Source organism: Carassius carassius, chromosome 27 (genome assembly GCF_963082965.1).
Source record: "Carassius carassius chromosome 27, fCarCar2.1, whole genome shotgun sequence".
Lineage (NCBI taxonomy): Eukaryota > Metazoa > Chordata > Actinopteri > Cypriniformes > Cyprinidae > Carassius > Carassius carassius.
The window spans coordinates 21,471,610-21,615,788 of record NC_081781.1 but is presented as its reverse complement, the minus strand read 5'-3'; the positions used below and the strand labels follow the sequence as shown (position 1 = coordinate 21,615,788).

Here is a 144,179-nt window from a genome sequence, read left to right as displayed (position 1 = left end):
TGCATGGCAGAGTGAATTAAAATCTTATCTCCAAAACCGCTTGCTAAATTCATGCAAGCCAATCACTCCTTGAAGCTGAGCACATTGAAATAATGAAATGGCCAGGCCAGATTCCTGATCTACACCCGATTTAAAATCTCTGTAAAATAATGGGTGAAAAAGTTCTTGCTAAGAAACCCACTACAGTAACCAGACTGGAAGAAGAGTGGTCTAAGATCACACCAGCACTGCGTGAGAGACCAAACGTGTCCAGCAGCCGCAGATGCACTGAAGTTATTCAAAGCAAGGCCCTCAACACTTCCTATTTCTGACAGCTGAAACCCTCTAGACTTTTAGTTGTAATCTTCTTTCATGCTACAGTTATCTAATTTTGATCACACATATTTCAGATAATGTTTGTTTTCAATCAACAGAATTGTTTTTAGTTTCCTTAACTGTAATAACTTTGATATTAGGTTGTTCCATTTATTATTTAAATTTCCTTTACTTTGTTTAAAGGCGTTACATTTATCTTTATTAAACCTGCAGAACCACTATTAAAAGAAGTACAACAGCATACAGTCTCAAGCTTTAATATTTCATGTTGTTTGTTGGTGCACAATTTTCTGTACAAAGTTCCTTTATGTGTTGTCGTATCTGTTCCAGGCATGATTGTAATTGGTGTAGATGAGGAGCTCGGGCCACAGGTGTATAAGTGTGACCCAGCAGGTTATTACTGTGGCTTCAAAGCCACGGCTGCAGGTGTCAAGCAGACAGAGGCTACAAGCTTCCTGGAGAAAAAAGTGAAGAAGAAACTTGACTGGACCTTTGAGCAGACAGTTGAGGTACAATTCACGAAAACATCTGATACAGCTTCAGCAAAATGAAGTCCAGTTGCTAACATCTACATCGCCCACATCAGCACCCCAGGGTGTTTAGATCTTTATCTAGTCAGCATAACACCGCTTCTTTGGAATGGAAACAGCAACTTCCTCTAAACTTGCTTTGCTCAATAATGCAGTTAAAGATATTACAGAAAGGATTGGTTATATATGCTTGCTTCCTCATTTATTACCCAATTTCTTTGTAAACAGTATTGCTAATATATGTTTTTTGAAGCTTAGGAAACAGGGGAAAGTTATATCAATAAACCGCTTGCTACTTAAAGGGATAGTGCACCCAAAAATGAACGTTCTGTTATTAATAACTCGCCCTCATGTCGTTCCAAACCTGTAAGAACTTCTTTCATCTTGGAAACAAAAACCAAAATAACAACTTTATTCAACAATTTGTCTCCTCCGTGTCACGCTATAGTGCCATTTTTGGAGAGTATCACATAAGTTAACAACGTTTTTTTGTTTAAGTGTGATACTCTCATAAATGGCGCTATAGGGTAAGGAGACATTGTTGAATAAAGTTGTTATTTTTGTTTTCTTTTGTACACAAACGGTTTCCTTGTAGCTTTGTAAAATTACTGTTGAACCACTGATGCCACATGGACTTTTTTTAACGATGTCCTCGCTACGTTTCTGAGCCTTGATTGTGTTAGGATCCTTGCTGTCTATGAAGGGTCAGAGAGCTCTCGGATTTCATCAATAATATCTCAATTTGTTTTTCGAAGATGAACGATGGTCTTACGGGATTGAAACGACACGAGGTTGAGTTATTTAATGACAGAACTTACATTTTTTTAGTGAGCTTTCCCTTTAAAAATGAAATAATTTAGATTAAAAATAGATTTTTGATTTTAGGATGTATGCTACTTTTAACTATTTTATATACATCCTAAAGCCAAAAATCAATTTTTACTAGATTATCTGTGTTTCATAGACTGTTAATTGAATAAGTAGATTTGCACTAATAAACCATTTCCATCCACAGACGGCGATCACTTGCTTATCAACTGTTCTGGCGATCGATTTTAAGCCATCTGAGTTGGAGGTAGGCGTCATCACAGCAGAGGATCCGAAATTCAGGTGGGTGGAAGAACCGTGTTCACCATCTGCACGGAGAGACCTGAACTCAGTTCTAAAGAAAATCACTTCTAGAAATGGCTTCGGTATTGATATTTGTCAAATGATGCAACATGGCTCATTTATGTCACATTTGACGTGTCCGAATGCCAGATGCGTGTTATAATTAGAGCGCACGGATTATATTTTACACTTGTTGTGGCACATACAATGACTTTCTGGTTTGCTCTGTTCCAGGATTCTGTCAGAGTCAGAGGTGGACACTCATTTGGTGTCTCTGGTTGAGAGGGACTGAGATCTCCAAGGTGCTGCTCACAGTATTCAGATAGGATCCCGTGCTGAGCTTTTGTTCTTATGTAAATTCCCCGTTCCATTAAATACATTTTGAGAAAAATATGGTTACGCTTCCTGTTCTCTTCCTTTCTCTTTTTCTTCACGTGTAGCAGAATGCCTCAGGAGTGAATGTTTTACTGGGGAAGTTTCACTGCATCCTTCCCTTGCTGATTTGACAACAGGGAAATCATTTACAAACCTGTTTTTTCATTTCGTGGAATTCTTTGTGGACTTTGAGCATCTGAAGTGTAACAAGAGTCAATTAGGGCAGACTAGAGATCACGCAAGGAACGTCAAACACATGCTTTTGAGTTTAATCACACTGATGATCTGACTCATCCTCATTCTGTAGTTTAAGGTGTTCAATCATTTTATAGGTTATAAAAGAACTGAAAACAGGCATTTGCAGCATTAGTTGGTCATGGTAACTGAAATCAAATGCCATTTCAATCAAAAACATCCTAACAGGGCAAGTTAACATCTTAACATAGGACCCCTTCTTTGATATCGCCTTCACAATTCTTTCTGCTTGAATTTGTTTGCAGGATGACAGAATAGCCTCCCAGAGCTGCCGTTTTGATACGAACTGCCTCCTACCCTCATAGATATTTTGCTTGAGGATGCTCCAAAAGGGTCTAAATATAGTTGAGGTCAGGGGAGGATGGTGGCCATAGCATGGGTTTCTCATCTTCTATGCACATAGCAGCCAATGACACAGAGGTATTCTTTGCAGCATGAGACTGTGCATTGTCATGCATGAAGATGACTTTGCTACGGAAGGCACGATTCTTTTTTGTACCATGGAAGAAAGTGGTCAGTCAGAAACTCTACATACTTTGCCGAGGTCATTTTTTTACACCTTCAGTAGGCTAAAGGGGCCTACCAGCTCTCCCCATGTTTGCGGCACAAAACATGACTCCGCCACCCCCTTGTTGACGTCGCAGCCTTGTTGGGACATGGCGGCCATCCACCAACCATCCACCACTCAATCCATCTGGACCATCCAGAGTAGCACGACGCTCATCAGTAAACAAGACTGTTTGAACATTAGTCTTCATGCATGTCTGAGCCCTCTGCATTCATTTCTGCTTGTGAGCATTTTTTAGGGGCTGAATAGTAGGTTTATGCACAACTGCAAGCCTCTGGCGGATCCTACACCTTGAGGTTCACAGGACTCCAGAGGCACCACCAGCTTCATATACCAGTTTGCTGCTTTGTAATGGCATTTTAGCAGCTGCTCTCTTAATCTGATGAATTGGTCTTGCAGAAACCTTCCTCATTCTGCCTTTATCTACACCAGGGGTGGCCAACCCTGCTCCTGGCGATCGACTGTCCTACAAAGTTCAGCTCCAACCCTAATCAAACACACCTGAAGCAACTAATTAAGGTCTTCAGGCTCACTTAAAAAGTATATATATATATATATACACACACACACACAGTCGTGGCCAAAAGTTTTGAGAATTACATAAATATTAGTTTTCAAAAAGTTTGCTGCGAAACTACTTTTAGATCTTTGTTTCAGTTGTTTCTGTGATGTACTGAAATATAATTACAAGCACTTCATACGTTTCAAAGGCTTTTATCGACAATTACATTTATGCAAAGAGTCAGTATTTGCAGTGTTGGCCCTTCTTTTTCAGGACCTCTGCAATTCGACTGGGCATGCTCTCAATCAACTTCTGGGCCAAATCCTGACTGATAGCAACCCATACTTTCATAATCACTTCTTGGAGTTTGTCAGAATTAGTGGGTTTTTGTTTGTCCACGCGCTTCTTGAGGATTGACCACAAGATCTCAATGGGATTAAGATCTGGGGAGTTTCCAGGCCATGGACCCAAAATTTCAACATTCTGGTCCCCGAGCCACTTAGTTATCACTTTTGCCTTATGGCACGGTGCTCCATCCTGGCGCTTGCTGGACTTTCTTGGACTCCCTGAAGCCTTCTTTACAAGAATTGAACCTCTTTCCTTGAAGTTCTTGATGATCCTATAAATTGTTGATTTAGGTGCAATCTTAGTAGCCACAATATCCTTGCCTCTGAAGCCATTTTTATGCAACGCAATGATGGCTGCATGCGTTTCTTTGCAGGTCACCATGGTTAACAATGGAAGAACAATGATTTCAAGCATCACCCTCCGTTTAACATGTCAAGTCTGCCATTCTAACCCAATCAGCCTGACATAATGATCTCCAGCCTTGTGCTCGTCCACATTCTCACCTGAGTTAACAAGACGATTACTGAAATGATCTCAGCAGGTCCTTTAATGACAGCAATAAAATGCAGTGGAAAGGTTTTTTTGGGATTAAGTTAATTTTCATGACAAAGAAGGACTATGCAATTCATCTGATCACTCTTCATAACATTCTGGAGTATATGCAAATTGCTATTATAAAAACTTAAGCAGCAACTTTTCCAATTTCCAATATTTATGTAAGTCTCAAAACTTTTGGCCACGACTGTATATATATATAGAATGGATTTGGAATTCTCATCATGTGACACTGATGAAGATGATTACGATGTATGTCACATTGAGATCTTTCCAATGGTTTTAAAAGTATGATACTTATTATCAGGAGAACAGAGCTATGGAATTTCCCTAAAATTCATGATCTCTGGCTCATCCGTCTCCAGAAACATGATTAATGCCTTTTTTTTTTTTTATAAGCGCTATGACTTCAAATTAGGTGGCGAGCTGAATAATCCATAAATTGCACTGATCCATCATGTGTTTATGTCTGATCTGTTCTTACAGACACGTAATGTAATCCTAGCAATGAATATATAATGCATATGAACCTCACTCCTCTAGTGGTCGGCTCTTCATTTCTCTTTCTTGTGGGGAACTTCTTACGGAGCGTGAGTCAGATATTCACGACTCCACTTTAGCAGACCCAAGGAATTTTATTCAAACTATAGTGACGCATCTACGTGACTCATGTGTTCCAGAAAGGAAATGATACAGTAACTGTACACACTGAGGGCTTTTTTTTCTAAACCGAAGTCATGGGCTGGTATTCCCACCACAACAGGGGTTTACATGTTCTTTCACAAGTTTCACAACTCAGAAAATTTCCCAGCCTTCTGAAATCACTCCAGCACATTCAATACAAGAAACACCCGACTCCGAGTTCATGTCATTTCTTTTGTTTTTAATGTAAAAAATATTTTCACAGTGTCATATATAGACTATAAACATTATAGACAAGTGTTTCAGTTCACATATTTACAAATATAAAAATATATCTCTCTATATATTCACAAAATATACATATTTTCCCAACTCTTTGGCTTCAAAAATATTAGTAACGGTTTTGGTCCAGCTATCTTTGGGGTTCTTTCCATGTTGAACAGCACCACTGCTATCATGCCCTCAGGAGGGGCTCAGCTCTTCATTTCCACTATAGCAGAGTCCCATCAAGGGATTGGCGTCCTAGGATATGGCGCACCCCATCCCAGACATTGAGACAGCACCTACAGCCTTTGCTGCTTTGCATTATGGGTAATGTTGTACTGAGGGCCAGACTATCTCCCACAGAACTGGATGTCATCATACATCTGTTTAAAAAAAAAAAAATGAGAAAGACATAAATATAAATGATCTGGATCTATAAATTAATTTCACTAGATCACGATGGAATGTAAAATTCAGGAGTGGTTTCTCAAAGAAACTTACACAGTCTTCATCAGACACACACTCCTCATCGCTCTCCTCTGATTCGCTCTCTGGCATGGCTCTGAGCTCCTGGGCCGTCCGGGTGTACAGCTGCCTCTGGATCTCGCTGTTCTGTCGGCCGAAGGTCAGGTGGTACGGTGTGTATCCACCATAGGTTAGACTGTTAACATCAGCTCCCAGAGCGATAAGTGTGCGCACCAGATCCAGGTTCTGCAGGTCCACGGCCAAATGGAGTGATGTGCGGCCGCTACACTGCTCCTAAACGCAATAAATCAAACATTAGCTCTTTTTTTCAAACACATATGAGATTCATTTGTGAAGCTGGAGAGTGTTTTACACTTATACCGTACCTTTGCGTTTACATCCGCCCCGAGCTGGACCAGACTCTCCACCATTGAGAGGTAGTTGTTAACAGCTGCTATATGGAGACACGTGTGTCCTGTAATTGAAAACGAAGCATTGTATTTTAAAAACTGCTCTTTTTTTTTTTACTCAAAAACTTGTTTTTGTGATAAAAAAGAATGAAAGTGCTGCGAATGCACACAAGACTGTGACTTACCGCTGTAGTTTGGGGAGCTGAGAATGGGGTGCAGATGCTGGGTCTGAATCTGAGTCAGTACTGAAAAGCAAGCTAGTGACCCCCTTTTGCAGGCGATGTGGAGGGCCGTGTTTCCACTCTGATCGACCAGCCGTGGATCACAGCCGGCCTTTAGCAGTCTGTCCACCATGTGTGGCTGTTCTGTGATGACGGCGAGATGCAGTGCAGTCTGCAGATGGAGGGTGGAGTTTAGTCTGGCTCTTATTTTGAGGTGAATGGTGTGTAGTAGGGAGTAGTTGTGTGTGAGAGCTCAATTACCTGTCTTTGGTTGTTCTGTCTGTTCAGGAACGGGTCGTTCTGACACTGTTTGATCATCTGGATGGCATAATCTTCCGCCTCGTGAATGATGGCAAGGTGAAGATACCTGGAAAATAATGTGGGAGGGTGTTTTTTTAGAAAATATTTTAAGAACATTCTCAGAGGATGTGGTTTAACAAAGGCACACACAGCACGAGCAGGCGGCGTTTCGCAAGAATGGAGTTTTTTAAGGTTATTTCCACCCAGTGTGGCTCCACACATCTGATACTTTATCTGCGCTTGGCCGCGCGCCAGGGACTTTCCTGCCTGCGCACTTGGCTTCTCAAGCGCCGCCCACTTTGGGCGCTGCTCCACAACGAGATTTGTTTACTTCCGCAGTTTAGCGATATTTCGCAAATTGCACTTTTTGCATAACTTCTCTAAAAGCTTACTGAACGCATGTTTTTTTTCTGTTCACAAATACAAGCTGTAGACTCAAAATTGCTCAGTTGGTCCCAGTAGAAATTGTTAAACATATTATACTTGTGTAGATAGGCGAAGGGAATTGAACAATAAATGCATTGTTTCATTTAATGTAATCAACAACAATTTTAGAAACTCTAGGTTTTGGTCATAATTGTTGCAAGTTGCATTAAATTGGTTACTTTATGCACTTTCAATATGTATATGTATAAAAACTTGCATTGCATTAATTCTTTTTTTTTTATATATAATATTTATATAATAAAAATTTATATAATAATAATAATTACACTTACGTGTCTCCATCCTCAGTGACTTCTTGTGTCCAAGATTCACATGTCCCCTTTGGATTCGCAACCGGGTCTTCAAAACGCAAAATCTCCATCTCCTCCACAATTTTCATATACTCGTCCTCCTTTAGCGAATCCACGCCGCTGTCGACGCGCTCCTCCAAGTGTTGCATTTTCCTGTTTTTCATATCCATTTCATCCATATCACAATCCTGGTTGTTGATCGTGCCAGCTCTGTGTACATCCATCGCGACGCTCGCTGTATCGCAGCCTTCAGTGAAGTGCGTGGAGGGCGGCGCGACGCGCTTTTATAGCTGCGCCTCCGGTTCCACGCGGCTCATAGGGGGATTTCCAATTGCAGCTATCTTAACTCTGCTCTGAAAAGGGGAACTCGTAGCGGGCTTTTATTTAGAGAATTTCCCTCAAGATGACTCCGCGAAGTAAGAATGAAAACCAGTATTTTCCTATTACACATTCAAATGTAACCTACCTGGTAGAGGGCTACACAGTAAACCAAGCTCGCGGGAAAATGAATGACAAGAGAGCTCATGAATGAAAACCGTGAGGAAGGGGACTATTAATAATGCAGGAAATATATATGCAGCTAGAAATAGCACTTGAAATCAACTTTGTTTTTGTTTGTTTGTTTTCATTATGAGGTACAGTGACCCTAAAAAGTGATTGTTTTTGCATTATGTAACAAAGTACTAATTGTCATTTATTTTAAAGAAATAGAATAGGTTTAAGCTGAGCATTATATATATACTATATATATGGTTATTTTACATTATATATAACTAATGTTTAGCTTAAAATGTGTTATATTTCTTTAAGATAAATTACAATAAATTTTTGTTGTAAAGAAAATACATAAATATAAATATACAAATATATATATATATATATATATATATATATATATATATATATATATATATATATATATATATATATATATATATATATATATATATATATATGTGTGAAAAATTTCAGATTTGCAAATGTTTGTGGATGTGGTTAATGCGGTTATTCTGCTATAGGACACATGTGGGAACTTAGGAACTTACAGGTGAATTGCATTCAGACATTCCCAAAAAATCACCTTGACACAAATTCTGTATCTGGGAAACACTTCCTTTTAAAAAAAGAAAAGCGTCTAGAATTCAGAATTCAAATAACAAAAACTTTTGAAAAAGGAAAAATCCTAGAAGTAAATAAATAAATGAAACTCTAATGTGTTCGTTTGCTTTCAGATGCCACTTGCTTAAAATCAGAAATTATTAGTGTGAATGTCCAAATACTCTTGGAGCCAGTCTTTAAAGGGTTTTTTTTTTTTTTTTTTTTTTTTTTTTTACAGTGCATGAAGTGTTTTACAAATTTTTGAAACTTTTTCAGAATTAATCTGAGTGTGAACATGGCTGAGTCAGTTTTAAGTAACTGAAGTGAAACATCCCACATGGAAGGCCCCTCGATGTTCCTCGTGATGCAGGTTTGGGGGGTCCTCCATATTCCCCTGCACTTTTTTCTGGAGATCCCCCTTCAAATTTTCTAGCGGCACTCATCACATTTCTTCATCTTTTTAGTATTTTCCATTACTAACAAATTCAAGCATTCAAACGCTGAACAAAAAGGACTGGAATTTTAACAATTTAACCTCAGAAATTGCTAGTAAATTTTACAGATAATTTCACAATGAGTTAAACGTGACATTTTGAAGCAGAAAGCAGTTTCCTGTAAAACATGCTTTTCTATTGTTACAATGAAACTAATTTACACTTATTTGCATGACAGAAAATCATGCAATTGTTCTCTACATGCTTTTCAGTAGAGAACAAAGGCATGAACTGCAGTCTGGTTTCATATCAACCTCTTCAAACAGAGCTAGACAAATGGATAAAAAATTTTTTTGGATGGACAAAAAAAAACCTGATACAGAAACCCCAAGTAAATGAAGCTTGAATTTATACGATAATGTCTGCTTTACCTTTCTTCACCTGCGACATTTGCACTGGAAACCACTGTAGCTCTGTTTGTATAAAGGAGGAACCCATAACATAGCAACTGTTTCTACCAACAGCGCTTATGTCACTGTGGCGATACCGTGACATGCATCAAGATAAGTCACACCTTGTAGTGTTCTGCTTGCTTTGTTATGAAGCAATTGAAATGCATAATTGAAATGATGCTTATGAATTCCAAACATTGTTTTATAAGTAGGAGTTCAGCGAAGGGAGATTCACACAAGAACATTCCCTGAATTGTTACAGGTTTGAACTTGAATGCACATACTGTTCCAATTGGAAAATTTGGATCCAGTCCATGTTGGTGTTGCTGTACTGAATGTACGGTATGTGTGAAAATGTTTCTAAAGCCTCTGCCTGTTTTTCATGCATATGCAGAGGATTTAGTTGTGTTCTGAATGGAGGGAGTTTTGGGAGGTCCAGGTGTGGGACGACAGTTTGGCCCACTATTCTTAGTCTGACAACACTTTAAAGATCAGCGCGTGGGCTGCTTTACTCTGGGGTAGACCTTTTCTTAGCCTGAACACTGAGTCACAGTCCAGCTTCTGTCTCTGAGACTCTCTGCACAAGTCCATGAATAAACAATGAGCGAGAATCCTGAGAAGGTTTGAGTGTGTACACATACCAGGAAAACCCTTAAAACCCCACTTGTTTCAGAACCTGCTGTGTGAGATCCACCTACGCGTCTCCTCCTAACGACCAACCAGTTTCAATAGCCATGTGTTTGAATGTTTTGTTGCTAAAGGTAATTAATTGTCACTTTTTTTTAATTCGTATGGAATGTAGAATGACAAGTTACTTTTGTGTCGCTTTTACACGCTGTCAGCTGACACAGTGCAGAAGGGCTTGCACGGATTTTAAAAATTTAATTCTTATTTTTTATTTCTACTTGAGGAACAAAGGGGTTTTGTTAGACTGAACGAATTAATTAATGCATAATAATTATTATCAGTAGCAGGATTAGCCGTAGTTGTCTTCATCAGTATTAGTAGTATTATTATTAAAATATTATGCACATGATGAAAAGCTGAACTGGAAATTAAAAATGAAATTCAGCCTTTATTGAATTTTACAATAAATGCATGGGAAAGGAGGTTTTGATTGTTTGTAAAATAAATAAATAACACAAAATGTTTTTATTCATATTGCATAAAAAGTTGAATTGGAAAATATACATAGATTTTATTATTTTTGTTCATTTTGTGCAGGAAGGGTATACTGTAAAAATGGCAGTGAATTTAATGGTAAAAGACTGTAAAAATGCTAAAGTAAAAACCTGTTAAATGGTTAACGTTAAATTCCCCTACTATAGATAGTGATTACCGTTAATTGACATTCCCAGAATTCCCTGCATTTCATTTCAAATTTGATGTTTTTTTTTTATTTTATTTTTTTATAAATAACTATGTTTCTTCTTAGTTTTATTCTTGTCAGTTTTGTATATTAGGTTTGTGTGTTACACCTGATGTTTTTGGTTGTTTTGCTTTGGTTCATCATGTGACTTTCTCATCAAAACCTGCATTTGGTAAAAAAAGATTTCAGTAGGTTGGTATTTTAACATTATATCAGTTAATGAAATTACGGTATTTAACTGTAAATTTAAGTTAAAACTGTGAAACCTAAAATGTTGCTATATTTTATTTTATTTTTACAGTAAATTTTACTGAATGTTTTTACAGTGTAGGTTTTGTTTGTTTGTAAATAACAATAATAATAAATTATTATTATTATTATAAACAATGACTAAAAAGTTGTATTGGCAAATGTACATACTTTTTTTGTTCATTTTGTTCGTCAACTGTGGGGAAGGGGAAGTTTTGTTTGTTTGTAAATAATAATAATAATAATAATATAACAACCATTATTATTATTATTATTATTATTATTATTATTATACACAAGTAAAAAATTTAAGTGGAAAATTTTAATCAGTTTTATTCTTTTTTGTTCATTTTGTACATCAAATGCATGAGGAAAGGGGAAGTTTTGTTTATTTGTAAATAATAATAATATATTATTATTATTATGAACAATTAATAAAAAGTTGAATTGGAAAATGCACATAAATGTTGATCTTTTTTGTTCATTTTGTACGTCAACTGTGGGGAAGGGTAGGTTTTGTTTGTTTGTAAAAAATAATATATAACAAAAATTATTATTATTATTATTATTATTATGCACATTAAGTGAAAAGTATAGCATCAGTTTCTTTGGGGGTTTTTTTGCATTTGATTTTTACATGTACTTTTCTTTGTCAAAATATTTTTAAATCCTAAAATGTCCTGTTTAATTTCAGGTTTTGTTTGCTTTACACTTATTTTATCACATCATGCACAACACATCAGTGTGAACGCATCACACTTACACATTAAGCACATAGATGTTCAAGACAGTTTGTCATGTTTTCAAAACGTACAGCAGTTTCCTGTAAATATGGTGTGATGATGCAAAATGGACTAAATGAGCATCGGTGACGCAAATCTGATTTGCACACTGTTTTTTGAGTATTCTCTGTATGTGACACAACAAAACCCAGTGGCCTTTTCCACACTTTTACGCCTGCCATCCATCTTCATATGAGTCAGCAATAGCAGATCTTATAATTCGTGTACGATACAATATATAGGTCTTTGTATTTGTCAATTGTTGTTATGAAGGAAAACATTATAAAGTAAGTGCTGTAAGTGATGCAGTGTGGAGCAAAGGTCGCAAAGACTTTCCATTCACAGGGTCTCTACTAAAATATCTGCAGATTTTGTAGATGCTGTAGTTATAGCCTACAACTTAAAAATCAACATAAAATCATATTTTGTACAATCTGTGATACAATTTTCATATAATTGTATTGTGTGCGTGTATATAATGTTTAAGCTATACCTGTTTGGATTTGAAATGGTTTTAGTGTGTAAGAAAGTAAGTAGGCTAAAATTGTACATGAATTACAGTATATTAAAAAATTTGTTTTTGCAGGATAATAATGTCATAATATAAGTTTCATTTCAGTCTTTACATTCACACTAGACTTACAGCAGCATCAAAACAGTGAGAAATATTTTAGACAAAATGAGACATTTTGACAGTTCAACCAAAACATGAAGAAAAAATCATTATATATTACACCACAATCCCTTATGCAAAGAAAATATTTCTTTTTATATTAATAACCAATATATTAAATTATTTTATGTATATTAAAAATGTATTAAATATCATGTTGTATTACTATAGTACAATATATTAAATAATAAGGAATTCCCACTTTTCATGTATACTAAAAATATGTGACAATTTATATGTATATAGTATATTAATGTATGTCATTTTGTATTCAGTAATTCACAATATATAGATGTTCAGGTGATAAGATATGGTCCAGTGTATAAATATATTTAATATATTTACTATAGACAATCACATTTATATGGAAACATGTGCATATGTACAGTTATGAAGAAAATATATACATTGTGATATTTATCCATATATCTGTAGCTTTATTTGTGAACATTATTTAACCACATCAGTTAACAAACTATCATTGAAAAATACTGTAAAAATAAAAAATAAATTATATTCACTCATTCATATTAAAGGGTTAGTAGCAAAGTTGACTTCATACGTAATTCCACCGGAACTGCTTCCGTGTACAACAGTGATTCAAGTGATTATTATATTTTAAATATGTGACCCTAGACCACAAAACCAGTCCTAACTTTTGAATAAATGAATAAGAATAAATAAGCTTTGCATTGATGTATGTATTTTGGGCAATATTTGGCCGAGATACAACTAATTGAGGGTGCAAAAAAATCTAAATGTTGAGAAAATCACCTTTAAAGATGTTCAAATGAATTATTATCAATGCATATTACTAAACAAAAAGTTTTGATATATTTACAGTTGGAAATTTACAATATATATTCATGGAACATAATCTTAATAACTTAATCTTAATAACTTAATTCTTAATAACCTAATGATTTTGGGAATTAAAGAAAAAAATCGATAATTTTGACCCATGCAATGTTGCTAAACATATACCCCCAGTGACTTAATAATGGTTTTGTGCTCCAGGGTCACATATGATTATTTTTCTTACAAAAATGCATTGATTTGCTACAGGAAGCCTTTGTTCACCCCCCAGAGCCGTTTGAGACACTTTAAGTATAGATGGGCACTTTTTATTTCAATTCTTTTGGACTGATGCATGCAACTAATTAAACAACTTTAAATATCAAAGACAATTTTTTTTTATATAACTCCAACTGGATTCGTATGAAAGAAGAAAGTCATATACACTTAGGATGACTTCAGGGTGAGTAATTTATTTTCATTTTTGGGTGAACTAACCCTTTAATTGCAACATACATTATTGAAATCCAAAGTTTCATCTGTTAATATTAATTAATGGACCTATGCTAATATGGACTAACAATGAGCAGTTGAATTTGTGTTAATTAACATTAGCAAAGATTGTTAAACACTGTAACAAATGTATTGTTCATTGTTAGTTAATTTTAATTAATGCACTTATTAATGTTAACTAATCAACCTCATTGTAAAGTGCTACATATTATGCATAAAATGCTCAGTTGATTAAGTTATGTATGTCAAATCCTATTTTTCATCCACCATGTTGCCATGCCTTTAACATGACATCTAACTGTCCAAAACGTCTATTAATATTTGTTTGCAATAAACACTTTTTCTTATACAATCACATATTTTATATATAAAATGTTTAGCTATATGTCAAAAAAAGTGTTAAAACGTTTATGAATATGTGTTCAGCTTTATACCTGCAGTCTTATACCTGTTAAACCTGTTAACTTATATATATATAGCAGTTTCTGTCTTAATTGTTCTCCAATTTTTTATGTATCAGTATAGCCATTAATGGTCCATGCACATTGCTGTATATAGAAAAATATAAGCACATGTTTTACATGTATGGAAATGTATTATTTAATATATTATATTATTTATTTGCCAGTACATTTCAATATTTTAGTTTTGTAAGGGATGGTAAAGGCCATGTCTTTTTGAGAGTGTCTCATTCACAGCGTTCTGGGTCATTTTCACTGTTTTCTCTGTTGGGTTTGCAGCAGCCGCAGCATAAAGAAAGCATACTGATGCTGCTGCTGGAAACAGTCCTCTCTGGGCTGCAGAAGATGCATTGTATCAAAATCAAATCACCAGCCAAGTTCAACTTACAAAGGTAGCCTATATCACTGATGTCTAACATCTGTGCTCACTTCTGCTCGCTCTCACTCTTGACAGATGAGGAAACCTGTTCGGTCACAGGTTGAGCCGTGGGCTGAAGAGAGCAGCAGCCGCCTGAAGAAAACAATCAGGCAGTGTGATATTGAAGGACAGTAAGTGTAAATCATGTATACTGTACAGTGCTTAGGTTTTACCTGAGATAACATAAACATAAGCTCTAGTGTTGGTCATCATGAACACGACAGGTGAACATGAAGACCTCCATTCAGGCTGATGACTGGACAGGAGATACTGACTGGAGTTTGCTTTATAACACAAAACATGTAGAAGTCACTAGAAATCTTTTGATCATTCCCTGCCACCCATATAAAATTTTATTAAAAAACCCTCAATAACTATTGTTTTGTTAACTGAAGGGTGTACTACCTGGAATCAAAAAAAAAAAAACAATTATTTATTAATTAACGTTAAATTTTTACAAAAAATTTTAAAACAAGCAGTGTAAGAAATGTCTTACAGATATGAATAATTGTTATGGGCAATAATGGGCCTTGGTCAGAGAAAAGTCAGAGAACCACTGCTTTAGATCATGATCTGCTGGTAGCTATTCAAATTAAGTATAAAATGAAACATATATTTGCAATATTTTGTGTGTTACTGACTTCAGGATCCTGTCTAACTTTAATTTCTGACCTGTAGATGAAGCACTTTGGGAAGCCATTGTTGGATGTCGATGTCAATCTTTCGAGATATGAGTGAATCTTTTTCGAATGTTGCAAAAATGCATCTATTCCTTAACATTTAAAAGATGCACTTTCGAGATTTGTTTCAACAGTAGTGAAATATACTAATTTGACTAATAAAACTGTTTGCAGCTGACTTCTGGTCAGTATGATTCTGTCAGTATCATTCTGTCAGTGTGATTAAGCACATGCAGGTGGAATTGTCTTTTTAGCAGAGGAGGAAAAATAGCCTCATTACAAGTCATGCTGACGCCTCTTTATAATTTTCATCATTCATTCTTTATCATCAATCATCTTCTTGAACTTTCAGAATACAAATTTAAGGCCAATGTGGGCTTCTCGGGACAAAGGCCATATCAAATTTGAGCTGCATGATGAAAATAAGTAACAGAATTGAATGAGTGAGTGATTTTGATTTGATTGAAACTTTTAAATGGCGGTGTACATTGTGAGGGCTTTGCAGTGCACTGTTGGTTTTATTTGTTTATTTAAAAAAAAGGGACAATACACATTAATCAACATGAGCAAACAAGTCCACCATGTAAATGTGCAGGATTTAGTCATTCAGGCTAATTTTCATCTGCAGTCCCTCGCAGGTGGATGGTAAGAAACATAATTCACAAACACACAAAGCAGAAACAAAAATATTACAAAAATCTAAATACAATAAAAAATTAAATAAATAAAAAAAAACACTACTTCAAATTATGAGGACATATTTGATTTTCCAATAACCACCCTTTTACAGATTCAGAAAAAAGAGCAAGAGATGTAATATTTCTTAATTCTATGGGTATAGTATTCCAAGTATGTACTACTCTATAAGAAAATACTGATTGCCCAAAAGTGGTATTATACAGTCCCCTCTAGTAGTGGCTTTAGTAAAATAATTCACATTTTTCCTAATAAATTTATTAAGTGTAAGCGGACCCAAACCATGCAGAATTTTGAACACAAGTAAAATATCTGCAATTTTAATCATGTTTTCCCAACTTAAAAAACCCATATTTAGTTAGAATTTCACAATGATGATATGAATTAGATATTTTATCAAATATTTTCAAAGCCTGCTTATAGAGTCTTTCGATTGACTGCAAAATAGAAAGGTTTTGCCTGATAAAACAGATTAGTCTCAAGGAAAGGAAAGTGAATGAATGAATTGTGAATGCTATATGTTTGCAGACAGCGCTCTCTGTTGGCTGACAGTCAAGTTGTATGTGAGGCATTAACTTAAATTCCATTTAGGCGCATTCACATCTCAGGGCGCTTAACTAAAAGCCTTATTTTTCTAGAAATGTCCTGGCCGGGATTTCTCCGTTGCCTAAACTGTACAAGTTTTGGTTTTGTTTTCCAATTGATTTGCACTCTACAGTCCTCGTACAGTGTATGTAGCAGGCCTACGCATATTTGCCTTGATGTGACCGTTCTCCATAGATCCCACCCCCTCGCGGGCCACGATTGGTCGATTAGGTACGATGCCTGCACGCTATTGGTCAAACCGCTTTTCAGTCATTACTTTCAGCAAGTATTAAAACAATACGAAAACAAATACAAACCCGGACATTTTACGCAATTTAGAAATCCTGGCCACGACATTTTCAAAGAGGACGTATGATCAACTTGAATTACATTTGTTTTAAGTATGTTTTCTTTATTTGACCGTTTAACTCTAAAACAATCTATTCTAATTCTATTTTAACGATTTGTTTTCTTTTTTTATAAAAAAACATGACTTTTACTTTATCTATTTGTTTTCTAACTGCTTGTTTTCTATAATAAAGACCGCTCACACTATTATTTTCTGTTTTCTATCTATTATATATATATATATATATATATTTATATATATATATATATATATATATATATATATATATATATATATATATATATATATATATATATATATATATATATATATATATATATATATATATAAAATAGCACTTGCATATTATTGCTCTTGTGTTGATTGTGATTGCTTGCATTGTCCTTATTTATAAATCGCTTTGTAAGCGTCTGCTAAATGATTAAATATAATGTAAATGTGTTTAAATCTACTAATGCATTGTTGCCTGACAGAAAATAACACAAATATCTAGAAAGGCGTGTGTGCGTATAGTGAGTGATGCTTTTGCAATTTTAGTACGCCATTCAAATTAAAACACTACAGATCACATCATGCACCGGATTATGCGTAAACAGAATCTGACCAATGAGTTTACAGGATTAATGTAGTCACATGTCTAGCAGCCTGATGATTGGTCATCCAGGACTCCATGTTTGAAACGTGATTTTCTTCTCCGGCCGGTGCTGTCGTCTACGTCTCAGTGGGTTGTTTACTGTATCAAATATTTCATATAGGATGCCAGTTCACCCGCGAGATAGAAAAGAGAATAGCCACGAAGAAATGGACGTGGACTATCCCGAGCAAGAGGCCAGCAGCTCCGACGAAGAGGACTCTGTGAGCTCGAGCGCGTCTGAAGATGGAGACACTTCAGGTAACGTCACAGCGGACACTGCACGAGCCTTATGTTGTGTGTGTGAGAGTAACATCAGGGTGATGTTCTTGCAGACATGGATGATGAAGACTGTGAAAGAAGGCGCATGGAGTGTTTGGATGAGATGACTAATCTTGAGAAGCAGTTCACAGACCTGAAGGATCAGTAAGTGATGTCATGAAAACCTGCCTTATGTGGCCCTGGAGCACAAAAACCAGTCTTAAGTAGCACGTGTTTACTTGTAGTTATAGCCAACAAATCATTCTATGGATCAAAATGACCGATTTTTCTTTGATGCAAAAAATCACAAGGATATTAGGTAAAGATCATATTCCATAAAGATATTTAGTTAATTTTCAAGGGTAAATATATCAAAACTTACCTACCTATTTGTATTTTCTAAAATGTTTTATTCCATTTTGTGTTTTTGTTCTGTCACTGTCATTATGTTGCACTGCGCAGCTTCTGTCACGAAAACAAATTCCTCGTATGTGTGAACATACCCAGCTATAAAGCTCATTCTGATTCTGAAACTTATTTTTGGATTAGTAATATGCATTGCTAAGAACTTAATTTGGACAACTTTAAAGGCGATTTTCTCAGTGTTTAGATTTTCTTGTTCCCTCAGATTCCAGTTGTCAAATAGTTGCATCTCAAATATTGTCTGATCATAACGAACCACACACCAATGGAAAGCTTTTTTTATTCAGCTATCAGAAGATATAGTATTTATATAGTATAAATGGTTTTGTGGTCCAGGGTCACAGATTTCATGTAAAGACTCCAGCCGGTATGTTATGACTCTCTTTAGTTTGTACAAGGAGAGACTGAGTCAGGTGGATCTTAAACTGCAAGAAGTGATTGCTGGCAGTGCTCTGGAGTACCTCGAACCCCTGGCCACCCTACAGGAGAACATGCAGATCCGAACCAAAGTCGCAGGTCAGCTCCAGACAAACATTAGGCATTACTGAAGTATTTAAACTCTGTAGTTTACAGGATATCAGTCATCGTGTTTGTTTGTTATATTACACTGTAAAGCAGTGGCCTTCAACCTGTTTCAGGTCAGGAGTATTGCTTTTAAAGCTTGGCCTATAATGTACTGTAGTATCATATCTCTGTAATATATTTACATACAATTATAATGCTTACATTAAACAGTAGCCAATATTTTGCATCTACGTCAAACAGATGACCTTGGTTAACTGGTTGTAGATGTTGGTCAAATGCTTGGTTTTGTAAGATGTTTTTGAAAGTCTGTTGAGCTCATCACAGCCGTATTTATTTGATCAAAAATACAGTTATAGCAGTTGTAACATTATTATATTTTCAAATGGTTTTTAAAATAAAAAAGTAACTATTCCTGTAATCCGAAGCAGATTTTTTTTATTAATTTTTGAATATAATTTTTGAAATTATGAGTTCAAAATAATATTACTTATATAATCAAATAATTATATGTTATAATGATAATATAAACCAAATATTTAATTATAAACTATAATGTACTTATAAATGTTTTGTAATATTATAAGTGTTTACTGTCACTTTTGATCAATTTGATGCATACTTGCTATATAAAAAAAAATCATATTTTTCACAGATTATTTAAATATAAAATAATTGACTTTTATAAATTAGACCTAAAAAGTCTATTAATAATAATATTCATGACAAAAAATAATATACAAATTAGAGAAAAATGTTGCATACACTGTATTAAAGACCTGGTGTTAATAGCCTACTTCTAGCAGAGCTTTGTTTTAGGCGCAGCACACAGTGGTGCATTTTAGCTTTCTACAATCTTCAGTTTGATTTTCTGATGGTATTGTGATGGCTTCAGTCACTGTTTGCTCATGTATATTATTTCAGGGATCTACCGTGAGCTCTGCTTGGAATCTGTTAGAAACAAATACGACTGTGAGATGCAAGCAGCCAGCCAGCATTGGGAGGTAAAATTCACAGAGCCCAGGACAACATCTGTAGTGGTCTTCTCTTGCTTAAAGACTGCCCTGCTTCTTTAATCTGTTCGATTTCTCACCGAGGTTTAATGTTCAATATCCATGACGTGTTTCCACAGAGTGAGAAGCTCCTGCTTTTCGACACGGTTCAGGGTGAACTGGAGGAGAAGATCAGACGACTGGAAGAGGACAGACACAGTATTGATATAACTTCAGGTAAATACAGATGGCAAACTGTAAATGTAAATATCTGATTCACTTATAATTCGTTGATGTGCTTCTGCACCAGAACTGTGGAATGATGGTCTGCAGTCTAAGAAGAATAAAAAGAAGGATCCCCTCAGTCCTGGAAAGAAGAAGAAACCTGTGGTTGTGTCCGATATCCTTTATATAGTAACTAGTGCTGCACATATGAAGGCAATTGCTTTATTGCTATAACATTAGTTTCCTGAGCCGTCCCACGACCATACATTGTTTACATGCTGCAAGACCTGGATATACTTGAAGACTGGACTGCCATAAGAAAGGTTATTTCACATCAACTCTTTATTTATTTGGATTTCTTATATCATTCTCAGTTTTTACATGTTAAACATCTTAATAATCTGCAAATTAGTCATTATTGTTATAAGCATTAAATTGGCTGACATCATGTTGAAGATCATTGCTATAAAGACAAATCCTGGTGTATCCTGCAATATTAGTTTCCATTAATAAACCACTTGGTTTTCCATAGGCAATGGCTTCAGTGGGTCCTCATAGAGTAAAAGTAGATGGTAAGTAGGCCTGTCGCAATAATCAATATTTTGGCTTATCGCAAAATATATGTACATAACCTCAGTCATTTTCAGTGACGCAATATATTGCCTATTATATAATGCCACCATGTTTTTTGCATTCCACTTGCACCTGTGTCCTTTGCAGCTTCTCGTACATAACTTGGTGCAGTCATCATGAGGGGCTAGTTCAAATTCAAAGTCAAAGTGCTTCTACTAAAGTAGTGATTGTTTTTTTGTTTTTGTTTTTAGCAATAGTGTGCACCCTTCATTTAACACACAGTGTTCCTGTAGCTCAATTGGTAGAGCATTGCACCATCGATTCCCCGGGAACACATGATGGTAAAAATGTATAGCCTGAATGCACTGTAATTCGCTTTGGATAAAAGCATCTGCTAAATGCATAAATTTAATTTACAGAGAAAAGAAGGCCATGTTCTAAATATTTGTAGGAATTGAATGTTCGTTGTCATTTGAAAGTGTGTAACAAAGAAGCATTTTGAGCATTGTTTTGTTTTATATTTTTGTGTGTAAAATCTCTGTATCAGCCTATAAAGACTTAAAAGCACTTCAGGTCTCTGAACTTTGTGTGTATCAGCTCCTTTGAAAGCAGAACGACAGCATCATGTCGCCCGATCAGAGGATGGACGCCTGTTCTATGACAACAAATGGTTCAGCCGAGGTCAGGCCATATGTATCAACAGGAAGGACGAGTACCCCACCAGGTGTGTGTGTGTGTGTGTGTGTGTGTTTACACATATGGGTGATTTAAGCAACTTTTCTGTCCCCAAGAGTAATTTATCTTCTAAATTGCTTTATAAAAAGAAAAGAAATCTAGATTATTTTTAAATGACTATATATATATATATATATATATATATATATATATATATATATATATATATATATATATATATATATATATATATATATAAATAAAGCTGGCCAACTGTTTCCAACATTGATAATAATAATAACAAATGTTTCTTGAGCAGCAAATCATCATATTATTATGATTTCTAAAGGATGCTGAAAATTCGTCTTTACTATAACAGTTATAAATTGCATTTTAAAAAACAAAAAACATTTTAAAATTAATATTTCACAATATTGAGGTTTGTATAATATTACAATATTGCTCCCATGCAATTGTAAAAAATAAAGTATACTTTTACCTTTGCATAAGAACTTTTAAAAACATTTTCAATTCTTTCTTTTTTTAGCTGTTTTGTCTCATTTTATAGAGTTCAATTTACAGAGTTTCATAGGGTTGCCATATTTATACAACTAATTACAAAGTAATTCTAATTAACTGTACATGGTATTACATTTTTTTTTGAGGTGCTTATTGACATTAATATAGTAGCATGTGTAACAAACACGCATTTTTTTTAAAATAACAAAGAATCGTAGTCTAGTTACCATGTGAAATGTTTTAAAGCACAATCCCGTTCATCTTAAGAAGATTATGATGGAAATGAGAAGTGATGGCAGTTTACAGATCAAAAAGTTCAATTATTTTAGTATCTACACCATCAAAACATTACTCTTTTACGTTTAATTCTTTGCTTTTTTTATTTCCTCCAGTGCCACGATAACCACGATTAACCACGATGAGGTTTGGTACAAACGTCTGGATGGCAGCAAATCAAAGCTTTACATCTCTCAGCTCCAGAAAGGCAAATACACTATAAAACACTCATAAAGATCCTCCTCCGTTCCACGCCGTTCTCCGTTTGTCACTATATCGACTCATTCATGCTGGATGCTCTTACATGCATGCATCACATGTTTGCACTTCCTAAGCTCGAGCTGCTAAACAAACACCTGTTTGCCAAGGAAAAGTGAAAGTGTGTGCCTTGATGACAAGGATGAGCCAGTAAAGCCTTGTTCAAAGCAGAAGCCCAGCTCATTGGTATTGCTGATACTGGACACATGACAATTTCCATGCTTTTATGAAATACAGAGTTTGATTTATGGAGCATGTCTCCGTGTTCTGCAGTGAGTTCGTGCCATGTGTCCTGTTCCGTGTCTGTGAGATACATAATGTTTTAAAACAACAGAACGGTCCACGAAGTGTTATTTTTGTATTTGTTCTAAAAAAAAAAAAAAAAAGAAATAGACAACTTGTGAATTCACTCTAAAAGTCTATAAAATGTATATAGCAGTATTTAGGAGATTGTCTTAGTTTAGTATTAACGTAACAGGGCTTGTGCAAGTCATGTTTTTGTTTTGTAACGATTATTATTTTCTGTTAAACTAATCAAATGTAGCATATTCTGAGCCTTTGATCAAATATATGATTCATGTCTGGCTATATTTCTGGTAAATATTGTATTTTTGGATTGCCCAGAAAGAGATTTGTGAAAGCCTCCAACAGTTGTGCTGAATGATGTTGTATCAAATAGTCACATTCATTTTACAGTGTCTTAGCACTTGAGTGGTTTCTAAATGTTTAGTGAGTTGCATGATTTGACTTAGTTCATCATTTAATTTTTTTCTTTATTACTGATTAAAAAATGCTTTAATTCATGCAATACCAAACACTACACCATTCCTGACAAAAGAGCCATGTCTTCTGGACATCACATGGCCACAAAAGTCCAACACATCCATTTAATAAAATCTCAAATCAGTAAGGAGTAAATCATATTTGAGTATTATGTGACCGATGCAACAATTTTTGCAGCAAATAAAGAGCTCTGACTGGACTGTGGATTCACAGAATGTAATTATATTGCTTTATTTGACACTGGAGTTTCTGTTCGGTTCACAGTGGAAATATCATATTCTGTTATAAAGGTGATTTTGCATGGCATCGTGGTGTTTTTGTATTTGTCCTGTCGGCCTGCTCGATTCGGGTATTAGAAACCAAAGTCACAATGTTTCCCAACCTTCCTTTACAAACACCAAATCAGAAATATGTCCCTTTTTATTTGTACGTGATATTGTTCAACATTAAAATCTGGGTCATTATAGTTAAACCATAACTAAATATTCACTGAAATAACATAAAATATACAAAAACATAAACATTTTATTTCATACAGTTGCCAAGGTCTTACTTTATTCATGTTCATTTTTTTTATAAAAACTATATTGCCACATTTTAAAATCTGAATTAACATTTTACAGTATATTATTTAAAACATTACTTAAAAGATACTATCACTTAAACAGACTTAACAAATATAGCTTTCCTAAAAATATATTTGTCTGAGGAACACTGGGAATGAAATAACATTGGCCCACTGACACACACACACACACACACACACAATCATTGAGAAATTTATCAGAATAACTAATTATTTTATGTTTCTAAGAACAGAAGTAAAAAAGGACGAGTAAATGACGGAATTGTCCTTTTCAGGTGTATTTGGGCATCCTGACCTGCAGAATTTATTTCTGCAATCTGAATTCTCACCTAAATTATCTATACTTCTTTTGGACATTTATTTATTAATTGAATCTCCAATTCCTTCTGCTCAAGGTTTATAAATTTCTCACGAGGCGGCGCGGCCTATAGCTTATATTTGCCTTAAAGGAAGTCGTGGCCTAGTGGTTAGAGAGTTTGACTCCTAATAGGGTTGTGGGTTTGAGTCTCAGGTCGGCAATACCACGACTCAGGTGCCCTTGAGCAAGGCACCAAACCCCCAACTGCTCCCCGGGCGCCGCAGCATAAATGGCTGCCCACTGCTCCGGGTGTGTGTTCACAGTGTGTGTGTGTTCACTGCTCTGTGTGTGTGAACTTTGTATGGGTTAAATGCACCGGCGGCGCCGGGGGGGGGGGGTCCTGGGGGGTCTCAAGACCAGGCGGCAAGGAAGTCGACGGGAAGTTGAAGTCGGCCGCGAGCTGCCATCTTGTAGCAGAACTTCACTTGCGTTAGCATTCCATTGACTTTGCATTCATTTTGGCGTCACTTTGACAGCGAATAACTTTACATCTGAGGCATTTAAAGACTCCGTTTGTCCATTATTTATTTCTAAAGATACACGACAATGTATAAAGGGCTCCATTACCTTCTATGTTACATTATGGCCCCGTAGAAACAGTTTTTGTAAAAATAGGCTAACGATTGCGTCATAACCACTCGACTCTCTGTCGCATTACCGTACAGACAGGAGGAGAAGCTCGCAGGCAATTAACTTAATATGGCGTACTGGCTTTACATTTTAAAATACTATACAAAATAATTAATCAGAATACATACTCCTGCTCACTCACGCCAAAGAACTTCCCGCTCAAGCTCGCCGTCTCTGCAAGATTAACGATGGTAGTTTGCACGCACAGCTACTAGAAGATTTACATCTGTCAGACAGGTTGCTGACGTCATCAAGCTTAGATTGAGTCTGCGCGTCAGAAACGGAAGTGCTAAAAATCGCTAAAAATGGGCTTCACTTGTCTCAATTGAGTTCCAATGGGGTCGCTGTGTCCATTTCTTTTACTGTCTATGCTCAAGACCCTGCCAAAAAACGCCTTGACCCCCCATTTGACCCCCCACCCTCTTCCTGATTAAATATATATATATGTATATATCCGGGATAAATTAAAAAAATCTTCAAACTACACAGAACAATAATAAATAATAATTATTTCGATATTCATTCGTACACTGAACGAGAACCGTTTCTGTCGAACGCGTCTGATTCGAGAACCGAGGAGCTGATGATAGCCTACTGCGCATGTGTGATTCAGTGTGAAGCAGACTAACACATAGCTCGTCTGAACCGAACTGGTTCTTTTGATGATTGATTCTGAATGAAGGGCAGTAATCGCCAATGACATTACATCGAGCGCAAAAGAACCGGTGAATCGTTTTGAATGCCTGCCCACGCCCAATCATAATATTAGTACAATTTATTAATAATAATTTAGCCGTAAATAAAATGACCAACATGATGACCTTTCACCTGACGAAAGTGGTGTTTCATTCTCAGCGAAGTGATTTTGATGTTTATTTACTTATTATTATTTTACAAGAACGATGTGATGTGAGAACATGCAGATATGTTGTTTATATTGCTGTGTGTAGCCTGTAGGGTAGAAGTAACGTTAGCGTGCTGTTTGAGGGAGAAAGGTTTCACAGGCATCGAAGGGTCTGGTCTTTTTTATGTTATTTGACTAAACTTTTATTATATTACAGTACTTATTTATTTTTTTTTAACTCATAGAGTGCCTTAAAAATAATCATCACAACACTGGTAAGGCTTATTCAGATTTTCTCATTCTCTGAATTATCATTATAAAAATAAAAACAATTCAGAAATGAATTAAAATATAATTATATTTTAAATGTGACACAAATATTTTTCTACAATAGAAACAGTGTTTACAACAGCAAGACCAATTTAGCCTGTAAACTCAATAATATCTCTCTGGAAATAAATGTAAAAATATCAATGTCAATAAAAAATTCATAATATACCTAACATCAAAGTGCAGTGTGAAGGATATGAATAACAAATGTACCCTGTCATGTGTTTACATCGCAAAGGTGTTCAATTTTAGACAACAACAACTACAACAGTAATTATAATATTAATCACTATATTCCAGTGTATCAGTTTTTTATGTTTTGTATCAATATTTAAGGTGGACTTATTGATTAGGTGCAAGAGTAGTAGTGATGGTTAAAATAATAGATTAATGCTGAAATAGTAAATTGTGCCTTGTTCCTAGATGGACAGAGAGTGGAAAGTAATAGATCAAATGAGGAGCTGGAGATAGAGGAAGAAAAAGAGGGACATGTAGAGGCACAAGTGACAGAAAGAGAGCAGGGAACAGCAAGCCAGGAGACAGAGGCTTGTGAGAAAGAGGCACAAGTGTTTTCTATAGTTTTTACTATAACCGCTGTTGTTAATTATTCTGTTGAACAGAGAAGAAAAAGCCATCAGGTTGGGACAATTTATGACATTTCAGTTTCTATTCCCAGAGCTATTATTATTTTAAACTTAAAATTGTCTTCTCTATTGTTTCTTTTTCAAAACTGCATCAAAGCATTTGCTGCTGTATTAATACATACATGTGAATCAGCAAGGAATGCATCACAATATATTGCTGTATTGATATTTTGAATAGTGCCATTTAAAGCCTTGTTCCATTTGCCCCTTTTATACTTTGAGCACCTGCCCCTCCAAAGGTCTCTGTATGGCCCTGCTCAGAGGGAGTGTCAGCCACGTTAAAAAAGTTAACCGCTTAAGTCATTTGTGGATTAATGCGTATTGGTGACACGAACCATTTAAAGCGCCAACCCTTTAAAGTTTGAGCATATTGTTTGCAAACTGCAATTGATTAATTAATTAAAAACAAAGTAGTTAATATGCTTTGTTGTTTTTGTTGTTTAGTAGCAGTAATATGGAATTATTAGCCGTGTCCACTGTATTTTTTGTTGATTTTCATGAGACCCCCCTTGAAATGACCAGGACCCCCCATTCCCCCCCAATCAAAATTGTCTGGAGCCGCCACTGGTTAAATGCAGAGCACGAATTCTGAGTATGGGTCACCATACTTGGCTGAATGTCACATTTCTTTCACTTTAAAAACGTAAAATGATGATATAAGCCATGATTAGTCATTTTAAACAGTCCTATATTTTAGTAAAATACAAATATTTTAGAATTGTATACTAATAATTATTGGAACAGTTTAAAAATGTTTATTAACTGCAGTGTCTTTATATGGCCATGTAGAGGCAGTAGAAACTCACTGTTGTTTGTTTTGTGGGTCACTCACTGCATGTCCAGGATCTTCCATCACTTCAGCTCCTCATCGAACCCTGCTTTCTCTGGACAGAGGAGACTTTAGTCTTTCTAATATTTCTAAAAGAGTTTTTACAGCCAGCATGTTCTCTTCAGTCAGCAGGTGACTAATGGTGAGACGCATAATGAATTGTTTATAAGTCAGAAGAACCTGACACTCCTTCACAAGGGCCAGAGCTAACGAGCTCGAGCAAAAGACAAAGAACACACCTTTATCAGACTCTTGCTGAAACCTGCCTTTGTTTTGAGAACCAAGCGTTTGCAGCCGTAGACAACCTAATAATGCCAAAAAAAAAAGTGTCCACAGTCAAGAGCAGAACCGACTTCCTGCAAACGCCACAAAAACCATTCAAGCTGAAGTGAGCGTTTTCTGCTCCAGTAGCATAACGAAATAAACTGCAAAAATAACGACTGTTGCACGCAGGTTTCCCGAAATCTCCCCCATCTTTCATTGGTCGAGAGACCAGTAGCCACGCCTCCAAATAAACGCCATTGTCTATGATAGCGATATTAAGCCAAAGTGTTCTACTGTGGAAAAAGAAAGAAAAGAAAAAACTACAAATGATTCTTTATCTGCACACTGAGTTGGAAGCAAGTAATTAAGCAAGTTAACGTGGAGAAAACTATACACCTTTAAACAATGTAAGTATCACTTAAACTCAGAGAAAAAATTAATTAAAAAAATTCTACAAATGTCTAAATTCGCTGTATTTGAAATGTGTAACCTTTCCTAATATGGGCGAATTTCTATCCATTAAAATCCTATTAAGTAATTTCAAACCAATACTGCTCAAATTTTGGCCCAAATCTAAGGTTTGTGTCCTGGGGCGAGCTTCCTACACAAATGAGGAAGGTGTTTTCTCAGCGAGTTGACCGAGGTATGTAAAGCAACACCTGTCCTCGTACCTGATATCCACCAGATTCAAAGCAGAGCAGGCATGTGTCGCTCTTACGCCATACATTGACATGGAAATCATATTGAAACCATCAAAGGACACAGCCAACCGTTTGTGGAGCTCCTCAAAAGCCATAGATTAGCACTAATGGACATCTTTCTTTGGTGTTATAAGGAAAGTGTCTTCAAGAGGACAGTTGCATTCCGTTTAAATGCTCCAGGAAAAGTTTTATTTCTCAGACTTCTGTCTTGTGGACTCTTTTTGACCCAGACTGATGATGTTTCACTTGATGTTTGACTGATGATCAAAAAAATGCAGGTGATTTTTTTTCTTTAGTGGAACAGTTAAGAAGTTTATCTTAGACCATGGAACTTTGATTTTATAAAATGCAAATCAGCAGCTCCTGTCACTTTGAGAGTCAAAATTTTTTGTGTGTTGTGTGTTGAAGTTCTTAGCAATGCAATGTCAATGTCAATGTCACCTTTATTTATATAGCGCTTTAAACAAAATACATTGCGTCAAAGCAACTGAACAACATTCATTAGGAAAACAGTGTCAATAATGCAAAGATGATAGTTAAAGGCAGTTCATCATTGGATTCAGTTATGTCATCTCTGTTCAGTTAAATAGTGTCTGTCCATTTATTTGCAATCAAGTCAACGATATTGCTGTAGATGCAGTGTCCCCAACTAAGCAAGCCAGAGGCGACAGCGGCAAGGAACCGAAACTCCATCGGTGACAGAATGGAGAAAAAAACCTTGGGAGAAACCAGGCTCAGTTGGGGGGCCAGTTCTCCTCTGACCAGACGAAACCAGTAGTTCAATTCCAGGCTGCAGCAAAGTCAGATTGTGCAGAAGAATCATCTGTTTCCTGTGGTCTTGTCCTGGTGCTCCTCTGAGACAAGGTCTTTACAGGGGATCTGTATCTGGGGCTCTAGTTGTCCTGGTCTCCGCTGTCTTTCAGGGATGTAGAGGTCCTTTCTAGGTGCTGATCCAGCATCTGGTCTGGATACGTACTGGATCCGGGTGACTGCAGTGACCCTCTGATCTGGACACAGACTGGATCTGGTGGCCACGGTGACCTCGGGAACAAGAGAGAAACAGACAAATATTAGCGTAGATGCCATTCTTCTAATGATGTAGCAAGTACATAAGTTGTTATGGGAAGTGTTTCCGGTTCCGGTTTACCTAATTAATGCAGCCTAAAAATCCTTTAACGGATTTGGATAATAAAAGCATATTAGTATGTTATGTGTATGCCAGGTTAAAGAGATGGGTCTTTAATCTAGATTTAAACTGCAAGAGTGTGTCTGCCTCCCGAACAATGTTAGGTAGGTTATTCCAGAGTTTGGGCGCCAAATAGGAAAAGGATCTGCCGCCTGCAGTTGATTTTGATATTCTAGGTATTATCAAATTGCCTGAGTTTTGAGAACGTAGCGGACGTAGAGGATTATAATGTAAAAGGAGCTCATTCAAATACTGAGGTGCTAAACCATTCAGGGCTTTATAAGTAATAAGCAATATTTTAAAATCTATGCGATGCTTGATAGGGAGCCAGTGCAGTGTTGACAGGACCGGGCTAATATGGTCATACTTCCTGGTTCTAGTAAGAACTCTTGCTGCTGCATTTTGGACTAGCTGTAGTTTGTTTACTAAGCGTGCAGAACAACCACCCAATAAAGCATTACAATAATCTAACCTTGAGGTCATAAATGCATGGATTAACATTTCTGCATTTGACATTGAGAGCATAGGCCGTAATTTAGATATATTTTTGAGATGGAAAAATGCAGTTTTACAAATGCTAGAAACGTGGCTTTCTAAGGAAAGATTGCGATCAAGTAGCACACCTAGGTTCCTAACTGATGACGAAGAATTGACAGAGCAACCATCAAGTCTTAGACAATGTTCTAGGTTATTACAAGCAGAGTTTTTAGGTCCTATAATTAACACCTCTGTTTTTTCAGAATTTAGCAGTAAGAAATTACTAGTCATCCAGTTTTTTATATCGACTATGCAATCCATTAGTTTTTCAAATTGGTGTGTTTCACCGGGCCGTGAAGAAATATAGAGCTGAGTATCATCAGCATAACAGTGAAAGCTAACACCATGTTTCCTGATGATATCTCCCAAGGGTAACATATAAAGCGTGAAGAGTAGCGGCCCTAGTACTGAGCCTTGAGGTACTCCATACTGCACTTGTGATCGATAGGATACATCTTCATTCACTGCTACGAACTGATGGCGGTCATATAAGTACGATTTAAACCATGCTAATGCACTTCCACTGATGCCAACAAAGTATTCAAGTCTATGCAAAAGAATGTTGTGGTCAATTGTGTCAAACGCAGCACTAAGATCCAATAAAACTAATAGAGAGATACACCCACGATCAGATGATAAGAGCAGATCATTTGTAACTCTAAGAAGAGCAGTCTCAGTACTATGATACGGTCTAAATCCTGACTGGAAATCCTCACATATACCATTTTTCTCTAAGAAGGAATATAATTGTGTGGATACCACCTTTTCTAGTATCTTGGACAGAAAAGGGAGATTCGAGATTGGTCTATAATTAACTAGTTCTTTGGGGTCAAGTTGTGGTTTTTTGATGAGAGGCTTAATAACAGCCAGTTTGAAGGTTTTGGGGACATGTCCTAATGACAATGAGGAATTAATAATAGTCAGAAGAGGATCTATGACTTCTGGAAGCACCTCTTTCAGGAGCTTAGATGGTATAGGGTCTAACATACATGTTGTTGGTTTAGATGATTTAACAAGTTTATACAATTCTTCCTCTCCTATGGTAGAGAATGAGTGGAACTGTTCCTCAGGGGGTCTATAGTGCACTGTCTGATGTGATACTGTAGCTGACGGCTGAATGGTTGCAATTTTATCTCTAATAGTATCGATTTTAGAAGTAAAGTAGTTCATAAACTCATTACTGCTGTGGTGTTGGGAAATGTCAACACTTGTTGAGGCTTTATTTTTCGTTAATTTAGCCACTGTATTGAATAAATACCTGGGGTTATGTTTGTTTTCTTCTAAAAGAGAAGAAAAGTAATCGGATCTAGCAGTTTTTAATGCTTTTCTGTAGGATATGCATATTACTAATCAAAGATTACGTTTTTATATATTTACGGTAGGAAACTTACAAAATATTTTCATTGAGCATAGTCTTCACTCAATACCTTTATGATTTTTGGCATAAAAGAAAAATCGATAATTTTGACCCATACATGTTTTTTTTGGCTATTGCTAAAAATATATCCCAAAAACAAAAAAAAAGATTGGTTTTGTGGTCCAGGGTCACATATGTGTGACTCAAGTTGCCTCTTTGTTTGATGACTTTGCAGGTTGTTCCAAATGAACGCATTTCGTCAATTGAAGGGAACTTTAGCTGATCTACGGCGCTCGGAGAGTAGGGGGCAGTGAACACTAAGGACTCTGTCAATCAGAATGCAGCTCAAGAATGAACACCCAAGGTTGGGAAATTGCAATAATAATTATTAAGAACAGTGCATGTGGAGAGTTGCCACAAGGCTCTGCATGAATCAAACTGTGTGTGTCTGAAAGAACTTGTCAGTCAAAGTTTACATGGTTTAAAAAGGTGATTTAAAAAAGTTCAAGCTGATTTTAGACAACCCTGCTTTGCCCCTTACTAGCACACCACATTGCATATTCATAAACTGCCTTGTCTGTTCAAAAAAGGCTTTAATTGTTCAGCAGGGCTACATGGGATACCAAAATAGAGAGTTAATTAACATTTAATCTCAATGTTAGTTCAACTGTGGGTCAAACACACAGGCCAGATGAGCCGAGTCATGGCCCGTGAACAATACAAAACATGATGAAAATGATGAAACTATATCCTGGCACTGTACACCCCATGACGCTTCCACGGGCCCCCAGTCTGCTGATTAAGATACTGTTGACAAACCTTTGATGTGTATAACGAACCAACGAGGTAAATACCAAAGAACAATTACAGAGTGTACCTTAGTTTTGATGCAACACTTATTATATGCGTACAGCCAAACCATGACTGTAAAAAAAAAGAAAAAAGAAAAAAAAAAAGAGGACATTTCTTTCCACTAGAAAAAATAACACAAAGTGTCCAAAAGCCACATGAGCCAAAAGTGCAGCCTTGTACCCTATTTGCATGTGTCACACATCCTTGTTCAGTGTCTGGGATATTTCTCTCCAGAAGTTATGAGCAATAAAAAAGTCTCTGTAATCATTCATACTACAGTATCTTTTAATCTCACCATTTGCGGTAGTTTGTTCCATCTTAACAGTTTTCACCTGTGAACCAATTGTTTTTAATGTGTGGACAAGCTAATTAGTATAAATAAAGACATGCAAACTGAGCATACATTTTAAAGAAAAATCTGACTGTGGTTGTACAGTTGCTTATTTCTGCAATGGAATAATAGTAAAAAAAAAAATAATTGCAGCTTTTCATCACATAACTGATTAAAAAATTATTTTTTTTTTACCAAAATTGAAAGATATAAACAATTCTGAGAGATAGAAAAAAAGTAAGAGTTGAAAAATGTTAACCTGCTTTGCAATAAAAAAAGTCAGAATTGTGAGATAAAATAGCTGTCATGAAACCCCTCTGATAGGTCATTCAAGGTTCCTTGGAGAGGTGAGGTGTCGCAACATCTCACTACTGGGGTGCCTCAGGGCTCTGTTCTTGGACCACTTCTCTGTCTACATGGCATCACTAGGTTCTGTCATTTATTTGTGATTAGTTTGTTAGCACACACCCCTATACCATACAGCCAACTTTAGCCTCTGGTGGCATCTGCACATTCCTTCATATGCCTCGGACTCTTACATAACCCTGACAGAAAAGAAGCGAGAAATAAAGAAACGGCATCCCTCGCTCTCTCCTTTTTCACCTGGTTGTTTGAGTGTTTTGGTTGGCCTGCAGGGCAGGAGGAAGCCGTAGTCTGCTGTTGAGAAGCACATGCTCAAAGACAGGCTAGATCAGAGCTTTGTGTTTACTCAAACCTGCAGCTGAATAGAGGAACATCCGCATGTCCCTTTTTTGAATGGGAAATGCTTAGAGAGAGTGAAACTGGTGTGAATGTAGCGATGCTTATGGATTCTATTTTTAGGATATGTTAGGCTTTCAGGAAGATGCATATTTGTTGTGAAAAAGCACAACGCTGAATTGAATAGGGAAAGATGTCTGTGTTCCAGGAACTTAATGCATGCATTATAGTTGTGAAAGGCTGCTCAGAATTTCCTCCATCAGTCTATGGTTTTTCTTTAGCTTTAGACTAATTAATATATTCAAATTATATGTGTTCAGCTTCAGAAATGCAGTCTCAAAGAGACTTCATAGCTGAAACAAAATAATAAAACTGTCAAATAAAAAATGTTGAGGTAAATATTGGGCAAATATAAGTGCAGCACAATGTCATACACACAAATATAAAAACACCATCATAACACACAACACTAAAATAACATAAATCATAATCTAGCTATGTTTGATAGGACAAAATTAAGAACAAGCTTAATTCAATGAAAAAATGTAAATTATAATAAGAATACTATTTCTTTTTCACTTCTAAAAACTGTATTTTTCTGTTAGATTTCAGTTAGACTTCAGGCTATTTGTCATCTTGTTTTGTAGGGGAATTTATAATTAAACAATTAATAGGTTTTCACTTTACTATTTTTACAGTACTTTTTTTTTACCATTAAAACCACAATTATCCTTCAATGATGAGCATATTTTCATTTCTGAATTAAAATTAATTGTGATAATATTTTAATATTACAGCTGTCCTGTAATTTCAGGGTGTTACATCTGTCCTGTTAATATTAAGTGATTGTAAAAAAAAAAAAAAAAAACTAAACTTTCACTAAACAAAAAGTGGTGCAACCAAGATGCAGAAACATATTTGTATATTTTTAAAGTATTTTTTAAAAACCTTTTTGAAAACAATGAGTAGGTCAGCTCGATCTCAAGACAATTCGTGCATACTTTATTATGAAGTGGCTAATTAATACGAATTTGAACGTTTTGTTCTAATTCATACATATTTTACATTTGAACGAAAGACCTACATCTAACCCCGCCCCTAAACCTACCAGTCACACTGGGGTGTAGACAAATCATACAAAATCTGAGAAGGGTGGTCATACAAATTCATACAAATTAGCCACCTCGTAAAATATGTATGAATTGGTAGTGAGATAGCGTTGGATTAGGTTGTGTAAGCTCACATGTTTTTCAATTTTATGCAAAACTTTTATAACATTTTCCATCAACCATCAAGACAAAAGGTATAATATATATTTTAATGTTATTCATTTTTACTTGATGGTTGATGGAAAATGATAGAAAAGTTTTGCATAAAAGTGAAAATGCATGAAACTTTATCATCAAGTAAACATCATAAAATCATAATGACTTTCACATAGAACAAACACTGTTTTTTTTCCATTTTCTGTAACACAGAGACTTTCTCACTTGCACCCACAAGCCCCACCACTGGTCAGAAATGAAACATTGCTAGACACAGTTGAACATAATAATTTTAGCCTCTCCATTTTCATACTAAGCGTACAGCCTCCAGAACAAGTGGAGAGTGAGTCAAAGAGCAGCAGATGAGTCACTCATTTCCATCTCAGTCGTCTCAGGTGAGATAAAGCGTACACTTACTCTAAATATAACTCTTTAAATGTACACATCTTTAGCTTAAAGCTCAGAATCCTGCATTATTGGGCAGATGGCATCAACTGGCTACCAATAAACTCTTATCTTTTGGGATCTGGTGACTCATTAGTTGATTAGGCCATTCAGTTATTAGCCCTAATAGCAGGCTAGCACGCAACAGTGTCACTTATCTATTTGTAGCTTGTAAATTCTGGAAGACTAATGGCTGAAGGAATCTGACTAGCGCACTATAGCAGAAACTTTAGACTGTGGTGTATGTTACAGTCTGCTAGCTTGGGTTTTCTCTCGGATGCTTGTCCCTCTGAGTTACGTCGAGTTCCCGCTACAGCGGCTTCTTTTATTTATAAGCCGGAGAGTGTGTTCAGGTGCTTTCAAAGCTGCAGAAATGAGAGGCTGAGCGCAAAACAAAGGTCTGGTACAGAAAGGGATGCTTTACATTTCCATGCCACTTTCCCTGAAAGTCAAATAGTAGAAGTTTGTTTCTACTTTGCAAGGTTTCAGGATGCAGAAGAGATTTAGTGGCAACACTTTGGCTCTAAATCACATTGTATCAGAGAATATAAATGAACTTTGTTATTGTCTTTGCAGGAGGATTGGAAAGGAAAATTCTCGGAATGAGAAATTATAGGATTTGTTTATGGCAATGGAGTTTTTTGTTCAACTAAGGCTGGTTAAAACTGCAGTCAAATGAAAATAAAATGAGATTCTGCTGGAGTTTATTTAGATTAATCAAACAAAGCTAATTTTTTTATGCAGAAATATTGTGAACCTATTTTAATTTATTAATATAAATAAGCAATATTGATGCATCTGCTGGTTTTCATGTAGAAATTAAGTCATTAAGTCATTGCATTTGCCTCAGCCATGCAGAAGAATTTGCCTTTCAAAGCTTGTGTGTCCTCAATGTTTCCACAGTGGAATAACGTAAAAGGCACTTTCCATGAATAGGGTAAAAAATTGGGCTTGAATGTTTTTTTGTTTTGTTTTGCTTGTCAAATTGTCAGGAGGTCAAATGAATAATGCATGAGCTGTTTTTTGCCATTTCTGCAACCAACAAGGATAAAGGATAAATAGACTAAAAATCAGAACTATGATTGTGTGATTTTCTATCAATATACATTAAATAAATATCACATTAAATAGAGACTGACTGACTGAAAAATTGAATGAATGAATGAATGAATGAATTAGGATACACATAGCATCTTTTAAAAAAAGAGTACTTACAGAGATAATATACTTTGAGTGAAAACTAAATGTAAAGTTTTCAGACAATTGCATATTATTATAATCATTTTAATTGATATTAAAGTTGAACTTAAGAGTACTTTTTTACCCAATTATGTATGTTAGTTATAATGTGTAATTTAGCCAACGATTAAGTACAGGGAACAATTCTCTATTAATTAGTTGCTTATTAGCATGCATATTATCAACATATTGGCTGTTTAAAGGAACACTCCACCGTTTTTTGAAATAGGGCTTATTCACATTATTTCCTACATTTAGATAGGTGGGCAAATGCATTTTTGTGTCAGTGCATGCATTGTTTTAGTTTGACTGGGTCGGCGTTAGCTTAGCTTAGCACAATGAATGGAATCCTTTGTTGCCAGCTAGCATGGCCTGAGTAAAAGTGATCAAAAAAATAAAAAAAAACCCCACCTAATTACTTCTTGTGGCCTGCGTATTCACAACGAGTACAAATAGCGATCCAGATTAACACTAGGCGATTTCCTAGGCAGATATTGACTTGGGACTATATTATGGGGAAGCACAAGCGAAGCACTGTTGCTTAGGCGAAGCACTGCTACTTCGTCACAGAGATATCACGCAACACATGAAATCCCATGACTTCAGTCAACATACCGGCGTGAATAGTAGCTGCCTGGCTATTTTCCTTACAGTACACGAATGGCGATGAACATGGCTGATTTTGAGAGAGACGAAGAGGGTGACTTCTCTGACAGTCAAGACTCAGAATCATACCTATTTGAACCAGAGTTTACAGAAGACGAGCTGCGTGCTTTGGAAATAGAACGACAGGAGGAGGAGGTTGCGATCGCTCAACAGCAGTGTTCGAATTGAGGGGGGGCTGGGGGGGTCCGGGACCCCCCATAAGCATCAAGGGACCCCCCATAAGGCCCAAAAAAATGACCTTGGGGGGTCCCCTGGTTTTTCATTAAAACTAAAATAGAAACAATATTTGACATAGCCCTATCTATCTATTTTTTACCAAAGTATTGCGCTGCCGCTCCATAGACTGTAAAAAGTGCCGCTCCCATAAAAAGCTACTTCAAATTAGATGTGCATCTGAAAATACGCTCAAGTGCGCCACACGCTGTTTTCTGAAGGAATTTACAGACTGCGGGCGCGACGTCGCTGTGTGATTGGCTGACAGAGTGATCCTTCGTCATTATTTTACCTCACGATAACGGTAAGATAATATTTCTTTGTTTTATGATTGTTTGGTACACCTAATTTATTGCTACTAAATAAGTGTTTATCTTAGAATCAGAGAGTCACTTATAATCTTGGTCTGTCAATAGTTGTTTTTTTTTATCTTATGATGCTAGCTCACTATCGGCTTGTTAGTTGTAATTAGCCATCTAACCTAATTCTGAGAAAAATAGAATCTTGTTTGGAGCTAGCATTGCACCCATTCTGAATTAAACAAATCATTTTAAATCTAGTAACCTTAACTGCTCAAAAACAGTGTTAATTTAATTAAGGACATTATTACTGATGAAAATGTTCATCAGGTGAAGGCTTTTTTTGTGTCAACGATGATAAAGCAGGGTTGCTAACTCTCACGAATTGTGCGTGAGACACACATGCATTGATTATTACGCCGAAGACAAACATGCAGATCAACCGTTTTTGTTATGAATTGTATCCTATTTTCCATTATTATGTATAGCCTAATACAATTAGTGTAGTATTTAAGGTTAAGTGGAGAAAAGGATTTTAAATTCAATGCAAAGAGGCAAATTAAAGTCATTTTGTGGCCAGAAAAATAATAATTTCCATTTGCAATGCCATTGTTTACCCACTCTTATAAATATACATACTCTAGTTGCTCAAAAGAGTATTGCAGGTCATAACTGCTTACTTATTTTTAGGTTTTGCATTTAAATAAATATTTAGACATGATCAAACACTAGATTATACATTTTAAAAAGATACTCGTATAAGCACACACAAGTGAATATTAATTAATGCAAGAAAATACTGAGTTTAACCCAAGAAAAGTAAGTACAGTAGGCCTATTCATGTGAATTGATAGTGAATCAAGAGATCAAAATTGATTAATGGTCATCAGCATCGTAATCGTATCAAATTATTTCTATTTTTCCCTCTTGTAGAAACACTATTGTGACAAAACATATATTTAAACATATACTCTCATTCACCACTATAGAAGTTTACCCAACTATGACAACTTCTGCTTGAAAATATGAAAGGGTTATGTAACTACATTCAAGATAAATTAGTTTTTTTAATGAAATAAAATGCCTACATGTGCACTGTTCAAAGTATATCACCATTAATAACCTTAATAAGTAGCATGAATAACATGGAGTGCTTTCTTAAATATATTCACAGTAACGACAACAAATATAATATTACAACTTACATCTTACATTATTTTCTCAGATATGGACAAGGGAAAGAAGAGAAGAGCCATCTTGTTATTTCATAGATTTTTATTTAATTTTACATAGTAAATGCTCAGCTGCAAAAACATGTTATGAAACACACAAAGTAAATTAGATTCACAAGTAAAGTAAAGTAAATTATATTATTATATGAAATAAATAAATACAAATATGTATATTATTAGTTAGTTTTGTAGTTTGTTTTTGGGGGGGGGGGGGGGGGGGGGGGGTTGGGGGACCCCCCAAGAGCTTTGACTCAATTCGAACACTGCTCAACAGCCTGAGGACGTGAGGATGAGAGCCAACATGAGCTGGTGGTGTGAATGTGGGGGAATATGCCAATCTATGCCGATGGAAATAGAGTGTCTGTGCTGTAGAGAGTGGGACATGTTTTTGCCATTGATGACCAGGCTCAACACGTCAGATCAAGATGAGCGTGCCCGAAGTTGTGTCACATCTACAGGGGATTTCACGGCGCGGATCCATTCTGCAGTACTCGATTTTTTTTCCAGTGTGACAAAGTGAACTGGAAAAAACGCCCCACGCCGAATGGACCAAATGGACAGCTGTCCACAGAGTAAGTGATTATTTTAATCATGACGCATGTATAGATCGACCCATATTATACCTGTATTCACATAGAGTTGGTTTTCTCAGGCAATATAGGTTATATAGGAAGAGAAATAAAAGACAACTTACATGTGCACTTTGTTCTTCCTGTGCTTTGAAAATAGATGGGACGGCCGTATCTTTCAGACGTAGTACCGTCTTTCTGGACCCATATTCCATATTTTCAAAGTAGTCCTCTGGTGCAAAATGTTCTTCGCAAACACGATACTGCTTTATTTTGTTGAGAGGCGTTGAACTACAGATCTCCAGAGCTGCTAGCCATTTATTTCTCAGTTCCACATTAGATGGAACTCTGTGAAACATTACATTCGTGTATGTCCTTTGCTTGTTCTCACAACCTTTTGCTATTCAGGTAATAACCATGTTTGCTGTAACTTCTCAAAAAAATCATCCAAAAGCGAAGACACTCGGTGCAGGTCACGCTGGTATGTTCTTCTTCTTCAGTTTTTTTGACGGGTTGCACGCCGCTATGTTGATGGAATTCGTGGGATTTCATGTGTTGCGTGATATCTCTTCGCCGAAGTAGCAGTGCTTCGCCTAAGCAGCAGTGCTTCGCCTGTGCTTCCCCATAATATAGTCCCAAGTCAATATCTGCCTAGGAAATCGCCTAGTGTTAATCTGGATCGCTATTTGTACTCGTTGTGAATACGCAGGCCACAAGAAGTAATTAGGTGGGTTTTTTTTATTTTTTTGATCACTTTTACTCAGGCCATGCTAGCTGGCAACAAAGGATTCCATTCATTGTGCTAAGCTAAGCTAACGCCGACCCAGTCAAACTAAAACAATGCATGCACTGACACAAAAATGCATTTGCCCACCTATCTAAATGTAGGAAATAATGTGAATAAGCCCTATTTCAAAAAACGGTGGAGTGTTCCTTTAATAGTACTTATAAAGCAGATATTCTACTTCACTAACCCTACCCAATGCATAAACTTAACAAATACCTTACAAATTATTAATAAGCTTTAAATTAGGAGTTTACTGAGGCAAAAGTCATAGTTAATGGTTTGTTAATAGCGAGAATTGGACCTTAAAGGGTTAATGACATAATTTTCATTTTTGGGTGAACTAACCCTTTAAAATAAAGTGTGACCATAATTGTATCATTACTTCCATTGTCTTTGAAATATGGTTCAGGTGTACTGATGAATATATTTACTAGAATTTATGGTGAACTAAATATACTTTAATATATAACTTATGTAGTATATTAACTGAATGCAATATCAAATTAACATGATCTTTAGCATGCCAGCACATCAACATAAGTGTGCTCATGAGATAGCATGAGAAAATATTATTAAAACAATGATTTAAATGTACTTTAAACTGAACAAAACTAGCAACTTGTCCTGCTAGATTCATTCTATAAATTGCCAGATTCAAAATTTGGGTATCGGTTGGATGGAGAATAATTTACTTCATGTCAGAAAGGGTTCAAATTTTGCCATGTGTTGTGTGTTATAATCTTAAGGTAAATTGTGGTCAAAATGTGGTTAACTGTGCATTACACTTTCGTAGGTTAATAGTTTGTCTAGTTCCTACAACACAAACTCTTGGCAATTGTATATTATAATTATTTTATGTATTGGTGAACTGGTTTCTTACTGATGTCTTCATATGACTTTGTAAGAAAATGTGCGATTTGTAGAAAAGTACAACTCTAACCCTAAAAGTACTAACCCTAAGGACCTTAATGCTTAGTTTTTTTCCCCCAAATATTATGTTTTAAAATTATTTCACATTATACGAATTCATGAAATCTCCACCCTGCAATAGTCACATTTCCTGTAAGATCTCATTTAATTTATGCCTAATGCTTCTTAGGGTCATCGCTGAGCTTACACTAGTAACTTTCTTTCTCTCTGGTGAACATCAGCATTTACTTATTGTCTTAATACACTGAAAAAAAAAATGACGTAGGATTTAACTTACTTAAAAACGATCTTCGTAACCATTTGCACACATTTTAAGTATATTTTAATGCTACTGCTCTGTACAATCTACTTACTATTGAACTCAACATTCATAGAGCAATTAAGTACATGTTACATAAGTATATTTAATTTCACATATAGAATTAAAGGGATAGTTCACCCTCATGTCGTTCCAAACCTGTAAGACCTTCGTTCATCTTCAGAACACAAATTAAGATATTTTTGATGAAATCCGAGAGCTCTCGGACCCTCCATAGACAGCAAGGATATTACCACGATCAATGCACAGAAACCTAGCAAGGACATTGTTAAAATAATCCATGTTGCATCAGGGGTTCAAACGTAATTTTACGAAGCTACGAGAATATAAGAATGTAATCAGCGTTGTTTATGTTTAGCATGCGCACGCTGTCTACTGAACATAAACGTTGATCAGGTTAATTATGTTCTGGGGTAGTCTCCAAAATGGTGGGAGACGGTAACTTGGGGAGAAGAATTGTTGTATAAATTATGTTATTATTGTTTTCTCTTAGCCCCTGATGTCACATGGATTATTTTACTGATGTCCTTGCTAGGTTTCTGTGCATTGATCGTGATAATATCCTTACTGTCTATGGAGGGTCAGAGATCTCTCGGATTTCATCAAAAATATCTTAATTTGTGTTCTGAAGATGAACGAAGGTCTTACAAGTTTAGAATGACACGAGGGCGAGTAATTAATGACAGAATTTTCTTTTTCAACTAACCCTTTAACTTCTATAAGCTTGAATTGAGTACCAGTATAGAATTTACTCCTTTTTTTTCATTACTAAACTGAAACTGAAGTTTTTTCATGTAAAAATTACATTTTTTTTTTCTGGTCCAACGGAGGTATCCAATGGTGATGAAGGTTTCCTGCGTATTCGGTCATTTCAGTGCACAAATTTTAAATTAAAGTAAAAATTGAATTTTTATTAAAATAAAATTTTGGTTAAAGTCAAATCTGACTCCATTTTATTATGACCTCGCATTTGAGTTAGAATGTCAATTATTATTGAACATTTTTAGGATAATTTATCTAGACATCTAATTATTCTATTTATTCTTTAATATTATTGTACTCGTTCATTCGGGTGCTCATGTCGCTCAAAGATATCGCTTCGGCCATGAGCATATCTTACATTCTCGTCAGTTTTGGTTATTAGACAGAGGTAATTGACTAATACTTTAGACGGACGCTCCTATGCTTGCTCATTCTAAAAGTTCATTTGATTAGCCCCCATACAGTAGATCTGTACTTGAATAAAGCAACATTATTTCTAGTCAGAAGTCACAACCACTACTATAGTTCTATAGATATAAGCCAACCAACATTACTTTCCCTGATTCGGTATGGTCATGCCATGGTTTCCCCACGTACACTTAGAGTAATATTACAATAAACAGAGCTTAGGCTCATCCTAGTTATGTTGGTCGAACAACATCCAGTTGACCTAAACGGAAATTCCCTATAAGCCCTTACAATCTAAGTACACTTGAACTAATACCAGGTGTTAGCCGGATCTCTAAAGATACAGTTGCCCTATGCTCCACCTCAACTGTATTTTAGCCCATTACTAACCTGACGCAGGAAATGTCTGTATGTTAATGCACTGTGTGTGTAATGTCCATCTCAGAAAATAAAAGTGTCTGAGGTTCTGTAAATCTCTCAGTAGTATTTAATAAACCACAGAATAAATTTTTATCAGTGTAGCATCTTTAGTCATTAAGACACAAGAGCAACTTCTCCACCCTTTCGCACTGCAGAAAAAGCACCATGCCATCGCTCCGTCAAAAGGCAGCGTCAGCTCCGTATGCATCGGCGCTCCACGGATCTGCAGACGCCATCAATACAAGCAAAACTGGCAGGAAAATGGGCCGAGCACTTGTGAAGACTATAAACCAGCGCTTGGAAAGACTCACACAGTTTGATTAGACTGCAGGTCGCGAACATAAATTGACATACTTCATTGGCCTCCAGTTGGATTCCGTGCACTCTGGTTTATAACCCTACAGAGGAAATTGCATCTGGCCATCGTAAACAGCAATTCCTTGTTGCTCCATCTCACTCATGTGTCACGTGAGCGCTGCTCTGCTTACCATTAGCATTTTATTGCCACTGCAAAGCATTGCCGGTCTGACTGCTCCAAGGGCTCTGCAGTGGCTTCTGCAGGCCGCAGCATCGAGTCCCAGCAATGCCCGCTGAGGAGGCATAAATCCAGATTAGGGTGCAGGATGGGGGGAGGACTTCAGAGTGAGGAAATCCCTGGCAGGAGGATCCCAGCTCAGCACTTTCTCTCTTTATGAGCTCTCACCTCCACAGCGGTCACTGCAGCAGGAGAGTCACTCGAAGTGTCAGCAGTGTCTCTGGCTGTCTGCTTGACTCTTCTTGTCCTCTATCAGCAGCAGGCGTAACTGTCATCTCACTCAGACTTCCTCTTTGAGCAGTGACAGCCATCTTACATCCACAACCTCACATTGGGTCACATAGAACTGAGAAGTACACTGAAAAGAAGATCAGTGAAGTATGTTACAAGTAAATACCAATCAAGTCTCTCTACTTCAGAATTTCTGTGTTAGCTGCCACTTCTTTGTAATTATTTGTGAGATTTACTAGCAATTTCTGAGTGAAAAGTACATTTTTGGTAAGCAAATTTTATAATGTATTAACAGTTTTTAATTTAATTTAAATTAATTACATTTTCTGACATTCATGAAATTTATAAAATTCTAAATTTACTCACCCTCGTTCCAAACCATGAGATTCGATTTTGGCCATGCATGCAAAATATTTATTGTATGAACAATAAACAAAGATTAGGGTCTGTATTGTTCTTTTCTATTACTAAATTAATTGTATTCAGGTGGGATGCATTTAAATGATCAAAAGGGACTGTAAAAACATTAATAATACTACAAACAATTTATTTTAAAATAAATGCTGCTCATATGAACTTTCTATATAACAAAGATTATTGAAAAATATCACCAACTCTTTTAAACACATGTAAGTGCTCTATAATCGCGATTGTATCCAAAATAAATGTTTTTGTTTACTCAATATATCTGTGTGTACTGTATATATTTATTATGTATATATAAAGACATATATATTTATATATATATTTTTAAAATATTTTCATTTATAGATATAATATATAAATAAATATATTATATTTTTTATATATGTGCATATGTTTGTATTTATATATGCATAATAAATATGCGCAGTACACACATATATTATGTGAACATAAACTTTTATTTTGGATGCAATTAACCATGATAAATCATTTGACAGCACTAATATATCTATATATATATATATATATATATATAAATCTATATAAACAAACTAAACTTAAATATGCAATATAATAATTTATGAAAATATATTTACTAATGATGTTAAATTTTATTTATAAACATATAATAGAGACTTATTTTAATAAATTTTTTTACACATTCAGCATGTACACTATTATTTACCTACAATAATCATGTTATATATATATATATAATTAGTTATATATTTCTAAAGAGCTTCAAATATGTCTTGTGTGTTTTGCATGTGTTTGAGTGTGAAGATGACTCTCTCTCTCTGAGCTTCACTCCTCAAACAGCACTGGAGCAACAAACAGACCTTTAAATTACAGAAGCGCTATAGATCTGATATTCTCTTAATAATTCATTCTTCACAATGTTAAAAGCAAAAAAAGAAGCTGGAGACAGCAGAACAAAAAATGAACTGGGGTGTCATTTCTGTGCTGCATGAATCCTCTGCAGCGTTTCTGTGTGTGTTTGTCTTTTTTCAGCAGAGGAGAACATCCTTTACTATCCTTTATGACACAGAGCCTAAGTTCAGCAACGCTTCCCCAGGAAAACTGCAGATGTGGGAGGGGACTGTCAGCTTCACAAAGACGGGAGAAAATCAAAGCGGAGAGCACTGCAGGCAGGAGGAGGAGGAGCGGCGGTCTGCAGACGGATCCCAGGCTTTTCCACATCAGGAGGAAGCCCTCAGGGCTGTTTCTTGCTTTCATTCCTTCTTCCTTTCACTGTATCCCTGTCGCTCTGCCTTTTCCTCAAACAGAAATGCACACTGCTGAGCAAGCTAATCAAATATTCTCAAAATCACCTTTGAAGGCATCATTTTGACAGCCTTGTGACATATTAAAGAGATGTCAAATAGTATAAACGTATAAGAACACCATTCAAAAGTTTGAGGTTAATTGGTAAGATTCTTTTTAAAATGTTTTTGAAAGCATTTATGAATTTACTTGATCAAAAATACAGTAATTATCATGTATCTGTACCACGTATTATTGTTATATATTTAATGCAAATGTATTACTTGGAACATAATATAATATATATATGAATTTGTCAACATATATCATCCACGCATGTGTTCATCATGTGGTTGTGCTGGGGAAACCCCTCCTCTGTGTGTTGCAGGGCTGATGCATGAAGAAACGTTTTATGAAGCAATCTATTACAAAATCTGTCTGAAAAGTTTTATGCATGGTGTGTTTCAGGGCTTCTGTGTACAACTTTTCATGGTGGGTTTACTGTGTATTTGCACTGTATGCAAATATACACACACACACACACACACACACACACACACACACACAAACACACACACACACACACACACACACACAGTAGCTGTTAGTTGTGTTATGTAAGAAACTGTCTTCAGGCTTCTTAAACCTTGTGCTGATGTTAGTGTCTCAGTGTGTCTGTGGGTTTCTCTCTGACAGTTTCTACAGCTTCCTCTTTGCTCACAGCCAATATACAGATTCAATGATGCATAAGAAAAATGAAGATAGTTCGTTCAAAGACAACTCTTATCACCCGTTCACACCAAGAAACTATAACTACTGTATAATGAGAACAGTTTGCTAAATTATTCTAAATTTAAAAGGATAGCACCAAACCAAAACTATGAAAACAGCACAAATAAATTATATCATTGGAATCACTTTCAGAATTATATTTTTAAGAAGAAAAATACAATAGAAACATTGACAGCCAATCAGAATCCATCCTTCTTTAAAGAGCTTGAGCATTTAAAGCGACAGACGACAAAACTGCAGCGCAAGCTTATAATTATAAACAGATCATTATTGTTTGCTAGTGTGGGTGTTGATATTGTTCTGGTTATCTTTATAGTTATGATTCTTTGTGTGAATGGGCCTTTAGTTTGATGTTTTGACATACTGGAATTAAGGGCACCAATTATGCAAAATCCACTTTTGCATGATGTTTTAACATAAATGTGTTGGCAGTGTGTGAACACAACCTACACAACATATTACAATGATAAAAATCCACCCACTTCATATTTTGTAATCGGCATTAAAACAAAACAATCTGCCTTTTTTGATTCTCTGAGCAATATGATGTCACGTTGCTTTGGCCCCGCCCACGGTTGTTGACTGACAGTCCTAAATTACCGTAGTTTCCGCCCTCAATGAGTTGACTTTGGTTGTACACTGTCATCTTTTTTCTCCACACTCGAGCAGCTGTAACATCAACAATGTCGCGTAAGCAATCGCGACGCTACGTTTGGACGTAAGACTGAACATAAGAGTCGCTATTTTCCGCTGAGGACACAGTGGGTTACTTTTATTTTTGGTAATGCAAATGCTCAAATTATTTTACTCCAGACCGCTTTGTGAATGTCTCGTGGTTATGGTGCTTGGCTAACAAAGCAGAGACATATAAGCTACGCCTCCTTCTGGAGACAGGGCGGGAATATGAAACTCATTTGCATTTAAAGTGATACACATCAAAACAGCTTTTTTAGACACGCCCCCAAAATGACATCAACATTTATACATTAATATTCTTACTTTTATAAACAATATCAAGTCCCATTGACTTCAATAGTAATTTTTGTCAACAGGGAAGTCAATGGTGCCCAAAACTATTTATGCTACCAATATTCTTCAAAATATCTTCTTTGGGTAAATTTGAGCATTACTGTCTCTTTAAGTGTGTATTCAAGTTCAGCAGATGAGTGTCATACAGGTGCAGATATACAGGAAATTGATGTCAGATTCAGAGGACTGTATCTGTATCTCTTGTCTTTATAAATGTTCTCATGTAGCTGGATGTCGTCATGATACAAAAGCAGGCAGTTTTGCAATAGAAAGCTTCAGAAACACTGATCTGATACCAGGCAGGAGGAGGAAGTCATTACCACAGGAACAGCTGTTAAAGGTTACTTTGATCTTTCATCAAGGGATGTTGCACATAAATTGCAACAATAAATGTTGCCGACTCGTCTAGATGAGATGTTGATATCACATGACTAGCCAAATGCTACTGATTTTCACTGACGTGACCTCCATATGTTACAGTAACTGTAATTATGAGTGACAGAACTGCCCTCTGTAACCAAAAACATGATGCTGCACCTGTAATAATTGATTCAAACTATAGAAGGCTCCATTGAAAGGCCTTTCAACCAATGGATAAAGCTCTGCAAGAAACACTGATCTGCAACATAATTGTGGTGCATTTTGTGACAAAAATGTAGTTATGCCCACAACAAACTAGTTTTTTTTTTTTCTTCACATTTCTTATACAACATCCTCATACTTTGCAGTGAACACCTTTTTTCCTCTTTGTGACCAACAATTTTAAAACCACTGATATGGATGATATCAAAGACTAAAAGAAGACGTTAATTTAAAATGTTTTACAGCTTTTCAATACAGTAAATTACCGGTAATGTGCCCTGTGTGAACGCAGAACGAGATTATAAAAGCACGTATAAGAGTTCAGAACGCCCTGTTGTAAGACTCCACTCTGGGCCATTCAGAACATCCCGAGGCAGATGACACATTTACTCTGTGCTGTTTACGGAAGCAATGTCTAAAGTCATCCAACACGATTTCTCTGGGCCAAAAGAAAGCTGTGCAAATGTGAACATTTAACACAAAAATGAAAACATCAACAAAAATGGCGGTCGTTTAGAGGTCATTTCTGGTTAATGATGTCACCAAATTTACAGATGCAACGTCGTGGCCTGTGTGAAAGGTGCTTTTTTGTTTAATGGTAAAGTCCCTCCAGTAATTGAATTACTATCAGAAATTGGCTTTAGTGTGATTAGCAAATTTAATAAGACACTGAAACACTTTATCATGAGCTTCACTTCAAATAAACACAGTGCCAAGCTTCACTCTGAAATCCACATTTCATAGGCTATTATTACCCATATTATTATTTTAGTTATTAATATGTGTCAATATAAATAATTATATTTTAAAATAAAATAAATATATTAACAAAAAAAATCATTAGATTAATAATTTCTTTTATAATCAGGTAGGAAGAGTCAAAAATTCAAGTTTTTTTTTTTTTAATCTAGCTACTGAAAAAAAAGTAATGCAAAAAAATTCAATTTTTCAATTGTTGTAGTTGTTATTAATATTGTTTTCCATGGAGATTCGTACTCCCTATATAATTATATTTTACAGTTATTATTATTAAAATAATTTTCTTTAATGGATATCCACACCTTTAAAAAAAAATACAAAATAAATAAATAAAAATCACCGTTGAATGATTCTTTCCAGATTGAGTTGTTCAAGTCATCTTGTGTTTAAGTAATCTTTTTTGTAACAAAATATATCAAAGGAAAACTATTTAGAGACATTTTAGGGTCTAAGATTTTGAGATAAAAAGTTATACAAAGCTACTTCAGTAAAAAAAAAAAAAGCCATGGTCTGACCATGCAGGAGGTGGTTTCTGCATTGGTTTGTGTAATCTGACAGTGTTTTGGGTTCAGTGTTGTTGGGTGAGGCCCGTAAATCCTGCTCTCCTCTTACTGCTACGGCACCAGTGCTGCCTCATTTTCACCTGAAATATTGATACACCTAATTTAACTCTCAGATGTCAAAATGTGCAGGTCTGGCGAGTGAGAATCTGCGTCTTGGGTGGGAGGCAGTAAAGACTAGGAGCTTTGCATTATGCAGGTCAAACGACACTCGAGAAAACTTCTAGAGGAGCCGGTTGATTGGGTTATTAAATGTTTGATGACCTCATCCCAACAGGACGCTGTAATTTAGCTGAAACACACACAGGTGGTCTAGTGCTGTCACTGATCTACTGTATCTGAGCACCATCGGGATGGATGAGACGATGAATTCATGCGTAAAGTACATGGTCACTTTATTTGAAGAAAATATTAAAACAGTAGCATGTACAATTTGGAATGAATTCAAACTGAAGAGTGGAGTGCAAACTCCCGCAGCAGAAGCGGTACAGGGGAGAATTGACTGAAACAGAGGACAGAAAAGTGAAGGCTCAGCCAGACTCCTCCAACACCCACAGCATCCCTCCATCATCTCCATCCTGGTGCGAGACGGCCGCCCAGGAAAAGAAAGTCATTAAAACAAAACTAAACAATAGACAAAAAAAACAACTCAAACAAAACCAAAATCATGCCAAACATTTTCTACTTTTTGTTGTTTCTGAATTGTTTTCTTATTTTTGATTTTTACGTTTTATCCCCCACAATACATGAAAGCCCCATTCCACCGGAAACTTGATTTTACAAGAATTCTTTCTACGTGTGGTTCCCTTTTAAAATCACGAAACCCCACAATACATCACTTCATTGAACTCGGCACACTCTGATTGGCTGGAGAATGAGCTCCGGGCTCAAGCTGCATGCATGAAGAACAGAAAAAACGAGAGAACGAAAGGAGGATGGCCAGCCCAAACATTATCAAGAGCAGATGGAACTTAAGGAGTTCACCAAATGCTGTTTTTCTTCAGTTTGAAGGTAGTTACAGGTTATTTTTCCTCAAATAACTGATGCTTTGGGGACAGGATCACTAACCATTTCATGCAGATATTTGACTTTTTCCATTATCTTCTGTGTGGACAGAAGGATACTTTATTTTAACATTCAATTATTTTTAAACAGAAACATTATGAATAAATAAATCTTTTTTTTTCAAGAATAAGTAAAACATTTGACTGATTTTTTTCTTCTCTTCTAAGAGGGCACGGCAGGAGGAGGAGGTTTCACTTGGCGGTCATCATCTGTACAAATTCTGAGAGGAGAGATGGAGAGAAAATGAGATTAGGCAGTTGCTTTTGGCCGAATGCCGTGCTGTGCAGCCAGCTGCTAAATTGGTTGATGGTTTATTAATTTTTTAATCAAGAAGTGAAGGCAAAATTCGCACAGTAATTAGCGTCCCATTTCCAAACGGCTTTCATACGAGTCTAATCAAGTAGCTCAATTTACAGCAAAACAAAAAGGGGCCCTTTACATGTGCCCTGTACAAATATGGTGCATTCTGGGAAATGTGAGCCATTTTTGATGCACATAACTTAGACACTATGGTCATTCTAACATGGACAAGAATAAATTAGCAGAGATGAAAATCTAATGGAATTTAAGACTCTGAATCTGACCAATTCACTGATCAAGACTGATTCGAGTCTTTCTGACCATATGTCAGAAAAATCTATTGATTCTGTTGTTTTTGTTTAAATGTTTTTTTTTTCAATAATAATACTAACTACATCATCTTTATGTGATATTTTTGTTGAAGTAATATAGTTGAGTTACCAGATGGTACCTTTGAGATAAAAAGAAGACTAAATGGAAAAAAAGTGGGGACTGAAAAGTAAGCGACTTACCTTCATAGTTGACCTGACCATCACCATCTATGTCGGCTTCTCTGATCATCTCATCAACCTCTTCATCTGTCAGCTTCTCGCCGAGGTTTGTCATGACGTGACGCAACTCTGCAGCACTGATGTAGCCATTACCATCCTGAAGAGAAAAACTGAATGTCAGCCACTAAAAGGGCGGGAAAATCTCGGCATCACTGCTGTGACTCAATCTTGCCTGTATTAAACAGCCAAGTGACATAGTTACAGCTCAAACACACCTTGTCAAATACCCGAAAGGCCTCGCGGATTTCTTCCTCGCTGTCTGTGTCCTTCATTTTCCTGGCCATCATCGTCAAGAACTCTGGGAAATCTATGGTTCCATTTCCTAAGAAAATGGGAAGTGAGATTTTCTTGAAAACAAAAGTATGGACAGAAACATTCACCTCAGATACTCTCAAATAAACCAATTGTGAGACCCCAAATCACATAAAAGCGCCAGTGGATATGTGAATAAACACAAAGGCAGTTGATCCGCTGAAATGCCACTCTCTTGTACACATGTATGACAGTTAGCGGAAACTAGAGATTACGGTTTATAAAAATTTTTATACAGATATTTTTCTTACACAAATGCGTCGCCTTTTGTAGTTTATGTCATTAAATGCATCGACCTATCTAGTTCAACCAAAAATGAAAATTATATCATTAATAACTCAACCTTGTGTCGTTCCAATCCTGTAGGACATTCGTTCATCTTCGGAACACAAATTAAGATATTTTTGATGCTTTCTGTGAGCTTTCTGACCCTCCATAGACAGCAAGGATCCTAACACGATCAAGGCTCAGAAACCTAGCAAGGACATCATTAAAATAATCCATGTGACATCAGTGGTTCAACTGAAATTTTACAAAGCTACGAGAATTTTTTTGTGCGCAAAGAAAACAAAAATAATGACTTTATTCAATAATTCGTCTCCTCCCAGTCACCCTGTAACGCCATTTTGAAGAGTATCCACTGAGCTTGTTAACGCTTTGATCTAAATGTAAAAACGTGTCTGCGTACCTACAACATTGCAACCGTTGTTTATTTATGATACTCCCCAAAATGGTGATATAGGGTGACGTGGAACTGTTGAATAAAGTTTTTTTTTTTTTTTAATAAAAGAATGAATAAATTTTGTTGAATAAAGTTTTCTCGTAGCTTCTTAAAATTACAGTTGAACCACTGATTTCACATGGACTATTTTAACGGTGTACTTGCTACGTTTCTGAGTCTTGATCGTGTTACGATCCTTTTGGTCTATGGAGGGTCAGAGAGCTTTCTGAATTCATCAAAAATACCTTAAAATAATATTTGTGTTCCGAAGACGAACGAAGGTCTTACGGGTTTGGAATGACATTAAGGTGAGTAATTAAAGTCGACAAAAATTGTAGCTAAAGATCTTTATGTTAAGATCTTCATGTTTTGCATCTTCATGACACGTCCACCTAATCTCAGGGTCATTCGCCAGGGAAGCTCTCCTAACGTAAACAGCAATCGTCCCCAGGACCCTCAGTTTACCAATGAGCCATCAAAGGGAAGAGGTGGGGATTCACTAAGAGAGATCATGTGACTCACTCTGCATTAGCAGGGGATGACAGTCCTCGAGGGACAGCGGTGAGCCGAGTGACTGTGATATAAGATACACGGCTAGATCCCTACAGCTGGCACAGACTAACCACAGCTGACCATAAAAGAGCTAAACCATGTTTAACATTCGCCGAGGTCAGAAAAAGGTCAAGCGTGCGGTAATAAAGACCAGGCTGGATTACCAACTGGATGTGTGGAGCCACTGGTCTAGGATTAGTTAGCATAAAAGGGACATTTTGACTCTGGGTTGAAAGCTACAGTCCTATAGGTTGGAGCAGATGGTGATTTAATGGTGTGTGGTGTAATATAGTAAGATAACCTGAGAGTAAAACTCCTATTCAATGAACGACGAGCCACATTCCTTGCATGGCAGATAAAAATGCAAGACCTTTGACCTCTACAGGATGTTGAGTCATATTAGCCCAGTCTTTCACAGGTACCTAAGGGAAACACAATTCATTACTTGAAAGGACCACTCAGCAACACACAATTGTGCTGAAATCAACCATTTCCAGGTCACTTCCAGTGTCAATTCTCAAAATAAGTTCTTCTTCCCCGGTGTCCCGGGAACTGGGTTCGATAAGTGTGTGGGAATGAGATGACGAATGCAAAAGAATGGGTTATGCAATTACTTTTATTTTCCACTACTCGCATCATTGCCGTCTGAACTAGATCACGTCACGGTAGGCTGCATCCCATAGGCCAATCGATTCGCTGATCGAAGAAAACTGGCAGAACGGCTTGCAATCTGACAGGCTTCACTCTTTGCTGAGAGAGTGCTGAGCGAGTGGATCGTCGCACCATTGGATGCTGTTTTATAACAGCAACGAGTGGATGAGATTAAATGATCTCACAGACAGGCTGTACTTACTCCAATGACAGGCGTGTGAAAAAAAACCCCTGAAAGCTCATCTTTTCAACAGCATATATAAATTAAAGGTGAAGGGTGTCATTTTTCACAAAACTTGCTTTGCCAGTTTAATATGCTGAGACAAGTGGTTAAATAACAAAGAAACATTGTGGAATAAGGAAAATTTAAATAGTTTTACAAACAGAGTTTAAAACATATCATGACTTTGAAAAACATTTTCAATAAAACTTTTAGTCTAATGACTAATCTACATTTCATGAAATGTCACGTGGTGTAACCAAGTAACAAGTCCTACTTTTATTTCCAAATGTTATTATTATTAAAAAAAAAAAAAAAAACCTTTATGTAAAATTCTCTCACATACCATAAATTATTAATTCATACATAAAAAGTTTTTGTGGTGTCGCACTGCATGACGTACAATTTTTCCAACCTAAACCAAATTTGACTTGATATAAATTATCTGGAGATAGATAGACTTTGACATATAGTCATGAAGGTCTGCAGATGTCCTCTCTATATGTTTTTATTTTGCTAGAGAGAGAGGGGGGGGGGGCTGGGCAATTTGACCTAAAATCAAAACCTAGATTACGATTAACATTTTTTTGGCAGTTCTTTAAAAGGACTGTAGTGTAAAAATACTCCACTATTAAAGTGCCCCTATTATGCTATTTTTAAGGTTGCTAATATTGTTTTATGAGTCTCCTAAACAAGTTTACATGTATGCAAGGTCAAAAAAACATTAGTTTTCTCAGAAAACAGATTTAATTTTACCCCCATTTCTAAATGATGCATAAACGACTCGTGCAAAGCAGTTCAAAGAACCAGTCTCTCTAAACCCCTCCCTTCTGTGAGCCCCTCACTGCTGTGATTGGTCATATGGCGTAGTCCTTTGTGATTGGTCCAGAGCCATAGAGAGATCTCGCAACGGCTCTGAAAGAATGACAGCCCTGGAGACTTTTCAATACACGGAAATGATGGTATAGATTGTAGCTTACCAACTCGAGCCGAAGACTGATGATGAAACAGTTGAAGTGGTTGATTGACAAGAGACTGATTCACAAGCATGACTGGAGCAGGATATTTCTCAGTGGTAAGTGTCAAGTGTTGACAAGTTCGTGGTAATTATGAGATGTGATCAAACAACTCTCACAGAGTAGGATACATCGTCTTCTCGACATTATGTTAACCACACAGAAATTTGGGCAGGCAAGTTGGCGACATAAAACGTGGACAGACATTATGCAAATGTGTTACTTCGTGACACAGAGCCGTAACAGAATAAGAATTTAATGACTGGCTGTTCACACAGAACATGTCTTTGTACCTAAAACCGTATGATGCAACACTCAGGAATTTATTTTTATTTTTTTAAAGTACAGCACAGAATGCCTACTCTGTAGTGTTACGTCAACCTGCTACTGTAAACAAACGCTCACAACGCTTGCCCCGCCTCCAAGGTCTTCTGATTGGTCCACTGTTGTTAAACTGACATTGATGAGCGGTGCTGCGTGTCAAAGTTCAGATTCTTTTAACGCGCCACTCACGTGCGAAACACAGCAAAGCACGAAAGCGCAATGGTCATACACGTCCGTATAGAGCTGCCGCTGTAGTATGATTTTAAGGGTAAAGTATTAATTATGGTGACCATACGCCCTCTTTTCCCTGGACATGTCCTCTTTTTGGACCAAACAAAATGTATCCAGTCGGTATTTCTAAATTGGTCATTGTGCTTACTTTGGGGGCTTCTTTAAAGCACCTTCTGATTTGTACCCAAAATAGGATGGACTGGCAATTATGGAACGCTATAAACTTGTGCAGAAAATCCACATACGCATTAACAAGATATAATGAGATGAATTGTAAGGACAATGAACACTCACCTGCGACATTATATGGTTTATCTGTTTTCTTCCTTATGATATGATAGTTGCATCATCCTGATATTTTTTACTTGATTGCGCTTTGTAAATTCCATTTATAATCGTATCTTTTAATAAATCAAGAGTTCACTGAGTCACTTGACCCAATTATAAATAATCCATTTGTAGACTGGTTTCCTGAACAAACATTCTCTGTATGTCTGAGCAATCTGACACAACAAACACCAACACTGGTTCAACCCACAGTACGAGTTTGTGAAGAGTGTCCTTTACGAAAATTTTTTCAAACTTCGAAAGAAACCAGTGATCAATTTCATTCAGCTGTGATTTATTGTTACTTTCAAAAGGCACTCACCATCAGCGTCCACCTCATTGATCATGTCCTGCAGCTCTGCCTCCGTGGGGTTCTGCCCCAGTGACCGCATCACTGTGCCCAGCTCTTTGGTCGTGATGGTGCCGTCTCCATCCTTGTCGAATAAGGAGAACGCCTCCTTGAATTCTGAAATAAGAAAAGGGGCGGTAGATGTATTGAGTGTCTGCTTCAAAATACACAAATCAAAGTGATCTGATTACATGCGTGCACTCTCACCTGCAATCTGCTCCTCTGTTAACTGGTCGGCCTAGAAATCAAAAAGAAAAGAAATGCTGGTTACTAATTAGAGACATGTCTGTTTTAGTATTTAAAAAATAATGCAATTCATATATTACACCTAGAAGAGTCGGATCATTTGGATCAAATAAATAACACACTGATAATGTGACACTTGTAGCATGAAGTACACTCTTAAAAAGGTTATTTATTGGCATCAGTGGTTCCATTGAGAACTTTTAAGAACTATGGAACCTTTCCTTTAAGATTCTTTAAAGTGGAAAAGGCAAAAAGGCTTCACACTAAGAAAAAACGGTTCTTTTTAGGAACCGGTCACTGAAAGGTTCTTTGGCATCACAGCCATTGAAGGTTTTCTAAACCACCTTTGGTTCCCCAAAGAACATTTCAGTGAGCAGTTCTTAAAAGAACCATTTTTTCTTATTGTGAAAAGCATTAAGAACTTTTTCCAATATAAAGAAACTTCTGTGCATCTGGAAGGTTCTACACTCTTACAAATAAAGGTTCCAGCAGAGGTTTTTTCCAGCGATGACATATAATAAAATATTTTTGGTTCCTCAAAAGACCTTTCAGTGAACAGTTATTAAACGAACCTTTTTTCCTTTTCAGAATATAAAGAACCTTATGCATCGGAACCATCAATGCATTGCCAATAAAAAAAACTTTGGTTTTAAGAGTAAACATTTTGTGTTTAAACTTCATGTGACATCCAAACAAAAATGCTTTAGTCCACACAGTGGCATCAGGTTACAGGACACTGACCGACAACCCAGGCCTTTGGTTAACAGCGAGGAGAGAAAAGCTTATTGTATGAGTCTCAAGAGCTTGCTAAAGTGGATGAGAGGAAAACAAATAACCCACATAATGAAGGGAGGAGTGGGGCTAATGGGCCAAAGACAGAGGAACACACCACCATCACTTCAATCACACTAATTAATTATTCTACTTCCTTTCTGCATTAAGCAGCCATACTCACATGAGATGTCATATAACATGCAGCTTAAGAGCCTTTCTGATGCACATGCACTGGATCCAATAGTTCCAGCAGCTGAGTCACTGGCAGATATAATGAAGAAAGTGCACTGGTTTGTTGGACAAGAGGGTCTTCCTGCTGCCAGCTGTACGGTTCATTTCATTCCTCATTCATGCTCATGTGCCCAGTACCCACATGAAAAAAGCTCATCCGGGGGGATGGGGCGCTGCAGAGGAACAGACGCAGCTGCTCTGGGACTCCCTGACATCCAGCGTGAGCCGCAGAAGACCGTTTGAATCACTTCTCTTGTAAAATGGCCAATGAATGGAAAGTAGTGGTTGTAGGTTGATAAAAATATCACAAACACACACATTTAAGAAGATGCTCTGACACCAGATGATTCCCGTTCAACAACATGCTGTTTTTCCTAAACCTGTTCATCGTAAAGCAGACCTACAGTTAATAGGCCATTAGGAGTGGAACTGACAGAAGAAAGTGAAAGTGACGTGACATTCAGCCAAGTATGGTGACCCATACTCAGAATTCGTGCTCTGCTTTTAACCCATCCGAAGTGCACACACACAGAGCAGTGAACACACACACACACACACACACACACTGTGAACACACACCCGGAGCAGTGGGCAGCCATTTATGCTGCGGCGCCCGGGGAGCAGTTGGGGGTTTGGTGCTTTGCTCAAGGGCACCTGAGTCGTGGTATTGAAGGTGGAGAGAGAACTGTACATGCACTCCCCCCACCCACAATTCCTGCCGGCCCGAGACTCAAACTCACAACCTTTCGATTGCGAGTCCAACTCTCTAACCATTAGGCCACGACTTCCCCTATTTTCTAGCAGTTTCCAATGAGGTTGTTTTGAAGATCTTTGACTACTGAACTGTTTGTCATATACTCATATATATCGTCCAGGCCAATATTCTGCAGATATCAGTTGTGCCATAGCTATGTGCTAATTTCCCTTCCAAACCACAATTCATACTTCATCTTCAATCATTTTTCAGTTTGTCAAAATTATATGTAATTTTCATAAATGTATAATTATATACAATGTTTATTCCAATATTACATTTAAATATATCCCTTTACAATTTAGTGACAAATACATTTCATTTCCCACAATTTTCAGTTTGTCAAAATTGTGTACCTATACATGGATGACTGTATATATATAATTTTAATCTGGATATTAAATGTAAATATTACATACTCACACAATCTAGTGACTACTACACATTTTTCATAATTGTTAATTGATGTCAAAATTGTTTTCTTTATTTTCATACCTATACATATATAAAAAATTTTTATTTTAATATTACATTAATATATTATATCCCCACCCAATTTAGACAATTTTTTTTATTTACTATTTACATTTAATTTACATTTTCGTACACTTTTGTCAGTTTATGTCAAACGTTGTCTGTGAATTTCGCAGATTTACAATTGTATTAAATATCATACGCACACCATTTAGTGTCAATTAAACTGCATTTTTCATAATGATCAGTTTGTCAAAGTTGTTCTGTAATTTTTAGACATATACATATATTTATAACTTCATAAACAGTTTAATGCAATAATGTATTATGTACTACACATATAATTTAGTGACAATTCAATATTTTTATATATTTTTAATATTGTCAACATTTTCTTTATTAGTTATTTTTGTAAAATAATGAGGCAGAGTTGGCTCTATGTGAAATAAGTACTGAAAATCGTATCGGTCTCATAGTTGTAAAACTAATAAACAATTTCAGCATCAAACTAATGATTACTGCACCTCTAATAGCAACATATTGAGCATTTACAGACAATCTGACCACAAAATCAAGAAGTAAACCAATCTGAGTTGAACTTAAACTGTTCCTCCTCTATTTTTCATCACACATCTGTCTACTAAAGGATCTCTACAACTCCACAGCCTACAGAAACCACAGGACCGAATCAATCCAGCTGTACTGACTGTGCAGAGACACTACTGTCACCCATCAGTGTTGAGAAGCGCCGTTCTACCGCTTATTAAAATGTTCAGGCAAATGAATGTAGGTCAGTATAGACACTACAGCATAATCCTCAAGAGTCCCAACACAGGGGAACATTACACCATAACTTCACCCAGGACAGCTGGCTCCTACCAGATGCTGTTCCTCACTATTAAAATACACACAAACCACCTCCAGTGAACCAAACGCATATCTACTGCCAGTCCAGAAACATTCAACCATTGCACAGAGTTCGATCTTTCACAGTTTAGAAGACTGACGGAGCTCTCACCTCGATTTTCCTTGGAGAAGAAATGAAAAATGGACACAATTGACACAACTGTTGACATACGGTGCAAGTATAAGTCTATCAAATAAACACCAACAGCACAGCTCAAATAACATCTCAGATCTTGGAAGAAGTTAATGAGAAACTTTAGGATTTTGGCATGTAAAAAAAGAAAGACTTCATGTTCAATTCAATGACTTTTGCCATTTCTGTGTAATTCATTGTGAAATTTACCAGCAATTTCAAAAGAGTGAAAATTGTTTCAACAACATTTTTGTGTCTAGACAAGACACGCGAGAAAATAAAGCTTAAGAGAAACAACTGAGATATTGAAGATACATAAATAGTGATTTCTGGTTCCTGCAGGGAAGCTAAAAAAATCCTCCAACAGTTTTCGGTTTACTTGGATGGATCACACACACGAAATGGCGAACAAGACCTCTCAGATTCAACAAACAAAAAAACCCCAGACGAGTCGACAGACGTTTCACAGACACACCTTTTATTTGCATAAGTGACTACAGACAAAATACAGGAAACTGGGCACCCATTACCATAAGGCTACACCCTTTCAGTCCACGCAACATTGTGGTTTGGTTAAAATACAACTGCCTGTCATTAGTGAGGCCTTTAAATGTGTGTGAAGTGGTTTTAGATGGGAAACACTGGCCCTGCCGGTGTGATATTCAGTCTTTGGAGGGGGTTTAAAGGGAGGTAGATGATGCAACAGACGCTGGCGGAGCCACATCCTCTACATCCTCATCTCAGACACATCTACAATCATCTCCTTCATGTCCCATCCATCATATTTGACGGATATTAGCATAAACATCCTTATCTTTCCAGCCTACTGACCCTCTACACCCCAGCCATTGGCATGAGCCGTCTGTCTAATTACAATATCACAACTACAGGTTTCAGTGTGATGTCATGTTGATCTAAATTATTATTTTTTTTTAATCATACAGTAAGACATAAAGAGAAAATAACAACATATGGGATGTATTACACATCATTTGATGTGTGTAACCCGTATGTAAGAAGGATGTTAGTATTGCGCAGTTGTAGATTCAGGGTTCACTCTGACTGTTGCATCACTGAACTAAAGCAGGTAACTAAATAAATAAAGCGTATTTTTAAAAAAAAAATGCGTATCGTTGAATATCTTATCTCGATAAGTTAACGTAACTTTACATCTCCAAACTGTAACGCTTATACCAAAAGCATATTTCTAAGTAAACTAGGCAAATTTGATGCGAATGGACTTGTTAAGATTCCGTCTGGCAGAGTAATGCGTTAATAGTATATGAAATAAATTATTACATACCATGTTTGTAGGGAATTAAGCGTGATAATCTCCAGACTCGGCTAAACACAGGTCTCTCCGGGGTGAGCGTGCACTGGAGCGGCTTTCTCTGGCTGTGCACTCGGCGAGGAGCGCACGTGTATTCATCCGCCGCTCACTTCCTGACTCAGCGCGTGCGGAGCGGCCCTCAGCCAATCAGACGCGCCGTTAGAGCGCAGGCAGACCGAAGCACAACGATGCAGTAAACAGTGGGTATGTCTTCCTGAAGTATTTCAGCATTAGGATGATGGATTAATACAAGTCTGGGCCAAATAATACATCTTTGCATAATATTAGCATGTCCCGGACCCTGGTTTAGAGAATGTGAATAACTGTTGATGAATTGCCACTCAATCAAACGGATCGACTTATTGTTCATTAAGTGATTTTTGTGTTATAGATGAATTAATTATGCATTGTCCAGTCTGAGACACCTAATAATTAATGCAGTCTATTTATATACATAATCTTATAACCCAGAAGAGGAACAGTAATTTCCCCACTGAAGAAAATAATAATTATATATATATATATATATATATATATATATATATATATATATATATATATATATATACACACACACAAGGATATGAATAACTAATGCTGATTTTTATTTTTATTTTACTCACTTAATTGCTCATTTTGTTCAGTTCATTGCCAGAGATTCAGTAATTATCGAGGAGAGGTCGGTGGAACCTCATGAATAACACACAAAAACGCCAAAGCTAATTTAGGGCCTATGTTTATGTTTGTGTGAATTAGAAGAAGATTCTGTGGTTTGGAGAATCTTTTGTTAAATCCAGATCAAGTTAGTTAATGCCATTGTTAGATAATTATTAAATTAACACTACTTCTGCTTTTATGAAGAACAGGCTCTTCATGAACTCAGCGGTGTGTGGCACTAGTGTCTCCGGTGGAAGGATACGCGTGGATTTCCCTCCGCTTGAGACTTCACGGCGTCGGTTTGTCACGGAGCAGCTGATTGGTTGACGCAGACCTGCAATATTATACACAATGTTAAGGGGGGCATTATTGGCCGCCCTGGACCTGCAATGCACCAGGCAACGGTATATAATAGAAATCCCATCAAGGTGCTCACGGTAAAACGTAAAGTCATTGAATTATACTATGTTAGTATTGGGCTACATTTACTTGTATTGTACCACACTGCAGTACATTCTCTATAAAGAAAAGAGGAAGTGCATCAGGTTTTACACACAGAGAATGTTCAGCACTTTCTATTGGCTAATATATAACACAGAGGGCCGACCCTCAACATTTTTGTTGTTAATAATATATTATTTATTTTCTATAATATGATTGCACACACACACACACACATAATTTAATAATGACATTTTGTATTTAATTTATATATATCTCTTATATAGTATGAAATAATTATTATATAAAATAATTCAATTATTTAAATATTTGAATCCTACTTTCTGTCTCTATATGTATTGTTTTTATTTATATTTTATCTCTAATACAAGTAACTATGTGCTACACAGTAACTACATCACTACATCCCACTTCTCGTTAATTAAGCAAGTGTTTGTTTACAGTAATGAAACATATTAGTTAAGATGTTATTTGATCAAAATTGTCTATGGTCTAACATGACACTTTGTGTCCTTAAGTGTGGAAGATCACAGATGGATCAGCTTCTTGAATCGCACACTGAGTTCTTTTACTAACCTGTATAATGTCTTATATGAGGCCTGTCATGAAGAAGCTTCGCCTCAGTGACACTGTCAAGTGGTCTGCATGCAGCTTTCGTTCTACGTGAGCTAGTCTGTGATTGCTGAATGTGCATTGATGTGCATGCACTGACGGATTTAAGGAGAGTGCAGCACGGATCCTGTGAAGGGCCGCAGACTGACAGCTTTCTGCTGACTGCAGACTTTCATTAGTTGCTCTTTTACATCAAGGAATGCCCCCTCTTCATGCTGCTCTGCAGAGGTCAATGAAGAACTCTTACTTCAGAATAGGACTTAAAGGAAGAAAACATTCTTCTTGGTGGATTTTAAACATTTTATGAACAATAGCACTTCTAATAATGTAATAATATTTCACAGTAATGTATTCAAACTAAGGTAAACAAGCTTTACCTTGTTTACCTTGGACACAGCATATTATGTGATGAGGTTGTTTTAAATAATTAAGGGAAACAGGGAGCACAGATTGAGATGAGGACAATCTAAAATCGCTGCATTAATTATGCCAATCTCTGCAGAGTCAAGCAGGAGCAAGAAGACTGGCCGCACACCGCTGCTCCTCTAGTTTAGTAATTAGCAGGGAAATTAATCATTGCTCTCTCTGAGGACACACTTTCTCTCCAGGCGCTGTGACTTTTTGATTAAAATAATTCAATTCAGTAAAACTGGTTTTTAGTACAATTCCTTGAAATTGAAATCTAAGAACATAAAAGTTCATATTTAAAAAAAAAAAAATTATATATATATATATATATATATAATTTGTAGTAGTTTAAAATTTTTAAAAATGTTTTTGAAAGAAGTTTCTTCTCACCAAGGCTGCAAAAAAATACTCAAACATGAAAAATGAATTTTGTAAAATAGTATTACAATAACTTCAGTCTTTGGTGATTCTAATAATTTAAAATGCTTATTTGGTGCTCAAGAAACATTTCTTATTATCAATATTGAAAACATTGTGGAAATTTTGAATATATGCTACAATTTAAAAGTTCGGCTTATTAAGATTAATACTTTATAAAAAAATTATTGAACAAGTACAAGTTAAATTGATCAAAAGTAACTACAACAGATTTCTAGTTCAAATCAGTTCTGCTCTTTTGAACCTCTTTTAAACTTTTTATTCATCAAAAAAATCATGGAAAAAAAAAACATTTTTCCACGAAAATATTATGCAGCAGAAACGGTTTTCAACACTGATAATAAGAACGATTATTAACAACAGAGCACCAATGATAATTGATATTAAGCAGCAAATCAGCATATTAGAATGATTTCTGAAGGATCATGTGACACTGAAGACTGGAGTAATGATACTGAAAATTCAGCAGTGCATCTCAGCAATAATGACATTTTAAAACATTAGGATACAAAAACATTTATTTTTACATTCCATTAATATTTCACAATATTACCGTTTTACTGTATTTTGGATTAAAAAATTTTTTTTTTAGTATATCACTTTCTGAGGGCTGTAAAAAAGAAACAAACCAATTAAATACCTCTGATCCAGCCGTAGTATTCTGATCACAATAACAACAAACTAATCGGCAGACAAAAACATGCGTACATTTAAGCCAAATGCTCTGCACTCGCATATAAACACAGAAATGAAAAGTGGAGATTAGAGATAGAGGCCTTCAGGGGAGCCCTCCTGCTTTTTATACAAAACATTTTCTTTAGACTTCTTGAAGTCCTCGTTGGTGACCTTCATCCTGCGTTCTCTGAGAGCCATCAGGCCTGCTTCTGTACAGATGGCCTGAAGAGACAGGAAGTCAAGAGTTAAGATATACAAATATACATGAACAATTCTCCTGCATTCTGAAAATTATAGGAAAAAAAAAATAACAAAGTCAACACAAGAGGGCAGCAGAGATTTTCTGCAACACTTTCAATTGAACCAAATCAGATAGCATACCTTAATATCAGCCCCTGAAAGGTCATCTTTAGCCAGGATGAGCTCATCCAAGACCACGTCCTCAGCCACAGTCATTCTGCTGGTGTGGATCTGGAAGATCCTTCTCTTGGTTTTCTCATCTGGTAATGGGAACTCAATCTTACGGTCGATGCGACCTGCCGAGAGAAAATGCCTTGAGGGTTCATCTAAAATGCAGGTAACCTTTGAACTTCATAGCACGAGTCTGCAGTAGTATCTTACCCGGTCTAATAAGAGCAGGGTCAAGGGTCTCTATTCTGTTGGTAGCCATAACAACCTTCACATCTCCACGCGAATCAAAGCCATCCAGCTGGTTAAGGAGCTCCAACATGGTTCTCTGAATTTCCCGTTCACCTCCTGAGTTTGAGTCATATCTGCAAAGAGGTAATCAGGGTAGATGACTAAAGGAATAGTTCCCCCAAAACTGAAAACCTGATCAAAGTTTACTCAGGCCATCAAAGAGTTTTTTTCTTCATCGGAACCGATTTTGGAGAAATCTAGCATCCCCTCTCTTGATCACCAATGTGAATGGGTGCCGTGAGAATAAGAGTCCAAACAGCTGATAAAAACATCACAATAATCCAAAACACGACTAAACTTTCGCTTCTGGCCAAAATATAAATCGAGAATCTGGAAAAATGCTTCCTCTAGTGAAACGGTTTTCGTTTGCAAATGGTGCTTTCTCTGTGCATATTTCTCTCCTGATTCAGACAGCCCTTGTATTTCAACCAGAAGCAATGGTTTGAAGTCTTAATGATGGATTGATTTCTTTCAAACATGCATCTTTTGGCCACACAAGATGTTTCCTCCTGGACTGGACTGAAGTGACGTGGATTACTTGTGGATTATTGTGATGTTTTTATCAACTCATTCTGACGGCACCCATTGACTGCAGATCCATTAGTGACTGATGTAATGCTGAATTTTTTCGAATTGTTTTGATAAAGAAAAACTCTTGGATGGCCTAAGGATGTATAAATGTTTTGGTGAAATATCCCTTTAAAAACCAAAAACGCTTTGCTCTACCTCTTAGTTCCAATGGCGTCAATCTCGTCGATGAAGACGATAGAAGGAGCATGTTCCTCTGCCACCCTGAAGAGCTCACGTACTAGTTTAGGGCCATCGCCCAGATACTTCTGAATCAGCTCTGACCCAACGACCCGCAAAAACGTTGCAGACGTCTGATTGGCCACTGCCTTGGCAAGGAGAGTTTTACCTAACATCCAGAGAAATTATATGATAGATCAGGGTTTGTGATTTGACCCTTGTGAATTGTTTGGTAATGAAATGATCTTTGCTCACCTGTTCCAGGGGGGCCGTAGAGAATGACCCCTTTGGGGGGCTTGATCCCCATTTCCTCATAATACTCTGGATGGGTCAGAGGTAGCTCCACGGACTCCTAGAAGTTAAAACAGAATCTTTTTTTTTCCCGGATTGTTTTCAAAATTACACAATTATAAAATCAGCTCAGATCATTTTTGACAGGCAAAACTGTAAAGATTTTATCTTACCTTAATTTCTTGTATCTGACCGTCCAGTCCACCGATATCAGCGTATGTCTCTTGTGGAGCCTTTTCTACCTTCATGACGGTAACAAGAGGGTCTGTGTCGTCCATCAAAACTCCTATCACTGCATGGACCTATAAACAACAAGTTATTTGATCACTTAATAGGCAAATCTACAAATGTTCAGGATCCAGATGTAGCCTTCATTAGAGCAGCATTCCAATACAAAAGGTTGCAGAGAGGATATATATTTAAAGGCATAGGCCACCCAAAAAGCATCATAACTTATATTATTTACAGATATTATTTATGCTCACACAGCATTATTACACACTAATGTTAAAAAAGTGAAATCGCAATCAACAACCCCTTTAAAAACATCTTAATTTTCATTTTTGAGTGAACTATACCTTTACGTTTGACAAATTCATCCCATTTTCATTCATTTTTTTACCTTGTGGTTGAGTAAAACAGAGCAGCCGGGCTCCAGCAGATCTTTGTCGACAAAGGACAGGATGCTGACATAGTGCTCCGAGCCCACAGACGTGGAGACGATGGCATGATTGTCATCAATGATCTCTTCCAGGCTCCCCACAGACATAGGACTTCCCCTCAGGTCATCGACTTTTGACCTCTCCTCCTAATAAAAGCAAAAAAACATAACCATCAGCACAGACAAACAAACAAAAAGGATGGCGAGAGAGAAGATGGATGGATGGTGCACCTCCTGTTTCTCCTCCAGAGGTTTCATCTGCTCCTGGTTCCTGATGAACTCCTCTTCCATCAGCAGGTAATCTTTAATTCTCTCCTGCTTCAGGAGCTTCAGCCTGCACTGCGTGTGAGGGGTGACTATATGAACAGAGAATCTGACATTAACTCAAAATCTGATGTAAAACACAGTGGAGTTCAAAAGTCTCTTCTTGTACCTAAAGGCAGTTTGCTAGCAGCATCAGGGCCCTTGGACTTCCTCTTCCTCTTGCCCACTCTGGTTGGAATGGGTGGCTCATATTTCTTTTTCTTGTCCTGTTATGAAGACAGACTGAATCAATAAATAAAGACAAACTTATGGCTGATGCCGTTTTAAAATACCAGGTATTTTTGGTCACCTTGTCATCTTTCTTTCCACCTCCTGGTCCGTGTCCTCCGCTTTGACTCTGGCCCTGTGTTGAGAAAGAGCCATGTCTAATGTTCATGTATAGTCGTGGCCAAAAGTTTTGAGAATTACATAAATATTAGTTTTCAAAAAGTTTGCTGCTGAACTGCTTTTAGATCTTTGTTTCAGTTGTTTCTGTGATGTACTGAAATATAATTACAAGCACTTCATACGTTTCAAATGCTTTTATCGACAATTACATGACATTTATGCAAAGAGTCAGTATTTGCAGTGTTGGCCCTTCTTTTTCCAGATGCCCCAAACAATCGAAAAGGGGCTTCATCGGAGAATATGACTTTGCCCCAGTCCTCAGCAGTCCATTCACTATAGTTTCTGCAGAAGATCAATCTGTCCCTGATGTTTTTTTGGAGAGAAGTGGCTTCTTTGCTGCCCTTCTTGACACCAGGCCATCTTCCAAAAGTCTTGGCCTCACTGTGTGTGCAGATGCGCTCACACCTGGCTGCTGCCATTCCTGAGCAAGCTCTGCACTGGTGGCACTCCGATCCCGCAGCTGAATCCTCTTTAGGAGACGATCCTGGCGATTGCTGGACTTTCTTGGACGCCCTGAAGCCTTCTTTACAAGAATTGAACCTCTTTCCTTGAAGTTCTTGATGATCCTATAAATTGTTGATTTAGGTGCAATCTTAGTAGCCACAGTATCCTTGCCTGTGAAGCCCTTTTTATGCAACGCAATGATGGCTGCACGCGTTTCTTTGCAGGTCACCATGGTTAACAATGGAAGAACAATGATTTCAAGCATCACCCTCCTTTTAACATGTCAAGTCTGCCATTCTAACCCAATCAGCCTGACATAATGATCTCCAGCCTTGTGCTCGTCAACATTCTCACCTGAGTTAACAAGATGATTACTGAAATGATCTCAGCAGGTCCTTTAATGACAGCAATGAAATGCAGTGGAAAGGTTTTTTTGGAATTAAGTAAATTTTCATGGCAAAGAAGGACTATGCAATTCATCTGATCACTCTTCATAACATTCTGGAGTATATGCAAATTTCTATTATAAAAACTTAAGCAGCACTTTTCCAATTTCCAATATTTATGTAATTCTCAATACTTTTGGCCACGACTGTACAGTGATATATATTCTAGTATTTTAATTATAGCCTTAAATAAATAAATAAATATAGTACATTAGATTTTGTATTGTTTAAATGTTTTTTAGAGAAAAAAAAGAATCACACATTTTTTCCATGATTTACAGAATTTTTTTTTTAAAGGCAGATTTAGAACAAGAATATATATATATTCACGTTTTGGCTCGTTTTACGTTGTATGCGGGTTAGAAAAGTGATTTAACGCTCTTAAGACCAACGAATCCTTCAAATGAAATTACTTTTGTTAATCCTACATCGATATATTAAACACGGATATTAAGAGACACCGTTCACACGGCATTCACATATCATATTTGAAATTACAGAATAAATGTAGAGCAATGGAAACAAATTAAACGCCGAGTCTGTGAATAAACTGCTGGCTCACTCACCATTTCCACCGCCGCTGGTCGCTGGCAATAAACGTCACTACGGATAGACTAACGGGACAAAGGACGGGAAATACAGAAATGCGTTTGTTTATTGTAAGATTTTTGATTCTGGCCAAAAATAAATAAAATGTGTGATTCTGGCCCAACTCTGTAATTTCTCTTTAGCTAAACGTTTAATTAAAACTATTTATTCCGTCAGTTTTTGGACAGTATTAGCTGCAGTGGACCATAGTGTCCGCTTCAATTTGTCGATGTAAGAGTGTTTGTCATAATCTTAGACTGTATAAAAACAGGTCATAATCTTGTGAAGGTAGGCCTGAATAGGAGAGTATTTACTGCTATTTCCAGTTTATTCACTTTTGATATGTTCTTACATATAATCTTAAATATTATATTACTTAGTTATATATCATTAAAAGTGATATTTTTCACTATAAATATAACACAATAACGTATTCAGTGTTGTTTTAGTATGACTGATATACTATTGTAGTACTTTGTATCACTTTATAGTAATAGTATTAGTATATGAGTTATTTTATATATTATTTTGTATTAATTTATAATACTATTACACTTTTTTATATTTTTTAATTAGATTATGTTCAATTATTTATATTGTAACTTGAATTTACAGTTTACAGTTCATTTTGTATTAATTTACACACACATATATATAGCCTATATACACTGCCGTTCAAAAGTTTGCTATCATTGATGTTTTTTAAAGAAGTTTCTTATGCGCATCAAGGATGTATCTATTTTAACAAAAATACAGAAAAAAATGTAATTTTGAAACATTATTACGATTTAAAATAAGTTTTCTATTTAAATATACTTTAAAATATATTTTATTACTGTGAATAAATGCTGTTCTTTTTAACTTTTTATTCATCAAATTATCACAGGTTACAAATATATAATATATATATATATAAATATATATATATATATATATATATATATATATATATATATAAACATGATTTGGCTGATAGGAACTGTGTGTTTTTGGTTCATAGACATGTGAACATAGACATTCTTAGCCATGTATGATTGCAGGTTTTGTTATTTACTGAATGTAGGCCATGGGCTATTTTCATCACCCTCTTTTTCATTTCACACTGTTTTGTCTGATTGCCTCCGTGCTGTTTTGGCAGGTTTTCAGGGGGTTGTCACACAACCAGCCCTGGAGAACCAGAAACAAAGACTCTTCACAGCACCAGCCAAATCATCTCCCCCATGGAGCTCGTATTCACTGCTATCAGCCTTTTACCATCTGAGGGATCCTCCTCACACAGAGACAGAGTTTCCATAGCAACCTCCTAACATCATGACAGAGTGTAGCTCTGGTAATTTGATCTGAAGACGCTCTTTTCCTTCTTTACGTCTGAGTGCTGGCTAAGTGGAAAAAACCATTAGCTTTATAAGTGTTTCATGTTGGACCAGCCGCATACACACTCACAAACAATAAAAAAAGACCTTAATTCAGGTTTATTTATTTATTTTGTCACAAACTGTTCTTTAATGGTGTTATTTGATATGTCCTTTCGCAGTACATGTATCTGCGAATCAAGTACAGCATGATACGACTTAGCAGTGCAATGAGGAAGACACAAAGTTCAAGATATCATTGCCTTAATGAATTAAGACATTATTCATGCAGATGAAGTTGTGTAGAAAAGTTCCCATGCAGGTTATCAGTATAACTGATGCAATCCAAGCAAATGATTCATTTCCCAATCTACCAGTTCGTTAATGTCACTCTTCCCCATAAGATAGGCTTAATGAATATATTACCATACTGTAACAGTGCTGAAATATGCAAGAAAACTAGTAATAAATTACATCTGTTTGTTTGTAAATGAATGCACTTTAAGTTTACAAAGCCTAAATTAGAGAGATTAGTGTGAAATATGATAAACACAGCACAGCAGCTCAGATATGCAAGGTCCAAATCCGCAGCAATACATTGTTGTTATTATTATTAATAGAGTCTCATTCACTAACCATGCAAACATTCTCACTCAAATATCATGATTAATAGACTTATAGTGGCCTCAAAAACAATCTGGACTTTATCAAAAATACAGTCATACTGTGAAATATATTTTACAATTTAAAATAATGCTGTTCTTTTTCATTTTTTATTCACCAAGGAATCAAAGAATGTTCCAAAATATATGGAGCAGCACAACAGTTTCAAAACTGATGATAAATCAGCATATTAGAATGATTTCTGAAAGATCATGTGACACTCAAGACTGGAGAGATGGCTGATGAGAATTCAGCACTGCATCACAAAAATAAATTGTATTTTAAAGTATATTAAAATAGGATAATTTTTTTTCACAATATTACTGCTTTCTCTGTATTTTTTGATCAAATAAATACAGCATTGATGAGCAGAAGATTCTCCCTTAAAAAAAAACTCTTACTGATCCCAAATTTTAGAACAGCAGTGTATATAAAATATTTTAATATCTCTATAGATATTTAATTTTTTTTTCAAGAATGTTTATTTTTTTTTAACTACAATAAAACTGGTACACACTTGTTATGAATCCGCCATACATTTTACAAGCTAACCTTGTCTGTGCACGTCCAGAAGAACATTTGTACACACAACTATTAGTGAATGAGACCCAAAGGATGAGAGTTACGGTTTTTGCTTGTCTTTGTTGTGATAACACTTTGCTGTGGAGGTCGTCTGGTTATTTCACATTTCTAAACGCTGGATTTATCAATCTACACTTGTCTCTGCCAGTCGGTTGTTCATGATTCCCAGCGCTCCGACCCCTCCGGAGAACTCATTGTGACGTGAGCTGCTCCCTAACGGGCGAGGATAACCGTTGGCCATCTCTGACAGCTGCTTCTGCATGATGGCCAGATTAACTTTATTAGCGGCCAGAAAGTCCTTCATAGAGATCATCTCTCCAGACATCCGCCGTCCATCCGCCTCGCTGTCATTGACTCCGTCAGTCTCAATGGAGTTGTCCCGCCTGGTTCTCATGTGGCCGGGGACGACCACGTTCCTCCGTGGATGGCGGTTCCCTCGACCCGGGCAGCGACAGGGTGTCTCCAGCCTCCGCAAGAGCCAGTTGAGAACTTGCTTGATCACGATGGAAATGACGTTGAACAGTGAGTAGATGCAACACACCCCTGTGAGGATGAAAAGGAAGTTGCCCACCCTGTAGGCCGCTTGAGCTTTGTACATCTCCCGCTGGTTGCTCACCATATCCCCAAAACCAATGGTGCTGAAAGCCACGAAACAGAAATAGAGGGCGTCCAGGTAGTCCCAACCCTCGGCTGCCGAGTACATAGCGGACGCGCAGCAGGAGACCACGATGGCGGCGACTCCTAAGATGAGCATGACGCAGTACACGGAAGGTTTCCAGCCAGCCAAGCTGTCCGTGCGCCGCTCTCTGCTGACGGTGGAGGGACGCTGGCAGTTCTGAGGCGGGCCGGCTTTGCGGCGTTCTCTGCACTCGTGGCAGGACTTCAAAACGAATGCGATCACTGTGATGACTCGTTCCAGGAAGAGGTTAAAGAACAAAATTGTGGCAGCACAGCCAATAAGCCCGTAAAAGATCAAGAATATCTTCCCAGCAATGGTGACGGGTGTCGTCATCCCAAAACCTGTGGCACACAAAGAAACAAAACGAGGATGTGCTTTATAATGGGAAGATGTTTTACACATTCTAAAGCACGGCAAGCACAAATATACAATACAGGCAGCAAGACCACATTCTTTACTGTCATAATATCATAAAATATTTAAGTGTCATTATATATATATATAGTGCTGTCAAATGATTAATCACGATTAATCGCATACAAAATAAAGGTTTGTTTGCATAATAAATGTGTCTGTTCTGTGTATATTTATTATGTATATATAAATACACAAATCTAGTATATATTTAAAAAATATTTAAATGTTTATACATTTCTATAATTATATTCACATAACTTATATTATAAATAAATATATTTTATATATAAACAACATTTTCTGAAATAGATACATGCATGTTTGTGTATTTATATATACATAACAAATATACACAGTACACATGCATATTATGTGAACAAAAACTTTTAGTTTTTTAGTTTGTGTGCATATAATCATGACTAATTGTTTGACAGCATGTGTGTGTGTGTGTGTGTGTGTTGTACACTTTCACGTTTTTGGTACTTTTTATATATATAATTATATATTTTAGAATCTACTATTTTTAGTGTTTTTCACTTCAGTCCTGTTTGGGGCTAAATTTATCAACCTACCTTCCTTATTCTGTCAAAATCTGATTTGTTTTTTTGCTTATATTTGACTCAGATCTGTTTTTTCTTTCTTTCTTTTTTTGTAGAAAAAGAACAAAAAAACAAACAAAAAAAAACTGAAATCCACGAGCTTGATCGAAACCAATCATAACAGATTTTTTTTAACTGATTTCTGTTAATGCTTCTCAGTCTGAACGCTTAGATCTGATTTAATCTTTGTTTTTTTAGTGTTATTACATCAGGATGACATTAAGACATTTCATATTCCACCCTTTCTTTCTTTTCTTTTTTTCTTTTTTATGCTTTTATCTCTGGCAAATGTGTTCAGATTTGGAAAATGCTCTCAATAAAACATAATTAATGCAAAACATCATTGCTAAAATCTCACATGTTGAACCTAAAAACAAAATGTGTTTAGAAATAATGAGATCTGGCACCCCCCAACTTCCAATCAGTCTCAAAAATCTGATTTGAGGAAAAAGAATAATAATAATAAACTACAGTGTGTTTTGCCAAATTAATTCCATATAAGTTGATTGTCTGATATAACCTATGTCAGAAGGTCATGTTTGATGTAGATCATGTGTTGCCTCTACACACAATAAACATCAAGCACTGCAGACCTTTAGGATCAGCACATGCAGCTGCCGTGGCATGTCATACTGCTGCAGCAAGCTGGGTTAGGACTAATTAGAAACTGAGCTGTAATTGTCCATTAATGAGCAGCATGCGCTCCAAATCCCACGTGAACGCTGGGCTCCAATCACCTCCTCCTTTCAGACAACCCCACTTTCCCCTCTTCACAAACCACTAGAAACAGGTTGTCAATGGTGACGGCAGCCCTACCATGGCTTTTTCTCGTATTATCAATTTTACCAGTTTCACTTGCTCAGTTTATTTTGGTTAAGATTTCACTGAAATTAAATTCTGAAAGCATGTATACCATTCACTGTCACATTTCTGAAGATCTTTTGCCTCTAAAAATAGGTGCATGAGATAAACTGAACCATTTAAGACAAAATACTAAGAGAAATCACATCACTGATAACTGTCTGTTCATATTGATTGCATGAACTGTCTGTCTTCTTGAATCTATAAGTATAGCAGGAGAGGGTAACAGAGTAAATATTAATAATGCTAAATAAACTCCCCCTGCTCTGCATGTTTCTGTGAAAGCATCTAATTTTCACGCACGAACTGCCAGATGACAGACTGCATGGAAATAAGATCTAATGCATTCAATATTCTCATTAGCTCTTTTGCAAACACAAATCTGACACATGCTGAGAATGAATAAAACTTGGTTTATGGAGATACTAATTATCATGGGTTAATATTAAAAGGGTTTCACTTCACAAAAGAGCAAGCAGTGCAGCAATGTCATCTGTGAGTTTTCATTGGTGCTGAATGAATGAATGCATGAATAAATAGTTTATGTGGTTTAATTGATGGAATGGAATTATTTTAGAGTTACCTCTTTAATATTTTAAAAGGTTTTCACTAATGTTTAGGTTTAATCTCCTGCATTCTCACAACTCTCTCTCTCTCTCTCTCTCTCTCTCAATATGGTTCTACACACCATCATATTGAACAATAATGTTTCAGGTATGCGTTATGAATGTTTACAATAGCATTCACTTCAGTGGATAAACAAAGAAGACACGTGATGGATTCAAAGTGATTTTCAGCTCCATCTATTGAGCTGTCAAGAAAGTCTGACAGAAAATCTTTGGGACCTGTGTTCAGACAAATGACAGTATTATGCACATAACCCAGATACAGTAGTTTATTTATTTATTGTGTTTTACAGGACCTACTGAAAATGAGGGAAATGACTTAAAAGTCCCAAACAATGTCTTTACAATTAGTGCGGTTAAGTTGATATAATCATAATTACGAAATAAAAATTAAGATTATTACACACAATTATAAAACTCATGCTTAGTGATGTTTAACTTACAGATGAAACGCAGAAATGGAAGCTGATTTAGATATTTTATATAGCTATAGCCTGATTTTACAAATACAAATGTCGATGACAAAAAGATATTTTGAAGTTGTTTAGATAATGTATTTTATATATATATATATATATATATATATATATATATATATATATATATATATATATATATATATATATATATATATATATATATATATATATATATATATATATATATATATATATATATATAGGAACCTACGGAACGTTTTCCCCCATGTCTCAAAAATGAATTTAAAATAAATTAAACGAGTTAATTAAAATCTAGTCTGTACTCTACATTGTTGATATCAGTAGCTCACATTAGTGCCACTGAAACTAAACGATATAGTTATGAATGCGAGGTAAAATAGGCTACCTGTTGCGCGTTACTTTACTTTACTTCCGCTGACTGAATACTGTAAAAGCCTGTAGATTTGAAAGCTTCTGAAAGCTCGTTGCAGTTTGACGTAGCCTATTTGATCTAAATATAAGACCGCTGCAGTTCGATTTAGAAGTTTATATTCAACTCACCGATAGTTGAAACCACAGTTCCGACGAAATAAAAAGCTCCCGTGAAATCCCACCTGGGTCTGGTGGCGTCCACGCGGATGCCCGCCACATTGGCCTCCTCATAGTTCCTCAGGAAGTTCTTCAGCTCGTCCTGACTCAGGTTGTGCTTGTGGGTGAACTGCTCGATCCTCTGAGCCCATCGCTCCTTGGCGAGCTTCTCCTTCGGATGCTCGAGCGCCGAGAACACCGCTGCGCCACACAACAGGTAGATGATGATCAGCAGAGCCAGCATGATAAATCTGGCGTTATCTTCATTTAGAGAAGCGATGCTGGAGCAGCAGCATCCAGCCCGACAAGCCATTGTTATTTGACAGGAATATTACAGAAACACATGAACCACCACATCCCAGTTCATCATGGATCATTCATTCTTCTCTCCAGAGCTCTGGATATTTCACAGATCTCAGTCTCAGAAGCCGTGTTGTGCTCCAGGTGTCCCGTTTGTGGCGGATCATGATGCGTTTGGTCTGGAGCGCAGCGGTGGATTGTGTGACCCCAACCTCTCCAGAAGCGCGCGTGGATCAGATTGAGCTCAGTGCGTCAGATCAGATCAGATCAGATCACAGGTCCTACAGCAGCAGCAGCAGCACACATACGACTCAGTGACTAGCTAAAGATGTGCGAGATATGACACATAAGAGAAATCTTCAGTTCAAAACACGTGTACCAAGTTGTTAAGAATGCATGCCTGTATTAAAGTTAATTGCAAACATGACACATGTTGATTTATTTATTGTTAAAATGTCAAGTAATGTAACCATCAGTTAAAAATGACATCATTATATCACAGTCATTATTTCCCAATTTAAAAAAAAAATGCTCACCAAGGCTGCGTTTATATGATCGGAAATACAGTATTGTAGGCTAATATTGTGCAATGTTATTAAAATCTAAAATAACTGTTTTCTATTTGAATGCATTTTAAAGTGTCATTTAATCCTGTGATGCAAAGCTGATTTTTTTCAGCATCATTATTCCAGTCTTCAGTGTCACATGATCATACAGAAATCATTCTAATATGCTGATTTGCTGCTCAAGAAACATTTTGTATTATTATCAGTTAAAAACACTTGTGCTGCTTAATTTGTGGAAACCATGATACATTGTTCAGTGTGCTTTGATAAATAGAAAGTTAAAAAGCATTTATTTGAAATAGAAATCTTTTGTAACATTATGATTATCTTTACTGACAAATTTCAATAATTGTTGTCTTTTGCCGCAATTATTAGAGAGTTAGACCATTTGACATTTTTTACTTTTACCTCTACGAAAAGTTTCAAAATGACTTTTTAATAAATAAATCGACAACGTTATATCATAGAAGAGGTGTCTTCAAGTTATTTTGACATTGTGTTTTTTGTTGTTGTTATTTTTTAATAACTTAAATGCACGCAAAAGAATGTGCGTCCCCTCATTGACACATGCACAAGTCTTGTAGATAGTCATGTAACATTAAGCATGCTTGCATTATTAGATAAGATTGTGTGATGGGAATACATCATTGCGATCAATAGTGTATGACCTTTTGGATCTGGTTGGGAAATTTTCAGCATTTACTCTGGGACGTCCAGAGGCAACTTCTGTAAATGTCACAGTTTGGACAGAGAGACGAAAATCCATTGTGCATTTAAGACAGACGGACACCATGTATTTATAGATTCCCTCCTAAACTGTCCGATTGATTAGTTTAGACATTGAGCAGAGCTGTGAAGTCTGATGCATTACGTTATTTTTAGAGCCTAAAACGTGCTTGTCCTTAGAAAGGTTTCAGGACCTTGGACAGTTGATTACCTCCCTAATGAGTTCAGCTTGACAACCATCTCTTATATTGTCATCATGATTGTGTCAAACAGTAACACCATGGTATTTTAATATCAAAGTCTCCAATGCATGGCGTTGCCATGATTATAATGCTATAATTCACAACTGTCTTGTCCCAAGATAAAAAATAAAAAAAAGTGTCCATGGTACCAAGAACTGGCAAAACAGCATAAACTGTGTTAAATGTGAGAATGTGGTGAGAAATAATGAGAGGAAGCTAAGCCTGTTGTGGTGCTTTCAGCCCAAGCACAGCAAGAACCTGTGAAAAACATTCATATTCATGTAAATCAACGATATCACATTGCTCAAACCAGAGGGAAAGTTAATGTTTAGATGCTACTAAGTGGACCTTGCTGAGGCAAGTTTAGTGATAACTATTGCTTTTACTTGACGAATAACTCATCGTTCACCGTTCATGCTTACAGTTATTTTATTTTATTATTTATTTTTTCTGAATATTTAATCATACAGGACATCAAACACAACAGGACTGCTGCAGGCACAGTTTTATTTTTAAATCACTGATATACTATTATTTTTGCTAATATTTCATTTTAGTAATTGTGTTGTGTTTTTGGTTTTATTTTATTTTTTGTTAGTTTTTTTTATGGATATATATATATATTTATTTATTTATTCATTTTAGTTTATTGTGTTTGTGTTATTTTGGTACTTCAATATAAATGAAATGAAAATTGGAAAGTTGCTTTGCCAACTAGCTCAAATAAGTTTTTCAAATATATTTAATAGTATTTGATTTAACATTATAATTGTATTTTAAGTAAATATATATATATATATATATATATATATATATATATATATATGGCTTTAGTTTTCGTTAACTGTAATAATCTTGGAATGGCATTACATACATCCTAACAACCATCAAAATCTTTTGCATGCAACACATTTTTCATTTTCCACTCATTTATTCTTCATGAAATTTGGAAGTCTAGTTTTAGAGAGCAATGCTCCATGTATAATAATAAAAAGTTTTCTTACAGTTTTCCTTTGTTAGTGTACCTGCTTTAGGCAAGAAGAAAAGGAAATGTTATTTTGGCTTAGAGTGATCTTTGTGACTGCTGTTGTACTACTGTGATTTCATAGAGGTCAATGCAACACATCCCGTTCTTCCTGGAAATTCCAAGTTTAGATGTGTTTGTGATTAACATTTGAAGGTTGTACTGATTTGTTCTTTGCGCAGCAGTTCTAGAACAATTCCCTCTGATGTCAGGAAGACCTCCAAACTCCCAGGAGGCCGATGGATGGTTTTGGTAGGACTGACATCAAACCAACTGTGTGGAAGAGGAGGGGGAGAAAAACACCAGCACCGATCCAGCACAGAGACACAGGACGAAGGATTGTTTAGATTTGCAAACAGTTGATGAAGATGCTGAAAACGTCCCTTCTCTTCTGCTGTAATGTGATTTATTCATGCAAAGCGTTTTCTTATCATTAGTCCCACACTAGGCTTTGCTGTCTTTGTTACTGTAAATGACGAATGGTTTTTGAATTTGAAAAAGGTAAAATTATTAAATAGGTTTATGTGCACACAGTTCAAGCACCTTTTATCAGCAGCGAGAGGAACATCAGTCCATTCCCTTCAAAGCTCCACTGGGACACTGGGGTCATTCAGAGCGAGTCAACAGACTTTGGATCAAAATAAATGTAAACGAGAAAACAACCTCACTGGAATGATGAACTGAATTCTGCTAATGTTGAAATGTTTCAGTATAATTATGACATGTGATGTAAACTAGAAATTTTAATGAATTGTCTTTTTCTTTGTATTGGAAACTCCTTTATGTCCCATGTGTTTTGCTGTTGACAAGAGGCTGTGCGTCCAATCACACTATTCAGTATTTTCCCAAATGATAGATTAAATTAAGTCTACATTAAATACATGTTTGCACCCACACCACTGAAGAAGTAATTTAGAAAACAGATTTGTATATTGTGCAGTTCAGCCTGTCACAAATGTCTGTTTTAGTTGAAGAATGAGATACGCAGGGGTCTGCAGGGATGAGATTGTGTTGCCATGGCTTTGCAGGTGTTTTATAGTTACCGTATTTCTTCAAAGCTCTCAAAGCCCCTCCGTATCCTGTCTACATGCCAACCAGTCACAGACAAAGACTCTGAAACTATAGTTACTGTATATCACTGAATATATAACCCCCCTAGAGGCTAAATACTCTAAAGATGAACAAATCACTGTAAATTATGATCGTAAACCCATTAAAGCATGACATGCTGATTAATTACTAAAATGTTTTTCTTCCAGAGATCATTTTAAACTGCTGATTTTTTTTGCTCAAGTTTTATCAATGCTGCTTAATAGTTTTGAGGAAACAGTGATACTTTTTAAAGATTATTTTCAGAAAATAAAAAAATTGCATTTATTTTAAATGGATTTTTTTTCTAACAATGTACATGTTTACTGTCACATTTAATTGATTAAATGCATCATTGCTGAATGAAATCTGCCCTTTTTGTACTGAGAAAAATAAAAATAATTCAATAACTGTCTAGACATTATAACGATTTTAGATATATTTAATAATGCTTGTCATTAGGTTGTCATGATATACCGGTATTAATGATATTTGAATATGAATAGTACACATACAATAATTTGACACATAATAATCCAGCACCAGTGCCATTATGCAGCGTTAAACTCTCATTTGTGATTTGTTTCATTCATACATGACACCAGAGGGTGCCCTCACACAGAAAGTCAACAAGTAGACTTGCACTCTCAGACAATTGCACTTCCGCTAGTGACACCACTTGCAGTCTTTATCAGGGGGGCAGGGTTTCATATTTTATTGAAGCAGCCCTGGGCGCCGCCATTGACTAGCGGACCCCCACCTGCTGTTAGCATTCCATTGACTCCCATTCATTTTTGCGTCACTTTGACAGCGAATAACTTTACATCTGAGGCGTTTAAAGACTCCATTTGTCCATTAATTATTTCTAAAGAAACACAAAAATGTAAAGCAGTAAAAAAAAAAAAAAATAGGCTAAAGATTGCATCATACCCAGCGACTCTCTGTCGCACAGTAGAGAAATTACCGTATGGACAGGAGGAGAAGCTCGCAGGAAATCTGCTCGAAGGCTATCGGGGGTACGTGGAGGCATAACGTCAAGGGAGATAATTAATCAGAATACTTACCAAAACTTGCTCCTGTTCACGTTCGCCTTCTATGGAAGATTCATTCGGTGAATCAGATTTCTCTTGGCACAGCGATTAGAAGACTTACAGGTTGCTCACGTGACATTTACGTCATCAAGCTCAGTTTGAGTCTGCGCAGTACGCCCGACCCCCAGGAAGTGCGTGTTTCTAATTGGCTTCATTTTTCTCCGTTGAATCCAATGGGGTCGCTGTGTCCATTTCTTTTACTGTCTATGGTCTTTTTTAAATTTTTTATTACTTTTTGTTTAAATTTCCCAACATTTTATAACAGTAGCCAGGTGACAAAGACAAGAAAAAAGAAACTAAATTACAATGTCACTTGCAATCGCTACTTGCGCTCTCCGCTACCTGTGACACTTGCAATCGAAGCTGTGGTGGTGATTAAACGATTAAACCTAATTTACTACTGTAACGTAAAGGGTCCTGCAAGAAAAAGACAAGACCGGCAAATCCGTGGCCAGAACACCAGAATATGAACGTTTGCACAAAGTCTCTCGCTAAGCGTAGATGTACGGTTCATTATTTTAATGAATATGTATATAGTATTTCCCTCACATACCGCAAAATGTGGCATAATGGATTAAGATGATTAAGGCCAAACTCAATATGCTTCTCTACATTATTAAAATACATAACTAATATGTACAGGCAAGCAGGTGAGCCCAGAATAAATGCAACGCGCAAAGTTTCGTTTGCGTTAAGCATTTTTCCATATAGAATAAACTCTACAACTCGCTTATATCACTGTCTTTTGTCCATTGTCCACTGTCCATTAAGCTACATTAGGTGTTTTATCTATAATGATTTTCTATTGGAGGAAAACGTTTAATGTACAATTTAACGTAATGCGTTCTGTACTCGTCTGCTTGCCTGTACAGAGTTGATCCTTTTAAAATCACTTAATGCATTTCATAATGCACGTTCATATTTGCTGGTCTCTACATACGTTGAGTCAACAACAAGACATATAGACTAGGCCTACTGAATTGTCTTTGTCATCTTAGTCTGTTATTAGGCCATATTAAGCCTTTAACATTAAGTGACATTGCTAGCGGAAGTGCAAGTGTCTGAGATTGCAAGTCTGAGAGTGCAAGTGCAAGTCTGCAGCCAGACCCTTCTCCATAGATGTGATAAACCAATAAAATGCACTACATATTAAAAACACAAAGCAACACATTCTTACCTGTGAAAGGTTATGCATTTTCTTCAGGAATTTAAATGTAGGTGTATCGGATATGCAGTTCATCGATTCATTGGTTCTGAACTAATGAATCACGGTTCGTTGAATCTAAAACAATGCAAACCCAAAGCTTGTAGATTTTGAATTCAGGCATATAAACCCAACTCTCTCTAAACTAAATGCCTGGCCTGGCGCCAGCCTGGCTGGATTTAAATTATTTACAACACTGGACGAGAAATTCCACAGTCACGTGAGCAGCCTCAAAGGAGAAACGAAACACATTCCACAACACACACACACATAAGTACACACACACAAACAAACTTTTCTTTACGCTCTTTATGTAAGTCCTTAATAATATGTATTTTGAATAGGTTTGTGTGTTGCATAAAATGGTTAATCCTTGTTATGCAAGGATTATAAGTTGCTGACTTGTAAATTGGAAATGTTTCTCCTAATTTGAATGTTCTCAAATAGAATCATGAGTTGTTACCCTACCCCCCTGACCAGGTAGGAAAACTTTATGACCTAACAAACAGGACAGGAAAGCTAACTCTTAGAAACTCTTTTATTTTCTCAATGTATTCTAAATGTATTGAGTATTGCCTTTTTGTGCAGTAGATGTTTCCCCATATAAATTGGAGTATCTGCAGTTTTATCATGTGTTAATCAAACTTTAAATGTGTGTTATTCTGCATATGAATGTAATGTCATGTTTCTATCAGTTGTATATGTCATTTATGGTATCTTTATAATCGTAAAAATCCGACTGTGTCGAATCTCGACGACAAATTACAAAAAGATGCATCATTTCAGAAATACAATCTTTCTTAAGAAAAATGTTCAATTCTGTCAGCTATAACTCACGCGAGGGGGTGGTTCCCCAGAGACAAAGGAACGTTTTTTCTGCTTCAGATCGCAGACGTTCATTGGTTGTTCATGCAAACAGAGGCGTGAACCAGTAAAGCCATAAGAACTGACCCAGGAAGTTCCTCCCTGTCTTCTCTTCTTCTTGCTTTTCTATCGCCGTTGATCTCAGCACGGCGGCTGGGAGAACAGCCATTCTCATGGCTCCTTTGGGAGCTTTTCATGGGAGTTGTTTTCATTTCTTTTACTTACTAAGTTCCTCTCTAACTTTCGTTGGAACTTTCAAATATCGTGCGAGTCCGCAGTAGCCCCGGAAGACACGAGAGAACACGCCCAATCACAAAGAGACCAAATGCAAGTATCATTCTCTATGGAGATTTAAATGCTGCTTAAAGTTTGTCTATTACCTTTTCAAGGTGATTTGATTCGTTGTTGTCTTTCAAGGGTTACTGTCTGTGAGTTTGCATAACTGAGCGCGTAATTCTGTGATCACGCCTAATTCTCTCTCTCTCTCTCTCTCTCTCTCTCTCATCCTCTTTCACTCATTTTCTCTCTCTCTTTCTCCCTCATTTGGATTCCGTTATGTCTTGTACAAAGTTACTGTCTGTATTGTCGTACGCGTATTTACTCTGTGTGATTTGTAGTTTGATGTATTATTAGTTCAATTATTAAAAACCAATATATATTCATGATTGCCTCTGTCTGAAATGCTCACATCACGAGTCAATGAAATGTCTGATCTTTAGCTACAAGCTCTTTACTTTTAGTAACCGAAATTTCATAATGATAGAATAATGTTTTCATGGCCAGAGAATATTTTTCCTTGAATTATAAGAAGTGATAACTTTATTGAAAGTTGATAAGTTAATCTTACGGCCGTTTGCTGGACAAACCACTGTTTGATTTGCAGTGATTTACAGTAAGAGATGTCACTATAATTGATATGAAGAATGGAATATTGACATATTAATGAGTAAAATACAGTGCCTTGTAATGAGTTATTGATATATACAATTGACCTATTTTTCATCTTCAGTAATTTTAATGTAACTGTCATATGAGATATATATTAATCATATTCCTGAATAATTATTAAAATTCCCTATATAGTTCCCAATATAGAGTTAATTATAATGTACAACCCAGTGCGGCTACATAGGGTTTTTACAAACAGATGCTGCACAATGTTGTTGCATTTTGAAACTCACTGATTGTTATAGTACGTATCTGGAGGGGCCAAATGTGGCATCTATACATATCTATAGCTAAAACACTATGAGAATCAGCACATGATTATAATCGATTATAACTGTGTTCTTCAAGCCATCTCGGGTATTTTCATATGGATAATGAATATTTAAAATGCTAATTGACATAGCCTATATCACTGTATAGAATACTATAAAATAAAAATCAGTTCACAGAAGGAAATTCTTTTAAACACTTGATCGTATTTATAACACAAGTTTAGAGTAAAAATATGTTGTCTTACTTTGACATTGTGCTAAACTAAAAACAGCATTTTAGTCTCTTCTGTTTAGCTCCTTTTGTATGCAATGGTTTGATTCACTGGTTAAAAAATAAATAAATAAATGAAGAGTTCATTTACAAAAAAAAAGATTACTGTTTTTCTCAGAAATCACGTTTTTTTCATTGTGCATTCCAATTAATGTCAATCAAATTGCAGGTTATTTTGACTATATGTAACTAAAAACAGCTAACTAACAAAATAAAAATGTTTACATTTTTATTTTTTTTATAAAAAACAGAGTTATCTGTTTTAGCAAATAAACTCTTCAAATAAAGATTAAGTTTATTTATTTATGTTACTTTTTCAAGATTTTTTTAGATATCTCGATATATCGCTATCATGAATTTTTGAGGTCACTATAATCGTGTAGTGAAAAATCTCATATCATAACAACCCTACGTCATTAATGTTTACAAACTCACAACGACAGAATATATGGGGCTTTTTAATGCCCAGGTCATTTAACCAGCAGTGCATATATATATAGCAAAGCTTCTATGAAATATTCTTACAGGCAAGAGAAATCGTTGCAAATGCAGTGGAAGGCTGACCTTCCATCTTTTCTCTGAAGATAGATCAAATATCAGAGCACTGTGATTACAGGCCTGGAGTCCAACAGGAGTTCTTAAAGCCAAACAGGGTATAGGATATAAAATAAAATAGGATATAAAAATAAACAGAGGCAGTGCTTACTGATATTGTACTGAGACTCAAAATGAGAAATCCTGTAGCATCACACCCAAAGGACATGTGCTCACAGCAGAGCCAGTGGCAGACATGAGGGTGGATCAGATGGTATGCAAAATTCTGATGGCTCTCTCATTACGATAGCAGATGATTCACACCAGCCACAATCTGTTTCCTCTTCATTAGTAAAACACAGACATGAGAACCAGAGGAGCCTTTGGGGAACAACTGATTCGAAACACAAGTATTTTTAAGGGACATGTTGTCAGGATAAAATATATAAGGGCGGACGCTGATTCTTTTTATAAATTAAATTATAATAATATTATGCAATTACCCCAACTGATTCCTCTGTAGGGTGCAGTGGGTGGTTGCTAGGGCTTACTATGTGGTTGCTAAGGTCTTCAGAGGCGTAATGGTTTTTATACTGTACAAACTGTATATTCTATGGCCCTCTTCACCAACCCTACACCTAACCCTAACCCTCACAGGAAACTTTGTGCATTTTTACTTTCTCAAAAAACTCATTCTGTATGATTTATAAGCGTTTTGAAAAATGGGGACATGGGTTATGTCCTCATAAGTCACCTTCTCCTTGTAATACCTGTGTCATACCCATGTCATTATACAGAGTTGTGTCCTGATATGTCACAAAAACATGCCCACACACACACACGCACACACATACACACATGTGTGTCCCTCGGTGTAACAGGGGATTCCCCCGTGAGGGGCCGAACCTCTGGCAACCTCTCAGCGTTGCTCTGGGCAACACTGATTACACTGTCACGTGGATGGTTAGGAGCAATAGCTAACAAAATCCTTCTGCAATTAATTCTCATTACATGATGAGTACAAAAGCAGCAGCGGTGTCCCAGTCAGGTGAGCTGTGTTTCCCTTCTCCTTCAGGAATCATTTAGACAGGGCACTCTGTGACCATCCCACGTCACTCTAACAACACACCGGAATATACAATTATAATGAATTACAAACCAACAACAAACCACAAAAAAGACATTTCTTAAAATATCTTTCAAATACAAAAAAAAAAAAAAGTGATGTGTATCATGATTTTACTTTTCTTCTTGCCTGAAGATTCTGGCAAAATCAAAATAATATGAACTTACATTTACATTTATGCTTTAGCAGACGCTTTTATTTAAAGCAACTTACAGTGCATTCAGGCTATATATATATACTGTATATATGTACTTTTTACCAGTATTAACTATTAAATTATTATTTTACTTATTACTTATTATAATTTTATTTATTATAATATTACTATTACCAGTATTAAGTATTAAAAGTATGTTTTTTGATGAACGTGCTGTCATAGCAGCTTAAACCCGTATCTGTTATCGGGAGATTCTGGGAGCTCCCAGTGGGCCACTCAAATTTGAGCCAGTGTGTAGAATTTTCGACCGCTACCCAATTTTTCTAATCCGAAACATGACCATGCTGGGGAATGATGAGAGTCATTATCTGGCAGCCAGTCATTTCTCCAGCATTTTCAGTGCTGACTAATGCACTATAACACCTCTAATTGGCCAACAAGAAATGTTTGTGATTGATTATAATGCTCAAAGGTACAAAAATAATGCATAAAAAGTGATGCAACTGCAACGTGCAGATCTCAATGTGTCAGTCGTGAACTGACACTTTTAATTCATTTTCACATTGCATTTTAATCGTGACAGGAATAATTTATTGAGCAGGAACAATTTTTGCCCATTTGTCTGGAATTTGTGCCACATTTTTGTTCATCTTGGTGGCATTTTTGCCATAAGCCACCATTAATTTCGGACCCTGCTCTGCAATCGTTGTCTTTCATGACTAAACAGTCAAGTCACCTTTAAGCGCTTTATACAAAACAGCTTGTGTGAAAGCAGCTTTACAGTGATGAACAGGAAAATAGTGAGTTGATAATGCAAGAGGACGATAGTAAACAGAATCAGTAACCATTCCAAATAATGTCTGCTATTCTTTTTTCATTTGTTCATTTGATGCATTTTTTTTGCTGTGCTTATTCATAAGTTTGATTGCAGAATGTTTGCTTAAGAAGTTTACTGTCGTTATTTATGATTATATTCTTGTTAAAACGTACAAGTTAAAAAAAGATGGTATTAAACTCTTGGACTAAAAATGAGCCCCACTCCGGTTAGTTATGGCTGTGAATGAAACTAAAGTATTTCACATTAATTGCATTTAAAGTCTACATTTAAATAACTTTTTCAAATTCTAGACCGCTTTTAAATCTTCTGGGAAGTCTCACTCTCTCTGACGCCCAAGATCATTAACTGAACTTGCTAAGAAAGTCTGTCACTAATTGACAGGAGAACAGAGAAACAGGAACAGAGCGTTCGAGTCACAGAAGCAGCAGTGCACATCATTATCTCACACCAGCACCTCTCAATCGCTGCTGATGCTGTGTGAGGTCAGCTGTGGTCCAGAGGTGGGCTGACGATGTGAGAGCGGGTGAAACACACACTTGGGTTGGGAAGCAGGTAATTAGTCCAGCACTTTTCCTCTGGGCCGTTCAACAGCTGCTCTTTCACGCAGTCCAACATACCAACAGCAGAAGAGAACAGATGCTGCTCATGGCGTAATGAAGAAGCCAGAGGCTAGCAGATTCACAGCTTTATAATAAGCAGATAGTGTTGTATACCTTCTGATACATGCATTAACCTTCTAAGACTCACTGGTCACAAAAGAAGAGCAAATATTCCTTTTTCTGGATTAAATGACATTAAATAGTGTAAAGTATTTCCATGTATTACTGGGGTACCATGTCTAAAAACATTTCGTTAGAAAGAACCAGAGGTGGAAAGTAACGAATTACATTTACTCGCGTTACTGTAATTGAGTAGCTTTTTTGTGTACTAATACTTTTTAAAGTAATTTTTTAAATCTGTAATTTTACTTTTACTTAAGTATATTTTGTTTGAAGTATTGTACTTCGCTACATTTTAAAACACATTAATTACTGAGTAAAAAAAAATAAAAATAAAAAAAATAAATCGCTCCCTGGAAACTACGTCAGTAAATAATGGGCAGGAGGGCAAACTGGCGCTAAAATCACAAGAAAGATGCAGACGGACAAAACAGGCGTTAGTGTTGCAGACACCGCTGAAAACGAAACCCCGTCATATTCTGAAGTTGAACTCGAAGGAAATGAAGTGAACCCCTGGCCATATGTATGCTCTATTATGCAGTGTAAGCTGTACTTGCCTAGGAAGACCAAACTAGCAGCTTATAAAATCTCGACAAGACATCAACCCTTCACAAGAATGTAGAGGTAAGCTAAATAATTGCATCGTTGCATTGGTGGTTAAAATGAAGCTTTGACATTTTAGCAAGAGGTTTTTGCACAAATTAGCTAAAAAGACCGTGGTGAGGAGTGTGCTATTTTTGTTTTAATGATGTGCGCGCGCATTTATAGTGCGTTCTTTCACTGTGTGATTCAGTTTCCTAAAATGCATTTAGAATGATCACAAAATTGAAGATATAGGGGCAGAAAATTCACATATTTATATAATTTCATATATTAAATCAAAATCACACAAAGAATGCCATCGTTTCCTCCAAAAATCATCATGAATATATACATGCATATATATATAACAGTTCAGTAAACAAGTTAATTAAGAGACTTGCGTTTTAGACACCATATTACCTTTTTAGCTCTATTTCTACAACAGAAAATAATTCCAAACACAGCCACCAAAGCACAGTTTTGCGTCTCTGAGCAACGTGACAGTGTTTCGTTCCTGAATGAATCAACCGTTTAAATGATTCGGTTCAATCGCAATGACTCACTTATTAACAGTGACTTGCTGACACTGGCCATTTTAATTTCACATTTAAAGTATCTTTTGATTTTTTTTTAATAATTAATTTCTTATAATTTCAAATGAGTATTCAACATTTTATGTCTTGTATATCAAAACATTATTCATGCATTTGTAACTGCAGGTTAAATGCATTCTTGTCCTGCACTAAACAGTGTAATACATCTTAATGCCACTTCCAATGAATCTTCTGCATTTCCTCTGCATTAAAAGATGAGTTTGTTGATACTGATTTGCCTGGTAACAGCCCAAATGTTTTATTATTCTAAATAACTAATTCCTTTAATTAAAAACAACTAGTTTGAGATTAATAGACCTATCCCAGGGGTGTCAGACTCAGTTCCTGGAGGGCCGTAGCCCTGCAGAGTTTAGTTCTAACCCTGCTCCAGCACACATATCATGTCGTTTTCAAATAAACCTAAATGATTAGATTAGCTGGATCAGGTGTGTTTAATTAGGGTTATATCTAAACTGTGCAGGACTGTGGCCCTCCAGGAACTGAGTTTGACACTCTTGGCCTGTCCCATTTTGACTCCCTCCCACTGTTAAAATGTAACTAAGTAATTTTTACTCTGAGTAAAGTTTAAATGAGCTACTTTTTACTTTTACTTGAGTAGATTTTTAGACTGGTACTTTTACTTGAACTTAAGTAAAATTTCATTAATGTAATGGTACTTTTACTTGAGTAGAATATTTTTGTACTCTTTCCACCTCTGGAAAGAACCAAACGGATCAGGAAACATTTTCTAAATTATCACCACTAAACCACCACTTTTTTTTTTTTTTTTTTTTTTTTTTAAGGAATAGTTTACCCAAAAATTACAATGCCCTCACTCCCAGGCAAGCCAAAATTTAGATGAGTTTGTTACTTTATCTGAACAGATTTGGAGAAATGTAGCATTACATCACTTGCTCACCAATGGATCCTCTGTAAGTGAATGGGTGCCGTCAGAATGAGAGTCCAAACAGCTGAATAAAAAAACACCACAATAATCCACAAGTAATCCAGCAATTAATTATCTTGTGAAGTGAAAAGCTGCATTTGTGAGAAACAAATCCATCATTAAAACATTTTAACTTTAAACCGATAAAATCATATACCTTCATAATGCTCTCTTGAAAAAGTTCATCAACTGTTTTCCGATCACATCAGAAACCACAGATATATTTCTTGAGAACGGTTTTGGACTGTTTTCACTTGTAAATGATTCTCCATCATTGCACATTTCTCTCCTGATTCAGCGACATTTCCATTTGGAGAAAGCAGTATTATGGAGTTCCAGAAACATGTTAACAATGGATTTGTTTCTTGAAATTATATACTTTTTTTGCTTCACAAGAGGTTAATTGACGGACTGGAGTGGATTACTTATAGATTATTGTAATGTTTTTATCAGCTGTTTAATCACTCATTCTGACGGCACCCATTCACTGCAGAGGAACATTCCAAACCTGCATACTGTTATTTCATTTAATGCAAATATCAAAGTTGCTTAAAACCTCCATGCAAAATAAAAATAAAAAACATGATTGTGAGCAATTTTGGGGTAAACTACACTTTCAAAATTGTTTCAATGTAGTAAACCAATGGATTCAGATTGTGATACTAAAACCGATTGCATAAATAAGATGTGTCTTTTAATATGTTCCATCTGAACATCCTGTTTAAATAATAAATACATCAATTCAATACAGTAAAATAACACTTTTAAACTGATTTAACATGCTAATTTTCTCTTTGGTATCACCTCCTGCTAATGAAGAGTGCAAAGGATACTTCAACACACAATCATGAGAAATTCTCAGTAAGTTCAGCAATTAGACATTTTATTCACCCAGCAACAAAACACACACTTCTAAAAAACCTGCCAAAAATGTATGGCTTGTCACATTATAAAGTGCATATTTGTTAGAGGCAGACATGCTGAAACACTTAAAAAAGACATGACAGTCAGAATGAGCCCAAGACAGTTTCGATTAAATAGACAAAGATTGAAACGTTTGGTCCTTGCGAGCCATGAATTTCACACAGCAAAGCTTCTTTAAAGAGAACAAGCATCTCCAGGAAACAAAACAGATCTGAACAATCCTTAAAAGTTTAATGGTAGTTGTTATTAATCTGGCACTACGAAGAAGTTTGGAAGTAAACAGAGCCACAGTATTTTCCTTTATGAACCTCGAGGAAAAGTGAAACTATAGTTTGTACATTAAACTGTTAAAAGTAGTCATATCATGTTGCCCTGTTTAAACATTTCTTTTGGCCAAAAGTAAAACCATTTCAATTAAATACAAATATACATTCATTTACTGTACTTTGTACAACTTGGTCTTTATCCTGGACGTATTTTGTAATATCACACGAACCTCAGACGGCCAAAACATGCTTGAAATGAACCATCACCAGAAAAAAAAAAGTAAAATGACAAAATAAAACTTTGAAGTGGACACAACATCTTGAGTAATAAATAAACCGAACATCAAGTGGTCAGATGCTCTTGCACCTTTAAAATGCCAATCGAAGCATGCTACTCAAACCCTGCGCCTGACAGATGGCATGCACTCGACAAGCTTAACTGGCAATATCAGAGCTGTTGTTGCGGTTTCCGTATTTGTGATGAATGAAGAGGAGCACCACGCCGAGGAAGAAGCAGATGGAGCCCACGGTCATGTAGGCGATGCCCAGGAAGGGGTTTTTCCCTCCCATCCAGGAGATGGTGCTGAGGATCATTCGCTTGCGCCCCTCGAAGCTGCGCACAGGGTAGTCTGAGGGGCAAGAGGTTGAGGATATAATAAATCACAGTGTGAATAAGGGTGCTTTCACACTAGCACTTTGGATGATGTGAACCCTGTCTTCTGGACCCGCTAACCATACCCGAGTCCGCTTAAAAAGGATGGTCTGGGGTACAGTTCATGTGAACACCAGTACGGTTCGCTGCTGATAAATCGTACCAAATCGCAAATGTGAACCGCTATTAATGACGTATTATTTAATAAAAATGTGTGTTTGTGTTCCACTCACTTTCCTGACGAGCATGATTGACGCACTGCAAACAGAGAGCTGTACATCTCATTTCTGTTCGCCCTTCAGCGTTCTTTAGAGCATTTGCAGTACATTCGTAAGACAGACGCAAGTGCCGTTATGTACCGAAGATTTGTAAACAAAACGAACCGCTCAAAAACATCAAAATATAAAAGTGTAGAGAGCAATGTTATGCATTTGCCGCCTTTTCCTGCATCGCTGTTTACTAAGCAATGGGGTAAACAGCTGCTGGCCTGATGACGCAAACGAACCGCAGTTCAGACCCAAATAAAATAATATGAACACGGTCCAGCAGGGAGCAATCGAACTCTGGTTCAGACCAGGCAAGAGAACGCACTCTTAATCAATCACCTTCAAAACATTATGTGGTCAGTAAGATTTTTTTTCATGTAAGAAGTTTCTTATTCTAATTAAAAATGTATTCATTTGATCAAAAATACAGTAATATTGTGAAAAGCTACAATGTAAAATAACTTTTTTCTATTTTAATAGATTTTAAAATGCAATTTTTTTTGTAATGGGAAAGCTGGATTTTCAGCAGACATTACAACAGCAGATCTGGTACTCAAAAAACATTTTATTATTATTATTTTTATTATTATTACCTTTACTGCCACTTTTGATCAATTTAATGTTAGTATTAAATTATTTTTTTTGAAAAATCATCCAGGCCCTGAATTTTTGAACAGTAGAATATACTAATCAAAGTCCACTATTATTTTTTTCCCCAATTTTTTTTTTTATTATTATTTTTTTTAGAATGAACCATTTTCTGTGTATCATCATAGATTGTTACAAAAAGCATCTTGCGTAGGATCTGAAATATTTTTCTTTATGTTCTAGAGGTATGCAATGCAAGGATACTGTAGGTGACTTCCAGGCTGTAGTTGCCTTTGGGAAGCGTGGGTGTCATGTTGTTGTTCTTCTCAATGATGCGGTAGAGCTTTCTGAAGGTGGGCAGAGCAGCTGTGCGCATCCACACGATGAAATCCTCGTTTATGAAGCCGTTGTTTTTCGTGTCAGAGTCCAGCTCATAAACAGGCTTGTGCCAGTTGACCGGCTTCGCTGTGTCTGGAAGATGAGGAGTGTTTTAGTAAGAGATATAGAAAAAAAAACTATGCTAATTCATTAGAGTACATATACTCCTCTATACATAAGTATATTTATTCTACCTTTAAAAACCGCAGTGAGATTAGGGTTGCTTCCACCAGGGTTCCTGAACTTCACATGTTTGTCTGTCCACCATGCAATCCCTTCTTTGGTCAATGAAATTTGTGTTTTTTTTCCATTGGGATTAATGTAAAACAAATCCAGTGTGTCTGAAGCAAAACGAGAATGAGACGAGCAATATTACAACTCTTGAGGAAACAGTCTTGCAATGCTAAGTATTTGGATCCAGGTCTCACCATTAAACATGCTGTTAGCAATGGCTCCACACGGGGCTATAGGCTTGTTCTCATTAGTGCGGTACGGCTCACATTCTTTGCTTGGCTCCTGAAATATAGCAATATGCTTTGAGCTTCAATTAATAGCATGCATCAAATCAAGAATGAAGTACTTGTGCTCAGGGAGCAGCAGACCTAGCGTAACTTCGATGGATGGATGGATGGATAGAACTACAGATAGATAGACCAAATGGATAGATAAGATACCTTAAGTGAGCGCTCGTCTCCATTAAGCTGGCTGTCATCTCTGGACTTCACATATCGCCGATGGTTTTGGTAGAAATTTGAGAGACCATAGTACATGAAGACATTACTCTGAGGACATAAAGTTTGAATCAGGAACTGGCACGGATACGAAAACCCATCATCATCTCCAATCAAATATCCTTTCTAAAAAATAAACTGGGCACATCGATTCTAAACGGTCTATAAATTGTACAAATAATTGTTTTGTTTGTTTGTTTTTTTGTCATATGTCAAGCTACAGGGTTAAGTCACGTGGGAGTGTGAGTAAACGACTGAATATTTACTTTTAGCTCAACTATCCTTCACCAGGAATGCAACATAATGGTCACGACAAACACACACACACACACTCACTTCGAAAGGCTGGTCTAGAGAGAAGAACAGGACACATTTGCACGGAGTCGTGCTGTTCCAGCTGAAGCTCTGAGAGCAGTTAAAACACGGACTGGACATGTCAGTCCCGGTGTAATCGATCTGTGAAGCAGAGAAACACGCGGTTACACAACACATGCGCGCAGACTCACACGACACGGAGAGTCCGAGCGAACAACAGACGTCTGTTCACTGTGGATTTGGTAGTAAAATGATTGTAAACACAGCGCAACAGGCTCAAACCTCCAACTCCTTGATGTTGTTGGATGTCACGTAGAGGCCTATTCCTATGGGGATGAAGATGAGGCCGATGATGAAGAAGGCGGGTAGCACGGTCCCCGCGGTCAGGATGGGCTGCCAGGCCGGGAGCCTCTGCTGTTTGAAGGCCGTGTTGTCGGGCTTTCTGGTCCGGGTGGCGGGTCCGAGCCCCGCGGGTCCGGAGTGATGACCGTCTTCCTCCTTCGCGCTGTAGCTGGACGCCATCATAGCTACTTCACAGCTCACAGCCCCAGAGATTTTATGAAAACACACTCTCTCTCGATTATAGACGGGGGATTAATAAAGAAGTATAGTATATGTCCAATGTAGTAGACTGTGTTCACAGCGGCCTTCTTTCTAGCTTCTATGGAAAGTTGCTTGTTTTGTTTAAGGCGGTGCTACAGGAACAGGAAGTGTCAGCCTCGGGAAGTGTCCGATTCGCGAATCATGTGCGAGTCGGTTCTATTGATTTAGTCGAACTGATTCGCGAATAGATTTTGAATCACTTTTACATACAAAACAAATACAAGAGTAAACACTGATACATACGTAGCATATTGCCAGGATAAGAAACGTACCAAACAAACTAACAAAATCCATATATCAATGAACACATTACAAAGAATATACACGTTACAAAAAATACAGTTTTCAGCTTTAAGATTGACAGAACTTAGTTGACATATACTTGTCTAAATCAACTTTGAACAATGAAAAGATATGTTTTTAATCAGTAAAAATTGCTTATGAATGTGAAAATTAGATAGCAGGAAACACACAATTATTATTTATTTTATTATTGTATTATGTAAAATGTCCCTGTAATGTATTTTGCGTATTCAAACAATTCAAAGAAAGAATCTTTTAAAGAAAAAGAAAAGTCACTTAAAAAATAAGATTGGATAAACATAAAAAAAAATCTGACCAACATTGTTCTGTAGGTGAACATTGCCAAAACAAATGAATTAAGTCTTTTTCAGATGAATGAAAACTGCAATTCACTTCAATGTCTGACTTACATTTTCTTGAAAAGCTTTAGTAAGGTACATTTATGAATCAACAAATGTTATTTCTATTACTTTATTTGGCTTATGAGGCAACGTCCATACATTCTCCCATGGATCACTATGCACAATATTATTCCAATATTAAGGAATTGTTGTCCTCTCTCTCTGAAAGCTGTTATAGGTGTCAGTGAGCACATTTAGTTTGTTTGGATCAGTGTTCACATGTTTAATCTGGGCTGCACCACAAGATGGAGCAAAACACCAAAGCACAGACTGAGGTTCTCTCAGAACAGGTGTGAGCCACTAAACTTGCAGTATTTTATCAAAGCTGTATTTAAGTCAAGCCTCTTTCCATTAAAACCTCCAAGTTCTTTATCATGCAGCTGTGGACCTTCAGACTTGCTCACCTTAAAAATCCCAGAATCTCTTCTCAAGGTCTAACATGCTTTTTTTTTAGTTTGTCAACCTACCATTTCTTTTTATCCAGTAACTTCCTTTTTGGATTCATGCAGTGCATTTCTGACTTTGTGATTTCTTTCTTTCTTGATCTTTGTCCTCCACTCTTTTTCAAAGCATCATTGCTCAGCTTTAAGTTCTGAGTTTTTGCGACTTTCCTCTGCTTACTTCATCCCCAAGGTCCCCCCTTTATATATATATATATATACATTTTTACTTTTGACTGATTGCTCAGTCCAAAAAGCTGGCTAACTTTATAAACACGTTTAGCTCTAGCCATTCCTGAACTGTCATCCTGGCATCTTTTTTTCTTAAATTTTCTTCTGCTTGCTCTTCCACTGGCTCTCTTTAGCAAACAGCATGTTTAGTCTTGCAGAATGAACAAAGATCTGACCCGGTGATCTTTCATGAGTCCCTGAAGATGAGGAATTGAAGATGAGTTATTCACATATTTATGTACATATTGGTCATATGTGTGTGTACAGTATATGGGCCTATATCATATTGATCGCCTTCACACAGTTAAGGGTTAAAAAGGATTTGGAGAGTGCTGAATAAGCTAGATGCTAAAATAATCTCATGTGGAAAATCCAGTTTGGTTCCCTGGTGGTGTATCTTTCAGTGAAGTATCTTATGGCTGTTGCGAGGCTTCTGCTGTTTGTTTAGCCCAAGCTGAAAATTCCATGTGAGTGTAAAATTCCATTATGGAAAAAAATCTTCTGTTGTTTTGAAAATCTTCTCTGATAAAAAGAGTATAAAGATCGAGTGACTCTAGACCGTTTAATCTGTATTAAACACAGCTCATTATTTCCATTTCGGGACGAAACATAGAATTGGCTTAGGCGACTGTCACTCTCTCGCAACCATGGCAACCACCCTTTTGCCACACATGACCTGCCCACTTGCGCGCGCACGTTTGATTTGAGGAATTCAACAGGCACGGATCCTAGGAATACCAAAACAATGGCAGAGAAACAGCAAGCAAAATTCACAGTACCAGCCTATGCAGTTAGTGAAGGCAAACCAGGCAAAAAAGGAAGACAGTAACAGTACAAGAAAAGGCAATGAACAAAAAGTCTTTGGATAAACAAAGAAATAAAACTTGAGTTAATATCGGCGTGGCTTTCCAGCGATGGCGAGAACTGAGGGAACTCAAGGGGCTGAAAAGTGACTCCTTGATGGCTTTATTTCTGCTGGACAGGTAAATCTTTCTTTTTGTATTTTGATCATACATATTTTTTTGTTTATTTTTTCATGAAGCATGTGTCATTAGCACACGTAGCTGCATAATATAGCTAACATAACATTACTTAGCGAGCCGTAGTAGAGGCTTTGGAAGGAGCCCAGAAGGGAGGGGGTGGAGTGAATGGAAATAATGAGCTGTCTTTAAAACAGTCGTGAGAGGTCTACAGACACTCGATTTTTATACTTTCTTTTTCAGAGTACTTACATTTTAATTATGTATTGATATATAAATAAAGTTTAAACAAATTTGGAAAAAAAGTTTTTTATACATTTTTTTACCTACCCTGCCTTTAATTAGATTTTAATAAACTTTGAATTATATTTGATTGAATTGTGAGAGTCACTCACTTACATTCTAGACACTATAAATGTCTTTATTATACACTCTTCCATTGGAATAATTATGATTATGATTTCTGAAGGATCATGTGACATTGAAAACCATATGATTGCATACACATTGAAAATAATGCTTATTTTGTGTTGATTCTTGTGCACAGCCAACAGAGATACATAAAAGTATCAGGATGTCAGAAAATACCCTTCCTTTCCACCAGGAAGTGCAAATCTACTTGTAAACTCTTGCTGTTCTTGTTCATTTCAATTTTCTTTTGAATTAAAACTCATCAAGTTCCAATCTTGTCAATGTCTTGCTGCCTCACTGGAACAGATCATATAATAACGGAGATTACTCTTTTTTTCATGGCTTCATTCATGGAAGGGCAAAGAAGCTGCTTGTTGCTCACCTGGTTTAAAGAAGGGAACTGAAGTCTGGAATTTGACTTTTCCAAACCAGTCTGAAATCCTATATGCCTCTGCAGCGCTGCAATGAAGCATGCTAAGCAATCCAGCATGGAAACACTGTCGTCTCCTCTTTTCCTCACAACTTTTCTGCTTTCTCAGCAGGAGATATTGAAATGCTAAACCACCATGATTAATCAACCGCTTGTAGCTGGAGACACCATAAGCTGCTTGGCCAAGAGAGACACAAACAGACAGCAAGGGGCCTGGATGCTGTCAGGGCCTGAAAGAAATATGCTAATAAAACAAGAACTGTTGGTGAGAAAGCGTTCAGTCAATGATTTCCACTGACTTGTAAAAGAGACACAGAAAAGCAAATCATCTAAATACTGGTGGTAGCATTATGTTTTATGTTTGTAATATTGCCTATTATGTACATAAATCAGAATGCACATGACTCCAACATTTGTTTGGCTGAATTTTAGATAATGACTTTAAAAAAGAGGCCCAAGGTCACAGCTGGAGAACAAACATCTTTAAGTGGTGAGAAGATAAGAGATAGCAATAAGAATCTGGAGGATAATGGCTCCATCTGTTGTGGAGTATTTGGGTGGACACCAGCAGATCTATCTAAGCCTCTTCAGAGGTCATTACATTAATTCCATGGCATTTTTGTGTATTTCAAGTACACTGCACTGTGCAATTCTTTGTACCAAGAATGTATTTGTTTTTGTTTTTTAATGTCTTTATACTTGTTTGGGAGTGTGTACTTTGTGTGTGCTAATGTATGCTACTTTGTTCATGCATATTTTTTTGTGGCTATGCTTATTTATAAAAACCAGCATGCATTTTGCATATCTTTCCAGTGTTAAAATATATTAGTCAAAATAAGGACAGTTTTCTTGTTTTTGCAGTACCGTGTCATTTATTTACAGTATTTCATTCATTTATTTATTCATGCTGAAATCTGGTAATTTAAAATCTTACCTGGAATAAAAAAAAACTGAGGAAATTAAGAGGTTAAAACAACTTGTTTAACCATCATTGGGACAAAAGCTGGTGGCATCAGAGCTGAAACTAAAGAAAGTGATTTGTTCTGACCTTACGAGTGAAAGACACAAAGGTCAAATCTGATGGCAGGCAATGACAAGCCTCTGAGAATATATGTACCACACAAACTGTCATATGAACGACCACGACTAATCTTAGGTGCACGGGTGTCAGTATGCCTCCCCTGAGATCCATCTGGCCGCGTTGCTCCGTGAGGTCACTCCGGGGGGCGTCTGCACCCACTCTTTTCAAGCAGATGGCCTCACAGCATAAAAGGTTCTCATGTCTTAGGATTCACTGGAAAAATGTTGAGTCAGTAAGGATGTGGCCTGCCTTCAAAAATATCCCAGTGTCTTCCAGTGTCCTTGCCACCCTGATCAGCCATCCACATGATGACGGACTTCCATGATGTGCCATCTTTCATTAACCTCCCTGTGAGTGATGGATTAACCCTGAGGGCAGAGACAGAGTCATAGATTATTGAGAACCAGTTTGCCTTCGCTCAGCCTTTGGTTTGTAGCAGATGAGACTGTGCTGCTTTAACTGCTGTATCACTCTTAGACCACTATATAAAAAACAGTAGTTTTTCATTTGTGTTTAAATATACGAATAAAATAGCAAAAATAACTAGATTCACTAAAGCTGACAAAAAGGGACAAGGTAATATTACTAAGACTTCCATAAGCAGAAATATTTATGGAGAAGTGCAGATGTGTCAAGTCTTTGTGATTATTTGTAGTGCCTACTGACATTATCTTTTATTTTAAATGGAGATTATAATAAATGGCAGATTTTAGCAGGTAAAGAATTGAAGAACTGCTGGAGGAGAATATTTCTACAATCCATCAGTCAAACTTCTGTATTGATTTCTTACTGTTATGTCAAATATATCATGTATTTCATTTCTGATCATGAACAGGTTACCTTCATTCATAAAAATGTGTGAATCACTAAAGCTATAGATAGGTTGCAATCCAGTATACCTCAGATGACAGAAAAGAACTTTAATGAATACTTCAAAAGACAATGGACATGCTTCATTGCGACAAATGGCAGGCCAGATATTAATGTGTCAACAAATCATACTTCACAATTATCATGTGGCATAATGTTTTGCCCTTCAGAGAACATTCTAAATTATTTAGATCCTGATATACACTACCAGTCAAAAGTTTGGAATATTATTTAATTCCAAAGATTTAATTGGTGTTTTTAAATGAAGTCTCTTTTGAGAACCTGTTTTAAAGCCGCTTTTATTTGATGAAAAATACAGTAAAAAATAAATAAAAATAAAATAAATAATGTCAACATCATTACTCCAGTGTCATATAATCCTTCAGAAATCATTCTAACATGCTGATTTAAGAAACATTTCATAATATTATCAATGTTAAAAACATCTGATTACTATATTGTGGAAACCGTGATACACTGCCATTCGAAAGTTTGGGTAAGAAATTCAGTTTGTAAACATAAATAGAAAACAAGATATGGGGGTGAGTAAATAATGACGTAATTTAAATTTTTTGGGTATTTAATATTCTGATGCCTGGCTGTAGAGCTCAAAGAAGAACCCACCACCCAGAGGACAGATGAAGAAGATGCCAAGAGCGTATCTCTTTCTGGGGCAGACAGGAGAAAGTCTCTTCCCTGAGAAGGACATGAACTCACACTCAGGATCTTGGCACAGTTGTAATGAGATGTTTGACCATAATGCACACCCCATTTGCAGAAAAACAGCAAAGACATAACAAAGACATACCAGTCATCATTTCTACAATTGAAAGTCTGAAAATTCAGCTGCTGTGGTTGGACATGAATTCAGGATGCTGGTGCCATGTAACCTAAACAATAGTGTGCATTTAGGATGTAACCTAAATAGTCAAAATTAAAATTGATTTGACTTTGATCAATGAAGCAAGTGTAAGTTTGGAGCAATGGGTGCTGGGAGTGGATCAGTCCTCCGCTCACTCCAGTCTGGTTCTGTGCTGCTATGGACTGCCTATGTTTCACTATTTAATCAGTTTCCAAAGGATTAAATCAAATCCCACACTACATTTATGCCAAAAGTCTGTCAAAACACTGTGAAACTGAACAGAGCGAGCAATTTCATTTCGGTATTGTTCTAAATGTTGAACCATGAGCTGGCTTTCACACATGGCTTCTGCATGCTGGCTGGTTTTTTGTAAATAACAGTGAAATATTGTTACACTGTAAATATATAACAAATGTAGTACCATGTAAATATATACAGTACAGACCAAAAATTTGGACACACCTTCTCATTTAAAGAGTTTTCTTTATTTTCATGACTATGAAAATTGTAGATTCACACTGAAGGCATCAAAACTATGAATTAACACATGTGGAATTATATATGGAATTATATACATAACAAAAAAGTGTGAAACAACTGAAAATATGTCATATTCTAGGTTCTTCAAAGTAGCCACCTTTTGCTTTGATTACTGCTTTGCACACTCTTGGCATTCTCTTGATGAGCTTCAAGAGGTAGTCACCTGAAATGGTCTTCCAACAGTCATGAAGGAGTTCCCCGAGAGATGCTTAGCACTTGTTGGCCCTTTTGCCTTCTGTCTGTGGTCCAGCTCACCCCTAAACCATCTCGATTGGGTTCAGGTCCGGTGACTGTGGAGGCCAGGTCATCTGGCGCAGCACCCCATCACTCTCCTTCTTGGTCAAATAGCCCTTGATGCCTTCAGTGTGACTCAACAATTTTCATAGTCATGAAAATAAAGAAAACTCTTTGAATGAGAAGGTGTGTCCAAACTTTTGGTCTGTACTGTATATATATATATATATATATATATATATATATATATATATATATATATATATATATATATATATATATAGACCATGTGCATAATTATTAGGCATAAAAATATTTTGATAATATTTTTTTTTTCAAGAACATTTTACCAATTTCAAATCACATCAATCTTAATAACTACTATTAATTTTGTATTTAATCATTTATAAGTGGTATATAATTGTCCATGAAGACTGGAAGTGAAAAACGCCTTATATTCAGGTGTTAAAAATTATTAGGCATGTTTTCAAAAACAGAGGTTTTACTCAGACTGAAAAGTCAAAAAATGATTAAATCCCCATGAGAAATATTCAAAAAGTTATGCAATAAAGAAATTTCAAAGATTAGACATGACCACTGGACAACAAAATGCTTACTAGGACAGTATATATATATATATATATATATACATTAACTGCTTAACCTACGCACAAGAAGAATGAACATAATGCAGAGTTTAGCCACTCTTTAGGCAGTAATTTTATCATTTATCTTTAATGTTATTGAGCGTTATCTTGCCTGAGGGAAGCCCACTGAAACACATCTAGAAAACAAATTTGAAACAAAACATGAAATTACTCAGTATAAATAAAAAATATTATGCTTGAAAGCAGTTGCTTCCATCTGTAATTACTGTAAGTCTGCTTGAGTTTAGAGACTAAGTCCTGTTTAAACCGTCTCACATGGTCAATGGAAGAATTATGAATTACATTTAAGATGGTGCTCGGTAAGATTTTTAATGTTTTTGAAAGAAGTATCTTATGCTCACTAAGGCTGCATTTATTTTATGAAAAATACAGTAAAATCAGTAATATTGTGAATAATTATTACAATTTATAATAACTGTTTTCTATTTGAATATAATAGAATAAATAAAAAGTTCAAAAGAACAGCTTTTATCAAAATTTTTGCAACAATGTAAAAGTTTTTTTTCTTACATTTTTTAATCAATTTAAAGCATTCTTTCTGAATTGAAATGATTACAAAACATTATGTATATAAAAAACAAAAAGTTTAGTTTGGACAGGCTATAGAGTGAAGCGAGAAGTTTCTCACAGACTCTCAAGCTTGTGCCTCAGTCCCAGCATTGATAACTACTTGAGATCGTTAGGAGGATAACCTTAATACCGCTAATGCTTTCAAAGCAGTAGGAAAAATAAGACTGCTGTGTCATAAAATCAATGTCTCTTTATGAAGAATTCATTGCTCTAGTGTCGTTCTCCCGAAAGCTATAGAAGTTCTTGATTAGCGTCGAATCAATACCGTGTTGGAGACAGTGTGTGAATAAGCGAAGAGAGATGGCGGTGGGAGCCCCAGAGTGAATGAACCCTCTCTATCCGTGCGGATATGTGTCAGTTCTGTGGAGTCTGGGTTAATTGGTCTGAGAGAGATCGATAACATCGGCTAATTTGCCTCCAGATCTCAGCAGCTCAGTGACATGGAAGGGAGTGCTGGATGGCTGAGATCACAAGCTTTTGATGAACCATCAGCACACTACAGCAATTACGTGTCCTCTAGTCCTAATGATGTGTATTTTCCATGTCTGCTGCTTCTTCTCAGTTCAAAGCTTAATCACAGTCACTCAAAACCAGCCTGACACCAGAGGTCACTGAACAGGTTGAGACACTGGATGGTTTTCTGTTGGTCTTGTAACCACTTCGATTTTTAGATCCAGTGCGATCGCTGTTGTGCGGCTTTGTTACTTCTGGCTTCTTCTATACCTTGGGAAAGGAATACAGCTCGACCCAATTAATAACTTAATGAGGGAATCTCAAGAGCAAAGTCTCCATCTGTAAGCCTGGGGCGATGGGAACCAAAAATGAACATTCTGTCTTCAGTAACACAACCTCACGTCAATTCCAAACCCATACATTCTTTATGACACTCTTAGAGCACCATAGTTTTCATCAAAATTACTTTTGTGTTTGATAGAATGTTATTTTTGGGTGATCAGTCTCATTAAAGTCAACATATAAAATGTCATGTGCAAGCCATTTTACTTCCATAATCTGACATGTGTTCAGGTGAAGATAATCAATAAGGATTAATAGGTCTTTCTTTCTTTTTTTTTTGATCCATCTTTAATCGTGAAAAGTGGGTGTTACATACCAAATGTAGTAGATATGTGGCCTTTCAAACTTCCTTCTTTTCCATAGATCACAAAAGGAGAGATTTAGCTGAATGTTCACACTGCTCTTTTCAGTACAGTGAAAGTGAATGGTGACCAGAAGCTGTCAAAAAGCACCCTAACTCTATAAAGCCCTCTGTATCCTATTTAATGTGCAAAACCTGTTTTATACTATATATTTCATGCCTTCTGATGTCCGATTGATGGCTCATACAGTTTTAACAAGTAAAATGTCTCGCTTCAGGTCGTGGTTCACATGTCTTTTACCGTGAAATCTTTACTAGAGTATAGAGTAAAAGAGTAACTTTCATATTGTTAGTAATATTTCAAGATTTCACTTGCAGGACTGTTTTAATTTAGGCTTACTTGATAATCCATGCATGATTTTTTTAATGAAAAAGACATAAGTATCCAACATGATATATCAGGCTTTTATATAAATATAATTTAATATTCATCACAAAGACATTATTGGGAGATATAGAGTGACAACTGCTATTTATATGCATTTTATGTAGCTACCATAACTAGTCTGCTATACTGTTCATCTGCTATATTAAGATATCATTAATTTAAATTACAGAATCTTATCATAATTTCATCTTTTGTCATTTTAAATAGGAGCAACTACATCAAATTGAATATTTTGCTCATTTTAGCCCGCTGAATAAAATTTAGGTGTTTTATCTCTGCTCAAATATTAACTCCTTTGGCTATATCATTCTTTATGGTCCATAAAAATCTTATGTTTCTAAAAATCAAATTAGGGCTGTGCACTAATAGTCGAATGTTCGATCAGTAATTATTCTTGAAAAAATAAAATCACTATTCGATTTTTGAAAAATGTCCATCCATAAATCAAATATAATAGGCTACTCAAGAAAAAACACACATGCAAACCTTGTTGTTGTTGTCAAAGGTTTAATAAACTCATTTGAAAGCTAAGTCATAATTGCTGGTAAGAAACTCTAGATTCATTTTGTGATGTTCGGTTTGAAACATGCTGAAACACTGATCTTTGTTATAAGCAAAGCATAGATATCATGGAGGGAAAGCAAGTCCATGGTTCATTACTCAACTTTCATGGTTTACTTTATGCAATAAAAACATTAAATGAGTAAAATACTACAGTGAGTACAGAATTTTCATTTTTTTATTGCAATGAACAGAATTCAAATCAAAAATGTCTGTTTGTATTATCATTGTTAAATTACTCATGCAGACTGTTAACAATCCATCAGATAACTGAAGCAGAAGACAACGGCTCACATGACTGATGGCTCTAATGGGTAGATGAATATCAAACTCTTGTCTCACTCGTGACCTTCTCCATTGCAGACCCAGTTGCCATGGCAGCCAAGTGTGATGCTTTTGACAGGGCAGATGGGTGCAAAGGTATGTGTTCATCACACACTCGTATACACATATGAACACTTTCATCTACAGCTGAACGGAGTGTTAACTTAGCATCTGGATCGTAAAAGAATGATTTTGTTGGTGAATGAAGAATCTCTGTTCATACTTTAAACTTCTCAAACAGTTTCCATATGAACACCAATAGCAGACAGTCTACACGCTGGCCTCTGTCAGCCCATACTAATATAATTTGCAAGGAAGGTTTGAGATAATGTTAAACTAATAACAGTAAAGCTTGTTGAAGTGAAAATTGTTGAAGTGTGGATAACTATATTGCTAATGTATTTTCAGCTGTTTTGCTAATATACCATTCTGCTAACTGGAGAAAACTTCCAATAACCTTCCCATTCATCTCATTTTTTTTTTTTTTATGAAAAATATTATTTCTCATAATTGCAACTTTTTTTCTTATTTTTTTTATATTGTAATTATGACTTAATATTTTTTCTCATATTTATTTATTTTCTTATGTATGGGACTTTCTTGTTGTTCTGACTTTATATTAAAAAAATGCTACTTTATTTCTCTTCATTACTTATTTCTCAAAACTGTGACTTTGTATTTCCCAATTTCAACTTTTCGTATATGTGACTTTATTTCTCGCAATTGCAACTTTATATCTAGCAGTTGCATATTTTGTCAATTTCAGTTTTTTTTTTTACTATTCTCACAATTGCCATTTCAGATCTGGCAATTAAGATATTGTTTCTTCTGATTGCAACTTTATTTCAAATTATTGCATTAATATTACTTGTAATTATGATTTTATATATCAGAATTCTTACTTTATCCTAATTGTAACTGATGTATCACAATTGTGACTTTGTATTTTCTAATTACATCTCATAATTATGACTATATCACACAATTGTGACTATTTCGTAGTGTTTTCTTTAATTGTAGTTTTATATTTCTCAATTTAATCTTTTTCAAAAATTGCAACTATTTCTTGTAACTATAACCATTTCAAAATTTTTGCTTCATTTCTCATTAATTGTAACTATTTCTCACAATTGTGACTTTATATTTCCCAACTGCAACTTCTTGTAATTGTGACTTTATTTCTTGCAATTTTAAATATATTTCATACAATTAAATTTTATCTTGTAATTAAAAATTTACATTTGTCAATTTTTTGTTATTGCAACATTCTCACAATTGCGATTTCCAATCTTTCATCTGAGACTTTGTTTCTTTGAACTGCAACTGTATTTTTAACTATTGCAAATATATTTTTTATGTTTGTAATTATTTCTTGTAATTATGACTTTATAGATAAAAATGTTTCTTTATTTTTCCTAATTGTAGTTATTTTCTCACAATTGTGACTTTATATTTCTTTGTTCATTATTACATCTCATAATTATGACTTTATTTCTCATAATTGTGACTACTTGTTAGTGTCACATCTTTTCTTCTTCTTGTAATTGTGGTTTTATATTTCTTAATTTTGTTTTTTTTTATAAATGAGATATTTCTCATAATTGCGATTTCAGATCTCACAACGGTGACTTTATTTCTCGAAATTGCCAGTTTGTCACAATTGCAAATTTATCTAAAAATTGCAAATTTTTTGCAGTTGTGACTTTATATTTCATAATTGCAACTTCTCGTAATTGTGAATTCAAACTCATGAATTCGAAAATAGCTTTATTTTTTACATCAAATTGAATCTTACACACTGTAAAAAATCCAACTCACAAAAAGTTAGACTAATGATTATATTTTAGTTAACTGGACAATTAAATGCAAAAATGTTGGCATAACTAGTTAAAAGACGTTGGTTCAACAATCGTTGGACCAACCTAGAATTGATTGTAAATTCAATTTGTAAATTCAAGTTAACAAGCATACAAGTTGGGTTGGAGGTTGGAGCATGCGCACTGTAACGACCATGAAATTGGCGCATGTGCAATGAAGTGCGCCAACACCGAACAGACAAACGAGCCTCACCCTAACTGTGGTGGATACGGTGAATAAGCTAAAGCCCCAAAAAGTCAGCGTACGTAGTAGCGTCCTTTAACTTGCACTTATATTGCTCGTTTTGTAACATGTTTTGTGTTAACAATTTAAAATGTTAAACATAGAACGTTTAAAGTATTTAGGACCGGTTGAATGAGATAGCACTTTGAATGGTTTAATTACTTTTTTTTAAGAATGAGTATGGCTAAAGTTACCAATGTGTTGCTGCTGGTTTGAAATAAAACCTGGACCAAAATATCAAGCATGTAGTAGTTTTTTTAACCTTGTGATGCTGTTTAAAAACACATTTTTAGTCTACTGAACGTACTTTATTAAGTCAAGTGAAAATAACATTAAAAGTTGAAATTACATAAAAGTTTTTTTAACTATAAAAACTCAATCAGTTGAACAAAAGATCTTAAGTTGGGAGACATGTGACCTTACTCAGTGAACTGACTTAAGTGAAATAATTCGTTTAAAAGTTGAGTATACTCAAAAAAGCTGTGCAGCAGTGTTTTCTTTTTTTACAGTGCAGTTATCTGTTTATGTTTACTGTAATAACTGCCAACGTTAACCAAAAAGTCCTTAATTCTCTGAACCACACCATCTCTACAAAACCCCACCCTTCAAAGACACGTCCGCCAATCTGATGTGAGCAAGCATAAATTCACGAAATGATTGTCAGGCATAGATCCATTCTAATAGCAGTAGTGATTTCTCAGGATGCTTATGTCAATAAGATCTGTCAGGCAGTGAGGACATTTTATGTGTGGTTGCATGAATCCCTCACAGCACCGTTAACGTGGGTTTACTAAAGTATAATGTGTCTTATATTGAAGAACATAAGGATTGTGACCATCTCCGTCCTTCACGCTCTGTGTCTGCATGCATTTAGATGTCCAGAGCGCCCGTCGCTGTCCATAATAAAGCAGCTCAAAACCCTGGACATCCATCTATCCATTTAAAGCAGCATAGTTTCTCCCAGAGACCTTGGCGTCGGTTATGGTGGCCGATCCATCAACGTCCCAAGTGAGTGATGATGTCATCACCACAAGCCATCTGACTGATATATATGTTGTCAGCTCTCTCAGGAATGAAGGAGAAACGCCTCCAACAACCTTCCCATTAGCTGTACTGATATGGCATCTTCAGTCCACCAAATAACTGCACCCCGATCAGCAGCTCCCACAGCGGTGCCTCTCGATGGCCCATTTCACCAATTACTGTTTTCACTGAACCAATTGAGCCCCAATTGTCTGCTTTCTGAGAGATGATAATTTGGAGCGAACTGAGGCCGACTGTGTCTCCGGCAGTTTAATTGCCATAATTATAGAATTACAACCGCAAATGAGCTGCCCTGTCGCCATGGCACTGAGTGAATGGAGATCTCACTTGGGCTCTTCTGTAGAGCATAAAGAAGGATAGAGATGAGCCTCACAGTACGCTGCAGTAGATAGAAAACAGCTGAAAAGAGCTAATTAACCAACCGATGGAAGCCCATCCTCTATGTTCTATCTGGCATCTTCTTCCTCTCTTTCTTAGTCACTTCTTGCTCTTGTTTTGTGTAGATTAATTTCCAGCATTTACTGGAAACTCTGCTCGTTTTGATTTGTCAGATTTATGGAAAGGCTTTCATTGTGCTTTGATGGAGTCTCTCGTGATGTCTTATTACTGATGACCTGAAATGAATCATTATTTGTACAAAAAGGCAAACAATGTGCTTCTTTGAAGAGCCAGGACATTTGAAGGAGAGAGAGAGGGGGGAATTTTTTTACATTTTGTTTTTATCCGTGTTGTGACCAAGAACATAGATTATAATATTTATTTTTAAATGATACACAGAATATAGTTCATATTACTATTTGTACATAATAATTACTATGATAAAAATCATATTGATTAAAATTAAATAATATTCATATTTTACTAGATACTGGTTTCATATTTTATTAGATTATACTCATCAAATATTTATATTTGAAAAAAATGATAGTATTATATTTTTGTATTTTCCCAAAATGTTTCTAATATGTGCATTGTATCTGCATTATAATCAGCACACATTCTGATGCATTTTATATAAATAGTGACATTTTGTATGGAGTGCATTATGTGCAATTAATGCATTTTACATAATTGCTCTAAGCTGTATATAATTGTAATTATCTTTTCAGATTGACTCAAATTTACTTGGTGGATTATATACATTTTTTTTTAAATCCAGTAAAACACTCAAGATGGGACCAGAGTAATGTCTAGAGACCCACCCTGACCTCACGGCAATTCATAAATATTTTACAAATTTGTATGACCTCACTGCGGGTTTTATACAAAAAATTGTACATATTTTACGAGTTGGCAAATTCATATGAACTCGTACGATTAACCACCCCTAACACCGTCTCTTAACCCACCCCTCAGAGAAATCATACAAATTCATATGAATGAGGTTGGACAAATTCACATGAATTAGTCACCTTATAAAATACGTATGCATTAGTCATAAGATAGCATTGAGTCCAGAAAATCAAAAAGTCTTGTGCCAATAATCAACAACAACCATCAATGACAAACTAGCACAAGCACAGCAATCATCCAGTGCACCACATCATGGCAGTGAGTTTGTAAGGAGAGTAACATGTGCAACAATTATTGTATATCATTTCATAATTTATATATTTATAAAATTATAATATTATTACTCTTTAATGTACCATTTACAACATAATACACTTTGGATATACATTTTGAGTTAATAGTGCCCATCTCTTTTTTGTATTGAGATATAATAACAGGAACATTAATGTGCAACAAATGTTCTGCCACTATTCAATCCAGTGTGAGTCAGGGACAGATCGCTCTCTCAGTCAGGATGCACAGGTCCTCAGATCACCAGACCATGTGCTCTATGACTGTCCTTTGCTCAGTTTGATCTTGGCAGGGCAGTGACTCTAACAAAACACAAAATAAGAGCGAAACGGTTGATGGCAACTGGACCGGAACTTCATAAAGCTACAAATATCAATGAAATGCTCTTGAACTTTGAATGGCTGTCTAATTCAAAACATTCAAAATTCAAAGACTCTTCGTCACATTCATTACCAGCATTACTTCATACACGAAACAAGATGAACGACCACGTTGTTTTGACCTTATGTTTCCTTGTGAAGCCAAGCCAAGCAGTGCAAATGAATTTCACTCACAGTGGATCTCCTGTGAAAATTATTATTATTTTTTTTTTTGGCATTTGAATAATGTATAATTTTCTATGCTGAAATAGCTATGTTTGCGTTTTACCCCCTCCACTCCACCGTTCTCCTCCTTCCCTCAAAATAGAATGCAGAAGAGGGTTGTTGCTATGGTAATACATCCACTGGCTTTTGCGAGACATTTATAGCCACGCAATCCACGGGGGATTTAGCTCCCTGTAACTTTCTGTAATTTCCAATCTAATTATATCCCGCTGCTGTGGCTGGGCTGAAACAGTGCATGGGTGATCTGGGATTGAGCTTTTGGCTCGCTTCTCCCCATATGGTGACAGTGCAGTGTGCCCTTACCCATGAAAGCAAAGGCTTTAGCATGAAATATCATTTGCCTGCATGAATATAAGATGATATCACGTTAAAGGCCCCTTTGCAAGTGTCTCGTTGAGGTGTGTAAGACTGTGGTTTTTGTTGGCACGCTGTGCTGATGACAGATCATTCACATAGTACAGAAAAGTCTTGAATGGTGTTCTGTTTTAACCCTTTCAGGCTCAGGCACTGTCTATGGAATGGAAAAATTTTGAAGCTCAGTATCTCAGACCGGCTAAAATTATAATTTCAAGGCAGCGGAATATATCAACCGATATATTTAAGCTTTTGTCATTTTAGTAATTGAAGTATTTTAGTTGCCAAGAAAATAAAATGTATAGTTTTATTATAATAGTTTTCTTTAAACTTTTGACATTTTTCTATGAATAAATATATATTAAGCATTTTCAATTATTTTAAGCATTTAGGTTATTTTAACTTGTTTTAGATTTAATTAACAATAAAACATTGCTGAAACTTCAGTATCTTCCGTGCATGGAAATATTATTCAATCTAGTGTGGTATGCAACATATCAGAATGTACTCAAATGTGTCTTTATCAAGTAAGTGCATAAGTTCATTTAAACTTATGATTTTATTGGACTTTATTGGACACCTTGTAAAATATCCACTATTATTGCCAAGTGATTTAATTTTTGCAGTATGCATGGTTTACTCTGTTTAAAAGTTATTTTTCCTTAAATAATTGTAATATTATATAGTTGTAGCATTTCGTTCCAATTCTCATTGCCTTCAGCAACACTTGTATGTAGAATGTGTGCAGAAATCAACCGAGTTCAGCTAGTAAGATGTTTCTAGGGGAAACAACTTGAGTGAAAACTACAGCCACATCATCACCTTCTGTGCCCTACTTTTCCTTGTCTGAACAACAATAAAAACGCTCACAAACTGGAGAAACATTAAACTCTAAAGGAGAATCAGTGATGTGAAAATACAGTGACAACTGTTAAATTGGCACACTTGGTTGTCTGAGCCGAAATTCAAATCAGCAAATTAACAAAAGTGTCATTCAACTCAGACTACATGAATAAATCATCATGTAAAGAATGTCTCGGGGTTGAATGAAAAGCTCTCAGACACATCCATTAAAGCCAAGCTGACCTTATTTCAGCTTGTAAGTCTCGTTCTCGTTCTCGTAGAGCTCAGGCGGGCACCGTAGGGTGGAGGCCTGCTGACCACAACATCCTGTCATCTCCACTGTCATTTTCTGCTTCTACAGCCACAGATATTCATTTAATATGACTCCTCCATGAGCAGCTGTGTCTCTACAAACTCATTACCACTCCCAGCCACCAATGATCAGAAGAGCAGAGTCAGATCCAAAGGCCTGTCTTCAGGGTTTAGTTGCATGAGTGATGAAGTTAGGTTAGACATGAGTAATGCATTAGGCAGGCATTAGACTCTCGGAGCGCTTGTGCAATATGTGCAGTCAGCAGGTGATGGAGTTACAGTGGGATGCATCAATATACAGTAGAGGCATTAATTGCAAACACAGGCAAATACTTAGGTGATGTGCTGCTATTGATTGCTTTCAAACTGTTTTCCTGAAAGTTGGTGTGTACAGTACTTACAGTAAGTATGTTGGAAAAAAGGGTAATTGTCACTTGATTTTTGTTGATGTTGACTTTTTGTTCATTTAGGAATTTCTATAAAAGAGTTGTTTTGGTCCATATAATGAAAGTCAAATGGGGTCATTTGACTTTCATTATATGTAGAAAAAACAAATCTGTTAAATCATACAGATTTGTACCGACATAAGAGAGTAAATAATCACTTAACTTTCACTAAACATTTGGGGTCAGACTAATTTTACTTTTACTCTCTATTCATCTGAAAATCCACAAAAATATTAATTATTGTATTTAAAATAGACAATAATAAGAAAAGTTTTAGATTTATTTAGATTTGTATGTAGTCTTTATTGATTTTATATATATTTTTCTTTTGAGTTTTTATTTTAATTAAGTTTTAGTCATTTTTGTGATTTTTATTTTTTATATTTCTATTTAGCTTTATTTTTATTTCAGTTTTAGCTCGACATTTTAGTAATTCAACATAAATGTTACAAACACGCCAGGTTCCACCTCCACACAATCACAGCGCACACCCTCACCTGAATACTAAATCATTACCACCTGCTCCTCATCACCCACTCACCAGCGCTGCACCATAAAAGCCACACACGCACTCAGTCATCGTCCGGTCACGTTCGCGACAAGATCATTCCTGTATGCTTACTATAAGGACTAACTCCTCCTCTTCTACTCTCTCTCCAAGGATATTCTCCGCAGGATCCTATCCCCCGAAGTGCGTGTGTGTGGTTCACCTATCCCTCCAGAAGTCACAGCCTTACCTGCACGGATCCCAACTCCCATTCACTCCTCACTACCTGCACTTCCGCCGATCCCGTCATCACTCCTTCACCTGCCATGCACGCCAGTCCCATGCCTAGGCCGGCGCCCTACTCTGGCTCGGCGGAGGAATGCAGCGGTTTCCTGCTTCAGTGTTCTCTGGTCCTGGAGATGCAACCGCTCTCGTACCCAATGGATCGCTCTAAGGTAGCCTTTATCATTTCCCAATGCAAAGCACTACTGTGGGCAGATTCACTCTGGCGATCCTCTGCCGTCAGCTCAAGCTCCCTACCACGGCCACGCCGGCCGCTTACCAGGTCCACACAATCACCGGCAAGCCGTTAAGCAAAAAATACATGCGTCACTGTGTGGGTCTCATCTCCCTCCAAACTGGACTTCTACACCACGAGGAAATCCATCTGCGGGTCCTGGAGGATTCTACCGCTGACGTAATCCTAGGGCGACCATGGTTGGAGCAGCATAACCCAGTCATCTCCTGGAAGACAGGAGAGATCCCGAAGTGAGGCAAAGCTTGTTTCCAATCATGTATCTCCGGTTGCCCTGTCCCAATGGAACATTTCCCCGAACCACTACCAGTCTACTCCACGTCTATCGAAAGCCCTGTCGAGAACCAATCCATCACCATTCCTCAGTGCTACGCCCCCTTCAGTGATGTCTTCTGCCCTAAGCGGGCCTCCAAGCTGCCTCCACACCGGCCGTGGGACTGTGCTATAGATCTGCTGCCGGGTGAACCAGTGCCAAAGGGACGGATATATCCCCTATCTGTCCTCGAGGAGAAGGCCATGGAGGACTACATCAAGGAGGCGCTGGCACAAGGATACATTCGCCCTTCTACCTCCCCTGCTGCTTCCAGCTTCTTCTTCGTGGCTAAAAAGCACGGAGGCTTACGACCATGCATTGAATAAGATAACTTTAAAGTTCTGGTATCCACTTCCCCTCGTCCCAGCGGCCCTGGAACATCTCCGTGGTGCGTACTGCGTCATGCCGTATGGGCTTGTTAACGCCCCCTCCGTATTCCAGGATTTCATACATGAGGTGCTCCGGGATTTCCTCCACAAGTCCGTCCTAGTTTACATAGATGACATCCTGATTTACTCCCGGAGCCTGGCCGAACATCAGCGCCACGTTGCGGAGGTCCTGCAATGCCTGATGGTCTACCAGCTCTATCTAAAGGCAGAGAAGTGTTCATTCCATCAGCCCTCAGTGCAGTTCCTTGGGTATACCATCGACCGCAGTGGCATACGGATGGACGAGGGGAAGGTGAGCACAGTCAGGGACTGGCCCATTCCTACCACTATCAAGGAGCTGCAACGATTCCTTGGCTTTGCCAATTTCTATAGACGATTCATTCAGAATTTCAGTACAATCACCAGCCCTCTCACCAACCTTCTCCATCAGAAACCCAAATCTCTCTCCTGGACTCCTACTACCACAGAAGCCTTCCAAGCCCTCAAGCAAGCCTTCGCGACTGCCCCACTCCTCGTACATCCGGACCATGATCTCCCATGTGTAGTGGAAGTGGACGCCTCGACCACCGGAGTGAGTGCGGTCCTTTCCCAGCAGCAGGGGACTCCCAGGCGCCTCCATCCATGTGCCTCCAGGAAACTCAACCCGGCGGAGGTAAACTATGACATCGGGAATCGGGAGTTGCTAGCCATCAAACTCCCTGGAGGAGTGGAGACATTGGTTAGAAGGAGCCAAACATCCGTTTCAAGTTCTCACTGACCACAAGAACCTGGAATATCTAAGAGCGGCCAAGCGACTCAATCCCAGACAGGCTCGCTGGGCGTTATTCTTCACCCGCTTCCAATTTACCATCTCCTACCGCCCAGGGGTAAAAAACGTGAAAGTCGATGCTCTGTCCAGGTGTTACGCCCCTGAAGAGAAGTCAGAGAATCCGGAACCCATCCTCCAGGACAAGGTCATAGTCGCTCCTATCACCTGGTCAGCTGAGACTCTCCCTCCTCCCGAACCTCCCAACAACACCCCGCCGGGTTGCCCACCAGGACACCTGTACATCCCCAGGACATGGCGCACCCCACTTATCCACTCCACCCATACATCGCTTGGCACTGGTCACCCGGGGGTCAATGAAACCCTCTCATTGCTACGGGAACGCTTCTGGTGGCCCAACATGGCCTCGGATGTCAGAAGGTACGTGAGTGGATGTACCAGCTGCGCCATGTCCAAGAGCCCTCGCCACCTACCATCTGGCAAACTCCATCCTCTGCCCGTTCCCAATCGCCCGTGGTCACACCTAGGGGTGGACTTCATCACGGACCTTCCACCCTCTGACAATAACACATGTATATTGGTAATAGTAGATAGATTTTCTAAAGCTTGTTGTCTTCTTCCTCTGAAGGGGCTACCCACTGCCATGGAAACGGCAGAACTGATGTTTAACCATGTCTTCCGATACTTCGACATCCCAGAAGATATTGTGTCGGATCGAGGCCCCCAGTTTATCTCCCGGGTATGGAGAGCATTCCACTCCCTCCTAGGTGTGGCTATCAGCCTGTCCTCCGGCTATCACCCTCAATCGAACGGGCAGACGGAGAGGAAGGTCCAGGAGATCGGACGCTTACTCCGTACCTTCTGCCACGGCCACCAGAACTCCTGGAACCAATTCCTGGGGTGGGCCGAGTACGCACAGAACTCCCTCCGTCAACCCACCACCGGACTCACCCCCTTCCAGTGCATACTCAGCCACCAGCCACCTCTGTTCCCCTGGTCTGGAGAGCCCTCGGATGTTCCCACAGTCGACTACTGGTTCCGAGAGAGCGAGAGGGTCTGGGACGTGGCTCATCACCAGTTACAACGGGCGCTTCGCAGACGCAGTACGACAGTCGACCTTCGCCGGTCCGAGGCCCCCCAGTACCAACCCGGTCAGAAGGTCTGGCTGTCCACCCGGGACATCTGCCTGTGTCTACCCTGCCGCAAACTCAGTCCCAGATTCATTGGCCTGTTTACCATCACCCAGCAGATCAATCCGGTTACTTATAAACTCCAGCTTCCTCCTGAGTACCGGATTCACCCCACATTCCATGTGTCACTCCTAAAACCTCACCATCCTTCTGTTTCTCCCTCCACAGAACCTGGCGAGATTGAAGCCCCCCTCCTCTCCTCCTAGATGACGGCGCAGCTTATACGGTCAAGGACATCCTGGACTCCCGGCGGCGTGGTGTGCAGCTGGAATACCTAGTGGACTGGGAGGGATACGGTCCAGAGGAACCGTCCTGGGTCCCACGCAATGACATCTTGGATCCCGCCTTACTGGACGCCTTCCATTCCATTCATCCCAATCGACCAGCTCCCAGGGGAAGAGGATGCCCACCACGTCGTCGGCGTCCCCGGCCCTCAGGAGCGGGCCCTGGGGAGGGGGGTACTGTTACAAACACGCCAGGTTCCACCTCCACACAATCACAGCGCACACCCTCACCTGAATACTAAATCATCACCACCTGCTCCTCATCACCCACTCACCAGCGCTGCACCATAAAAGCCACACACACGCACTCAGTCATCGTCCGGTCATGTTCACGACAAGATCATTCCTGTATGCTTACTATAAGGACTAACTCCTCTTCTACTCTCTCTCTAAGGATATTCTCCAAAGGATCCTATTCCCCGAAGTGCGTGTGTGTGGGTCACCTATCCCTCCAGAAGTCACAGCCTTACCTGCACGGATCCCAACTCCCATTCACTCCTCACTACCTGCTCCTCTGCTTGTGTCTCATAATAAACATCTTCGTCTGTTACTCCTCTGTGTTCCGTGTGATCCGTAACAATAAACTTATTTCAGTTGTCAAGAAATTAAGTTATTAGAAAAATGTATAGCTTTATAACTGTAGTTTTTGATTAACTTATGTTTTTCAATGTATATTTGTGTTAGTTTCAGTTCATTTTTATTTTAAGCATTTCAATTATTTTAATAGTTTTATATTTAGTTAACAATAACAACTCTAAGGACCATGCAGTGATTATTAAAATTCTGGCTGATACAGATAAGCTAATAACTGTTATAATTGATTTTGGCCTTTAACAAAGAAAACCCCAATATTAAAATGATATATTTTATCAAAAAATCACAACGTTATAATGTATGTTTCAACATGTGACACTGAAGGCTGGAATAATGATGCGGAAAATTCAGCTTTGCATCATAGGAATTAGTTTCATGTTTTAAAGTCTAAATTAGTTATTTTGAATTGTAACAGTATTCCACATTATTACTGTTTTTGCTGTATGTTTGATCAAATAAACATGTTCATGAGAGAGTGTGTGTGTGTGTGTGTGTGCATGTATACACACAAACACACACTTAAAGATGCCTAGTTTAATTTACAGTATGAACAGCTGTAATTATCCGCATTTAATTACGGGTCTCATTGAAACTGTTCTGATGAAGGATCTCATATAAACCAAACGATATTGAATTAGTGGCGTAAACAGCAGCGATGCTTCTGCCAGAGGATGATGTCATTCCCACACTGGGAGATGGAAAAGAGGTGGAGGAGAAACATCTTTATTTATACAGTAAAAGCATTACATTTAATGAGGAGTTTAAGTGAAATATTATGATAATGTGACACTGACAATAAACCCAGTACTCTTTCTTATCATGATTGAAATCTCCTGAATATGAGATTAAACGAAACAAACTGGGATCGTGAACTACAAAATTTGGTCTGTTGTGTTTCAGAAAACTGAGTATGTTTGTTTGGACGTGTGTCATGCTACGGTGAGATAAACACACAAAGAAGATTAAGATTAATGCAAACAGTCTTTTATAAATCCAGACGAGGGTAAATCCAGGACAGATCGGGCAGGAGACACACGTAGGGATGTGATAGACTGGATGACAAACAGAGAACAGAAAACAACTAATATAGTGGAGCAAATGAGGATAATTAACCAGACACACCTGAACCAAATCTGTTTGAATAGTCTGATAAATATGCATTATGAAATTTTCGTGAGCATGAACAATTAATTGTTATTAAATATTACTCACATTACTGTTATCCTCTTACAAAGTAAATGCAGTATTCAAAGCAGAACATGATTTACTTAGTCATATGTGCATAATACTTCAATTAAACACTGATATGATCAGTGCAAAAAAGATTAAAACTCTTAAGAGCTGTTTCTCACAGAAAGTGGTTTTTGCATTCCATGCACTGCACTGCTTTGCCATTGTTTTTCTGTGTATGCAGACACTTAACATAAAATTAGTTTTAGTAGAGACCATTGCACTCTTTTGGAGCATCTTAAGCGTGACACAGAATGCTATGGCACCTTTATGCATTATGCATTTATGCCCCCTGTTATTGATGTCCACTCACAAGAGATGAAAACTCCAGTCATATCAATAGCCTAATAAAAGCTTGCTTATTTTGCATTCAGCAGGTCCTTTTATGAGGGTGACCTTATTTAGGTCACATGACCATCAAAATCACATTATATCATTGTAATTCACCTGTTATAGGATACTATTGTTCGTGGTATAAATACTTGGCTGCTATGCTAATAGCAAATTTCTACAATTGATTAGTGGATAAAAAAGATTACTTTTGTGTGATGCAACATCCACACCAATAGGTGTCAGTATATTTTCAGGATGGTGCAAATCAGCAAATAGACAGACAGACAGACAGACATGGTGCTTTCCAAATGGGATATATCGCCCTCTGAAGGGCACTTCGGAGTGAAAACCATCATGGCCGCCATATTGAAGGGTCATTCAAAACCGAAGTGCTCAAAACTTGCCACTTCAAAGGATAGCTGCCCAATCAGAGCACACCTCACTTTTCAGACCAATGAGCTTTGTGAAAATCGAAATGTTTCAGAAAGGCACGACATAGAGGAGAACCAATAATGTACAGTATGTGGAAAATAATGTGTTTTTTAATAAAACATTTTTCATAAACACATTTCATTACACCAAATACACCAAATAATGTTATTTTTAGCAACATCATATATGTGACACCTTTAAGAAAGGCTGCCAGGGATTTTGAAATTGAAATTGATTACATTTCACCTACTGTACTTGTCGAGGCGACATTTCTCCGCTTCTTTTAGTTTAACTTGATGCACTAAAATAAATAACAAAAAAAAAAAAACTAACGCCCGTCTAATGCATGACTAAAAACTAAATAGACAAACATAAAATTTACATATGAAAATCGTTTAGAATATTTATAAATAATATTATGTCAATGACACTAAAATTAACGTTCATACACAGATTGGATCTTGAATGAGAAGCACCAAGCGCACCTTTATGAATGCTGGAGAAACCAAGCATATTGTTCCAATTTGATGTTCCTCCAACATTTGATAGCAATTTGTTCACAATTAACACCAGCTGAGAGTTTAGCAAATAAAATTGGGGAAACAAACAAACAGCAGATGACATTAAGCTCCTCAATTACATGTCGGTGACCAGATTGTCGGTGACAATGCCCATCTCAGCAGATGGAAGTCATCATTACTGAAGCTTTCACTTGAAGACTGATGTCGCGCTCACACACACACACTCATCGCAAGCTCTGTTTGCTTTTTCCTACCTCGTTGATTTGGTTTATTGTTTGTCTCTCAGCACTGGGAGGCCTTTTTTAATGCACGATGCAGAAGCATTCCAAAGTATTCTATTAAGTGGGTCATCATTTCCTATGGTCTCTTGAAAGACAAAAGAGCTTTTGTTCATCTCTTCCTGCAAGGCAAAAGCCCCCTGCCTCCATTCTCCTGTTGTTTGCACATTATAAAGCGTTTCTGGAGCACAGTTTAATGTCTATGATTAATAATGGAAGATTGCGAGGGGATTTATATGCAAGGAGTGCACGTGTACCTCAGCGTTTCATGAATCGGATGGAAATTTTGGCACGAACCAAGCGTGTCTGTATGCCACGATGAATACAGTCACATTCTGCTTGTGATCTGGTTTGAAGGTCTGAGTGTTTAAAATTGACATTTTTGCCCCTGGAGCTTGAGTCTGTGCCAGTGACTCAGCCCTGTAACTAACAAATGACGTCAGGTACATGTGCTATTCAGGACACTTCTCTTTAGAGCAAGGAAATGCTTTGAACGAAACTCAGTTTGTGATTTTCTTGCATACTTTTGAACATACTACGATTGATGAAACTGGAAGACTGTTATGATTGCTGAAAATGCCATACCATTTCACCATGCAGGATCAAGACCTTGTCCTAAAACAACATTCCTATTAACTAACCAGCTTTTGAGATTAGTTTAGGGTTAAGGTTATATGCTTAGGACTGGGATTACTGGTTTGAACTGCATTTTTGTCTGCCTTTTTGATTTTTCCCCTTTGATTTTAGGGGTAGTGAAAGGTTCTTGTTGAGATTAGGAATTGTTCCCCTAACATGTCATGGCTTGGCTAAATTACACTGACTATAGCAAACTGTGCATTAGCTTTCTCAGATGTTTTTACACCAGAACTTTTATCTTTACAAACAAAAAGCTGTGCATAAGTCTTCAGAGGCTCGTTTCAGAGAGGATGTTAAATGAAAACTCTTAGTTTATTAACCTTGAAATAAGATTAATTTTGTGTTTTCTATTTCAGAATGGGAGGTTTGTCAAACCCGAGAAAGCTGGGTAAGTCGAGCCTGTTTCTGAAAGAGAGGTGACTTATACTCTGAGCAAGCTGTAACATACTCTGTGAACCTAACCTGATCAGGAGCAGGGTTTTTTTTGGTTAATCCAGAGTTTCTTTCGGTCTCCAACCCCTTTTCAATGCCTAAGCAATGTTTAAATACCTCCTTACCTAATTTTTGTCTTATTTCAAGTACAAATGTAAAAAAAATTCTTAAGTCAAGATGAATTTTCTAAATAATAAAAATTTCTTAAGATATTTAGTAGTGCTGTCAAACGATTAATCGGATCCAAAATAAAAAGTTTTGTTTACATTATATATGTGTGTATATGATGTATATTTATTATGTATATATAAATGCAAACACATGCATGCATATATTAAAAGAAATTATGTTTATATTACATATATTTATGTATTTATATATATATATATATATATATATATATATATATATATATATATATATATATATATATATATATATATTATAAAATATAAGAATATAAGAATATAAATATATAAATGCATATACATGTAAATATTTTACAAATATATACTTTGTGTGTGTATATATAAATGCAAACACATGCATGCATATATTAAAAGAAATTATTTTTATATATTACATATATTAATGTATTTATATATATATATATATATATATATATATATATATATATATATATATATATATATATATATTATAAAATATAAGAATATAAATATATAAATGCATATACATGTAAATATTTTACAAATATATACTTTGTGTGTGTGTGTGTGTGTGTGTGTGTGTATTTATATATACCGTAATTCCTCAAATAAAAGCCGGTATTCAAATAAAGGCCGGGCCTCTTATAGACGGTTTCAACGGCCACAACATAAACAAACGTTACTGCGCATGCGCGCTTTTGCGGACCTAACTTAACTTCCGGTAGACTTCCAAATAGAATCAAACAACAAAGTCCCTCTAGAGTAGATATTTTTTGATAACAAACAAAATATGTTTGCCGCGTGGATCAGGAGGACTTAATGAAAATGCAAATTCATTCTTTGCCAGCAGGAGATGTTTTAAAGCATAGACATAAAGCGCGAGAAATAGAGGTTTCCCCAGTAACAGCTGTAAACAAAGCAGAGCTGGTACACTCACACCTTATCAGGCATAAAACATAGCCTACAAGTCTTCCTTCAGAAATACAGTGATATAAAAACAACTGTGCCTCGTTTTGATATTTAAACATATAAATGTAAGGAATTATTATTATTAAACGTGCAGTACGTAACGTTACTCATGTTTATTCAGCGAAGCCTTTTTGAAAATCGATCAGTTTTAAAATTGTGGCGAGTCTCCAAAAATAAATAACTGTATGGGAAACACATCCCGCAGCAAAACCACCTGACCCCAACTTCAGTGTACTCATCACCTTGACTTTAACTGCGTTTGTAGAAGGCACTGCAGCCAGACCGATATACACAACACAGACCGGAAGTTAACTTAGGTCCAGGTGTGTGCGCCCTTGAGCAAGGCACTGAACCCCCAGTTGCTCCCCGGGCGCTGGATCTATAGCTGCCCACTGCTCCGGGTGTATGTTCACTTCTCACTGTGTGTGAGCACTTGGATGGGTTAAATGCAGAGCACCAATTAAGAGTATGGGTTACCATACTTGGCAAATGTCACGACTTTCAAATTTTTCACTTTCTTTCACAGGTCTTCAGGTAAGGCTAATCTGATAAATGATATTCACTTGATAACATCTTGCTGTGTCCTCTGGAAGTAACCCAATAATTAGAATTTCCTTTAGGATTTCCAAGTGTGGTTGGATGCATTGATGGCATGCATATTCCTATCATCGAACCTACCGAAAATGAAGAGGATTACTGTGTGGAAGGGAAGGATGAGATATATGCTGTAACCACCACCACTGCTGTTAAATATACAAATTATTCACAATCTATTTGGTCATCATTATTTCCTACAAATACTTTTTAAAAAGCATTAGACTACTTATGTGGAAAAAGCTGCTGTTCATTGAAAAATACATTGAATGATATTTAATATGTCAAAAGTTTGTAATGTCATGTAGCATAAAACCATGAAAAAACGCAGAATTTCCTAAAACAAATAAGGTAACCAAAACTTTGACGCTTCTAAAGTTCATAAAGACGAGATAAAATTAGTCCAAATGGTGAGGTTTGTTCTTGTTTCTTATCTAAAGTCTAATCACTTCAGAATGACATGAGGGTGAGAAAATGGTTACATAATTGTCATTTCCATGTGTACTATCCCTTTAAGGCTTTTGGCTTTTTTAAGACCTTGATATGTCCTACAGTTCATAAAACCATTTCATGGGTCTTTAAATCAAGCCCACAGTTCATTGCATCGCTCGGTGTGGCTATTTGACAGTATTTCACAACATTTTTGTGTTAGGGGGCAACTAATAATGTAAACCTTTATAATAATCTGAGTGAGTGATTTTATAGGACAAATTTATATGTTGCCCTGGCCATGTAAAGTTTTTTGTTACAGCTTACTCTCCTCACATGAACACCATAAAGTCAAGTCAATTTCAAGTCAAGTCATCTATTTGTATAGTGCTTTTTATTATAATACTTTGTTTCAAAGCAGCTTTACATAAAATATTAATATTTTGATTATTTTGAGATCTTTATTTAGCAGATTTGTATTTGTGTGTGTGTGTGTGTGTGTGTGTGCGTGTGTGTGTGTGTGTGTGTGTGAAAGAGAGAGAGAGAGAGACCCTGGACAGTCTTAAGTGTCAATTTTTCGAAATTGAGATTCATACATCACCTGAAAGCTGAATAAATAAGCTTTCCATTGATGTATGGTTTATAAGGATCTGACAATATTTGGAAATCTGGAATCTGAGGGTGCAAAAAGAATCTAAATACTGAGAAAATTGCCTTTAAAGTTGTTCAAACTAATTCTTAGCAATGCATTTTACAAATCGAAAATTAAGCTTTGATATATTTACGGTAGGAAATTTACGAAATATCTTCATGGAACATGATCTTTACTTAAAGGGTACATAACATACACAGTTTCACCTAATCTCATGTTAATCTTAAATACCTAAAGAGTAGTACTGCATTCTTCCTATATCCAAAAAAATCGTTCGTTTTATCATATTTGTAAAAAAAAAATACAGCTTTCCGATTCTTTCCGGGAAAAGCCGAGCTCCTGGAGGCGTGCCGTGAGCAGAGCTATAATACTGATGTTTCGTGTTTCCACCGGTCACTATCTGCTAGATAACCTGATTACTTCTGTGTCCTGTGTGTTTTCAGATGTTTTAAACCAAGCGCACAGGCCTTCAGCAGCACATGTGGGAGAGGAGGAGCCGGGCTGGCCAGCGGGCGTCTGAGCTACGACTACAGTAAGTCAGTGATGTGTGTCTGCTGCGTGGTATGTGGACAGGCATGTGGGCATTGATAGCTGGTTCCTCCTCTCCGTCTGATTAATGGCTGTGTGAGAAAGCGGCCACCCTTTCAGGCCCCTCAGACTTTCCAAAATAAACAACTCCTGCTCTCTGGATTACTATCGATCCGAGCCGCCGCTGAAGACGAGCGTGCAAGGCCGAAATCGCTTTCCCCCCTGTTTTTGCTTTCCCTGTAATCTGTCCTTCTCTCACTTTATCTCCAGCCTTTCAATCCATCACTCAGACAATCATCTTGTCTTTCAACCTGCAATTGTGGTTCACCTGGAGTTGATGTCTTTGTCTCTTTTTGGAGGTAACCCTTTTATTTATATGACCAACATTGTGCTTAACTACTGTAAAAGCATTTAAATCCCGCTAAAAAGAAGTATGACTGCCAGTGGAGGGATAACGTTATAAATGTCAGAGATCTATAATGCCCTTGGCATCTTCTCAGCAGATTGGTATGTCGTCTTCTGCTGAAGCCTGTTATTATAGTCTCCTGAGCAACGAGAGGCCGGCTTCATGCTTGGTGTTCAAAATATGCTGTGTTTTTCTACCCATTCCTTGCATATTTTCCTCCAGCCAGTGTCTGAGTGGTCAGTTGACTGCCGTGTCTCATATAGATGGGTTTGCATAAGGTCTGATCCACTTATTCTGGCCAAGAACCGCCCACTTGAGAAGAAAATGACTGCCTGTATAGCAAACCAATTATAGCTTGTTCTTTTTTAAGAGTGAAGTGTACTAATAAAAGATGGTAATGGAAATATTAAAATAATTGAACTTCAGTGTATAGAAAATCCAGAAGTAATTACTGGGAAATTCGTTTTTGTTGTTGTTGTTTTTTTGTTTTGTTTTTTTGTTATTGTAACCTGGCATTCTTTCTGTCCAAAAATGAATAACGATTATCTTGGACATAAATGTAATGGACAAATCAAAGCAGAAAATACTTGTGGATATGTACCTATCAAAATGGTTAGATTTATTATTTTATGATCACCAGGGCTGCATTTATTTTATTTAAAACAAACAAACAAACAAAAATGAATATTGGTATAAAATCATACTGCAATTTAATTTAACTGTTTTGTATTTTAATATATTTTAAAAATTTAATTTATTTATGTGATGCAAAGCTAAATTGTCAGGGTTATTACTTCAGTGTCACATGATCCTTTCAGAAATGATTCTAATATACTGATTAGAAAAAATATCATTATCAATGTTAAAAATAGTTTTCTGTAACATTATAAATGTTTTGTAACAAATATGTTCTAAATTTGGATTAATGTAATACAGGATGCTGAATATGTATATATATATATATATATATATATGTTTCTAATGACAAAAAACTGAATTGTTGATTATTTCCCTCGATAATGCAATCACAATAATTTAAGTAAATAAAAATAAGTTTTAAAATACATGGCCATTGCAGACCAGATTTTTCTGTAGGCTGCACATCTAAAATAACCCAAGAATCTTGAGTGTTGCTGAATAACTTTACTGTTGTTTCATACATCAGTAATTCAAGACCTTTACAAGAGTGAAACATAAAGCACATTTAAATGCATATATAAATGACACAATAGCAGTATACAAAGATATAAAGATTTTTTTTGTTTTATCTTTAAAAAGTTGTAAATAAAACAGACTATTTGAGTAGGTCTATGTTTTACAAGAAAATACCATTTCAGTTGTATGTACTTGAAAAATATAGTATTTTATGTTTCTTTGTGATATTTTAACAAGTTTACTATTAATTTTTGAGTCAACATTTTTTCTACCATTTTTTCAGTATATGCATAAGTGAAATGCTGCAGTTGACACTTTTTACAGTGATCTGGAGCAGCCTTGATCATAAATTTGACTATTTCTTTGATTTATCACCCTATAATTGATGCATAAAAACATTCTCCACGACAGAATTAAATTTAGCGGCATGCAGCCACCCTAGAGCCTCTGGTGAGCAGGGCTTCCCTATGAGCCTCAGTCCAATGTCATCTTCTGAGTGCAATAGACGAGCACTAGGACCCAGAGAGCGCTGCTTGTTCTTCCAGGGGTTGCCTAACTCTAGTCTCAGCGCGCACACACACACACACACACACACACACCCCTGCTGAGGAAAACTGAGGGAGGCAGAGACTGGAGGAACGCGGCTCTGTTGTTGTGGTCACTCCGGGAACATGGAGAGGCTGGAGTGTAGGAACTGACCCGCTGTCGTCGGGAGGACAGGAGTACATGAGGAAGGGCTTCATCAGAGCGGATCAGGATTAAAAGGTGACGCGATTGTTGATCTTCACGGCACGCGTGCGAATGCATGCGCGCATGTCTGAGTGTGTTTGTCGTAGAGGTTTTAACAAAAGGAGGCTGGAGTGTGTTTGGGAGTGTAGGGACGGATTGTGGAAATGAGTCATCGCTGTGCACGAGAGGAACACTTGTGTGTGTATGTGTGTTTGGGGTGCTCTTCCTGTCTGGGGGGAAAGACGGCACTGTTTTTAACAGGGGAAAGCGCGCGAGGCTGTTTGTTCTGTGCGAAATCGGGAGCGAACGGCGCGAGATAAAAGTTTGCCGTGGATTTGAAAGGTCACAGTTCTGTCATTAACTTCTCATCTGTTGGACCATCTGAAGAAGCTCAGGAGCGTTTCTGTGGGAAAGACAGGTTTACCACAGACTGCTTGTGATCTCTGATAGCCTGGACAGATGGTGGTAGGCGCGTGTGTGTGTGTGTGTGTGTGTGTGTGTGTTGTGTCAGTCAGGCGGAAAACTAGTTAAGAGAGGCAGATCTGATGAGGAGCACAGCAACAGCAGAAAGATACACAGCTGACTGTACACATGGACGCTTCTAATCGCGCTGCCACGTGTGTGTGTGTGTGTGTGGAGTCTGTTTGGGATGTTGTTTTGGATTCTAGGGTGACTGTATCACATTGTTATCTGTCAGATTGTTTTTCCATTTTTGGTGTTAACGCTGTATCGTGGTGCTCAGTTTATTTGATAATTTTGGGAATGAGTGTTTGGGTCAAAGGTCCCCAATCTGAAATCAGCTACAATATGTGGTGACCAGTCAGCAGGTCCCATGAGGGATATGATGTTATAAACCTTGAAAATGAAAACTTTTCATATTTGCTCACCCTCATGTTGTTGTAAAACTGTATGACTGTCTTTGTTTTGCTCAACACAAAGATATCTTGAAGATTGTTGGTAATCAAATAGTTTTGGTGACCATTGACTTCCATTGTACGGAAAAAAAATACATTACTTATGTGGAGAAACCCTGCTCTGAGCAAACCGAATGTGAGAGAAAACAGGTGTTTAAAAAAAAAAAAAAACCTGTTTCTTATTTCAGACAAAATCTCAGTTTCTACTTTTTACCTTTTTTACAGTGAAACTGTTCCAGTGTGGTTATACTAAATACCAGCACTCTCAGACTGCCGACCAAGATGATAAAAATATAATACAAAAACGATTTTATATGATTACTAAATGACTTTTAGATTACTAAAACTAAAGTTAAATTAAAATCCAACTGTAAAATTGCAATCTGATTCAAAACATTAATGAAATCTTTGATATTAGGCTATATCAGTGATACAGAAATATCACTAGCCACTATTTTGTCCTGTTTTTAAGTCAGAATATCTTAAAATCCTCAACAAAATTCAACTTGCTTGAAGTATAATGTATATGAAATATATAAATGAAGTAAAATCTATATAAATGTAGTGAGATTGATTCAAAAACGTTATATTATTTATATAAACTTTTCACAGTGCAGTGTGTAAAGTTGATGATGATCAGTCCCTGAGTGCGAATCCAATTGATCTAAAGATGTGAAATGTGTGGAACACTGCAAAAACAAGTAACTGTTCGGCTACAGTTTTACTGATATGATGATATGATGTAATGCTCCACGATAATGAGTTTCAGGCCACAGAACCAAGCGAGAAGAGCCAGAACGCTGTGTTTCCTCTGTGTCCTTGAACTTGTTTTATAGAAGAGAGCAAAGCGAGCAGCGAGAGGGTGTTTAGTTTCAGGGGCTGATGTCATGACTCATGATGTCATGCTGTAGTCTGACTGATTGCTCTGCTTCTGATTGGTCGATGACCACTTTGGCTGCGTGAGTCAGTGACTGATTTTATTTTTATTGTCTAAAAATATTTACTGGCCGGTTGTTGGTGAAAGTGGTTGGCACTGTGTGTGTGTGCGTGCGTGCGTGCGTGTGTGTGTGTGTGTAGTAGGGCAGTGTATATTTGAAGCATTTTGAGCACTGTGTATGTATTATCGTCCAAACTAACCCTCAGTCATCAGGAGTAATGATTAGCTGTGGTTATCTTTACAGCTGGAGTATAAGCAGCTATAAAAGCCCAGATTTCATGTGATGATGATGATGATGATGATGATGTCACGCCTCTGTGGCTCATGAGTGATTCGATCATCTTCTCCACTGGGTCATTGTGTCATTTTCTAAAATGGTTTTAACAGGGGCTGTTTATTCTTGAAATGTTTTAGTGGTGTTTGCAGCTTGCTTAGGTCATAACTATTATTATTGCTTTTTATGTTATTTCTATATTATTATAGCATTCCTTCATATTTTGAAATTTATTTTTATTTTATTTTAAAACATATGGTATCGAAAAAAGTATTGTTAAGTATTGTTATTGTTAAGTATTGTTTATTTTTGTTTTATTAATTTTGCAATTTTTCTATTTTTATACTTTTAGTTTATTATACTAGTATACTTTTTTTTTCTTGCAGATATTTTGTAACCTTATTAATCAGGGTTATTATAGTTCTATGTGACCACACATAGGTTATTATAGTTATTATAGTCAGGGTTATTATATCAACTAAAACCATAAAAAATGTTTACTTTAAATGTTTTTTTCCTTGAAAAACAAACAAACAACTTATTTTTTATCAGGGGCCTGTACCATGATGGTATATTGGTAGCTGAACAAATTCAGAGTTACAGGATTAGTTTTGAGTTGACAAAACCAAACCTCTCCAATCCAGCTTTGTTGGTAACATGATGCTGATCATCAACTCTCTTTGTCAAAGGCTTTGATCCATGTGTGACATCACTGGTGAACAGCCAATCACGAGCCTTGCAACACAAAGCAAGTTTGATTTACTTCTTGTGAGAGACCCAGCGAGATTCAAAAGGTTAAGAGATTGAAGAATGTGACAAATTTAAACGTCATATGAAAAATGGAGGACAAATAAAATAAATTATCTTGCTCCATCAGTGCAGTGACAAGTGAAACTTGTTAAGTTAGTTTATACATTTGAAATTATATAGTGATAAAGACTTGAACATGTCAGATTTTTTATTTTTTAAATAGTGCAATCTTTTGATACTACAGCTTATTTATATTACATGATCTGTATACATTGATATTTATTTAAAATACACAATTTATAATAACTGTTAAACTAAAATCGCTTGTGTGTAAAAGATAAATAATAATAATAATGAATCATAATAATTTTATAAATCATAAAATGACTCCGTAATTATCATTAAAGCCAGAGTTTTTTTTTTTTTTTTTCTTTTTTAGCATTAGTGACCTTTAATTTGGAGCAAGAAAAACTGGAGTGACTTTGTGTCAGACATGTGTCACTTCTCTCACATCTGATTGGTCCAACTTCAGTTTGAGATCTCTAAACCAGAACATAATCTGCCCCAGAGCAGGTTAGCCGTGGAGTGTAAGTAGGGCTGGGTATTGTTCAAAATCTTTCGATCCGGTGCCAATTTCGATACCTCACTTTCGATACCGGGTCCTAACGATACTTTTTTTGATACCATATGTTTTAAAATCCATTTCAACATCAACACAAATACATTAAACACAAAATTATTTTTCACCTTAATTAAAACAAATTCTGGTAACACTTCACACTCAGGATAACATTATTAATACAACTGGCTGTGCTTTTTGGATAGGGGTGCGCCATTCAGGGGAGGACTGGGACCAAAAAGTTGCCCTGGACTTTCTGGCCCACAGCAGCCCACCACATCATAATGCAAACGCCCCTGTTTTGATGTCATTTATTAATTTAATATTTAAGTAAACAGTTTGGTGATTTTAACCAATAGGCCAACTGATCCTCTGTTGAAAAAAAAAAAAAAGAACAGCAGCTGTTCATTTAGTGACTCCTAGTGAGCGATACATGCTCATTAAGACACAAACATTATTCTAGAACTCACACTTTGCATTCAGTTAACAGATCCATACAAAGATCCATACAAATCATGCATGAAATAGAAGTTTATAAACTCAAACGATAGCTTTATGTGCTTTACAGATGAACTTGAAGTCTTTATTCATTCGAGATGTTCAATAATAGATAATGTTTGGCTCTGTAATTCATGTTCTGTAATTCAAAGTTCATGATCCGATTAGTGAACGGATGATTCTTTTGAGTCAATCTTTTAAAATAATAATTTATTTTGTTTAACGAAACCAGTATGAAAACCAGTGTTTCACAAACTGGATAGATCTGAGGTGCAGGGCTCGCAAAATCGTAAGCCCCACGTCCCGGGCCTATTGTGTTTTCCAGTCCAATTGACTATCGTGAATAGTGATGTAAAATTCCTAACTTTATTCGCGTTGTTCACTCGCTTGAAGGGGTGAAACGGATCGTAGCTGATCGTTTGCACTTGTTTCTAAATATTGCTGATTCAAGCGTTTTAAACAATTTGGAGCTTGCGCTCACTCATTCAAAGCACGTGCTGCGAGCAGCATTTCACACAATGCGCGTACAGAGAATGAATTCATCTTTCTCGTATCGTAACTTCTGAATGAACACATACACACACAATTATATCAAAATAATTGTCTCTGCAAGTATTCTCGTAAACACAGTCGGTTATGTTTTAAGTCAACGTATACAGTGGCCTTGCCTTTCAGAGAAATTTGCTGTACCGGATAAAACCTGTCTCTCTCTCAGTCGCTCTCTCTCTGTTTTTTAGACTACGTGAAAGGGGGCGTGTTTCAAGATACGCAATGGAGTAGACCAAACTAAACAGGGAGGGAGGGAGGGAGGGCAAAACACTCATCCAAACAAATGCTTCATTAAATTGGTGGTATTGCCTCCTTTGGTTGCAATACTCTTATCGCATATGTTGCACTTTGCTGACTCTGCATCCACTTTTATAAAGTGTAGCCACACTTTAGACCTCTTTGGCATTGTAAAACGGAAACGTTTTGAGAAAAAACAACTACACTTGTGTTGTGTGACTGTGAGTATCTTCAGAAATCCTCCCCGTCACGTCACGTGGTGGTGGATAGCCAATCACGGCGAATTTAGGTCCTTACATGCACGTATGCTACAAGCTCACACAGACACAGCCGCTTGGCAAAAAAGAAAAAAACGGCCGCTTGGCTTTTGGAACAGAGATTTGGCACCGAAAGATAAATAATTTTTTCGATACTCATAGTATCGCAGTTTTTCGTTCGATACCATAAAGGAATCAAAGTTCGGTACCCAGCCCTAAGTGTAAGTTACTATGCCAATGAATGCCGCCTAAAGCCAAGCCATTTACGTGGTACTTAAAACCCAGGATTGGTGCAAACTAACCTGAAACTTACTTGGCTAGCCAGTAGGGCTGGGCGATATATCTAATGATATGATCATGCGCACCTAGTCAGTAAATCTGGTTCCGTGATTACTAAATCTCCATCACCTGCTTTCAAATGGAGCGGTATTTAAAAGACAGAGCCGTAGATCACTGACAAGCTACACAATATCGCGTTCATTATCGAAGGCGATTCATCTTGGATAATAAACGCGATATTACGTATCTTGTCAGTGATCTACGGCTCTGTCTATTAAATGCCTCTCCATTTAAAAGCAGGTGATGGAGATTTAGCGGTAATCACGGTACCAGATTTACTGACTAGGTGAGCATGATCATATCATTAGATATATCGTTAGATATATCGCCCAGCCCTACTAGCCAGCTAAACATGACTAAAGCCCCGTTCACACCAAGAACGATAATTAGAAAGATAACGATATTAGCGTCCACACCAGCAAAAGATATCGTCAGTTTATTCGGAACACACGTGCATTTGTCGCTTTAAATTCTTGAGGTTTTTACAGCAGGAAGGATTCTGATTGGCTGTCAATGTTTATATCGTTCATCAGCTGGGGAAAAAATCTTTCTAAAAGTAGCTGCGTTTACATGGACACTACTAATCCGATCGTAATAGGACTAGAAGCACAATCAGAATAAAAGTCACATGTAAACACGTCAATCGGATTGAATTGGCCAGGTCCGACTAAAATTTTGATCGGATTGTAAGGGGTGGATAATCCCTTTTGTAATCCGAGCAAGAGGACATGTAAACACTTGATCGGATTGAAAACCGAGAACGATTTTTAGAACTATATCTTTTTAGTTATTCTCCCTGGTGTGAACAGGCTTTAACCCTAACTAAAAATAAAAACTAATTCATAGTATCAATAAAAAAACAATCTCAGTGATTCTAAAATGACATGTGACCTTCAAACAGAACTCTTGTTTTCTATACAGCCACATAGTTGGGTCCATATTTTGGGTTTATGTGCTATATTGTCACCCTAGAAACCTTATGAAAAATTCCTTCACAGCATTCTTTCTTCCATCCTCGTCTTTTTTTTTTTTTCTTTCTTCCGTGTCAGCTCACTTACAGCATGGGTCTGAGTGCACCGGCTGGATGATCTCTCAGACTCGGCACTTCAGAGGAAACCTCATGGGTCAAAGAACAGCTTGAGCTGAGCTTTTCAATTTTAAGACATTATATTGTTAAAGCTGAAGTGTGTCATTTTATGATGTAAAGTACTGTCTCCTATCGCACTTTCCGATGTAGAAAGTCATCTAGAAGTAGGACATTTATGGGTTGGATTTTATATATATATATATATAAATCTAACAAACCCCAAATTTTTTAAAGATATTTTAGACTAAGAAAGTAAAGTTAATCTGATTTGTGTTGATCTTTTTGTTTTGTTGACTTTGGTGTCAGTGATTGGTGAGATAAGTGTTTGTTCTGTGTTAGTTTAAAGGGAAATCTCAGGTGCGCTCTGATTGTTTCCAGCTGAGACCTTGACGCAAGAACAATCATCTTCCTTCTGAGCAAACGCCAAAAATAAAATCACACACATGGATCTAAATGACTTTTTCTCTTGTGGTACTGAGTCTATCATTACCGGTGTGTTGATTATATCACTGGCTAGGTGACCGCGTATCCAAGTTCACTAGGATTTCTGTTTCCCAGATCTCAACAGCAAGAGCTGTGTTTCAGATCTCTTATGTGGACTCCGCTCATCTCTCCAGTCACTTTTCATGAGCTTGTCCCTTTGCTCATGTGCGTCTCCCTTCGCTCTGTCTGGACCATGCGTGGGCCTGTTCTTTGGCAATGCAAAGGGGAAAAATACCTTCCTGTATGATGTCAGAGCTTAAACACTAGAGCAAAGCAGAACACAGTCTGAAAGAGGCCCTGAACTCACTCTCCACAAACAACAGCAAGAATGAGGATCATCTTTTTTTCACTGCTGCTGCTTAGCGTTCATACCTTAATAGTCCTTTCTGGCGAGGCTGTGGCCGCTCCGTTCATAGCGCTGGTCATCTGAGAACGGGCTTCTGATCGGGTCTGAATGAACAGCTGTGATGGTCATGAGTGCGCTGCAGGTCTAGTTTCTCCTGTCTGAAATGTTGCTAGCACTTGTTTGGAGAGGTCCACACATACAGTTCATAAACATACAATGGCTTTAGCTGACTGTTTAATGTATTTAATGAATAATGAATTGGTCTACTTTTGTATTTATTTCTTTACTGACTTACAAGAAAGTGCTTTTAGAGTGTTGTGACAAATCAGAGAAGTCGCTCAAACTCCAAGATGACCTCAAAAGACAGATAACTAGCAACAGTAAGAATGTAGTTGAGGCAGATTTTAGCTTTGTGTGTGTGTGGTTGTATTTGGAGAGGAGATTCAGTAAACAATACTCTGTCTGAGGCAGCGGAATAATCTGGTTCATTTGTTTTGGTGTGTCAGAGTGGAAAACGTGGTAAAGTCAAAACTGCAAATCAGTTTGATCACAATTGATAACTAGACATTTTTTTTTTTTAAATATTTGTTTATAAAATGAAGATTGATTATAATTGTTTATAAAATATTAATTGTTAAACATATGTATATATATATATATATATATATATATATATATATATATATATATATATATATATATATATATATATATATATATATATATATATATATATATATATATGTGTGTGTGTGTGTGTATGTATGCAATGTATATATGTATATATAAACTTGTTTATATATTTTATATTTATATATATATTTATATTATTAGAGTTGATAACTAAAAACATTTGTTTTATAAACCTTTTTTTTTTTTTTACAATTTTGGCTATGAGCGCATTTTTCCTTTCATATACAAGAATATACAAAAATGGACAAATATGTATTTTCCATCTGTAAAGGGAAGGTGGCAGGCAACAGAAACTTCTCTGACTTTTACATGTGGGACGATTTCTCTTCTCGTGTGTTACATTAACTGCCTTACAGCCTCTGCATAAGCACAAATGAACACTTTATTAATATGCTGAAAATGAAGAGAGTGATTGCTTCACTTTTTATGAATGGGAACTTCTGGCTTTTTCAGACAACAGTCAAAAATCTTATGTGTTATAACTTATGCAATTTTTTTATTTTTATTTGAACTGGTGACCAAAATCTTAGTGAATCCCTTGATGCTGCAGATATTTTCAGCTAAAAATAACTTACACTGCACTTAATTCAGTCCCCCTGGACAATGCTGATGGGTCAAGGGTCACACTCAAGGTTCAAAGTTCACTGACTTAGCATCAACCAGCTGAAGATTAAACCAAGTGTTGAAATGATTCCATTATGGAGGCATCTTTTTCTGTTGACGGCCATTGAAAATTATGTGGCAGATTTTAAATAACATTCTGCATCTGCAGAGTAACTACCATTGAGGTACATGGGAATGCTAATGGATAGTTTCTGCAGGTATTATGGACTTCCTTGGTCTTGATCTCAGCACTGAACTTTTATTCTTGGGCACAATAAAGAGTCCGTTATTCTTGAGAAGCTGTCATTGAGGAGAGCTCCTCTTTTGTCCTCTTATCGTGGTGATTAAGTGCCCAAGACCATTATAAGATGGACCCTCATGTAGAGCAGGAGCAGAGCCGCACACGTGGAGCTGAGATGCTGACTCCTCTGATTCATGCTCTGAATACGCTCAGAGGAATCAGGTATCACCAAAGTGTGCTGCTCACAGTCTAACTGTGTCCCAAAGTTGAGTGTACGCACTTCGAAGGCCACGGACTTCGAAGACCAGGTCTCCGAAGTGCACGAAGGGCCCTCCGAAGTGCGTGTGATGCTCCGCCTTCGCTGTATTTCCTAATTCCGCCACTTGGTGTTTCCGATTATCGCTCTGTCGCATAGCAACGTTGCGAGAGGAGCACTAACGAGAGGACAATCCTGTGAGGATAGGAGGAGCCAGAACTGCTAATTTTTGCTTTCATGTTTTACGTCAAAGTGGAGAAGGTGATGTATCTCAGGCTTAGCTAAGACCGAGGCCAGGTAAGTTACACTGGTTTGCTGCGTCCTTTGCTTGATTACAACTTTAAATGCAGGGACTGGTTCGGAATAATGTAATGATACATATGAAAAACTACTTGAATAATGTAATGATACATATGAAAAACTACAAAACACACGAACACACACATATCAGTTAAAATGCCAACTGATATCTTACAAAGGTGCGATTTTATGTAGTTTATTGTCTTGACCAAGGTGATCATATGTAGACAGGTTTGCAACCCAGATTTTTTAAGGCAGTTAACCGTGAAAACAAAACGGAATAAATTGATTATCATTTTTTTTAGCATAGTACAGCTTAATGTTCAGTGGCATCTGTGACCGCTGACAGTGCTCTGTTTGACCGGTCCCAGTCCTGCAGATGCAGTCTTTCATATAGTTACAATAATGTATTAATATTCTCACAATAAATGGTGTTACTTTAATTTTCAAAACTGTAAGAAAGTACATTCGTAAAGTATCCTCGTACAAATATAAAGTACTATGGGGTTTTTTTCTCTCACAGGACTATTTGTTTTAATGTGTAAAAAAATATTTACACGACCAAAAAATACTTCTCTTTTATTTATATGTGAATATGAAAAACAAAAATACAAAATGTACAGAAGGTACTCCGGTTTATTTATGAATAAATTACACACTAAAAAAGAAAAATGTATACAACTTATGCATTTCATTTTTAACTTGCATCACAAAAATAAACTAGAGAAATTAGGTTTTTCCATTGACAATATGATATTTAAAAAAAAAAAGATATCGAAAAACTGTAATATAGCCATTTTTTCCTACTGTTATCTCTTGGCTAATGAAGAATGTATGTGTTAAGCATTCTCTTAAGAAGAGAAAACTTGCGCTCTTCTCTCATTCTCTGTAGTTTGATGTCCTCCCTGAAAAGCTCCACTCGCTCCCTCACCTATCCTAGGACACTTTAGCAAATAAACCATGCCTGTTAACAACAACAGCACAATGAATTTCAGCAAAAAAGAAAATGTACGATTAACTTTGTATTTTTAAGTCTTTCCCAGCAGGCTCACTCGCTCCAGAATAGTAATAAAATGAGAGAAAATGGAATCACCTATGAAAAATATAAAGACAGGTTTATAATCTTAACAATAGAAAATATGACACAGCAGGACATGCATACAAAATACTGCAGTGCTTAAGTTTGGTTAAAACATTTTTAGACATCTCTTGCATGACAGCACTTCAAAAACACAACAAAGAGAAAGACCATTGTCTTATTTAGCGGCTGTCTTATTGTTTGTGGGCTTTATGTAAAAAAAAATAATTAAAAAAAAACCTGGCTTTTAACACTTTCGCTAGGTATTTGAGTGAATGAAAATACAATAGCCTACTTGCATATCAATGTGAAGTCCTCCACAGAACTCTCACCTGCCATCGTTGTCATATGCACGCAAGTGATTCTGGGATGTGGTAGGATGTGAAGTGTCCATAGATGTACACTTCATTTTCATGGGAATTGAAGGGCGCATTTGAAGTCGCTTTCGAAATTCGTCAGCCTTCGTCGCGCCGCGGTGATGCATTCGCATTTCAAATGCGCCCTTTGAAGTGCGCATTCTGATTTTGGGACAGCTTACGTCGTGACGCTGTGACGCAATCGCACTTCACATCCGCACTTCAGTTTGGGACACCCTTCGTCGCGCTCCTGTGATGCATTCGCACTTCAAATGCATCCTTCAAAGTGCGCATTTTGATTTTGGGACAGCTTACGTCGTGACCCTGTAAAGCAAACGCACTTCACATCCGCACTTCGGAGTCCACATACTTCGGTTTGGGACACCCTTCGTCGCGCTCCTGTGACGCATTCGCACTTCAAATGCGCCTTTCGGAGTCCATGCACTTAGGTTTGGGACACAGCATCTGAGTCTATTTATCATGTCTGTTACCAGAGCACAGGGGTTTTTATGAATCTTGAATAATGGAATTAAGTCAAAAGGGCCTGGTAGTTTATCATCCTCAGTCTTTTAGTGTCCGATGGCCAGTTTTCCTTTATGACTATTTACAATACGGTTATACTATAAGTTGGTAAACGTATGATGCCTGGTGTTTTAAAAAGTTCAAATTTTATTTTGTATTTTTATAAAGTCATGTTGATTATTCCAGCCTTTAGTTGTTGTTTTTTTCCTGGACAGATAGTACTGGTTTCTGATGGCTCCTTTGAATGGACGACATGCCTCTTTGGGCATAAACTATAGTTACACCTAGATTTTGTCATCTTAAAGCTGTGAAAATAAGTTATTAACCATTTTATAAAGGTTAACTTAAAGTGACAACCATCAGTTAATATTTAAAGTCTGTTTATGAAGTATTTAGATGTTCAGTGTGAAAGAGCTTAGAGAGAGTACACTGAGCTAAATGGGAGCAGCAACGATTATTAATAAATTTTATGTATTTGTTAAAATGACAAGATTTAGGAAAATAAATAATCTTGGTCATGTATTAAGTTTATACATGTTTTAATATGAACAACTATTATCAACAATATCTATCAAAAATTATACATTTTCTTAGTGATGTCACACTGAAGCTGTCACATGACTTTGATTTTCAAATATTATCTCAAGCAGCGATCAGGCTCATAAGAAATGACCTAATCACTAATATAGGCAGGAGCCTGACCCTTCAAGGCCTTAAAAACAAGAAGCAAAACGTAAAAATCAATTCTAAAAACTCACAGGCAACCAGTGAAGAGCAGCAAGAATTAGTGTAATGTGGTCACTTTTCTTAGTATGTGTTAAAAGCCTAGCTGCAGCATTTTGGATTTGGAAATCTTTGGATATTTCTCTTGCTGACGCCACAATAATGTGCATTGCAATAATAAAGTCTGGAAGAAATAAAAGCATGAATGACCTTTTCCAATTCTGTCAAAGAAAGGAATGACTTTATCTTCGTTAGTTGCTACAGTTGTGCAAAACAAGACTGCACCACTTTAATCACCTGAACATCAAAATATCAGGCTTTACCGGGACATACAATTGCGTATCGTCTGCACAGCAGTGGAACTCAATGTCATAACTGCACATAATTTGACTCAGGGGTAACATGTAGATAGTAAACAAAAGGGGACCCAAAATAGATCCCTGAGGGACCCCCACAAAATAAAGAAGCACGAGAGTAGGAGGCTTCTCCAAGCATCCCCGTCTCATCTTCCTCTTCCACTTCTCCTCCTGTCCTTTGTGCTCAGATCCATGGATGTGCGGCTGTTCCCTAGAGCTTCTGTCTAATCATGGTACCATCATCCCTCAGTCACGTTACCGTGGCAGGGCCTGTCACACGGCATACGCTGGAGGACGTGTTGACTTTGAAATGCTGCTAATGACTAGAGGATGTTTTTTTTTTTCCCTTTCTCTCCTGATGGTCAAGGGCCAGGAAAGAGCTGGGTAACAATGCTGGGTTGCTAGTCATTGGTGTTACCTGCGGGAACCAACTTCAGGCTGATGGCGAGTGGCCCGTACTCCTGTTTGGTGGAGATAAGTGGTGATGCCACCGGGATGAAGCCTTTGCTTTTGTATTTTTGAACCACTTCAACTCCAGACTTCAGACTGGGAGGGGAAAGTTTCTGTAAACACTTAAGACTTGAATGAATGGACACTTTGAATGTCCTTTCATTGACCTTTGGGTGGACCTTTAAGGGAATATTTCAGCTTTATTAACTCTGTCGATGGCATCTGTAGCCTTATGATGTTTACCCCTGAAAATCGTTTCCAAATGTGCCTCAGTTTTTAAAAATAAACCGTAGTGAACTTAGAATTGACTTATGGGGCAGTTGTGTAGCACTGGAAATAAACATTAAAAAGATAGTTATCGCCCTGTTTTCAAAGTGGAGTTTATAATAGGAGACTACTGTAATACATTCACTTGTCTGTGCACAGTATACAGTCTTTCAATTCTTGTCATAATCATGTAAATCTAGTAAATTATATCCATTTTAAATCAGGAGTGTAACGCCTAAAACACCTAAAAAAGTGCACATATCAAAATTACAGTTTAGATCATTTGCTGTTTGTGCTGGATAATTAATGTAACAGCTTGAAGCAAAATAAAACAGTACAATTTAAAAGTTAGAGGAAAAAAAAGTTTTTACCAACTGAGTGACGAGTCAGTAGTTAACTGTGGTTGGATTTTTTGCCTAGGAGTATTTGTTATATACGCTATTCCAAGGATTTTTAAATGTAATTTTATTTTAACATGTATATTTATATAATTGTGTATATATTAAAAATGTCCAAAATTTGAGGTCAGAGAATTTAATTTAATTTAATTTTTAACTTTCTATTCATCAAAGAATCCTGAATAATTAATGACTGTTTACATAAAAAATATGAAGTATTTGTTGAAACTTTTTTCAATATTGATGATGATGATAAATATTTCTTAAGCAGCACATCAGTGATGCTTTCACTAGAATGATTTCTGAAGGATCATGTGACACTGAAGACTGGAGTAATGATGCTGAAAATTCAGCTTTGCATCGCATTAATAAATTAGATTGTAAAATAAATTTAAATGTAAAACAGTTATATTAAATTGTAATACATTTTCATATTATTACTGGGTTTTTCTTTCTGTATTTTTGACCAAATAAATGCAGGTTCAGTGAGCATAAAAGTTGTAATAAATATTTATCAAATGTACTACTCTATTCCATGCCAAGTATATATCTCATGTATTTGATTAATAAACTACCAGGAATTACTTGCCCCTTTTGCACTACAGCCCGGTATATCCATAGAAATGCTCTAGGAATGCTTTATTATAATGATGAAATTATGTATTGTGCAGATACTGTCATACCGGATATAAAAGCAAAGAGGGGAGTCTTTCTGCCTTCCCTGCTCTTTTCCCCATTACTCCTCTCCCGTCAGTTACTGTTCAGGTCAAAAGCAGAGACCGTGTAATCGAGAGAAAAGCCTAGTGAGAAAGAGAGGGGACCCTCTGCAAAAGCATCTCTTAGCATGCTGCCAGTGTAAGCTGTGAATGCAGGGGCCCGGGGCCAGCGCTGTTTTAAGCCTGACTTCTGAGAGTAGAAGTCTGCTCTCTGCACCAAACTTCACTCGCAGACCCTCGGGCTGAGAGCGCTCAGGTCACCTTCACTAAGCTCAGATCAGACAAGGGAGCGAGGGAACAGGGGAGCAGGGGAATAAAGAAAATGAGGGCTGTAACTCTTCCAATGGTAACAACTGGTTGGTAGCGGTGGTTCATACGGAGCAGTGCAAGCTCTCGCCCTGAGTCTATTGCGTCGCGACCCCCGCAGGGAGCACTGTGCTCTCCGGCCCCTTTGGACAATGAACCTTCACCTTGTTGCCATTGCTTATGGACTTTTCTGATTAGGCTGGCTGAAAGGATGGACTGTATACTTTGATCTGTGCATGGCTTGGCTGATTGGTTGGCCGTATGTACATGCCCTGGTGTGCCCTAACACGGTTGTCATGAGAACTGAGGAAATGAAAACTAAACAAGTCTGTTTTTTCTCAGTGCTGGAAAGGAGGGGGAATCTCCCATCTCTCTTAGTGCTGGTGTTGACATCGAGACAAAGGTCTATTATTTGCACTCTACGTGCCAGAACTGAAATCTCATAAGCGAGATGCACCTCAGGGTTATGTGAAGGCAGAAGGATTTGTTTAGCAGGTTTTGTGGAATTTAAATATTTTGAATGAACATGAGTCCATTGAGAAATTTGCTTTGATTTAATTCGTGAGACTTCCTGCTGTAACGGATGTAAGTGATCACATATTATTTGTGGTTTCCATTTGCAACGTATTAAACAAATAATGTTTTTTGTCTCATGGTGTTTTGATTTATAGCAAAAGTCTTTTGTCCCCTTTTTTCTGGTAAATCACTTCTTTGATGTTTTTATTTATTGATATATTTTCCTTTTGATTTTATGGTTTTGTTTTCCCTTTCTTTTTACAATAAGCAGCAAATATTTTGGTGTATGCTTGCTCTGAGATTGATTGCGTGCACGCACATGAAACCTGTGTGCATTCAGCCGCTTCTCGTCTTGTTAAGTGAACTGTAATAGATGAGAAAGAAAACACGTGTATCAGTATATCAGATCGGTTTGTTTGGTCTTAAAGTGACAGCAGTCTAATAAACCTGCTGCCGTCTGTGTCATAAAGAAAATCTCACTTTTGTAATTTTAATAGGAATAAATCCACATTTAATTTGACACAATGAAGTCTATACTTTTTTTTAATTTTTTTTTTACGACATACAATTTAGGTAGTATTTCTTATTTCTGTTGTTTGAACATTTTCATGTCCATTTCATTTCTTTTTGTTGTTTTTTGTGATATCAAAATTGATGAAGAATTTTGAAATTTCAATGGTTTCAAATATTTTAACAGAAAAATATTATTTAAAGCAAAAATGTTTATGATCATGAAAAAAGATATGATAAAATATTTTCGTCGTATTTACCACCTCTATTTGTTTAGTTTTGCTTAGTATTTTTTGTTTAGTTTAGTTTTTTTGGTTTAATTTTTGTTAAGAATTAGTGTAAGGTCTAACAGGTGTACAAAAAAAAGCCAAACAAAATGTGTGTGTGTGTGTGTGTGTGTTTTAATGCTAGTTGCATCATTAATAAATTTATCTTTTTTTTTATTGGTGTTATGGCCATTGTTCCCTTTGTGAAGTAAAATAAATTAAAAAGCAGAAACAAAAGTTAAAAATGTACTTTTTTATTTTTTATTTGCAACTATGCTAGGTGAAATGAGAAAGCTTAAACAATTTTTTAATTTGATTTAAATTTAATCCATAGTTATAATATTTATATGCCAAAGTATATCCATTGTTATCCAAGGTACATCAAAGAACATCATTATTATACCATGGGACTTTTTGTTAATTTGTTCTAACTAAAGCGGTCAAGCTTGCAGCGTCTCTTGTACTGAGCTGAAATATCTGTTAGATTTGAGGCGCTGATGGGCAGTCGGGCGAGCTGTTGTTTGCAGTTTCCAGTTTTCAGATCTCTTTAGTCATTTTTCACGACTCTCCCCTGAAATATCTTGCTGAATTCCCCTTATTTCAAAGCGCTCCTTAAGGGCTTAAGCAAATCCGGTTTCAAACTTTCTGTTTGTGAACGGTAAAATGTAGCTGATTCTTGAGCGTAAGAGAAGTTCACTGGCAGCCCCAACGGTAGCCTGTTCGAGGAGTAGTTTGTTGTCATAGCAACAATAAAATTAGCTGGCCCTTTTCTGTCAGATGTAATGTTTTGTGGCAATGCCACCACAGATACATAAAAAGCAATCCTGCATATCGGGTGTATATATGTGCGGTTATACGTTCCTAGAATACAACCTCACATTGTAAGCCTTGATGATTGATGTGTCAGTTCGCTCTGCTTACGACTGCTAAAGCCAGCATAAACTGGTTGACTGGTCTGGAAGAAGATGGTTTTAGCTGGACCACCATCCTGGCTGAACTGGTCCAGCTGATCTCCCAGCCTGGCCATGCTGGTTTTATCTGGTTGGTCAATTTAAACCCCTCTAAGCCAACCTGCAAACCAGCTTTGACTGGTTGACTGGTCTTAGCTGGTTTTAGCTGAACTCCCAGTCTGGCCATGCTGGATTTGTCTGGTTTTAACTGGTTGGTCAGCTGGTCTACCAGCCTGACTTGCTAAAGAAGTGGTCAAAACTCCTCTAAACCAGCCTGCAAACCAGTTATGACCAGGCTGGATAATCTTAGGCGGGATTTAGTTTTTTTGATTTGCTTTTTTGTTTTCTCAGCAGTGGTATTTTTAACTTAATATGTTTTCATGCCGTTAGAATATATTACGTTCCTCGGTACATATTGATCATAATGTTTTTCCCCCATATCCTTTACTTTTTGGCAAAAATACTATGGTATTCCTTGAAGTACTTTTGAATACCATGTAAATACTGTGCTAATAACAAAGTACCATGATCTTACTATCATTGCACTACCAAAATACTTTTTTTATTGCTATTATTTTATTGTACACGATCATAGACTTGAATGAAATAGTGGACTATAACAGTTTTCTTTATTATGATCTAGTTTTTTCCAGCTGGAAAACCCACACGTTTTTCCTCGCTTGTGATGTGGATGTGATGCCGTCCACATTTGTATAATCTGCCTTCTAAGCGCAGCTGTGCCTCGGCTGACCCCAGGGAGTCTCTGCTCCAGATTGTGAGGGGCGATAGTGTTCTCGCTCCATTGCTGTGGATACAGATGCTGTATTCGTCATGCGGCGCTAGCTGTCAGCTGTCAGTCAGTGCGAGTGAAGAGAGCTGCTGCTTTGACATGTGAGCGCTAGTGTCAAAAGCAGCCCTGAGGTGTGACTGTGCATTTTCCAAGGAGCGCTCCGCTGCATATGCTGTTATTGACTGATTGAATTGCCTTATCAGGGGGTGCTGCCCCTGGCACTTTGCTCGAAATGCACGCGTGGCGTATGTTTAATTGTGTGTGGGTGCATGTTGGCATGGGTGTCAGAGAGAGAGTTAAAAGTGATGGGGAACGCTGTAGGGAGAGATTAACTGACTTGGGCAGTGTGTGATAAATTCGTATTTAGATTTTATGCATCTTCAGATAGTGCCAGGATTACTTCCTCTAAAATCCAACCTCCTGCTAACCTTACCACCCTGAAACTTCAAACACACACACACACAGACACACACACACACACACACTGCTGCAAGAGAGAGAGAGTGGATCAGATTTTCCATTGTAAAAAAAGGTTGCATCATTGTTATAACATAATTTTTGTATGGAAGCCTGAAAAGAAAGGTGATTGTGGCTTTGCATCTCACAACTACTACACATTATGGGAAATTAAGTCCTTTTATAATTTTATTTCTCGCAATTGTGACTTTACATTGCATGGCTGTGAC

General features: G+C 36.8%; 8 protein-coding genes across 9 annotated transcripts in view; 3 read left to right on the top strand and 5 right to left on the bottom strand.

Annotated features, from left to right (window-relative positions):
• Window positions 1-2,348, top strand: part of LOC132107007 (proteasome subunit alpha type-6-like) — a 6,028-nt gene extending 3,680 nt beyond the window's left edge. Inside the window, exons 5-7 of the mRNA XM_059513136.1 lie at window positions 646-824; window positions 1,861-1,955; window positions 2,190-2,348. Coding sequence (XP_059369119.1) covers window positions 646-824; window positions 1,861-1,955; window positions 2,190-2,247 — 332 coding nt within the window. The 3' untranslated portion in view covers window positions 2,248-2,348. The remainder of the gene's footprint in view (window positions 1-645; window positions 825-1,860; window positions 1,956-2,189) is intronic.
• Window positions 2,349-5,420: 3,072 nt separating this feature from the next.
• LOC132107006 (NF-kappa-B inhibitor alpha-like) lies at window positions 5,421-7,869 on the bottom strand. Its single transcript, XM_059513135.1, has 6 exons — window positions 7,580-7,869; window positions 6,822-6,927; window positions 6,525-6,732; window positions 6,316-6,404; window positions 5,966-6,223; window positions 5,421-5,847 (listed from the first exon to the last, which is right to left on the bottom strand). The coding sequence occupies exons 1-6, from the start codon at window positions 7,819-7,821 to the stop codon at window positions 5,815-5,817; spliced, it is 936 nt and encodes a 311-aa protein (XP_059369118.1). The 5' UTR covers window positions 7,822-7,869; the 3' UTR covers window positions 5,421-5,814.
• Window positions 7,870-17,074: 9,205 nt separating this feature from the next.
• brms1lb (BRMS1 like transcriptional repressor b) lies at window positions 17,075-23,616 on the top strand. 2 transcript variants are annotated; one of them, XM_059513132.1, is made up of 11 exons: window positions 17,075-17,203; window positions 17,928-18,064; window positions 18,139-18,229; window positions 18,876-19,003; window positions 19,934-20,013; window positions 20,142-20,238; window positions 20,312-20,401; window positions 20,485-20,549; window positions 20,759-20,798; window positions 21,397-21,523; window positions 22,386-23,616. In XM_059513132.1, the coding sequence occupies exons 1-11, from the start codon at window positions 17,175-17,177 to the stop codon at window positions 22,501-22,503; spliced, it is 1,002 nt and encodes a 333-aa protein (XP_059369115.1). In that variant the 5' UTR covers window positions 17,075-17,174; the 3' UTR covers window positions 22,504-23,616. The 2 variants fall into 2 exon arrangements, with proteins under 2 accessions (XP_059369115.1, XP_059369116.1); XM_059513133.1 differs by lacking the exon at window positions 17,075-17,203 and having other exon boundaries at window positions 17,826-18,064.
• Window positions 23,617-49,566: 25,950 nt separating this feature from the next.
• On the bottom strand, window positions 49,567-60,774 carry calm1b (calmodulin 1b). The gene is made up of 6 exons (XM_059513131.1): window positions 60,629-60,774; window positions 56,015-56,045; window positions 55,781-55,924; window positions 51,320-51,426; window positions 51,066-51,201; window positions 49,567-50,473 (listed from the first exon to the last, which is right to left on the bottom strand). Exons 1-6 carry the CDS (start codon window positions 60,629-60,631, stop codon window positions 50,445-50,447), a joined length of 450 nt encoding a protein of 149 aa, XP_059369114.1. The 5' UTR covers window positions 60,632-60,774; the 3' UTR covers window positions 49,567-50,444.
• Window positions 60,775-63,816: 3,042 nt separating this feature from the next.
• On the bottom strand, window positions 63,817-68,550 carry psmc1b (proteasome 26S subunit, ATPase 1b). Its single transcript, XM_059513130.1, has 11 exons — window positions 68,473-68,550; window positions 66,919-66,972; window positions 66,739-66,835; window positions 66,537-66,661; window positions 66,267-66,452; window positions 65,818-65,946; window positions 65,609-65,705; window positions 65,333-65,522; window positions 64,529-64,680; window positions 64,289-64,443; window positions 63,817-64,129 (listed from the first exon to the last, which is right to left on the bottom strand). Exons 1-11 carry the CDS (start codon window positions 68,473-68,475, stop codon window positions 63,995-63,997), a joined length of 1,323 nt encoding a protein of 440 aa, XP_059369113.1. The 5' UTR covers window positions 68,476-68,550; the 3' UTR covers window positions 63,817-63,994.
• A 2,449-nt stretch (window positions 68,551-70,999) lies between these two features.
• On the bottom strand, window positions 71,000-75,987 carry kcnk13b (potassium channel, subfamily K, member 13b). Its single transcript, XM_059513555.1, has 2 exons — window positions 75,275-75,987; window positions 71,000-72,111 (listed from the first exon to the last, which is right to left on the bottom strand). Exons 1-2 carry the CDS (start codon window positions 75,612-75,614, stop codon window positions 71,216-71,218), a joined length of 1,236 nt encoding a protein of 411 aa, XP_059369538.1. The 5' UTR covers window positions 75,615-75,987; the 3' UTR covers window positions 71,000-71,215.
• Window positions 75,988-90,255: 14,268 nt separating this feature from the next.
• On the bottom strand, window positions 90,256-94,253 carry tmem30ab (transmembrane protein 30Ab). Its single transcript, XM_059513129.1, has 7 exons — window positions 93,796-94,253; window positions 93,535-93,654; window positions 93,142-93,249; window positions 92,896-92,983; window positions 92,662-92,808; window positions 92,354-92,560; window positions 90,256-91,212 (listed from the first exon to the last, which is right to left on the bottom strand). The coding sequence occupies exons 1-7, from the start codon at window positions 94,036-94,038 to the stop codon at window positions 91,019-91,021; spliced, it is 1,107 nt and encodes a 368-aa protein (XP_059369112.1). The 5' UTR covers window positions 94,039-94,253; the 3' UTR covers window positions 90,256-91,018.
• Window positions 94,254-125,694: 31,441 nt separating this feature from the next.
• Window positions 125,695-144,179, top strand: part of ches1 (checkpoint suppressor 1) — a 42,549-nt gene continuing 24,064 nt past the window's right edge. Inside the window, exons 1-2 of the mRNA XM_059513128.1 lie at window positions 125,695-125,942; window positions 137,461-137,522. The gene's annotated coding sequence lies outside the window, so the exon portion shown is untranslated. The remainder of the gene's footprint in view (window positions 125,943-137,460; window positions 137,523-144,179) is intronic.

Bases quoted from the DNA above. Each gene is read 5' to 3' on its own strand.
- LOC132107006 (XM_059513135.1), bottom strand. From the start codon at position 7,821: ATGGATGTACACAGAGCTGGCACGATCAACAACCAGGATTGTGATATG. The intron at 6,224-6,315 runs GTACGGTATAAG...TATTGCGTTTAG, and splicing joins GGGCGGATGTAAACGCAAAG to GAGCAGTGTAGCGGCCGCAC. The intron at 5,848-5,965 runs GTAAGTTTCTTT...TTTTTTAAACAG, and splicing joins GTGTGTCTGATGAAGACTGT to ATGTATGATGACATCCAGTT.
- brms1lb (XM_059513132.1), top strand. From the start codon at position 17,175: ATGATCAACTTGAATTACATTTGTTTTAA. The intron at 17,204-17,927 runs GTATGTTTTCTT...TATTTCATATAG, and splicing joins TTGAATTACATTTGTTTTAA to GATGCCAGTTCACCCGCGAG. The intron at 18,065-18,138 runs GTAACGTCACAG...ATGTTCTTGCAG, and splicing joins TGAAGATGGAGACACTTCAG to ACATGGATGATGAAGACTGT.
- calm1b (XM_059513131.1), bottom strand. The intron at 55,925-56,014 runs GTGAGAGTGCAC...TTCTTATTTCAG, and splicing joins AACAGAGGAGCAGATTGCAG to AATTCAAGGAGGCGTTCTCC. The intron at 51,202-51,319 runs GTGTGTTTGAGC...TTTTCTCTTCAG, and splicing joins CCTTTCGGGTATTTGACAAG to GATGGTAATGGCTACATCAG.
- psmc1b (XM_059513130.1), bottom strand. The intron at 65,706-65,817 runs GTAAGATAAAAT...TTTAACTTCTAG, and splicing joins GTCAGATACAAGAAATTAAG to GAGTCCGTGGAGCTACCTCT. The intron at 64,444-64,528 runs GTAAGATACTAC...TTCTCTCGGCAG, and splicing joins CCCTGCTCTTATTAGACCGG to GTCGCATCGACCGTAAGATT.
- kcnk13b (XM_059513555.1), bottom strand. From the start codon at position 75,614: ATGGCTTGTCGGGCTGGATGCTGCTGCTCCAGCATCGCTTCTCTAAAT. The intron at 72,112-75,274 runs GTGAGTTGAATA...TGTGTGCCACAG, and splicing joins AACTGTGGTTTCAACTATCG to GTTTTGGGATGACGACACCC.
- tmem30ab (XM_059513129.1), bottom strand. From the start codon at position 94,038: ATGATGGCGTCCAGCTACAGCGCGAAGGAGGAAGACGGTCATCACTCC. The intron at 92,809-92,895 runs GTGAGACCTGGA...GTTTTGCTTCAG, and splicing joins TGCTAACAGCATGTTTAATG to ACACACTGGATTTGTTTTAC. The intron at 91,213-92,353 runs GTATCCTTGCAT...CTTGCCCCTCAG, and splicing joins CAGCCTGGAAGTCACCTACA to ACTACCCTGTGCGCAGCTTC.